Here is a 144,179-nt window from a genome sequence, read left to right as displayed (position 1 = left end):
CACTGTGTGTGTGAGCAAAAGCGTCAACACATCCAGTCAGCACACATGCTGCAAAGTGCAACTCAAGCATGCATAATAAAGAACTACAAGGCTGCCTAGCTGATGAGTCCTCCTGTGTACACCACACACACACAGTCACACTTCACACCCTACAAACACTGCTCCATAGCATGTAGCTGTTGACCTTCAACTGGCCGTGTGAGTGTGGGAGTTGTGAAAAGCAATAACTGTTAAGATGATATGAGGTGAGGTGGAGACGGCTTAGATTCCACTTTGTTCCAGCTCCAGCAGCAGAGAGGAGGCCAGGTGTCTGTGGGGAGCTTTTGTTTCTCCTCATGAAGGATTCACTCCTTACAAGGGCAGGCGCTACCTGCCAGGTGCTCTCATTCAACCATTATCTGCTCATACCAACACTATCATTGTTTCCGACAAAGTCATGTAATTAAAATCAAATCTGAGGCCAGAGTGTCTGACAAAACATGAATATTTAAATCTGTTTGTCGTCTGAATCTTAATGACATGCTAATTTGGTCACTCAGTTTGGTAAAATGATAATTTATGAAAGCTGTAGGCTTTATTCTTACTCTCTCTGGGTAGCACCTTAATTTCTTTCTGGCTGAGCATAGAATTAGCCTAATTTTCATCATCAATTGAAATTCTGGAAAATTGTTGTTGTAGTTGGTACATATTTCATGTTTTACAAATACAGTGAAATCAACTACAATATTATACTCTCAATATAACTTTCAAGGTATTGTAAATGTATATTGACCTGCTAAGGCTTCCAATCGTCCTATCGCTCACTTGCTTTTTTGGGGGAGGGGGTGATTTGTTAACTGTAGAATGAATCAAAGCAGCACTAGCACAACCCAACAAAAACGATGTGCTAGGGTGTGTAAACCTAAACTGAAGCCGAAGCTAGTCAATACACACACACACACACACACACACACACACACACACATACACAGAAGCCAGTGCAAACAGGAACAGCATGACTCCCCAGTGGAATCTCTGGCCAATATAGAGTGATGTCCCCAGACACACTGAGTAAATGTTTTCCCTGTGAACTCAGAGGTTTAACTCTTATGGTTTCAAAAATGGTTTCACTCCTAATTTTGGACAATGGATTATCTGGGACACTTTATGAGCACAATTCATAGAAACAGATACAAATATACGAAAGCATCCATTTCTGTTTCCTCATTTAAAGGCAGACAAATGGCCAACAGTCAATACAGTCAAACATTGTTCAGTTTTTGATTTGGTGGAATAATTTCTTATGGGGAGAGATTGTGTGAAATCTGCCTAATGTCTCATCTAAATCCCCTACAAAATGTTCTATGAGGTTGTTAAAGGTAGAAGTAGGAGTTTTAAAAAGTCTCAATTCTGATTTAATAGCTTTATTCATTTTCCACAGTACCAATATAAAAAAAAAAAATGCTCTTTCCGGACCGTTATAGCTTTTAACATTGAGACATGCAGGTTACACACATGGCTACTGTTCTGCTCGACTCCATCAGCCCCCTTTTCCCTCCTCTTAATGTACCTGCACTTACATAGCGCTTTCCTCTAAAGTGCTTTATAAAGACCTCAAATTCACCCGTTCATACACTGATGGCAGGGATGCACCATGCAATGAGCCAACCTGCACATCGGTAGCAGTAACGGGTTCAGTGTTTCACTAAGAGTTTACATACCTGTGCAACTGTGAAAAAGAAATAATGTGTATTACTTGAGGAATACCAATTAGTACAATTTGAGAGAAATCTTTGAGCACATACAACAAATTGTATCTGTATTATTCAAACAAATTGGAAAAAGCTGCGAATATAAAGTGTTGTGTTAATATTTTTGGTTAGAATATATATAACCCTGTTAATGAGATAAATGTAATTTCCATGAAAGATATTTTTTTAAAACAACACGTCTGATTGGCGTGTGAAATATTCAGAGTGAATAAAGTCTGAGTTTAACTTTCATGCAGAAGTTACGTCTACACACCAACAGGGTGTCTCTTCCTCAACTAAATACTGCAGGCCAGGGTGCCTACAAGCACTACATCAAGGTTTTCTCTGTAACTGAACCAGAAAAATACAGAGAGGTCAAAATGTAACAACAAGAAAGGTGTAATATTTTGAGAAAAAGTCCAAAATGTGTCACAGGGTCCAGGTCTGATGGCTTCACTTCATTAGCGTCCCAGGCATGTCCTCGCTTGCCTCCTCAGCTGTTGGACATTTCCAATCAGCTGGTCGTGTAGCTCTTCTCCACTCAGTCTCTGCAGGAAACCTTCTCCCAGCTGGACTCTTTCTCTTTCTGTGCTTCATTCTTTGACGGCTCTCTTATGAGCACCGTTCGCTTCTTACTGTTAGCGAGTTATTTATTTTTGTTTGTTATTGCTGATCTGAGCTTCTAATCATCCTGTTGTTTCCTGTGTTTTTTGCGAGTTGGATTAATGCAGATCTTTAACCAAATTTCTCTGTGTTTGAGTTCTGCTTCTGGGTTAATTTAGGCCAAAATTGGAAAATTTTGAGAAAAAAATTTAAATAGAGGGAAAAATAAAGTGATATCTTCTGATCAGCTTCAAAACGAACACATTTAGATCATGTGTTTACAACATTACAACCTGGTGCTTGGTTGTCTTCTTTAAATCCTCTTAATATCATGACTCTGGAAGTCTCTCTTGTTTTTAACAGTGGTCTCCTATTAGCAAATAACGGAAGCCAGATTGTCATTACCTCATTTCCTTGTTGAGCATTACATACTGTAGGAGTCACTTCTCTAGTAGGTGAACTGTAGACCAGTGTCCAGGCTGATCACTGCCTCTCACCCAATGCATGCTGGGATAGGTTGCTCATAAGTAACTGTACAGGAAGGAAGGACTCATTTTGCATCAGCATATTTCAGTTTCTGGATGCTTCGGTGAGAGGACAGGAGAAACATGCTGACAAGACAACTTCAGGGAAATCAATCAGTTCAGCTCTATACTTCCTTGGATTCTTCCATAAAAACACAAGAACAGGGTGGGGAAAAACACTGTCTGTGGACGAAAAAAAACTAAATTAAATAATTCACAGACTTAACACAAGCGCCTCTTTTTTCTTAATCTTCTCCCTCTCTGAGCCTCACCCCCTGAAGAGTCATGTAGAAAGTGATGGACCACACATTACCACATTAAACTGGCCTACTGGAAAAGAACTCTACTGTAAATCCAAAGTGATTATGTTAAAAGATGCATGCAATACACTAAACACATAAAATGTCATCGCTCGCCCTATTATTGAATGGATTACGGTTCCAGCCTCCCCTAATTTCAGATTTAAAGGCTGGTGTAAAGGCATGCCTCATAGAATTAGGAAGGATACTAGCCAGACTTCTTCACTGAAGCAGGTTATTTCTACCAACATTACTTCAGCCTTTTATTATTCACCATAAAAACTAAAAACTACACTTTTTGAAGGTATGCAAAGTCAGATGTCACAACACAAACTCACACAAACTGAAGACAATGAATACTAAGATGGAGTGTGCAGTGGAGTCCAATATATGACTTCATCTCATCGATAGTAGCTATAAAAAAAAGATTCAACACTGACCAAATAGCCAAAACAGATGTGAAAATGTAACTTTTTTCTATTGAAGACAGAGCATCATCAGACTGAAACATGAAAAGCTTCAATCTTCACACAGTTTAGACTTCAGACATGGGACTATAATGAACGGGATGATCCAGAGAACGTATTGACAGCACGACAGTGATGATAGGCCATCAAAGAACGTTTCTGGTTTGATGGACGCAGTGATAGCTGGGTGCCCAACATTGCTGCTGCCACACGATCTTGAAGACAATACCAGCTGTTAGGTCATGTACTGTTAGACAGAGGCTTCAAAATGTAAAAGTCTTGATGTGAAATACAGACACACATCAAAAGCTTTTCAGAAACTATCCCATGCATATTAAAAATTGGATTCAAAGCTTTGACAGTCCAACAGTACCCCCTTCTGGACACTGAACAATCATTCAGGAAAGAGTGCATGCAACACACAAGTCTAGCGCCAGAGACCACTGCTTATAGTGCAACTGTGCCCCCTCCTGGACACTATCCTTTATGTGGATTCAAGCCTGTGAACTCCACCTCTGCTAGATGCATAATAACAAAGTATTATGGCAAGAAAAAAATGAATAAATAATTTTAGAAAATGAAAGACCAATCTCACCAGTTTTACATATAAAATTCCATTTGTTTGAGGGGTTATGAGGGATAACTTACCGGTTTGTGAAAACAACTGAGACGAACAATCGAACAAAAATAAGTGATGCATGATTTATTTCCAGTTGATGCTGAAGATACAAGCTTCAAAACTCATTCCTGGAGGCTGGGGATGACTTAATAAGTTTAGTTTTTTTTCTTCAAATCCTTGAAGTGGCTTTGCTGGTTTAGTTTTACAATTTGTCTAATGAGCCTTAATGTCACAATATAGCATCTCTTCCTTTTTGCTTCAGTAAAATTAACAACTACAACAACAACATATTCAATGTCCAGAGTTTTGATGGCAAATGCCCACTTACTTTCTTCTTTCTTCTTAGTTTACAGGAGACTCCAGAGCTCTGTCAGTGGATGAGCACAGGTTCATATGGGGTTTTCATATGGGGTTTTGTAGAATCATGCATTATCCATTCAACATTTAGCCAATAGGGGAATAATGTGTTCCCGCGATTGATGTACTGATTGTAAGCACACACAGGTGTAGCATTAGATGGGTTCAAAACTCCAGCAGTGGTAACAGGGTAATTCATATGAAGTACTATGAATAAATCTCATTTGAAACATACATTTTATTTGGCATCTTCGGCGTACGCAGTGTTGCTCTACAGTCCACAGGAAGGTCAAAATAATCAAATACAGTAATAAAGTAGTTACAAACAAGAGACAACATACTCAAACAGAACAGAAACTAATTAACACAGTGTGTAAGGTATGAGTAAAAAAAACAATAACACACAGACGAGACGAGATCATCAGTGACCTTCCTTTACATTACCTACTTCAGTGAAATGAGTGCCATCTATGAGTATAGTTATAACTGTCATGTCTCGTCCTGATGTCGTGTCCCGCCATGTTGTTTGATATGTCCTTGATCATAGTCACGCCATGTTGTAGTTTGATTCATGTCCAGTGTCATGTCTCGTCCTTGTCTCACATTTTATTAAGTTAATGTCACGGTCTTGTGTACTTCAGGTTTTATTTTGAAACTCTGTCTTGTCCATGTCATGTTTTTGGTGTCTTTACATCCTGCCCCCATGTGTTTCCCATGATTGTGATTACCTGTCTGGCCCTGATGTGATTCACCTGTGTCTCTTTGTCTCCTCCCCTGTCTGGTGTGTATAAGTATCCCAGTGTTTCATGTGTTCTTGTTGGATTGTTGCTTATGGTGCTTATCGTACCTGATGTCACATGAGTTTGCCTTTGTATACATGAGTGCTTCTGCTACCTGTGTTCATGTAAAGTCATGTTAGGAAAGTATCAAGTCCAAGTATTGTCAAGCCTATAGTTTTTGGCCTCGTGCACGTGTTTGTTAAACCATGTCCAGCCTTATAAAGTTAAGTCAAACCCAAGTAAAGAAGATTTGTTATTTTGATCCACGTCTCAAAATCGGCAATTTGGGTCCTCTGTCCATTACCTGCAAACCGTGACAATAACTGATTGTGTGTGGCGTGGAAGAAGAATAAAGTGAATAAATGTGCAGCCATAGAATTAAAAATGACAGGAATAATATGTAAGAAGTTTTAGAGGTTTCAGAGTTTGTAGGTTTTGTAGTAGTCTGAGTGAAGTCATAGAGGAATGTCCATCCAAGACTGTAACCAAATACATAACATTTAATAAATGTACTTCTGGGAACACTGTTAAAAATCAACGAAAAGGATACAACTATGCAAAGTGTAAATCAAACTTTTGTAGTTTTTGTTTTTTGTTTTCTTTGTTCTGTTTATGCGAAACGCTTTACAATGACCACACATTGATGGCGGCTGCAGTTCAGTGTCTTGTATATCACAGTGTGAAGGGTCTCAGTGCGAGCTCCGTCTTCCCTGCCTCTGCCCTCATCTCCAGCCTCTGGTTCCATGCAGTCGTTTTAGGTTCAAAGGCTCTCCAATTGATGAGGCAAAGGTTAAGGCTGAAGGTGGTTCTAAAAAGGTGGCACTTGCACATTTGAAATTTGAATTTGATTACCATCATTCCGAAGCTGAAAGTGTCGCAGCTGTCCGGACAGAATCCGAGATTCTATTTAGATCCACTCTACCTCTCTATGAGAGATAATCCATGGACACTGGACATGGCTGCTGAAATGCGATCAACATGCCCAATCAATGCGGGAATATGACTGTCTCCTGTCTAAACTGACTTTTTTTGATGTTGGTTGCATCCACTTGAAGAGCTTCTAAGCTTCCAACTTGCTATCACATGCTCCAGTCGGCTGTCCTTACTCAGAGCTATGGCCAGGAGAATAGATGATGTCACCACAGCCTAGGAGAGAAGAAAACTGTAAAACTGTAAAACTGTGATTACTGTCTTTTGTTAGAAATGCAGGTCTTGTGATGTGATTCTATACAAACATTAATTAAAAATTCCCCCTGTGAAAGGCTGTCTAGGAATACTTTGTAATAAAGAAATAAACAACACTTTACACAAATCTTTGCACTTCTGTTACTCATGTGGAATGTTATTGATGTCAAGTTCATTTCACAAAATTGTAACTCTTGATTAAAACTTCTTACCACCAAACATATACAGCTACTGCAAGCATGAGGATCGTCACATGCAGCGTCCCACAGGAAGAAACAGGCACCAACAAACACACTTGTCCCTTATCAGCAGGCTGGTCAGAAAAGGTCCTGTCACTAGGTGCTGCTAGTTATACATGAAAAAACTGTCTGCACTGAGATTTGCATTGAAAGGGGGACTCAAGATGGGGTTTGATCAACCTGGCCTGTGCGACGGTATATGACCTGAAACACCTTCTGACTTAGGACATTGTTGCCCTTTTTTTTCCTCCAGGGGTTAATTGTACTGAGTGGTCAGCCTTCATCTTCTGTGCTGTAGGAAGAGGCATCTGCCCCCCTGGAGCCCCAAACTTCCTCCAGGTGAACAGGAATCAATCACCTCTCCTCATCCACTCCTCATTGTGCAGCAAACAAATAAAGTACAATAAAATCAATAGAAATGTGAATCCATCAGTGTGACTGTTTTTACCCGGGATTGACTGATTTAGGGCCTGTCAGATCATCATTTTTGAGATTATCTATATGTCAGCCTATTGAATAAATATGTATTCAAAATGTGCTTCTTCTGCTCTGTCGCAGCTGCCTCTCGCTTGTAGTCCGGCTCAATGTTCCACCAGCAGCATGATCAGATCAGAGAAACTTCAGGAGTAAGAAGACACAACCTGGTGCTATTGAATTGGAACTTCTGAGGCAGTGGTTCTCGAACCTTTTACATCAGGTACCACCTCAGAAAATATTTGGCTCTCCAAGTACCACCACTATGGCTGATGTTAAAATACAGTAGCGTACGCCTACCCTATTCAGTTGCTATGTCATAACTTGATAATGTTCATTGTGTAAATATTAGTAAAAAGGGTGAGAGCAGAGGGAAAGGCTACAGTTTCTACTCTTATTGTGACATAAGAGTAACATAAAAAGGAAAATAGGAAACTTTTACTTTAAAGCTTTACCCTGCACAATCTGTGCACCAATCACCAGTGTGGTCGGGACAATGAGCTTGTTATTTGAAAACAACCGGAGCACTCTGGTGAAAAAGGGGAAGTTTGAAGCTGATTCCATTTCCTGTAAGTCACAAAACGAAAGTAACTTAGCATATTTTACACAAGACACGTTCACACGGAGCACCACTTAAAAACAGCCAGGTACAAATTTACGATTGTCCATAGATTGTGTTATCTATTTAACAGGGATTATCTTTGAGAAATTGTAATGTTGTAACTTGAGGTTCAAGGTACTTCTTTGGAAAACAACTGCAGCACCTCCGAGAAACGCTGAGTGATAATCTTTAAGAAATGTATTTGGTTTAGTTTGATGTGCATCCAACTTTGATAGACATTGAGACTGTATATGTCTTTATGAACGGCTCATTCTATGTAATGTGTATCAGGATGGACCTCTTTCAATTTTTCCACTTCATCAAAGTGTTGAAATTGAAAAATTGCTCTTGCCAATCAACTAACATTTTTTGGTCATATTGTTGTTAATTCGGTTGAATAACATGATAAACTGTGTGCAGATTTTGCCAAACAATTTGTCAATTTAACGTTAGTTTACTATTGAAGAAAGAATGAGCTATGCACGGTTTCATCTTATTGAGTCAGTTTTACCACTGATCAAAAAAAACAACTGAATAAATAAGTACAAATGAAAATCATTGTTATAACCTCGCAATGTGATATAATGCAAAAAAAAAAACATATTTTCTACAACAGTATCTCCATGTTATCTCATATTTGATTTCATGTTATAACTCCCAGTAAATAGTAAAAAAAATTTGAATATTTCATGTTGACATGTGAATGTTTTAATTTACAGGAATGGGAGGAGGTAAGTCTTGGCCTGCTACACTGCACCCTTCTCATCAGATGATCAAACAAGCTGTCCAAGTTCTAATCCACTAACACTCATGTTCATGACAAAATATTGAACAATGCTTATCTCACATTCCCATTTTCCCTTCAGATGTCTTGAGTACGCCATGGAGGGAAATGCCCAGGTGAGCACTCTGACTGGGCCTTTGATGTGTGCTTCTGATCATTGGTGTAAACATGTAGTCACACTACACATCACATATTTTACACACTCTGAGTAACAGCATCCAGCTGAGATAAGATGTGATTGTTATGGTTCAAACTACATAAATTCTAACATTTTTCATTAAAGCAGGATGACAACTTTCTACACATGTACAGGTTTCAACTTTAATCAAATCTAATGTTTTTTATAATTTACTGAACAGCAACAAAACGAGTGATCTGGAGTACTTGACAGACTATAAACCTCAGAACAGTGAATGCCAACATTTGAGAGTTCTGCTCTGTGGACCACTTGGTGGTGGGAAATCCACCTTCATCAATTCGGTCGACAGTGTTTTAAAAGGCAGGATCACAGGTCGATGTCCAGTAGATACAACTGCCAGAGACACCTTCACCAAAACAGTATGGATACACCAATTAATTTTAATATGTCATTTTAAAAACTTGGAGAATGAATGTAAGAATGAATAAAGTTCAGTGATCATTAGCTGTGACAGAAGTACCACTGTAATGCAAAAAACAAACCATCAATTGCTTGCAAAAATTGTTATAACAACTTTTCTGGTTTGTAGTATAAAACTTACAGATTCCACAAAGGAAGCCCAAGAGCCTTTTACTCTTTTGTCTTCAATGACACCATGGGCATTGGAAGTGATGCAAACTCAGGCATTTGTGTGGAAGACATCAAACTGGCTATGATGGGACATGTGAGGGATGGCTATGAGGTAACCTGTAACCTGCTTGATATTATTATAGTAGTTCAGTTTGACTATGTGCCTATTTGTCATTCAATATTTTGCCCCCCAAAAAATACAGTATATGAAAAAATGAGAACATGAGTGTATTTATCGGTATATTCTTTGTTAGTTCAAAGGAAAACCTTTGGCCGAAGGATCTGAGAGCTACAATGCAGACCCCACTCTAAATGACAAAGTTCATGTTCTAGTTTATGTCATCCCTGCTTTCTTCATTCCAATAATGACGGAGGAAGCTATTGAAAAGATGAGGGAGGTCAGACTAGCAGCCCGAGACTTGGGTAAGAACAGACATTTGCTTTTTGTACTATCATCAAGTCATATTAGAATTTAGGAATAACAACAAAATAGGAATCAAATGCTGAGTACATTTGTGTATCTGTACCTGTAGGGATTCCCCAGCTGGCTATTGTCACTAAAGTTGATTGGGAGGATGCCATGCGCCACGAAAACATAAAGAATGTCTATAAAAGCAAATCCCTTAAGAATCAGGTAAGTCATTTCATAATTTCATTCATAACATTGCAATATAACATAGCTTAACAATTCAAAATCCCATTTGGTCACCACTGTACATTAATTGGTCAAATTATATCCTAATATTTGAAAACCTATAGATTGAAGACGTCAGTGCAATATTGGGATTATCAGTGAACAGCATCTTCCTTGTGAAAAACTATGAATCAGAAGTCTCTGTCAATGATGATGTTGATGCATTGATACTGGGCGCACTGAGGCAAATGATTTCCTGTGGGGAAGACTTCCTGGATGACTTGTAGACCCTGCTGAGCAACATCAGACATCATTATTTGAGTGTTAACTGCTGGTGCACGTGTGGGCCGACGCCCCCTGGTTCAAGTTTGAAATGACCATAAAATATTTAGGATTATTTACATTTAAAATGTAATCAGAACTATTAAGACAAAGCCATGGGATTTAAATGACCTGTTATTTTTCTTTCATGTGTTGATCAGAGTTGTGTTGAAAGGTTTGGGTGAGCCGAAAGATTTTTAGATGTCAAATTGGGCAGTGACATTCATAAATCTGGGAATGGCTGACTTAGAAACAACTTCAGTTTAGGCACATACTGTATGTAATGCATGTTGTGTTTTGATTGTTGGTGTCAAGTTATTAAGAAATAAAAATTCATGGATGTTAAACGGGACCGTTATCATTATCACCCGCAAGTGTCAGTGTTGTACACAAATTCTCCTCATATATCCTAATACATCCTGGTTTAAATCATGTAAACCAGTGGTCTTCAACCTTTTTGCCTCTGAGAGCTACTCAGACAAAATAAAATTGTCCGAAAGCCATATTAATCTCATAGAAAACCAAACAATGTTAATACTGATTTTACTAATACTATACCTTTAATATTTCACATTTTATGTCTGCCCCCATATCACTGTCACAATTTCCCTTCAAATTCCCTGTAGTTCCCATAACATCTGTACTTCACACATTCAGTCTGTTCTGCTGTTAGTGAGATGACAGAGTGTGCTACTGAGGAATTAAAATAGTTTTGGAATGTTCTTGCAGTGAAGCACAATCTCATATACAGTTTTGCCACAGTTTAGCCGGCTCATTCGCTAACAACACATGACGCCCTGCTAGCAGCCAGAAAGTCCTGTGAAAAGTTACTGTGGACTTTGGGGAAGTGGCGCTCCACCGACGTGTTCGCACCGCAAACGAGACACACACTAGTCACTCACATTTCGTCATTTTTTTAATTCATCATGAAAATAGTGTATTTGTTGCCTTTTATCTGGGTTATTTTCCATGGCCATCCTCAAATCTGGCTTGCGCTTGCTAACTGAATGTTACGGTGTCACGTAACCAAACCTGACAGCAGTGGCATTTGTTGGACTGACAGCTGATTGGCTTATAATCGTTTTGTGTCAAAAGGGGGCGGGATGTCTGTGAATTTGATTGAATAAAACAGCTTTACCAAGTGACATGTTGTTCAATGTATGTATTTTTTTTACCTTTCGCGAGCTAGTCGAGTTGTAATTTAAGTTTAAGTCATTATATTTTATTTTACTTTATTTATTTTCTGAGGAAACCTTGGGGGAGCTATATATTTAATTGGTTTTATTTTATCCATTTAAAGTTTCCGTTCAGATTATAAGAAATGCTGCGAGAAGCTCCCTGCACTGAACTTTTCAAAATATAATGCTGAAAGAGTAATAATGCTAGAGTATATTGGCTCCAAATATCAGCCTCCTTACGACCTTATAATTGGTATTGGTCCTGAGAAAACATATCGGTCGGTTGGCGCTTACGATCTGAGGCAGATTTCTCATTAGTCAGACTTTAATAATGAACTGAGGTTACCCCTTCCTCAATTTCAGTGTGACTAGTCTGGCCCTAATTCAGGTTCATTGTTTGTTTTTTTCAGACCCCCCTCCACACACACAGCTCACAGAAAGAGTAGGTCATCTTCCTTTTCGGCAAGGCTTTCTATGGCAGGTTCAGCAACTGAGGGAGCTGACTTAAATGAGTAAACAGCTGATGTGCCAAAAAGCTGCAAAACAAAATCAGGCAGCTTGTACTCATAGCAAGCCTCACCAGTCAGCTTCAAACCATATCGGTGCCAAGGGTCTGGAAGGACATCCTATTTCTAAGTTTGCTTATTTCCACACTCATCTGGCTGAATAATATCTCCACTTCAGCATTCAAGTGTGGCAAGGACAACACAGACCCAGCAGCCATGGCAAGTTCCTGAAACGGGTTGATATCGGCTGCATCCCTGAACTTCATCTCACTCCAGAAGCCCACTGTGTTTTTTGTTTCATTCCATTGCTAGACAACCCTGTCTATCTCTGCAGGAGAGTAGCCAAGGAGCTTCACCATTTTTTTCTATTTCTCCCAGGCTCTTATGTAACTTTAAAGTTTCCTCTACATTGAAAACCGACATGTACTGCAATGCTTCAATGTTGTCCGGCAGTCTCACCCTCACCTGTTAGTGAGGGTACACACTGCTGTTAGTGAGGGTACACACTGCTTTCGGACAAAGTTCTTCTCCTCAGGCTCAAGGTGGAGGCTCTGCTGCCAGTGACCCAAGGGTTAGGGGTTAGGGTTAGGTGGGTTGACAAGATTGTTTCAAGCTGTACAAGACACTTAATGTGCACTGGCACACGGAGGTCATAATAAAAAAAAGCTGGACTCAATAAAACATTCCAAAAATAAATATAAAATGTACAAAAACACCACATTTACATTCATAAATAACAAATAAATATAGTGGCAATAAATAAATATGAGTGAAATGTAGTATGTATAAGTGGAATAAAGTGCAGACCAGACTATATACAACAGAATAAGAATAAATGTAAACAGAATAACAGAATATTACTAATAAATAAATCTATACATAAATCTAAAGTGGCATTAATGGGCGCCGTGAGTGTGAAATTGGTGAGTTTTTATTGTTATTTTTTATATTAAAGTGTAGTTTGATTCTACTACATAGGATAATTTCTGTTTCACCTATGTAGCGTTTACAACAACGTGTGCACCTTATACAATAAACCACATTCTTTTGTTCAAGTTGTATTTCCCCAATAATAAAGCCCACTCCCCTACCCCGAACATGGTTAATCCTCCTGAAGTGTCGTGCTATGGGAGGAGCTGCTGCTTCCAGGGCTCTCGGAAGTCTGGATGATATGAGGATGTCTTTAAGATTCTTATTTTTCCTGAATGCAGACACCAGTTTGTACCTGTTAGGCGGTGCATGTCTTGTCTGCGCGTTTGTGAATGCCCGTTTGAGTTTACTGTGTATGTGAATATTGCATGCGCTGTAGGTGGTTATGAGTGGGATGACATCCTTGGAATCTGGGACTTGTTCGGAATGGGGAGGAGGGGCCAGGGTGGGGGAGAGGTTAAGGTTAGGTAGTAGTCATTTATGCTTTTGATCATCGAAGATGTTAACGTGCCGTGGCGCACGGAGGCCGGGGAACAGGTTAAAATCAGGAAATACCAGACTAATTAAAAACACACAATAATAAATACATATAGGAATACAAATCAAACAATCACCATGTAAATTCCACATAGAATTACATAAAATAAATTGGCATAATATAAATAAAAAATAAAGAATTTAAGTCGCAAAATGTAAAATAAAACAAAATAAATCATTGATTGTTCCACCAAACCGGCATTAAGGGGCGAACCCCAGGAGTCTAGGTCATTCGGAGGGGAATGTACAGCTTTTTTCGGGGGATAAGAGCTTCTTTTCTTACTCGGCTGCTATAAAGTGCTTTGTTTATAAAGTGCTATAAAACGTGCTTGAAAGTGCTATTTGTTATAAAGTGCTAACATCAATCAACATGCATACAATCAAATACAATATAAAATAATATAAACAATATTAAGTCTAAAAGTGTAAAAAAAAAATCATCCCCATCCCCTTCCCAGCCACCCCAAGTCCCCTTATTCCCTATTAAACTATAACTAATGAATATATAAAAAAATGAATAAATGGAATCTCAATATATAGATAATGGAGATCAATGTGATGGCGGGTGCACGGGCCAGGTCCCTCTCTAACAGCAAACGGAGGTGATTTAATTGACGGGAGGAAAGGTCTGGAATAGTGCCGGTGTCGTAATGCCTGGAACAGAGCCGATGTTGCAGTGTGGAAATGTTCTATGTGGGTGCATAATCTATAGAATCGTATCAGTTGTGATTTAATTATGCTGGTGAATGTATGTTTTGGGTGAAAGCTATGTTTATGAAGGAGACTGTGTATCTGTTCTAGGCAGTACACTGTTGTGTCTAAAAAATTGACTGTGGTGGGGTGGGCAGTGAATTTAACCTTAATGAGGGGGTGGTTATTTGCTTTGTCAATGAATTCCTGGAACGACTCCGGCCCGTGCTCCCAGATTCCAAAGATGTCGTCCAGGAACCTAAGGTAAATTAGGGGCCGGAGGCTGCAGCCCAGGAGGAGGGTCCTCTCCCACTCCACCATGTAGATGTTCGCATACGACGGGGCAAAACGTTTGCCAATGGCCGTGCGGGACACCTGCAAATAATGTCGACCATTAAAGCAGAAATCATTTCGTGTCAGGCTAACTTCGAGCAGGTCCAGCACGGCTAAGTCATGGCGCAGCAGGTCGGGACACCTCCCGAAGGCCTGGCGTACAGCCTCCAGCCCCAACTGTGTGTCTATATTTGTATATAAAGTTTCTATGGCCACTGTAAACAAAAAAGGGAAGGAATGATCAAGTTTGTTGTTCTATTTTATTTATGAAATCATACGTGTCTTGAATATAACTCTCGTGAGTCAGGGAAATCGGATTCAGAAAACTCAACATATTCTGCCACACTGTACGATTCACTGCCGCAGTCCGAGACGATGGGTCTTCCGGGAGGAATCTCGCGCGGGACAGTCCAGGTTGCCGGGTCCTTGTGAATTTTGGGTAATAAATAGAATAAGCGGTTGCGTGGTATGTCCGGGTGAATTTTATTATTTTATTTTATTATTTTTTGGTTATGTAGGTGTAACGGGTGGTGTATGGACCCAATTGCAGTACAAAGGACTCAGAATCACTGGTAAAGTTCAACGGTTTACTGACACTCTGGCAGACAGGCAGACAGCTCAGAAACACAGTGACAGGCGGCGATCGGTCGAGCGGGCAGGCAGGCAGTCGATCCAGCAAAGGTACCAGGAAGGAGCAGGCAGGCGGGTAGTCAGGATACCTGGGAATTCAGGAGGCAGACAAAGCAGAGGAATCGGGGACAGGCAAGGTCGGTACCGGGAAGACAGGCAGGAGTATGCTGGAAGGTCTCGCATGGCAAAGAACAATCTGGCAAAGGAGTGAGTGTGGAGCTGGTGAATATACAGTGGGGAGAACAAGTATTTGATACACTGCCGATTTTGCAGGTTTTCCTACTTGCAAAACATGCAGAGGTCTGTAATTTTTATCATAGGTACTCTCCAACTGTGAGTGACGGAATCTAAAACAAAAATCCAGAAAATCACAGTGTATGATTTTTAAGTAATTAATTTGCATTTTATTGCATGACATAAGTATTTGATACATCAGAAAAACAGAACTTAATATTTGGTACAGAAACCTTTGTTTGCAATTACAGAGATCAGACGTTTCCTGTAGTTCTTGGCCAGGTTTGCACTCACTGCAGCAGGGATTTTGGCCCACTCCTCCATACAGATCTTCTCCAGATCCTTCAGGTTTCGGGGCTGTCGCTGGGCAATGCAGACTTTCAGCTCCCTCCAAAGATTTTCTATTGGGTTCAGGTCTGGAGACTGGCTAGGCCACGACCCATCTTCAATGTTCTTACTGAGTGAAGGAGGTTGTTGGCCAAGATCTCACGATACATGGCCCCACCCCTCAATACGGTGCAGTCGTCCTGTCCCCTTTGCAGAAAAGCGTCCCCCAAGAATGATGTTTCCACCTCCATGCTTCACGGTTGGGATGGTGTTCTTGGGGTTGTACTCATCCTTCTTCTTCCTCCAAACACGGCGAGTGGAGTTTAGACCAAAAAGCTCTATTTTTGTCTCATCAGACCACATGACCTTCTCCCATTCCTCCTCTGGATCATCCAGATGGTCATTGGCAAACTTTAGACGGGCCTGGACATGCACTGGCTTGAGCAGGGGGACCTTGCGTGCGCTACAGGATTTTAATCCATGACGGCATAGTGTGTTACTAATGGTTTTCTTTGAGACTGTGGTCCCAGCTCTCTTCAGGCCATTGACCAGCTTCTCACCAAGCTGGGTGGAGAACAGGAGGGCTTCTTAAAGAAGAACTAACAGGTCTGTGAGAGCCGGAATTCTTACTGGTTGGTAGGTGATCAAATACTTATGTCATGCATAAAATGCAAATCAATTCTTTAAAAATCCTACACTGTGATTTTCTGGATTTATGTTTTAGATTCCGTCACTCACAGTTGAAGAGTACCTATGATAACAATTACAGACCTCTGCATGCTTTGTAAGTGGGAAAACCTGAAAAATCGGTAGTGTATCAAATACTTGTTCTCCCCACTGTATGTGCTGGGCTGATTGCATGTGATGAGAAGCAGCTGTGTGCACAGGTGAGTAGAGAAGACTGCCGAGGTGGGTGTGCCTGGCAGGCAGAGTGGGGCGGAGGCAGGATCAATGGAAAAACACTGAGAGCTGGATGACTGAACTGTGACAGTAGGTACCAGCCAACAAGGAGTCCGCTATGTCCGTGATCATGGACCGGTGTGTATGTTTGCAGTGAGTGCGGTATGGTAATAAAGTGTTGTGTGTTATCTAATTGTCTGTGTGCTTCCTGTATGTATTGGTTCCGGTCCATGACCACGATGCAGGACCCCTTGTCAGCTGGTTTAATTACGATGTCTTTATTGTTCCTAAGTGACTTAATGGCCAGTTTCTGTACTGGAGTCAAATTTTCCCTGGGAGCCATTTGGCCATGAGGATGTCCCTGAAGAATTTGGTTATGTGTTATGAGTTTACGGATCGGAGATGTGATTTGTGTCAGTGGCGGCTCCCATGATGATGGGAGCATGTGTGGTAAGTGCGGGGGTCATCCTCATAACCATAAAAGTCTAAAATTTTCAATTTGCGATTGTAGTTGTGAATGTCCCGCACGAGATCCTCCTGGCATCTCGGAACTGCGGCAGGAACAAACGACAATCCCTTCAACAGTAACTCCTCCTCCGGTCCTGAAAGAATATAATTATTTGTTAAGTTTATGATCCCGGTGTGCGGGGAGATTTCTCCCCTGCACTTCTCCGCTAGTGGAAGTTTAACTGTTGCAGCCAATATTTAAAAAGCATGCCAGCAGTGTTCGCCGTCCAGTGGATCAGATCCGCCTCCACTCGGAAGCGCAGCCTCTGGAGGTCCTGTAGGAAGTTCATGTTAGTCACTATGTATTCATTTAAGGCTTTTAGGTTACTCTATTCCGTGAGTGGCAGAACATCAGAGAAATTGACTACAGCCACATGAATTCAGGTGTTTGGGAATTCGATTTTTGCCGTCCTCAAGAGACCCTGCAACTGCTTGATTGCGGTTTTCTGTGGGTGCTGTTCCCTATTATTTATGCCTGCAGTGATAATGACCCTTTCTGTGGTTGGATGTGGATGTGTTTAGAGCCAGGATAACTGTCTATCTGTATATTGTGCTGCATGCTCCCCGATGAATACTGTTGGATGCGCGATATGTATGTTCCAGTCTGTGTAGTTGCGGTGTGTAATGGGGTGCTTAGTGAATCTATGTGTGTGTGTTGGATTACTTGTCGCCAGTGATGGCTGCAGTGGTGTGGTATTAGAGGAAAGCTCAGATCGAGTTTTGTCAGGAATGATTGTTAAATCCCCTTTTGACCCTGTCATCATTTTGTGCTTTCTTTCTCTACCAGGTGCATGAGGAGGTGGTAATGGTGGGCTGCAGGGCCTCTGGGGGAACATTCGCCTCCACTCCACAGGCTGCTGGGGAACCTGAAGTTAGGGAAGAGTCATTGTTAGTGGTAGGAGGCGGACTCCGGTGATGCACAGGCCCCGTCTAACTTAGCCAAAATGGCGTCTCAGGCTATAAAAATGGTCATCTGTGATAATCTTTTGCCGAACCTATTTTTTGCCCAAACCTGTGCAGTATTGAAGTCCACCTCATCACATGAATACACAAGTTAGGTTAGTTGGTTCAAACAATTGAAACGTTAGGATGTATACTTTAAATAACATTAAAGCCCAGTGGCGTTCCTGTTTGCAATCTGTAGATCCACATTCTCTCCCTTCTTTTTCTTGCGCCATCTCCCCATGCAGCGCTGCTCTCCAGTCCGTGGAATGTTAAATATTGGGCACCATAAGTGTGAAAGTGGTGTGTTTTTCTTGTTAATTTTTAAGTGTAGTTTGATTCTACTACATAGGCTATTTTTTGTTTCATCTATGTAGCATTTACAACAATGTGTGCACCTTATACAATAAACCACATTCTTTTGTTCCTGTTGTATTTCCCCAATATTAAAGACCACTCCCCTACCCCGAACATGGTTAATCCTCCTGGAGTGTTGTGCGAGGAGGAGCTGCTGCTTTCAGGGCTCTCGGAAGTCTGGATGATATGAGAATGTCTTTAAGATTCTTATTTTTCCCGTATGCCGACACCAGTTTGTACCTGTTAAGCGGTGCATGTGTTGTCTGTGCGTTTGTGAACGCCCGTTTGAGTTTACTGTGTATGTGAATACTGCATGCGCTGTAGGTGGTTATGAGTGGGAGGACATCCTTGGAATCTGGGACCTGTTCGGGATGGGGAGAGGTTAAGGTTAGGTAGGATTATCGATATGCTTTTGGTTGCACTAAGCACTTGTACTGCACTGGCACACAGAGATCAAAAACTACAAAAAGGAGCTGGGCTCAAAGAAAACCGTTCCCCTATAAAAGAGCACCCAGGTTCAACGCAAACTTACAACAGAAACAAATATATAATATAATTAACCAAGTATAATAAACAAAATACATCATATATATAATATATAAATTATAAGTAATTTTAAGTAAATATGTTCAGAAATCACACAGTACAAGAATCAAGACATAAATATATGAATATATAAATAAATACATGAACAAATAATGAAGTGCTTAGAATGGTGGGTGATATATGTTGGGGGTTGGGTATCATGTTTTAGGGGATGGAGGGCTAATTTCTCTCTCTTCCCCAGGCTTGAAGTGCTCTGTCTGTTCTCCAAAGTGCTAATGCATGCATAAATATGTATATACACAAATGAAAGAAAATTAACTGGAAAAAAAAGGGCATCGAATATTTTACAGCAAGTTTAAATGCTGCACCCAGAATTTGAACAAATTTATTGCTGTTTCCCTTGTCCAGTCGATGAGGTCTGAGCCCACCTGGAAGCGTAGTCTGCTGATGTCAGGGAGAAAGCTGTGGTTGTTATTGATATATGCATTTAATGTTCTAAGGTTTTCCTGCTGTGACCTGGGCAAACAGTCTGAGAAGTTGATGATTAGGATGTGGATAGTTGCATTCGGGAAGGTGGATTTTGGTGTTCTCCAGAGACCCTGTAGTTGTTTGAAGGCTGTTTTTTGTGGTTGTTGTTCATTGTTGGTGATACCTACTGAGAGAATGGCGTGTTTTGTGTCTGGATGGGGATGATATCCTTGGTTGTTCCCATCATCAACTGGGGCTCTCTCTCCCTTTTTACTATGTGAAGAGGTGGGTTAGGTAAAATGTGTGACGGTGCTGTCTGTGTGGAGGCGGAGGTGCTCAGTATGTCAAATGAGATGTCCACAGCCATGTTATTCTGGAACGCTCTAATCGGGGACAAAGACTGTGGCTGTGGGACAACAGATGGTCTGGTGTTTGTACTGTTGTGGGTATTTATCACCTGTGCCTCTACTGTGACTGTTCGTGTTGTAGTGGTGGGTGGGTGTGGGGTCTCTGGAGAAACAGCTTCCCTCCCTTCGCAGGCCGCATGTTTATCTTTGACAATGATATTAATAACTGGAGGAGGGGGAGCCTGGTCAGGCACTTCTAGTTTTTTAATGATGGTTTCTCAGGCTCTAACAATGCTGGCTGTTTGCAGCCGCCTGCCAAATCTAGTTCGGGCCCACTTTTTGCTGTACCAAAATCCCCTTCGTTAAATGAGTCCAGCCCTGAAAACAAAAAATTCAACCGTTCATCATTATGTTCCCTTAAGATCTTAAGTTTTGTCTCATCCAATTGGCAGTACTGTCCTCTACTAATGCAAGGGTCCCTTCAGTGAGGCAGGCGGGTTACATAAAGCTTGTCACCCTCCTTGCTCCACGATACATTCCTGGTGGAAAAGTTTGTTCATTTATACATTTAGCAAAAATTCCTTCATGGTGCGTCGTCTCGATAATCCTGAAAAACAGTCTAATTAAAGTGGGGTTGCTGTCGTCAGGCCGATCAGGGGAGTGCGCACCGGTCGCCGCTCTGGGCTCCAGGGAACCGCAAACCTGTTTCGCATTTGTGCCATGTGGACCGATTGTCCGGTGATTCCTCCTTCAGTTGAGTGGGGAAGCGCTGAGAAACAACCTTTAGTTGCGGTTGTTTCTCAGCGCTGCGTTGCTCCACTCGCTGCCGTTAATGTTGTTTGTTTGCCGGCATTTGTCACTTTTCCAGGAGTATCACCGGAGTTGGAACCATCGTTTTCCACATGGTTAACATTTCAAATGTTCTCAGAATACAAAACAAAAACGATTTTAGCTTTAAAAAGGTTAAAAAAATGGGTACAAAATCGTTTGGATGCGGCTCTCCTGTTGCCTACGTTGCGATATTTCAAAATCTTTCATGTTAATACAGTTATCAATGATGCGTCGTTTGTATTATTTCAAAAAAAAAATCCCGTAAAAATGGGGTTGCAGGCGGTACCGGGGGCTTGTTTTCAGAAGTGTCTGCCGGTCGCTGTCTCTCTGGACTGCGGAGAAGCTTGTGGAAGCTACTTTTCTGTCTGTACTTGATTATGGAGATATATTGTACATGCATGCTGCATCTTTTATCTTGCGTCATGTGGATTCAGTGTACCATGCATCACTACGATTCATAACAAATACAAAGTCCCTCACCCATCACTGCATTCTTCATGATTAAGTTGGTTGGACATCAATTAAAAATTAGTAGACAACAGCACTGGTATATCTTTATCTATAAAGCTATACTTGGCAAACTTCCTCTGTAACCTCCTCTCTGTTTGCTCTGGTACCTATCAGCTGCGATCCTCAAAGTGGTTGCTTTTTAATGTGCCACGAGTTGCAACCGAATTGGGAAAAACTGCTTTCTCCTATTCAGCACCTTGGGGATGGAATAATCTAAAGAAAGAGCTAAAGTTAGAAACCCTCGTGTCCATAAATGAATTTAAAACTACTGTAAAGAATGTAGTGATGGAGACATTTTCTTGAGAGGCTCATTGTGTTTTTAACATTTTGTACTTCTTTATCATGAAAATGTAACTTGTTGTTTATTATGTATGCATTTGTTGTGTGGTTTGGCTGCTACCTTGGCCAGGTGTCTCTTGAAAAAGAGATTCTGAGTCTCAATGGGACTTCCTGGTTAAATAAAAAAAAAAAAAAAAAAAACACAAATCGGTTCAGTGTGCCAATCATGTGTGGCAGGGTAGAGATCCGTCGACTTTTTGTTAAGGGGAAGCGCTCACCTTTTTGATGTTCCTTGTGGTGCGACATCCACTCAAGGGACGGGCCTCTCTCTCCTCCCTTTGTTTTGGAATAAAAGTCTCTTTCCACACGGATCCTTTGCGGTTAAAGTGCGGAGGATTTTTGCTTTGGTGGACCTGAGAAACCTCTGAGAGTACTTTCGGGTCCTTAGAGCCTGGAACAGGACGGATGTAGCTGCATGAAAAGTTAACCCCTTCAGCAGCAGCTCGTCCTCTGGGCTCAAAGGATAAAGTTTTTGTTAAGTTTATTATGTTGGTGCGGGGGGCCAGCGGGCCCCTACGCTTCTGCATCAGACCCAGTTTTTTTAATTGATGGAGCCAGTATTTAAAAATGCTCTCAGCCGTGGCTCGGGTCCAGTGGATTAGACCGGAGCCCACCTGGAAGCGCAGGCTGCTGAGATCGTTCAGATATTTATAGTGAGTAGTCATATATTCCTTTAATGTGGTCAGGTTTTCTTGCTGGGGGGTCGGCAAAGCATCGGAAAAGTTAATCAGGGGGATGTGGACGGAGGCGTTAGGGAAAACCATTTTTGCTGTTCTCCAGAGGCCTTGGAGTTGTTTTATTGCTGTCTTCTGTGGATGTTGTTCTCTGTTGTTTAGTCCGACTGAAATGATGACATGTACTATGTGTGGGTGCTGTTTTAACTTGAGTGAAAAATGTTCTATGTGTATGAATTTAGCGCCTGGAAAACTGTCAATCTGTATGCCTGTATGTACTTTGTGTTCGGGGATCAATGAAAGATTGCAATCCCTGATAATGAGTGTTGGATGTGTGATATCTAAGTGCCAGCCTGTGTATTTGCGTGTGGTATGTATATGTTTTGTGAGTCTATGTGACTGTACATTACTGGTGAGTGGTGGTTCGGGAGTTGAAGAGGGCTCAGAGTGGGTTGTTTCAGAGATGAAAAGGATGTCCTCGTTTGGCCCTCTCATCACTTTTTGCCCTCTCTCCCTTATGGTTATGTTTGGTGGTGGATTAAGTGAGGAGTGGGGAACCGGGTCCCGTGTGGAGGCGCAGGCCCTGGGAATGTCAGGTGAGGAGTCCACAAACACATTATTAAGTTTTGCTCTTCACTTACGGGGCCAAGCTGGTGGTTGTGGACTCGCATGCAACGTGGTTGCTGCAATAGTGCATGTAGCCTGTGCCTCCGGTGTGACTGTGAGTGGTGCAAAGGCCTCTTGAGAAACAAATGGTGGCCAGTTGTAGCCTTTTGCCAAAGTGATTCTTGGCCCATTATTCAGCCGTGCCAAAATCCGCCTCGTTAAAAGAGTCCAGCTCCGAAAAATAACAGCCCCAGTTGTACATCATAATGATTATTGAGTATATGCATGTTTTCCTTCATCCTTGGAATCTGCGACCTGTTCGGGATGGGGAGAGGTTAAGGTTAGGTAGATGATTGGTCTGCTTTTAGTTGCTGTGAGCACTTATGGTGCACAGAGAACAACAACTTAGACAGAAGGAACTGGAAAGAAAAAAACATTCCCCTATTCGTGAGCGCCCAGGTTCATTTCAAGTAAGAGAAAACAAATATAACTATAATTAACCAACTATAATAAATAAATACATCACATATATAATACATATAACTATGGCAATGCATACATACATGGATACATATATTCATATATATATACTTATATATATATAACATAATATTATAATTTACAGAAATAATAAGGTGCTAAGGAGTGGTTATCATCTTTGATGGGATGGGGGGTTACTTCCTCTCCTTCCCCCAGGCTCAAACAGTGCTCTGTCTGTTCTCTGTAAATATGTGCAAAATACATGCATAAATATATATACACACACAAATGAAAAAAAATAAAAGAAGAAAAAGACATTGAAAACATTACATAGGCATAAATAATATGACGGAGATCAGAAACAGAAATAAGTGCTTAAACATGAGTTATTGAGAGACTATCACCCCGCCCCTCCCTTCCTATATTTCATCAATTCTTCAGAGCTGGTTGTGTTGAAGACTGGTGATGGATCCCAGGAGATTTCAACAAATGGAGGAGTGGCCAAAGAAGTCGCTGCACATGCCAGGATAGGCATAGAGAAACTCCAGAGAAAATCCTTCTCTGCAGCACTGACCAGGGCCCAGGCAAAGCAAAACCAGACAGCGTTTCTGCAAGACAAACCAAATTTGGTGCAAGATAAATTTCCATTGTGTGTGTTGGAAGTCACTTTGGATGAAAGTGTCTAGCTAAATGAATGTAAATTAAAATTAAATTAAAAATGTAATGTTGAAGAACCTGGGAGGCCAATCTGGAGGACACCAGCTGGCTTTGTGTCACAGTTCAGTCATCCAGCTCTCAGTGTTTTTCCATTGATCCTGTCTCCGCCCCACTCAGCCTGCCAGGCACACCCTTCTCGCCAGTCTTCTCTACTCACCTGTGCACACAGCTGCTTCTCATCACATGCAATCAGCCCAGCACATATATTCACCAGCTCCACACTCACTCCTTTGCCGGATTGTTCTTTGCCATGCAAGACCTTCCAGCATACTCCTGCCTGTCTTCCCGGTACCGACCTTGCCTGTCCCCGATTCCTCTGCTTTGTTTGCCTCCTGAATTCCCATGTATCCTGACCGCCCGCCTGCCTGCTCCTTCCTGGTACCTTTGCTGGATCGACTGCCTGCCTGCCCGCTCGACCGATCGCCGCCTGTCACTGTGTTTCTGTGCTGTCTGCCGGAGTGTCAGTAAACCGTTGAACTTTACCAGTGATTCTGAGTGCTTTGTACTGCAATTGGGTCCATACACCACCTGTTACAGTACAATCTGGCCAGACATGGACCCAGCAGGACCACCTTCACCACAGAACCGGTTTGAGAGGATTGAGCATGCGCTCATGCAACACGAGCAGAGAATGGAGGAGGCTGCTGCACACGCCAGACGAGCTGCAGAGGCCAGCGCCGTTGCCTTTGCAGCTCTCTCCGCCCAGTTGCAACAGCTGATGTTCACTCGTCCTTCTGCAATTCCAATCCCCACCCCGGAACCTGCTGCTCCAGCTCTGCCACAGCCAAGGATGATCTCCGAGCCCCGAGTGGGACCTCCAGAGCGATATGATGGGAATCCTGAACTCTGCAGTCCATTCCTGACCTCCTGCTCCCTACTCTTCAGTCTGCAGCCATACACGTTCGCCTCCGAGGAAGCCAGGGTGGCGTACGTGATCAGCAACCTGACCGGCAGAGCCCTCCTCTGGGGAACAGCAGAGTGGGATAGGCGGACTCCTGCCTGTGCATCATTCCAGGCCTTCTCTGAGGAGCTACGCAAGGTCTTTGGTTTGGGTGCTTCCGGCTCTGATGCTGCCCGTGAACTGCTCTCCCTGCGCCAAGGGAACCAGTCGGTGGCCGACTTCTCCATCGACTTCCGAACCAGGGCCCGTCAGAGCGACTGGAACACTGCGGCTCTGCGCGACGCTTTCCTGCATGGTCTGGCAGACTACATTAAAGATGAACTGGTTTCCTATCCTCTACCTTCCACACTTGATGAATTCATCGAGCTTACTGTCTGGCTGGACCTCTGCTTCCGGGCCCGGAGAAGGGAGAGGAGACAGAACACCCCTGGTCGTCTCGACTCAACCCGCAGGCCAGGTTCCTCCTCTGCTTCCGGTTCCTCTTCACCTGTTATGGATAATTGTGTAGAGCCTGAGCCCATGCAGGTGGGCCGCACCAAGCTCACACCGGAGGAGCGAGAGCGCTGCCGCAAGGGGAACCTGTGCATGTACTGTGGTCAAGCTGGACATTTCATCTCCCATTGCCTGTTAAAAGACAGGGCTCGCCAGTGAGTGAGGAAGTCCTGGTGAGTCACACAGCAGCAAAATCTTCCTTCTCAAGCTCACGTCCCCGGTTCCAAGTCAAGCTCCTCCTTCCTGGTGGTGCACACACCCTGGCCGCTTTCATAGACTCTGGTGCAGATGCCAACATTATGGCTGAGAGCGTGGCCATACAACTGGGACTAGAGAGGGTCCCACTTAACACCCCAATCCCCGCCAAAGCCCTGGATGGCCATCTTCTGGGGACTGTCAATCACCAGACTTCTCCTGTCCACATGCTGCTGTCCGGTAACCACCACGAGACCATCTGGTTTCACCTCCTGTCACCTTACAACATACCGCTGATCCTAGGCTACCCTTGGCTCTGTCGACACAGCCCCCACATTGACTGGGCCACAGGGGCCATCCTCGGTTGGAGGAACTCCTGTCACCAGAGGCCTCCGTACCCCAGCAGACAATGCACCCCAGTTCCTGTCCTGACTTGTCCAGAGTTCCTGCCGAGTACCATGACTTCAGGGAGGTGTTCAGCAAGGCTAAGGCGACTTCATTGCCCCCTCATCGCCTGTATGACTGCTCCATTGACCTGATGCCTGGCACTTCACCTCCCAAGGGGCATCTGTACTCCCTGTCTGGTCCTGAACGGGAGTCCTACATAAATGACTCCCTGGCGGCCGGGCTTATCTGTCCTTCATCGTCTCCTGCCGGGGCAGGATTGTTGTTTGTGGCGAAGAAGGACAAGACCCTGCGCCCCTGCATTGATTACCGGGGACTCAATGACATCACCATAAAGAGCCGGTACCCTCTCCCCCTCATCTCCTCAGCCTTAGTTACTTCAAGGAGCCATGGTCTTCACCAAGCTCAACCTCCGTAATGCCTACCACCTCGTCCGCATTAGGGAGGGGGATGAATGGAAGACCGCTTTTAACACACCCACCGGACATTATGAATATTTGGTGATGCCAACGACGTCCTCAGAGACATGATCAACAAGAATGTTTTCGTCTATTTAGACGACATCCTAGTTTTCTCCAAATCCCTCGAAGAGCATATCCACCACGTCCAGACGGTTCTCCAACGCCTGCTGGAGAACTCCCTTTTCGTGAAGGCCGAAAAGTGTGAGTTTCACACACAGTCCGTGTCATTCCTGGGTTACATTGTGGCCCAAGGTTGCCTGGAGATGGATCCTGCCAAGGTGGGCGCAGTAATAGGTTGGCCATTCCCTGAAACCCGTAAGCAGCTGCAGCGGTTCCTGGGCTTTGCCAATTTTTTACAGACGTTTCATCCGCAACTATAGCTCCATCGCTGCTCCTCTCACAGCCCTGACATCCTCCAAGACTCCCTTCCGATGGTCCCATTCGGCAGAGACTACCTTTCAGACCCTGAGGGACCGCTTCAGTTCCGCGCCCATCCTCCAAGTCCCCGACGCCGAGCGGCAGTTTGTCGTGGAGGTGGATGCTTCAGACGTTGGGGTAGGGGCTGTGCTGTCCCAGCGAGCTGCCAGTGACTAGAAGCTCCACCCATGTGCCTTTTTCTCTCGGCGTCTTTCCCAAGCCGAGAGGAATTATGACATTGGTAACCGGGAGCTCCTAGCTATTAAACTGGCTCTGGAGGAGTGGCGGCACTGGCTGGAGGGAACCAAGCAGCCCTTCCTGGTATGGACGGACCTCAATAACCTGGAGTACATCCGAACCGCAAAGAGACTTAACTCTCGGCAGGCACGATAGGCCCTCTTCTTCACCAGGTTAAATTTCACCCTCTCCTACAGCAGTGGTTCCCAAACTGGGGTCCCCGGACCCCCGGGGGTCCGCGAGAAAATTTAATAAATCAATCAAATTATTCCGTATCATTTATAATTATGAATGGGAACCACTAAGCCAATTAAAAAGGCATTCTGATGAAGTTCATTCCAATTAGGTTCACTTAGAGTAGGTTTAAAACATTAAAAACTCCCGAAATGATGATTGTGACGCAGGACGCACCACATAGACCTGTCACGCTGTTCGGAACCGGAGCATTCACTGTGTGTGTGTGTGCAGCACCTGGGCACCTGCGGCTGAACTAACCAGCACAATGGATGCATATCTAACTCCGTCCACTTCATCAACCGATGCAAAGGCCAAACCTGCTAAGCTAAGAAAGTACAACAACAGTTATCTGGAGTTTGGTTTCATTGAGAACAACGATGGAAGACCAAAATGTGTCATGTGTCTGCAGGTGCTAGCTAATGAAGCAATGAAGCCAGCCAAGCTAAAGCGGCATCTCACCACAAAACACCCGGAGTTTAAAGACAAAACGAAAGATTTTTTCCAGCGAAAGTGTGAGGAATACATGCACCAGAAAACACGAATGGTGAACCTGGCCACAACTTCAGAAAAAGCGCAGAGGGCTTCGTATTTAGTGGCATAGCATATCGCTAAAAGTAAGAAACCACACTCAATTGGACAGGAACTTGTACTTCCAGCAGCGGTGGAAATGTGTGAAGTTATGCTCGGCTCAGAAGCAGCTAATAAACTGAAAGCTGAACTGCTTTCAAATGACACGGTGAGGAGAAGAATTCAAGAACTATCAGCGGACATTGAGACACAGCTACTGGACAGACTGCGTTCATGTGAGACATTTTCTATCCAGTTGGACGAATCGACAGATGTTTCCAGTGCGGCTCAATTGATTGTTTTGGTGCGTTATCCCTGGGAGGGAGACATATTGGAGGACTTTGTTCTGCAAAGAGGTACCAGGCAGGACAACTGGTGAGGAAATATTCAGACTTTTGGATGATTTTATGACTGAAGCCAGACTGAGCTGGGACAACTGTGTAGCTGTTTGTACGGATGGTGCCGCTGCGATGACCGGCAGAAAGAGTGGAATTACCGCACGGATAAGGTCAATCAATCCAAAGATTATCACTACTCACTGTATGCTACATCGGCAAGCACTAGCTTCCAAAGACATGGAACCAGAGCTTCACTCTGTTATGAACACAGCTATTAGTGCAGTTAACTTTATAAAATCAAGAGCCCTGCAGTCACGTTTGTTTGGTCGACTGTGCAGAGATATGGATGCTGAACATGATGCACTGCTGTATCACTCTGAGGTGCGATGGCTGTCCCGGGGTAAAGCTTTGCAGCGGGTGTTTGAGCTACGCAAAGAAATGGCAGAGAGGAAAAACCTGACACTGCGCAGTTTTTTACTGACCCCGAATGTGTGGCCAAGTTAGCATATCTTGTCGACATATTCAACTTATTGAATGGCCTCAACCTCTCCATCCAAGGAGGGAACACATCTATCCTTGAAGTTTGTGACAAAATCACTGCCTTCATGAAGAAAACGGATCTATGGAGAAGGAGGTTACAGGAGGGGATAACAGACATGTTCCCCCAACTGACTGAGTTTCTCCACACAGAGAACTTGTGTGTGTGGCTGTTGTGAGGAAGGTTGCCACCTCACATCACTGTGCTCGTACTTCAGCTCGTACTTCTCTGATGTGAACATTGATGCCTGGGACTGGGTGCGTGATCCCTTTGCACCAGCAGCAACAGAAAATGGCCTGTCCGGTAAGGCAGAAGAACAGCTGTTGGAATAATCCTGTGATAGGACTCTGAAGTCTCGATTCCAACAGGTGCATCATGCAAAGTTTTGGCCCCCACTCTCACAGGAGTATCCCGAACTCACTGCTGAGGCCATGCAAAGATTGCTCCCCTTCCCTACCACTTACCTCTGTGAGTCATCATTTTCCACTTTGACTGCAATGAAGAATAAGTACAGAACTCGTTTACAAGTGGAAGATGATCTTAGAGTCTGTTTGTCATCAATCCCTCCAAGAATACAGAAACTGTGTTGTGAGAGACAGGCCCATCCTTCTCACAAATTTAGTGAGTCACTAATGTGAGAAATGAGTGAATTGACCTGTGTGGGATATCAGTGTGATAAAGCCAAAAGCAAATATTTAGGATAAGGCTTAATTAACATTCAGTTTTCTGACAAAAATTTGAATAAGAGGCAATATGTTTGAGTTAATATATAATTTAATAAAAATACCTCTGTGTTAAAGTTGTTCAAATGTGTTTAAATTCATTTCTATGAAACAGGTTTGCAGTATTTAATTTGAATTGTTTAAAATGTAAATGTTTCCAATGGCAGTAAAAAATAAAAAAAATCGGTGGTAGGATTATAAGGGGGTCCTTGGAAAATTTTCTCTCGCGTAAGGGGTCCCCGGCCCCAAAAAGTTTGAGAACCCCTGTCCTACAGACCCGGCTCCTGCAACGTCAAACCTGACGCTCTGTCACGAGGGTGAGAGCTGCCACAGAGGGTCAGCCTGGTCCTAGTGCCTGCCCAACGGGTTGCTTGTTCGTGCCTGCAGCTCTGAGGTCGGATGTACTCCAGTGGGCCCATGCTTCGAGGTTGACCTGCCATCCTGGGATCCAGAGAACCCGGGATGTCCTTCTGCAACGTTTCTGGTGGCCCGCACTACAGGAGGACACCCGGGAGTATGTCAGAGCCTGCCAGAACTGCAACCAGAACAAACCGTTGCGCCAAGCCCCATCCGGCCTCCTGCAGCCTCTCCCGGTGCCACATCGGTCCTGGTCCCACATTTCAGTGGACTTTGTGACAGGCCTGCCACCATCGGATGGGAAGACGGCCATTGTGGACCGCTTCCCTGAAGATGGCCCACTTTGTATCCTTATTTAAGCTCCCGTCAGCTAAAGAGAAAGCCCAGCTGCTCCTCAACCATGTCTTTCGCCTTCATGGGATTCCTGTGGACGTCGTCTCGGACAGAGGGTCCCAGTTTTCCTCACTGTTCTGGTGGGAGTTCTGCAGCCTCTTGGGAGCCACCGCCAGTTTGTCATCTGGGTATCACCCTCAATCTAACGGACACTGAGAGGATGAGCCAAGAAATGGAGACGGCCCTCTGGTGTATGGTATCCCAGAACCCATCCTCTTGGTCCCAGCATCTGTTGTGGGTGGAATATGCCCACAACACCCTGACCAGCTCCGCCACCGGTTTGTCTCCGTTCCAGTGTGCCTACGGTTACCAGCCTCCTCTCTTCCCAGCCCTGGAAGGGGAAACCTCTTGCCCCTCAGTCAAAGCCTTCATCCGTCGCTGCCGTCGGACCTGGGCCCGTGCTAGGGCCTCCCTCCTGAAGGCGGCAGACCGGTACTCCTCAGCAGCCAACCGTCGTCGCTCTCAAGCTCCAGAGTACCAGGTGGGCCAGAAGGTTTGGCTCTCCACCTGTGACCTTCCTCTGCGTGTGAAATCCAACAAGCTGGCTCCCAAGTTTGTCGGGCCCTTCACCATCGAGAAAGGTCATCAGCCCTGTGGCAGTCCGGCTCAAGCTCCCCCGGTCTATGCGGGTGCACCCGACATTCCATGTGTCCAAGGTCAAGCTGGTCAGCGAGAGCCCGCTGGTTCCGGCTGCTCCACCCCCACCCCCCCTCGCCTCATTGACGGGGGACTCACCTATGCTGTGCGCCGCATCATACGCTCTCACCGACGTGGAAGGGGCTGCCAGTACCTTGTCGACTGGGAGGGCTACGGTCCGGAGGAAAGATCCTGGGTTCCTGCTCGACACATTCTGGACCGGGGTCTCGTCCGAGACTTTCACCTGCAACATCCGGACCAGCCCTCCTGCAGCAACATCGACAGGGTTCCTCGCCATAGGACGTCTGCTGCTGGCCCTTCCACTGCCCCGGAACGGTGGGAGGACTTCCCGTCTGAGGAGGAGGCAGTGGACCCGCCGGCGAACTCGCCTTCCTCACAGCCTGAGGATAGGGAGTCTTCAGGTTCTCACGAGTTCTACGAGTTTTTCCTTGCAGCTCAGGAGGGTGTTACTTTCGAAGACATAACCGTGAACAGACTTGCTGTGTACAGGGAATAAGATGCCGGACTTTTGGTATGTGGAGGAAGAATGCAGATCTTTAACGTGGAAGAAACTGTTGTACCTATCCTGCCTTGTGAAGCATGGATATCCACTCTTCTAGCCCAAGAGGATCATATTGCCAACCATGAGGAAATAGCAGGTACACTCTCACAGCTGCAAAGGAAAGCCTGGGTAATTAAGGGATGAAGGCTAGTCAAAAAAGTTATTGACAACTCTGTAACATGCCGAAAACTCAGAGCAAGAAAGAGGTTGAGTCATCCAAACAGAAGTAGAGCGGTTCTGGAGAAAGTGGAGTCAATTGGCGGGACCAAATTTGTTAGTAAGGAGAAAGTGGCATACAAAGCAGCGGAATTTAGCTGTTGGAGACAAACGTCTGGCTTGCAGACCAGAATGCTTTGAGTGGTCAGTATAGACTTGCCAGAGTGGTCAGTGTCAACATGGACAAGAAAGGCATTGTAAGAGATGGAAAGATGAGATCTTTTACAAGTTACTCAGTCTCGGCGGTGAAGCCAATCCAGAAAGAGAGAGCAAGAAAAGTAATAACTAAGATCCCTGCCACCATTCTTCACAGAGATGTCAGACGCAAAATTGTTCTGCTACCTGCAGAGGAACAGAGCATGACGTCAACTGAAAAAAAAGGGAGAACCGAAGGTTTAAGACAATGGGAGAGTTTGGTGTGATCTCATTGGGTTTGAAAAACCAGAAGGTCAAGTGGGGGGTATCGCGTCAAAACACAATACAGTTTTCATTGGGGATCGAAACAACCAGAAACAGCATGCGAAGGGGCGGAGCGAAAATCCGTCCCGATGAAAGAGCCCGGCTTGCCGTCCGAACAACAGCTGGAGTCATCAAGGAAAAAGAGTGAGACAGCGTGCGGATCGGCGTCAGTCAAGAAAAGCCCTTGGATCTTGGGGTTGATGTGATCAGAAATTTAATTAGATGGGATTTATCAGTTGAATTAAATTGAATATTACATGTATTAATTTAATATGTACCTCCTCATCGTAGTGGGAATTATTGATGATGTCTTGATTTAAATTAATGCATTTGTTTGAATTTAAGTATGATTTTGTTGTTTTCTATTTGAAAGTTTTCAACCTGCTGCTGCTTTTGAAAAATAAAGAATTCAAGAGTAAAAAAGCCGAGTTGTCCCTGCGTCCATCAGTGCAAACAAGGCCGTTTTCATGTTTGGGCAGGGGCTAAGCACCAAAAAACACCAATAACCTGACAATCACAATTGCAGATCCCTTGTCAGCCGGATTGATGACAATGCTATTGTTGAGTGATTTGATGGCTGATTTTTGTGCTGGTGTGAGGTTAGCTGGTGGTACTATTTGGCCATGGGGATAGTTGTGTAAAATTTGCACATTCTGTATGAGTTTATTAATTGGGGGTGAGGTCTGTGTCTGTAGTAGCTCCCATTGTGATGGGAGCATGAATGGCTTGTGTTGGTAACTATCCCCATGGCCAAAGTAGTCTATTAGGGTTAGGGTTAACAGGCCCAAGAGAGAGGCTGTTAAGCACCGTTACTTTACACCTGTATTGAGATACAGCAACAGAGATGAAGCCATGAACGATCGCGCTTGCCTCCGCCGCTCATGCATGCGTGTCGTTGCGATTACTGGCCCACTTGTCCACATGACCAACCCTGGCCCAGTCCGGGATACACACAGAAGGCCTGTGAACGTAATTCACCCCCCTGACCGGATGGAATCGGGGCGTCATTACAACAACAATGAAGTCATGTGCGTTCTTCAAACCCAGTGATTCTCTTGACCACGTGCCTGAGATTGGTTCTTCCCAGAACACCTGGGCCGACCGGTAAACAAAAACACACGTCACTCTGGGAAACACGAGGGACAGGGTAAGCCCCAGGGATTTAAATCAAAACAAAAGAGGATAGACACACGGGTAAATGATACAAAGCAATCTGACCTGGGCAGCGAAGCCCTTCCAGAGCCTTTTGAGGACGGCGGCGAAGCCCTTCCCGCAATGTCGGAGGACGGCAGCGAGGCTCCTGTCCCCGCTGCTCCTGTTCTCGTGTCGTGAAAGGACGGCGGAGAAGCCCCTGTTCCGTCAGCGGCCGTCCCCGCTGCCCCTGCTCTCATAGGCGTAACTTTTCCTTTGTTTAAATAGAATGTTTTCGGGCCCTTACACAGTGACGTAAAACAGGATTTTTTTTTTGGTTTGTAGTATTAGTAACAAATTACCTGTTTTCATTGCTAAAAAATTTGATAAAAATCGGGATAATTTGTGTAATTCCTATTCGGGTTTTAAGGAAGCTTTGTCTGCTGTGTTGTGATTGGAAATTGTGTTGATTGTTGGGGGAGGGGCTATGGACATAAAAGAGACTGCCTTCAACCTGGGAGCCGGCAGTCGTTGTCTGGTTACAACGGAGGTAACATTGACATTTATGCTATATATTGGATTGAGTTTTCTTTTGAAAAACTGTTTGAGTTAGTGAGGAACACCTTTTTTTTCTTAGATTGAGAAACCTGTTATTTAAGGGAATTTTTGTTTGGCTGTCTTTGTGCATTTTGTTTTGTTTCATGAATATTTTCACAATTTGCACCTTGGAGGCTGGTAATAAAATAACATCAATAATATTTATAGACTACGTCTGGTGTTTGTGGAGTTTGGAGGAAGAACCCTGCGAAATGCACTGTACACAAACATACGATACAGAGGGGGGCTTGGAGGCTGTACGTCAAGCCTTCAGGAGCCATCCCGACATGATGAGGCCGTGCTGGCCCTGCTGGAGATCGGCCTCACGAGAAACAACTTTGTTTTTGGGGGCTGGCATTTCCACTAGGTGTCCAGCACGGCCATGGGCAAAAGGTTTGCACCCTCATATGCAAGTACATCTCAAAAAATTTGAATATCATGAAAAAGTTCAATATTTTTTGTCACTTTTATTTTGTCATTTTTTGTCACTCATTTCAGAAAGTGAAACCTATATATTCATTACACGTAAGCCTTGATTTTTGAAATATTGATGCTTGTGGCTTACAGCTAACAAAAACGCAAAATTCAGTGTCTCAAAAAATTTTAATATTGTGAAGAAGTTCAATATTGGAAAGTCATGGTGTCACACCTTAATCAGCTAATTAACTCTAAACACCTGCAAATGTTTCCTGAGCCTTTAAATGGTCTCTCAGTATCAGTCAGTAGGCAACACAATCAGGGGGAGGACTGCTGACTTGACAGTTGTCCAGAAGACAGTCTTTGACACCCTCCACAAGGAGGGTAAGCCACAAAAGGTCATTGCTAAAGAAGCTGGTTATTCACAGAGTGCTGTATCCAAGCACATTCATAGAAAATTGAGTGGAAGGAAAAAGTGTGGTAGGAAAAGGTGCACCAGCAAAAGGGATAACCGCAGCCTTGAGAGGATTGTCAAGCAAAATCCATTAAAAAATTTGGGGGAGCTTCACAAGGAGTGGACTGAGGCTGGAGTCAGCGCATCAAGATAGCTACAAATGTCGCATTCCTCGTGTCAAGCCACTACTGAACCAGGGACAACGCCAGAAGCGTCTTACCTGGGCTGTGGAGAAAAAGAACTGGACTGTTGCTCAGTGGTCCAAAGTCCTCTTTTTCAGATGAAAGTAAATTTTACATGTCATTTGGAAATCAAGGTCCCACAGTCTGGAGGAAGAGTGGAGAGGCACAGAATCCACATTGCTTGAAGTCCAGTGTGAGGTTTCCACAGTTTGTGATGATTTTGGCTGCCATGTGCTGGTGTGGGTCCACTGTGTTTTCTGAAGTCCATTGTCAATGCGGCCATCTACCAGGAAATTTTAAAGCACGTCATGATTCCTTCTGCTGACAAGCTTTATGGAGATGCTGATTTCATTTTCCAACAGGACTTGGCACCTGCCCACACTGCCAAAGGTACCAAAAGCTGGTTCAGTGACCATGGTGTTACTGTGCTTGACAGCTTGTGCAAACTCGCCTGACCTGAACCCCACACCTGAGCAGTGCCACAGACTCCATGCCACGGCGCATTGATGCAGTAATTCATGCAAAAGGAGGCCCAACCAAGTATTGAGTGCATAGAAATGAACATTCTTTCAGAAGCCTGACATTTCTGTTTAAAATATCCTTTCTTTTATTGATCTTATGTAATATTCTAATTTTGACACTGAATTTTGCGTTTTTGTTAGCTGGAACAAATGGGTTTCACTTTCTGAAATGAGTGACAAAAAATATTGAACTTTTTCATGATATTAAAATTTTTGGAGATGTACCTGTATATGGCCTAGTGGGAGAGGGGCCTCCTGTCGAGCTGCAGCCTGCGGCCCCGCCTGTATAAGATTTCTGGACGACATCTTCAGGATCTGGGGACACGGGCCCGAGTCCTTCGCCGAATTCATACACAACGCTAATACTCATCATCCAAACATTACAATAAAACACACCATCCACCCTACTTCTGTCAACTTTTTGGACACGACACTTTGCCTGGGACAGAACTGACACACTAAAATCATTTACACAAAAGTATACTTTAAAGACACAGACACACATAGCCTCCTTCATAAACATAGCTTTCACCCAAAACACACATTCACTAGCATAATTAAATCCCAACTGATACGATTTTATAGATTGTGCACTCACATAGAACATTTCCACCACGCCACAACTGTTCTGTTCCAGGCAGTAAAGTCTCACCATTACTCAAAACTCTTCCTCAGACAGATCAAAGCTGACACTCTCCGGTTTTTGACGGCGAGGGACTCGGCCCACACTCCCCCATCCCCTCCTCCCCCCTGACAGCGTCATCTGCCTACATCCCTAACCATCACCCCCCTCATACACCTAATCTTAACCTTAACCAACCCGGACTCCCCCCTGAGCCCCGGTCCCAGTGATGTTGTCCAGATCATCTATGATCCAGATACAGAGGAAACTACATGGAGCTTCTTTCTTTTCTTGCTGAGAACAACACAGATTTGCATTACCACCTGTCCACAAACAAAGTGTTTACTGGGACGTCAGGCAAATTACAAAACAACCTGATTTATGCTATTGCTGAAGTGATGGGAGAAGAGATCAAAATGGAGATTAAAAGAGCACCCTTTATCACTGTTATGGTGGACGAGACGACAGACGTGGTAATGTAGCACAGCTGGCACTTGTCCTGCGTTATGTGACGGACACAGGTGTCAAGGAGCGGTTTGCCAGATTTGAAGATGTTACAAGCGGCAAGCGAGCTGATGACATTGCCGCTCTTATTTTCCGTTTCATGGAGGAATATGAATGTAGTCAGGATTAAGTTGTGGCACAATGTTTTGATGGCGCAGCGGTCATGGCATCTGGACTAAATAGGGTGCAGGCTAAAGTTAAGGAGAGGGCACCTACAGTTGTGTTCAAAATAATAGCAGTCCAACATCACTAACCAGATTCACAACTGTTTTTGGTCGAAATTATATTTCTACTTGGGAAATAAAAGTTGTTGCGACTAAGAAACGCCTTTTATTTTTAAGATTTGATCTTAAAGTTGGTTCGGAAATATTAATATAACTCTACTTGACTATGTTAAGGTGATGCAACGCCCGGTTATACTGGGTTTCTGTCAAAATGTATAGTTTCTAGAGCCATGGAATTAAGAGGTGGAATAATTCAGGTAGGACTGTGTAGGACATCACTGAAGGCCTAGGTGTGAAATGCACGGCCCGCCACTGATCATAAAGTGTGACTTTAGGCAAAATATTTCTTTCCACAACGTATATAAAGTGTAACCCGTAGAGATAATGGCATTTATTCAAACATTGAAAGGATGGACGTTGTGTTGTCTTGAGAGGTCGGGAGCTTTTCTGTTTGGAGCTTTAGAAGTGTGGGTGCAGGAAATGAAGACAGGCAGACTTTGCTTTTCACATTAACAGGTTAACTCCATACTTGCAGTCAAAAGACAACACTTAATTTAACCAAAACTCTCTGTCACTATCTAACGTACTGCTTCTCTCCATGTGCCTCAGAGCTCGTCTCCTCTGCATACACTGTTCACTTCCCTCTTGTTCCCTCATGGCGACAATCAGCTCATCTGGTTCAGCTGGCTTCTGCTGCCTATGGGTTTCGTAGTCTCTTAGTGGATGCCATGATGTTTTGTAGTCCTTGCTGCAGCCACCGGGAGGGGATGTATCTCCCCCTATGACACAACATTTCATGACATCACATTCCCCCCTTCCCTGGCTTGAGGCCCCTGCAGGGGTGACGGAGGCCCAAAGGACATCTCTTCATGAGTGGGCATTCGCATTTCCATGTTTCCGACCTGCCCTGTGAACGATAGAGAAGTTAAAGGCTTGGAGGCTTAGGAACCACCTTGTTACTTGACTGTTTGTTTCTCTGTTTCTCACAGCCATTGCAGAAGTGCATGGTATGTGAGCCAACGCCCCACAAGATAATGGCGAAGGGTTTCAAGGGCCCACTTAATGGCCAGACATTCTTTCTCCAACGTAGAGTATCTCTTCTCATGGGGCAGTAGCTTTCGGCTACAGTAGAGGATGGGGTGCTCTTTGACCCATCTGTACCTGGAAGAGCACTGCTCCTAGACCTACCTCCGAGGCGTCTGCATTAACCACAAACTTCCCCTTCCTGGTTTCTTCCCTCAAAGGGTGAGAAGCCTGTTGAAGCTTGGGGAACCTCCCTAACAGCAAACATCAGAAAGGGGAGGAGCTGGTCCCAGTTGCGCCCATCTTTTTCAATTGACTTAACATGGCTTTAAGGGTCTTGTTTAACCTCTCTACCAGACCGTCCGTTTCAGGGTGGTATACTGAAGGTTTGAGGTGCTTGATCCTTAGGAGCGTGCACAGGCCCTTAGTGACATAAGACTTAAAGGGGGTCCCCTGATCTGTTAGTATTTCTTGCGGAATCCCCACTCTACTGCATAGGAGGAACAGCTCTTTGGAAATATGTTGGGCTGTTGCTTTTCTGAGGGGTATAGCCTCAGGATAATGGGTAACATAGCCTACTAGGGCCAACATATATTGATGGCCCCGAGCACTTTTGGGTATGGGTCCCACAATATCTAACCCAATCCTTTCAAATGGGACCTCGATGAGCGGGATCAGGGGACTTCTAAATGAGGGCCGGGGGCAGTGAGCTGGCATTCTGGACAGCTTCGGCAGTAATTTTCAACTTCTTTGTGGATGTCTTTTGTGTTTTCCATTCCTAGATGAGCCCCAAGCAGGTGTGTATGGGCCAGTTGTAACACTGTGGGCCGGAAGGATTTGAGCACTAACAACTGCTCTGTTACCTCATCTTGCACTTTTATCATCTGGTACAGCAGTCCATATTTCACAGCAAAATTAGGGTAAATTAAATCATTTCCCTGCCTTTGGTCCACACCCTCTAGCACTCTTGTACTTCCCTCCAGAGTCTCTGGAACAGGGGGCAATCTCATCTTGTTAAAAGGGAGACTGGCAGGGCATCCAAAACCCCTGCATTGAATTCACACCTGCCTTGTGTTGTGACTAGCTTCAAAGTAGTAGAAGGACACTGGCCGGCTCACTTCCTGGAGTAGGTCTCCTCAATTAGAGATCTGTGAACTAGTGTTTATTCACTCCCTGAATCGAGCAAAGCTTCCACATCATGGTTATTTAGCTTTACGGGACATGTAAAAGCTTGGTGATCCGTGCCCCCCATCAAGGTAGCATAGAGGTTAGTAGGCTGGCTGCCAGAGGATTCCGCTGTGGGCATCGGTCCATCCCCTTTGTCACATTGCCACGAAATATGACCCGGTTGTCCACATTTAAAGCATCTTCTGGTGTCTCTGTCCAGGATTTGCCTTCTTTGCTCTGGCTCAGCCTGATACCGTCCTTGGATATTCACCTGCTGGGTTGGGTTACCTTGGGTCGGTTTTTGGGGCAGTGGACGAGCTGTTGCTGTAAACTGCTAATGTGCATCATCCCTTCTCACACGCACACACACACTCCAGTTTGTCTTCCTTGCATTCAAAGCTGTTTTTGCCTGAACTTCTTGACATTGTTTATGTTTTCCGGTTTGTTTTATTGATAGTAATGACCTTAGTTATTATTGTGAGTAAATAAATCTTTTCATATCTTAACAAGAAGTGTCTGAAATTGTTTGCTCTGAATGTTGTATGATTATCAGCCTCTACGCACGTCAAGTCTCACCCTTCTAGACTGATTTCGAGCGCAAAACTAATCTTTAAGTTATCCCCTTTTTATTAATTTATTAATTAATCTGATAATTTTAATTAATAATTAAAACTAATGGTGAATCTTTAAAGTTAGGTCAATTATCTGCTATCTTGGTTCCCTGTGCCAACAAACAGGGTGGTGCCCCGAGAACTTTAATTTATTAAAGTTATTAATTAATTATTTTATTTTTACCTTCTTTTATTTCTTTTTGATAGCAATCTTTGATAAAGCAATATTACCTACATATAATTGGTGCCCCGTGTGAGGGGTGGTACTGTTGATTTCATACAACATTCATACGAGCAATTTCAGTTGTTTGGATTTTGAAAGTTTATAACTTAATCCAGGGTTTGGATTTGCTGAGTTCTGTCTCTGTCTGTGTCCCATGCAGTGTTGTTGTGCTTCCTGCTGTGACAGTCATTGATATGCTAAGTGGTTACCTTGAGAGAATCTTGTTGCTTGTGTCTAATTTGCATTAGAAAGAGCTTAACTTACAGTGCACCGTAACCAGGACAGCACCATCTGGTGGGCAGCTGTCATCACTATTAGTGTTTGCAGAGACCCCCCTAGTTGTCACTAGATTCCTTCTTCCTTGCTTCAAAGGGATAGATATGACTAACCAGACTCCATCAGAGTATGGAGCTGAAACTCCTCAGGCAGGTGAGAAGACCTCACTGCCTGATTTGGTTGCTCAACTCCTCAGAGTCTCTGTAAAAGAGAAAGAGGAGCTTGATGGCTACACCATAGCTCAGTGTGACACTGAGATCGCCAATTTAGTTCGAATGGTTAATGAACCTAGCGGACAAAGATGGTCTAGTAAGGAGATAGTTGGTCAATTATTCTTGTTCTGCCATCACAAAGCTCATTTACAAATAGCCACACTTAGTGGTGAGGTCGTAACCCTTAAGGCAAAGGACCTCCGCCAGCGATCACAGAATCAGGCGTTTTGCTCTGAGCTGCAGAACACTACTGCCCTGTTGGCAGAGTGCACACAGAGACTCCGTCATGCTAAGCAGGATAGCGAAGATGCTAAGCACGAGAGTGCACTGCACAAGAGCCAGGCCGCACGTGCAGAGGCTCACAAGGTGCTTAGCTATGCTACTGACCAAAGGGGGGCAGCAAACCCAGTGGCACGCGCCCCAGAAGCTTACTCTGCCACCGTTTCAGCTGAGAGCAGGATATGTCCACCGACACCAGATCGGTACATGAAGCTTCGACAGTTGGGTGAAGCCACGCTTCAACCCCACCCGTCTCAGGTCACATCTCAGCTACTTCCCCCTCAGGCGCCCCCAAGGGATCGCCCCTCTGAAATGCTGCCTTCATCACGAAAGGGACGTAAACGTGCCCCACAGCCTGATGAAATGAGCGAGCATCGGTATCCCTCATCTGAAGAGTCAGATGGATACCAGCGGGAGTATGCTACAGACCTGCACATGCGACAACTTCACTCTCTTGCCCAGGTTCCAGCTAACAGCATGTCATGTCCACCGACCCACGATCGGTACATGAATCTGCCACACTTGGGTGAAGCCAAGCTTCGACCCCGTTCCCCTTCGGTCATACCTCAGCCACTCTCCCCTCAGGCGACCCCTAGGCATCGCCACTCTAAAATGCCGCCTTCACCACGAAAGGGAAGTAACCATGCCCCACGGCGTGATGACATGAGCGAGCACCGGTATTCCTCATCTGAAGAATCAGATGAATACCAGCGGGAGTATATAACAGGCCTGCGCATGCGTCAGCTAGACTCCCTTGCCCAGGACCTTGAGCGTTTTGACCCCATAAACAAGGATGCTAATGTTAACAATTATCTTAGTGAAATTGAAAACTCCCTTGTTGATTTGTCTCACGCCACTTCACGTGAGAAGTTAAAGCTCATCTGGAAAACAGCTTCCAGGAGCGTTCGTGCTTTCATTGAAACGCAGCCGTCTCGTATCCGTCACAGCTACACCAGGCTATGTAGTGCCCTACGTGAGGAGTACTCGCTATACTTTGATGAGACATCAACCACACTCAGCGCCATGAATATTCACCAAAAGCGAACAGAACCGCCCCGTGAATATTACAGACGACTGAGGAGTGCCTACTTTCAAGGAAGTACTGAACCGGGCCTGGAGGAAAATCGATTCTTCCGCTCTCTCTTCCTCCACAACCTCCATCCCTGTGTGAGAATCCACGTCACACTGATGTGTAAGCAGGGTAAACCCACCATGCAGGAGATTAAGAATATCGCCCAAATGACCTGGGAGACAGTTGTACGTCCCACTGATACACCCGAAGATGAGGTGAGAGTTTTAGGCATCCAGTCATCAGCGCAGACTGAGTTAGAATTGGAAGGCTGCAAAGACTTCCCCTTTAGTGTAAACAGTGGCGCTGCACTCCCAAAACACCTGCCCTACCACCTGCGGGGTGGACAAAAGAACCATAGACATGGCCAAAGAGGCCCCTCTCAGGTTCAGCATAGGTTCCAAAACCAGAACTCCTTCACAAAGAGAAGGGATGTCCGCTTCAAACAGGGTGCTAGACCGCAGAGCGACACAAAGGAGAAGACTTTTGAGTCTTTTGGAGAACATTACGTAAAGGAAATGATAATGAAGTGCCTGACAGAGTTAATACAGCAACTCGAAGCTTCCCAAAGCCCCTTCGAGGTGTCAAAAGATGACCACAGGAGGGCTGATAAGGACTCTCTGTCAGTCTTACAGGACCAGGCACCTTCACACTTTTACAGCCTGCTCCACAGGCTGGGGGCAGGATCCAAGGGAGCCTCAGATGCCCCTTGACCAAGCCAAAGTTAATTCCCAACACCTAATCCACTCCACTCCTACCGTTCCTAGGGAACCTTGTCCACAAAGAAATGCCAGTCGCATCTACACCTCAGTGTTGGTAAAGGGGGGGTACACACTGCCCAAACACTCGAACATTACACAGCAGATTTGAGGGCCCGACTCACATTCCACTATGTGTCCCACGTCAGACCACTCAACTACTATTAACTGTTTCTGCTCCTCCGAGAAGCAGATTACTAACAGTAACAACCTTCCTTTCTCTTTCTTTTTCCTTTGAATTTCCACGTCGTGGTTTTTTCTTTTTGTCAACGACAATGACCAAAGAATGACAGGTTGTAACATTACTGTGTATGTCTCTCAATAATGTGTTTAAATATTAAGGTTAAGGTAGTCTAGTTTAGTTCATTCTGCCCAGACATGCCTTACTGACTGCCCAGATGTCAAAAGCCTTATTGAACTGTTTTGTGAACATTTTCCACACCGGAGGATTATCCAACTCCAGGTTGCTCTCAGGACTTGGACCATGTGATGAGGACTTATGAACTGTTCGCCCTAATGTTTGCTCTTGGAGACTGTGGCTGCAACCCTCGTCTCAAGACCAACAGGGGGATATGTTGGGGCAAATACCAGTTTTCAAGCATTAAATTGTGGCCTACTACACAGGTCAAAAGCCTAAGCCACATGGCTTCCATGTGGCCTGAAGATAAGCAGGATCCTTTGTCTCAGGACAGAACTACAAAACTACATCACCCACTGTACCTGGGATCGGCCCCTTTTCACACCTTGATGTGAAGATGTCAGAGAGTCAGCTGCCACGACATTGGCCAGAATGTTAACTCTTGCCTGTGAGGTCATTTGCAGCATAAAAGGCCCAGCAGGCTCACTAAGAATTCTCTTTCTAGTTCTTCTTTCTACTCTTCGTCCAGTCTCTTCTTCGTCCAGTCTCCTCTTCATCCAGCCTCCTCTTCCTCTAGTCCTCTTCCATCCTCTTCTTCCAGCCTCTTCTTCCAGCTCTTCCTCTAGCCTCTTCTTCAAGCGCATTCTCCCCTTCACCTCTTCCACACAAAGAAACTGAAGAATGTGCCCTGGATTTTCCCAATTCAGCGAACCCAAGATCTCTCTCTGTGCTACTGCTCGACTGCTGAAGACGTCAAGAGACCTCTCTCTCCCTGAACAAAGGCCCAACCCTTGTTTCAGTGAACACCGTTTTTCTCTCTCTAAACCCGTGGAGATCCCTCTTTGGTTTGCTCGACCTGAATCCTGACTACACCCGAGGAAAGAAGCGTTTCCTCCTGTTTTCTCCCAATTCCCCGTCGACCAACTACCAGGCCTTCCCACTGGGACCAGGAAAATCAAGGACTTGCAGACTGGCCCCATGATCAACTCATCAGCGCCTGAATCTGTTTAAACCCGCGACCCAACTGGATCTTCAACACCACGGACTGCTCGACTACCTCTACGGTGAATTACAACACGGACGTAATTCCACCAAGTAAGGCTTAGACGTCTGGGCAGACAAAGAGTTAGGAAGTGATATTATGTGCATTAGATATAGGATACCATGTGTTCTTAACTAAGCTTAATATTACAAGTGTGTTCTTTAATTTTTCCTCTGTGTTAATCAACACCGATTGCATGTGCGCCGTTCTCTCTCTCTCTCTCTCAATCCGTTGTTCTGGTAAACTGCTAATGTGCATCATCCCTTCTCACACGCACACACACACACACACACTCGCACACACACACACACACACACTCCAGTTTGTCTTCCTTGCATTCAAAGCTGTTTTTGCCTGAACTTCTTGACATTGTTTATGTTTTCCGGTTTGTTTTATTGATAGTAATGACCTTAGTTATTATTGTGAGTAAATAAATCGTTTCATATCTTAACAAGAAGTGTCTGAAATTGTTTGCTCTGAATGTTGTATGATTATCAGCCTCTACGCACGTCAAGTCTCACCCTTCTAGACTGATTTCGAGCGCAAAACTAATCTTTAAGCTATCCCCTTTTTATTAATTTATTAATTAATCTGATAATTTTAATTGATAATTAAAACTTATGGTGAATCTTTAAAGTTAGGTCAATTATCTGCTATCTTGGTTCCCTGTGCCAACAAACAGGGTGGTGCCCCGAGAACTTTAATTTATTAAAGTTATTAATTAATTATTTTATTTTTACCTTCTTTTATTTCTTTTTGATAGCAATCTTTGATAAAGCAATATTACCTACAGAGCATTTGCTTGACGTAATGCTTTCTGTGACTCCCCTGACAGGAATGGGGCCAGGATACCCACCGACTGGTCTGAAGGCCATTTGTCTCTGGTTGTGGCAGCCCCTCATCCACAGGTTCAGCCCACATAGACTCGTAATCTTCCAGCTTCGTCAAGATGGCACCCACACACTCCTGCCCACATTCTCCACCATTTGTGATGTCTTGAGAGTGATTTAATTTAATTTAATTTACAGTCATACATACAGATACTTTAGTAAAAAAGGAGATTAGGTGCACAGCTTTGTTGTCAAACCATCTAACAACGATGATGTTTTGCTGGGTTACTCTGAAGTCCAATGACCCTCTTCCCTTTTTCTTCAGATCTTTTTCTTCAATCATGTTGCAGTCTTTGACCCTATTCATTCGAACAGTGCCTATGTAGTTGATTCCTCTCTCTTGCAGGTTTTAGACCAGTGGAACTGATGTGAAATAGTTGTCTTCAAAGACGATGTGATTTCTTCCTGTTGGAAGGGTTGATGTAATTTTGAGGACAACATCTCCAGTAACACCAACATCAGATCTCACTTTGCCTGGATTTTCTGCACCTTGACAAACATCAAAGTCATAAAGATAGCCTCTTTGTCCGGCACGTCCCCACAACTTGAACCCACATTTGTGTGGCTTTGCTAGCATATAAACACGAATACGAGACTCTCCCTTGAATGGCACCATAATTTCATCAACTGCATGACATTCTTCAGGAGGTATGCATAGAAATTGTTCTCATAGTTTTTTTAACCATGGCCCGAGTTCCCAGAGTTTGTCTTTCTTTGCATCATCAGACACATTGAAGTTGTCCTGAAAGTGAATCAGTGTCAGAAATTTCAGAAATCGATCTCGAGACATCACATCACAAACTGCATGGTACTTTGTTTCCATCACCTAATAGGCTTGTACATTGGGCATTTGTACTAGCCCCATGTGCATGTACACACCCAGAACCTGCTCAATTTCTTTGGCAGTTGTGTTGACTGACATTCCCTGCTTCTGTACACTGTACAAGTTTGTTTGTTCTGCTATTTCCTGTAGCATTTAATCTATAACAAACTGTTTGAAATACATGTATGGTGTCCAGTCACACCTGTCTTCTGAGGCTTCTTCAACACATTCATCAAATTCAACAGCTGGAGGTTCATATTGTGTTTTCTGTTTTCTGTATTTGTATTTTCTGATGATACACTTGGCGTTATATGGCTTAAATGCATAGGTCTATATTTGGCAATACAGACAAAAAGCGGTCCGATTTCAATCTAACATTTCTTCACATATAATTTGTCATCACGCGAACTTGACAGATGTCTCTAAGTAACGTTAATGTTCCAAACATGAAACATTCTAATGTGCGTGTGCAGTCTCAGAGCGCTACTGACAGAAGCACCATAGATGCAGGAAAGCGTAAAACCAAACAAAAATATGAAGTTGAACACCGGAGGTTGTCTCTCTGTCCCCCAAGGCCATCTGATTATGGGATGGGCCAGTCTCTTTGTTTACAGTTTGAACATTCTTTATTATTAGTTGATCTTTAAGCACTTTACCCATGGTTTATCATCATTATCTTGTGTTGTGTGGTGGTGACGTTCGAAGCCTCGCGAACCTGCCGTACCACGTGACTGATACAGCAAAGATAATCACTGCCTACATGATGGCACAGTAGAGCAAATGAAGCACTGTGGAGCTTCGTACCATGTGTCGAGCAATTGGATGGAAAGCTTCAACGCTTCATGAAGCTTCATCCCGCCATCACTACTTGAGAGGTCTGGAGCTTTTCTCTTGGAGCTTTAGAGGTGTGGTGCAGGAAATGAAGACAAACAAGCTTTGCTTTCCAACTTAAATTTTGCCGTATTCAGATTTTTCAGGTTAACTCCATACTTGCGTTCAAAAGACAAACAAAACAAAAACAGGCAACTGAACCAAAACTCCCCTTCACTATCTTCTTTGTCACATCCCAAACATACTGCTCCTCTCCATGTGCCTCAGAGCTCATCTCCCTCTCCATACACTGTTCACTTCCCCTCTTGTTCCCTCACGGGGACAATCAGCTCATCTGGTTCAGCTGGGCAGTCACCTTTGTCCTGGCTGCCCTGCTGCCTATGGGTTTTGTAGTCTCTTAGTGGATGCCATGATGTTTTGTAGTCCTTGCTGCAGCCACCGGGAGGGGATGTGTCTCCCCTCTATGACACAACCTCTCGTGACATCACAATGTAGACACAAGTTTGCAAATGTGTGGTCCAATGTAAGTTTGTGCATGCATGGTCCAAATCAGAAGCTGCTATATATTCAAACATTGATACACCGCATGAGGACGCCATTTAACGAAGCGCCGTGTAGCAACGGTGGAGAGAAGTTTCCGTCTTTGTGTGAGAATGTCCAAATGCTGAGAATGCTGAAGGGACAGTGACCAACTGTCAAAGAGCTACTAGATGAGATAACAGCTTTAGAAGAAGAATGGTCCAAGTGACAGCAGGAGAACGCCAAACTATGAAAACAACTTGTCCACGCCCTCAACCCTGAAGTTCGGTTGCATAGAATAGGTTTTGTTCACTGAGAAATAGATACCACAACACTGGACATTTTTGCTAAAAAACACAATTACATCAGTGCATAAGTCTGCATACACACGCTCTTCTGACAACCTTCCATTTCGAGTAGGAAGAAACGTGGGAAGAAACTGACTTTATTGTTTTGTGTGATGCATTGGGAAGCAAAGACTTTGCTTGGAAAATATATACTTTGAAAATGACAAATGCTTGCATGTATTAGACAGAATTTCAAAATAATATCTAGAACTGGAGTTGCAGGCAAAGGGGTCCAAACTTTCTGATTCACACAAATATTAGTCTCCTCTGACCTGGTAGGATTGTTTACACCGTTCCAGAATCTTTTAATAATGATGCAAATTGTGCAAATCAATTGAGATTTGAGGTGTTGATCACCACAACATATATTGTCCTCAAAAATATTGGTACCATATCAACAAAAAATCACTGTCTCTTATTCGGACACCTTATTTACATTACAAAACAGAAATTGTTCCCCATATTTATGACCGCTCGGCTTTATATTAACTACAAGTTAAATTTCCATGCAAGTCAAGTCAATTTTATTTGTATAGCCCAATATCACATACAAACACATCTCATAGGGCTTTTTCAAACCCACAACATCAGGAAAATTCACAATTTGGATTGTGAGCAACACAGACACTAAAAATTCAAATATAACCAGTTGCATATGAAATTAATCATCAAAATAATAAAGCTGAAATCTATTTACTTTATTATTTTCTTCATCTGCTACATCTGATAACTATACAATATCTCTATGGTATTTGTAATCTTCAGATGATTAGTGACTTAATTGACCAGCCAATCGCCACCCAGTCACCAGCAATCAGTGTGATGGCTCAAATTCACTGAAGTTGCTCATGAATGCCACTATGCAGCTTGTTGATGAACACAGGTGCACCCAATTAGGTAGAGAGGCTGAGCTCAGTCAGTGTTTGAATGCTTTACATACCTAAACGTAAATCAATACCTGTAAAGTCCCTGAAAGATGTTGCTGTAAAACCATGAAAGATTTGAAATGTTTTAAATGCTTAAAGTGCCTGAAAGATTTTGCTGTTAAACTGTAAATCCATGAAATACTACCTGTACCTGAAAGAGGAGTAGGCCAGGATCAAACTTTCAACCTTCTTATCCACCCAACACCCAAAAGACAAACACGGGGAACTGGAAAATGCTTAATATTTCAAACACTATGAATATTGCGCCTTGCCTGAAGGCAATCCCAGCAGTCATAAACACACAGAAGAACTACCCTGTGATTGCCTGAAGCTATCAGCGAATCATTGCCTGAAGAGTCCCTGAAAAGATGTTGCTGTAAAACCATGACACAGCAATTAAGGATCCTTAATTTGTTATTTACAGTTAGGTATAGCCAGGAAAATCTCACTTAGATTAATTTGAGTTATTTTAAAGAGAGACACAAATACAAAATGACAGCGATGACACCGTAATAGTCAGTGTTCTGGGTGACACAAATCACCCAGAGCACTGGGTGATTCTGTCATTCAAAGTTTACAAGGAAAGATATTTACCAAAGTCTGATCCAGATCCTTAAAAACACATTTGATTTGCTGGAGGATGTTCCAAATTTAGGAGTAGTAAACCCAAAAGCTATTTTGATATGAGGGACTGACAGCTGAGTACAATTTAACATCGAACAAAAAGTTCGGAGATTTGTGTTTGGTAGATTATTTCTCTGTTGTAACAATGCTTCTTGGCAATAAATTTTATACTGTTGGAAAGCGTGTTTATTTCTCTTTTAAATGGTTCTCCATTTGTAAGGAACATGCATTTGTGGGATGAGCAGCACAGCTGAGTATGTGGGTTGCGCTCATGTAAAATTTGCGAAATCTTCTCTGCCAATGCCAAACAGCTTATTCTGCTGTTGACTCTTGTTTGGTGTTGTTTGGTGGATTGGATGATTGAAGTCTATCAGTAACAAGGAAGAAAGGAGACATATTGGTAATTTTACAGTTTATTCATCTAACAAACAGTCAGGAGCAGTAGCGTGTGGAAGAACCATACACAGCCACAACAGCAACAACCTCCTCCTCATGCTGGTCACCAGCCGGGTCACACACTGCTGTGGGATGGCATTCCACTCCTCAACCAGGATTTGTTGCAAGTCAGCCAACGTGGTTGTGTTGGTCACTCTAGCACGGACAGCACGCCCCAGCTGATCCCACTAGTGTTCAATTGGGTTGAGTTCAGGACTGTTGGCAGGCCATTCCATTCTCTCTACTCCCAAATTCTGGAGGTAGTCTCTGATAAACTCTGCTCCGTGGGGGCGAACATTGTCATCTTGGAGGATGGAGTTCGGTCCCAGACTGTGGAGATATGGGATTGCCACTGGTTGCAGAATCTCATCTCGATATCTCTCTGCATTGAGATTGCCTCCAATGATGACGAGCGTCGTTTTTCCAGTGATGGAGATGCCGCCCCACACCATTACATTGCCTCCACCAAAAGGCGTTACTCTATAGGTGCAGCAATCAGCATAGCGTTCTCCCCGTCTTCTCCACACTTTGACCCTACGATCCAACTTCCGTAGGCAGAATCTGGACACATCGCTCAACATAACGTTCCTCCGCATGTTCAGGTTCCAGTGCAGGTGTTGCCGACACCAGCGCAAACAGGCCTGACGGTGAAGGGCAGTCATGGCAGGCGTCTAAAAGTACGCTTTTAGAATTGGGTACAAATTGTGCTTAGAATAGCAGTCTGTCACTGAGTATGGAGCGCACACAAACAAAGGTGGTGCTCTAGGGAGTCAACTTTGTCCAAATGAAACTGAAGGTCTAGCATTCCTTTGTGATGGTTAATGGCACACTACCTTTCTTTGTTTTCTAATGTAGGTGAATACTAATACTAACAATTAATAATAAATGTGCAGTTTTCCCCTGTAATGTTATAAGCACAGCGGGTTGCTGGGATAATGAGAACCCCCGCTATGACATGACGAACCCGCCTGCACACCCTGTGCCAGTTCCAGAGTCAGTTACCACTGGGTGTAGACAGGCTACTGGAGAAGATGACCTATTTTAATCTTCAACAATTCTTCTCCAACACTTTGTGAGTTTCTTTGATTTTATATTTTCTCTTGTGCTGCGCATGAAATTACAGCCACAGTCAGTTTAACTGCGCAATAGAGCCTCAAAGCTAAAAGAGTTGGTGACTGAGTTTAACTCTGAGCAGAGATGCCGCTTAAACTGTGGCTATTGAAATCAGAATATGAACATGGTGTGGAAAGTCGATAGAACATGAAACATATTGACAGAACAGCACACACACAAAAAATTCAGAAGAGGACAAAAGAAGAAGCACTGAAGTAGGACACATCAGAGGAAAAGAAGGTCAAGAAACAGTGGTGCGGAGCGGCTTGGCAGATCAGTTATTAGGGATTTGATGCATGGATGGTTACTAGACAGACAAATGCCAACATCACCCCTTCATTCATTAAATGCTGAAAGGTGACTGGCGTGTTCCACGATCCAAAAGGCAACACTCTATATGAATACAGTCCAGTAGGAGCACCAAATATAGCAATCTCATGTTCCGTTTTTATACAAGGGAACTTGCAAATAACCCTTTAGTTTTTCTACTCAAAAAATCATCAGAACCATTCATCATCTGATTTTGCCACACTCTTTACTTCTGTGTATCTATGTGTAAGAATCTGATTTTGGCATAATTAAACATGGAGATGCCTAATACTATTCAGCAATACCATTTTGCAGCATAAACCTGACTTCACTTTGTTTTTGCTTTTCTAGACAGTTGTGGTTAAAACCTCAGTTTAATTGATTTTAAAATCAGTATCGTGTTCAATTTTGTGTGTGCGTGTAAATGTGTCATCAAATAGGCAAAGATAACTTTCATCACATGCAATCAAACCTACCATCTCTTCCTGCTGGGAAGCCTGCAAGAGGCCATCCATATTCTGCATGGACTCAAAGGCCAGGAAGTATAGTTTCATTAGGGATGGCCAAGTCATCCTCCCCACAGAAATGTTTGTTTCTGAACCCCAAAAGCCGATTTTGGAATTGTATTTCTGTGCTTTAAATAGCCTATATCTGAAACCATTTACATCAGGGGTGGCCTCTGAGCTGAACCTCAAGCTTCAGAGCCCCAACCAGCTTCTCAGCTCTCTGCTTTCAAATGTGACATCATTTGAAGCTAAATTAAGGCTGTGGAAAGGGATGACGTTATGATTATCCAAATGGCCCCTGAAAAAGAAGATGGAGGTCGTTTGCTATTGTCTCCCAGCTCCACCCAGCATGAACTTGTAAACACAGACAGGCCCAAGGGAACTAGGGACCACAATACAAAATATATCATAATTGTTTCCCCATAGAAACACGTCCCAACTTCACTTTGTGCAGGGTAGGCTGTGGATCAGCTCATCATTGCATATGTTAAACAACATGGCTTGACCTTACATGTCAATGCCAGGCCACACACAGCTGGAGTGGTCACAGATGCACTTGAGGATGCAGGTGTATCGGTGCTACCTGCGTCTTCCTACTCCCCTGATCTGAACCCAATAGAACAGGTGTGGGATGTGCTGAATTGCACCTTCAGAAGACCTGATCCCCCACTTAATGCACCAGCAACAGTGTGATACACTGGAATGGGAAAATGTTGCACAACAACAGATACAGACACATATTGATGTAATGCAACAGAGAGAAGTGGTGGCTGCAAGAGGAGGGGTGACTGTAGTAATATTTGAGAATTGTTATTGGTTTACTAGTGTGTTTAAAGTCCACTGCAACACACCATACACCACACTATACCACTTCCCAGCTGTAATTTGCAGATTTGTCCACTAGATGGCTGAAGCACACCGTGGAAATATGTCAGTGTGTGCATGACTGCAAAGTGAAGCAATGTGACGTGACAAACTGTGCAGAGTGCAGAAAGTGAAAGGAGGAGGGATGAGACAGGAAAGAGCAGGAGTGGGGGACATGTTAGGCATGCTTACCTGCTCCTGAACATGAGATAAGAGAAGGGCTTTCATGTATAATTGGTAACTGGAAGAATCCTATTAATTCTTACTTGTATTTTTGCCTCAATTTAAAATAGACAGAGTACAGAGTGCATGTAAACAGTGAATGCTTTACTATGCCACTGCCTATTTGCTAAGGTTTAATGTTGTTAATTACAATAATTCTATCATTTAGTCACATTTTTCAACTATTGTTTGTCACAGCACAACACAATTTAGAACTAACACTAACTAGTGCAATTTAGACCAGATGCACTTGCTCGTGACACTTGTAGCCATTTTTGTCACCATATTGGCTCGTGTTGATACAGTCAAAGTCAGAATGATACTCACCCTGATGTGCAGCATCAGTGTCAACATTGCATGTTTTACAGAAATGATTGTCACTTGTGCAAATCATGAGAAACAAAACTTCCATAAAGGCCTAAATATTCTCCAAAACAGTAGAACACAGATCTCAAATACAGCATATTAAGTAACAATAGAGATTATTGTACCTTTCTTCAATTTACTGTAAATTCATGCAGTGGGTGTATGCCAAATTGAGCAAAGGCCATTTTTGGCAGTGTTATTTTTATTTGTAATGTAATTATTATTATTGGGTTTTTTTTCATTACAGTAAATTTCATTCTAATTTATATTTAGCTGTTAATGAACCACTATGGAAAATAGTCCCATCCAGGAATATTGTTTTCTTCTATGTCTCACTCGTCAGCTAGCAGTCACAGCTATGAAGTAATTCAGTGCAATCTTGGGGCATCTTTGTGTAACTCCATGAAATAGCCACACTACACAAATGATTTCAGTGTTGTAAATGCCTCTAAACAACTGTCTGGTGATTCAAATAATTAATTTTTAGCAATTTTGTTTTTAGCAATTTCGTCTAACACGTTGTGTATCGGATTCACTAAAAGCTCCTTAGTAGACTGAAGAATTCAGAGTTGCAACAAGCACCATTCCTCTAATCGCCCCAACATTTGGCAGGAACATTGTTCAGGGGTCCGAACATTTCCATTGGGTGTTTTTCATTTTATTTACAATTACATTTTGTGAGAGCGCATGTATTCAGAGACTTGTTGGACATTGTTGACATTATTTCCTCATATGTCCTACAAACAATAGCTGTACAAAAAGCTCACACAGAGGCAAAATGGGTATCCATGGTATCCACACCTGTGTAACCAATGCTGGTTGGTCATATTGTTGTACTTTACTGTTACTAATGTTTTCCTAATGGGCTTAGAGGGGAACCTGAAAATCCATGAACTGACCAAGGGTGACTAGATCATCGTCCTAATCAAGGTAAAGTGTGGTGAGGTATAGCACTGCCTAGTCTGGATATGTGGACTGACAGTTGAAGATTTGTATAGGTGCTGTATAGGTCCAAATGTTCAACTAAACTAAATTAAGAAATATTTTAACCAGACATTCCTGTGTAGGAACTTTTTGGATTCTTATATGAGCAATCTCATTTCCTCAACTCACTGCTTACCTTCAGGTGATGAACCATTGCACACTGTATTCTGGCATTCACTGTTCTTTTTGTGTTTTTTTGAATGCAGGTTTTTCTTAAAATGTTTCATGAAATCCATTTTCAGTTTTCATGAAATCAATCATCCAGCGCTCAAAGCCAGTTTGACAAACCGATGTGACATCACTGACACATTTTCAAATGGTTCCTTTGTGGTGGAAATCATTTTCCTATGTCGCCCTGACAATTTCATCTCTTGTTTTCGGTTGTGTTGTTAATGTTCACAATGGGCACTTGCAGACACAATGACAAGAATATTTTCCTTCTATACCATCCAGATAACCGTTCTCACACAAACTCAAGCATATGGATTCATGCAAGCGTTGGTTCTTGCCAACAAATCACATGGAAGAAAGGCCTGTACCCATTTGACCAGAATCAAAAATGAAGAAGAAGAGCAAAATATGAAAATAAAAATATGGATGGGACAGCAGTCAAGGGGCTGTGGTTATCTGCTCTGCTGCGAGAGGGTAAAAGCTTATTTTTGTCCTTACTTTCAGCCTTCAGCCTTCATGCTATTGTTAATTATTACAGAGCATACTTCTAGATGTCGTTAGTTCTATGTATTCAGTCTTGCAGTGTGCCAAAGCACCAAATAGTTTTATTGGTCTTAGTGATTATGACTATGATCATTAGGCATACAGGATATGACTACAAATTCAAATGGACTGATTTTCATGTAAATCTTTGTCCAGCACTCAATGAATTCAACATGGTTATTGAATTGCGTTGGAGCAAAACTGACATGTTTAAATCAAAAATGTAAGATTTTGATGGTTATAGAAATCATTAAATTCTTGTATTTGCTACTTTATCTAGATAAATCAGACGTGTGGCTATTGCTCATTAACAAAATTCCTCGATTGAAGTTTTATGTCCCTTGAAAATGCCATAAACAATCTAATCTTGTTGTCATTATTCATTCAATAATGTCATTGTTACCCCTTACACACGTGTATCGTGGAAGAACATAAACAAACTTATCTTGAATTTTCAATCTTGAAAAATATAACCTGCTCAGAGGAGGTAATGATAGAAAAAGGAGTCTGAGCAAAGTGTTGAAGCAGCAGAACATAAAGGCAGCAACAAGGTCCAAACAATCACTTAAGAATCTCCTCATCTTCTCCGTCCTTTGATGGTGTAAAAACTTGGCTACATCTTTGGAGATTTTCCCTGTAACGCCATAAAAGATATACGCTGGCTATTTTACAAATTGAAATCATTTTCAGGAGAACTATGTCCGCAGTACACCACTAGCTTTTTTCTAAACTTGGCATTTGGATACACTCACCAGGTCCGTAGAAGACCTGCAATCCCCTAAAGGCTACTCTGCATCAAGTTATGAATAAAGTTATGAACAAAAGTCTTGTCCGATGATTTTTGACCTTGAAATGTTTTTTCATGGATAGCTTTCCTACATTGGCTGTGCTCTTCACATCGGTTCATAGTTATCAGTTCATATAATGTCTGATGTCATCCTATACTGAGTCAAGTGCTGTAAGGAAAAATAGTACAAGAAAATAGATTTTACGAGGCATTACTCTCATTATATCACAACACAGATCTTTTTGAAAATCCACAAGGTATTGTGACATGCATAACTTCTATCTTTGCCCTGTTGAAGGGACCTGAAAGGTTCCTTTGTACCCCAATAACACACCAGGTAAATGAATGCCAAATGTTCCAACGTCCAAAACGTCCCAACAATATCAATGACCTAGTTCAGATTTTAAACTGTCAGCATATCACTTAAATGGGTTTTTCCCAGGTCATGCCCACCCTTCCTTTACTCTTTTCATCAAAATCAGTTCAAACCAGTATAGCGGCTGGTTGGAGATGGCATGAGGAAACCATGGTGACTCCAGTGACTCTCACATTTTCATGTAACTTCAAAGTGAGAAAACCACTGCAGCAATGGATTACATTACAGGGCCAAGAGTGACTCTGAAGAGACCAAATCAGCGTGACAGGGTTCGTTTCCTGTGGTGATCCAGTTACTGAGTTACCCTGAGCATTTCAAATAACACACACAGATGTGTGATTGGGAATCGTTTCAATGCAAAAAAATGTAATAAAATACAAATTTCTTTTAAATAAGTTGAAACTATTATAGATCTATTCTTTATTTCATATTAAATAGAAGCAAAACTGTATTACTTTATCATCTTAATACCATATAGTAACAATAACATATCAAAGACATATCAAAAATAAGAAGAAAATGAAAACGGCATTCAGGAAGTTTTGGGGACCCATCACCTCATATTTTATAGCCTTCTGAGATAATCACTTCGATCTCTGTAGCTCTTAATTAGACTTCTCTTTCAAACGTGGGACGTCTTCCTCTGAGCCCACTTTCATTGAGAATGTAACTGATGGTGTGACCAGGCACTGTTGATCTTGGCGGTCAGCTTGTATCTGAATTGAAGATCAAACTCAGACAGTCTTTTGATTCAATCTAGGGTAAATTTTCCTCCCATGGACCTTAAAGTTCCTGATAATATTATTAGTCGTGGTCACCAGATCATCAAGCTGCTAAGAGATGATCTGTTAAACTTTACCTTCACCATGCTCAACAATGATTTTCTTCTTGAGCTTTTCAGACAACTTTCTTCTTTTCTTTCTCTGGCCCATATTCAATGTGGTGCAGACAATGTGACCAAACAGCACAGGGAAAAATGTCTATTTAAATAGGCTGAATGATTGATTACAAGATTGAAGACAACGATGAAAGAAAACAGTCTAATTGAAATATACATTTCACAATAAACTACAATCCATTTATTTGTTATGTACGAATTTTGACCAGTCCATTTTAATTTCTTATATATATATTATATATATTATTGGAGATAAAATGTTACACCTATAATCATAAGTAAAGTGTTTACTGTGTTCTTCTGAATATGGAACAATGGTGACTTTTTTCAGTTTCAACTTATTTCAGAGAACAGTGTTTTCTTTTTAAATGAACGATGCTAAAACCTTTAGCCATGTCAGTCAAGTTATATTACGTGATTTCATTTCATTGTTCCTATTTGATCTGTAGTAGTAGTACTACCACTGCTCTATAGAAAGTGTCCTAACATACTGTCTGACAGCTTGGTATGCAAACTGCACTGAGGCAGATCGCAAAAACTCAAAAGCACTGTTAAAACAGCAGGAAAAATAATTGGACTTCCCCTGCCCTCTCTGGAGGACATCTTTAAGACTCGTTGTCTCCGCAGGGCCAACACCATCCACGAAAGATGCATCCCACCCTTGTAATTCCCTGTTCTGTCTGTTACCCTCTGGAAGGCGATACAGATCACTGAACATGTGCACCACCAGACTGAAAAACAGCTTCTTTGTAAGTGAGCTAAACAAAATCAAACATCAGACAAGTTACTAACCCAAAAGTCAACTGCAATATTGGAACATCTTGAGCAATGGGTCTACTTATGTTTTAATGTATGAATGGAACTGTGTGTTGTTTATGTATTGTTATTTATTATTTATTGTTGTTTATTTATTGTTTATTGCTGTTTATGTTGTTTATTTATTACTGTTCTAAGATTCAGGCACAGCCTGATATGCATTTCGTTGTATTCTCCTGTACAATGACAATAAAAGCTATTCTATTCTATTCTAGTAGAACTATGACATGCGTTTTGTGTTACGTCACTGGTTTGCTCATTTACGTCTAATCGTTGTGACTAGCCTATTCGTAGATGGCGAGGCACCAGCCTCCTGTTGGTCTATGACGGCATCGTGTCTGAGGGACTAGTTATCTGATTGACTTCTGTTCTGCATAACACTGCCCGAAAATGGTTTGATCCTCGCACTTCCGGCGAAACAGTCTGTCAGTGCTCCAATATCGATTGGAGCATCAAATTATATGACTCTCCAGAAAATTTACTGAGAAGTCGAACACATGGCGTCTGTCCCTCAGCCTGTAATGTGTGTACCGGTCTGTTTGCGCCCAAGGTGTGTGTCCTGAGTGACGAGCAATTAGAGTGCGCTCTCAGCTGATCACACATCAACTATGGTTTTTGGGCTTTCTTGCAGAATGATATGCATAACTTCATTCAACTGATATTGTTTGTATGTGTACAGAAGCCCATAACCAAATGATGGAAATCAAAATATCTGCCAGTCAGGCATGATCCACGAAGCACTATAAAGCATGTTTTTATATTCGAGTCCTCAGACGCGCTCCTCGCCCACACTGGGACCCGCCTGACCAACATCCAGTCAGATCAGACTTCCTGCTTTTAACATAAGTTTGATTTGTTGCGCCAAACACAATGTCGCCCATCCATGCGTGCAGTCATGTCAGGGAGCCTCGTCAGGCTATGTGCAAGGAATGAGTGTGGAAATGGGATTTCATCTGGAATCTTCAGCCAGCCGCCTGGTGCTCCAAGTCAGAAGACTGGAGAGACTAATAAAGACAATAAAGAGGAAGAAATACAATGTTTACACTGCATTTTCCTTATTTGGGAAAAAATATCCACCCCCCAAGAGTTAATGAGCAGAAAATAAACACATTAACATTTGACAGAAATAATTATATATAATATTATAAACATTATTATTATCGTTATACTCGTTTTAATATGTATTTTTTTTATTATTTATTGTTGTTTTTGTCATTTGATCAATTCTTATGTTTTCTGCCGGGCTATCTGAACTGAGAGAGAGAGAGGTAGAGAGAGAGCGGGAGAGAGAGTAGCAGGGGGAGGTCCAGGGAGAGGGAGGGAGGTAGAGAGACCCTGGCGGACAGCGGAGAGGGAGGCTGGACCGGGAACAATAGAGAGAAACGAAGCCAGAGCTGAAAGCCCGAACACACGGAGAGAGACAGACGGAAAGAGCGTCAGACACGAAGATCATGTAAAGATACACAGTGCGGGATTACCGGAGAGGACCGGAGGGGGATTTTGTGTTGTTTTTTGGTGGATTTGATTGAAGCGGATTCCGCTATGAACCCCGCAGAAGCGGCCGAGGAGGCGCCCAGCGACCCCGACACTGATGCCTTCTACAAAACAGGTAAAACACAACATCTGCCAAGAATCAGGCCAAATGTGCTGTAATCTCACCAAATCAAGCCAAATTCAGCCACTACACACCGACATCTGCTCCCATCACACACACACCGCTGACCCGAATCACACCCACCATCATCACAATGACAAACCAGCTCAATATGCCAAATGATGCCGCTGGTAAAGGCTTCACCAATTTGTGTGAATGTGTGGGTGTGCGTGTGCGTGCGTGCGTGCGTGCGTGTGCGTGTGTGTGTGTGTGTGTTTGTGCTTAATGCGAATGGCTTCTACCCAAAATAAATAACATAGATGATTCACACACCAAATCATATGAAAATACGAGGAAATCGTTTGTGTGTGTGTGTGAGGGAGAGAGTGTGTATTATTCTGAGAGATGAATGATGCTTGATTGTACTGAATGATGGAAATAATAATGTTGATGTGGAGCTGTCCAGACTATATGCATAACCACAGTGTGTGAGTGTGTGTGTGACCGGAAAACAACACATGGATGAACCGATTAATAACACACAAGGAGGGATACAAAACATATGAATGATATCAGTTGTGTTTGGACTGTATTTCTTCCAAAAACAATGAAAGTTATAGCTTATTCAGTGCTACATGAGTCCAAATGACTAAATGCTTTTAATGGTGACGAATAGAAAATCTACCAAAATCTACCAAATTGTTTCAGCACTGTACACATAATGTGAAAGTCTCTCTCTCTCTCGTTCTCTCTCTCTCTGTCTGACACACACACACACACACACAGACACACACACACACACACACACACACACACACACACAGTAGTGCTAAAGGGGGACACACCCTGATTCTCTCTGCCAGTGCAGTTCAGTTTAATAACTTTATTAGTAGGAACAGTCCTTCTAAGGCAGTTTATTAAATGTGTACTTTCAGACCGTCTCACACAGAGAGACAGTGTGTGTGTGTGTGTGTCTGTGTGTGTCTGTGTGTGTAACGTAGTTATATGTGGCTCCCAGTGATCCTGCCATATCAGTCCTCTTCATTTCCTGCAGTCAGTGTATGCTGACAGCCTGTAGTTTGATTCCGACACTGTGATGGACTGAAATTCTACTGGTTGAATCATCAGGACAAACACTGAGACGCTGAGGAGAAAACAGATCAGCTTCATTGATAATAGGTCAAAGTTCACAGACTGTATGTGTCCATAACTTAAGGAGCTTCTATAGAGCTACTGCTAGACCATAAAGCCAGTCAGAGATCTGCACATACTGTTGTTAGCTGAATTTTGATTAAGTCTTGTAGATTTTCCGAGTTGGATGCTCTAATTTCACAGTCTTGCCTCCATGACAACAGCCCCTGAGGCTCATGGGAAGTATTATGGTTAGTGAGTTGCTGTGATTGATTTCTATCATTTGGAACCAGTGCCCATCATAGGACTGGGAATCTTTTGAAAAGATCTGATTAAATTCAAATTCAAATTCTTTGGCTCATAATTTATAAACCAAAATGATTCTCGATTCAAAAATTTGTCAAGACAACAGACATGATGGTCACAGTTTAGGGACTTTAGGGACTTCCTGTACCTTCAAACACAATGGGCTGGCTTAAGAAGCTCTTCAGCAAGGAGATGGAACACAATGTTGTGATAAAAACTCTCGAACAACGTTGAAAACTGCCAAAGAATTTTGTTGCATTGAAGCAAATAGCATCTTTCTATCAAGCCAATACATTATTGTTATATAGTAACAGGTTTAAGGGGCACGATTCTTATTCATCTGAAGACAAGAATAATGATCGACTGTGTCTCCACCCTGGTTCTTATAGCTCAACAAGCACACATGCCGAGAGTTTGTGAGCTGTCACAAACTTCCTGAGTTGGCAGCTCACTGTGTTTGGCTATGAGCCTGCTGATCTAACCACTGATTGGTGAAAGTATATGTCAATCAAACAGACAGGTTTTCTGAGGTGTCTCTCACGCTGTTTGCATTATTTGTAGTGTTAAGCTCGGCTTGATTTTGTCTTATGGGATGTCTTCTTTGGACGATCTGCTTTGAAACATGTCTTTCTATGGCTACGTTCAGGTTGCAGGTATGAAGTGGCCCAGATCCAATTTATTGCGTCATATATGACATGGATCTGATTTTTTAAGAAAAGTGTGAACAGCAAAAAACACACATAGCATCTGAATTTTTCATATTAGATACATATCATTTGCGCCACCTCCATATGTGGTATTATGCTCTACATATCTGATTGTGTCATTACCGCCGCAGTTTCAACCGTCAGTCAATTTTTGTCACTTTTACTTACCCAGCTCGACAAATGTCATCATTTTGCGCTGGTCTTCCAAAAACAAGAAAGATGGAGGAGAGTGGTGATGCAATGTTTCAGTGAAGGAACAATGAGCTTAGAGATCTAATATGTATTTACGGTGATAATACAATTTACAAGATCTATTTGTAGTCATTGAATGCATTATCTAACAATGTACAAGACTTAGGAAGTTGGGCTGCACTGTTTTGCTCATGTGTAATGGGCAGGAACCAGGAAACAGGAATTCAACAACAACCTCTCTGGTTAATCACACAGTTTGTTAAATAACTTGGATTGGATACATCGGATATTCGCAAACTTTGGGCAGTTTGTTGGAGGAGCAAGTACGTGTAAGAGTTACGGGGATTCATAGATAAAACTGCGATATGAGAAATAATTGTGTGCTTTTTCCGTTCATCGAGTACTTCAAAGTGTTAAAACAGACAATGACTGAGCTCCAACACAACTCCAGAGTGTGTATTTAATGGGCAATTTGGGATACAGGCCATCGCACTTATGGGCTTTTGAGGCTCTAGAGCTCCGGTGATGCTGTCGAGTACGAGAGTATTGTTTTTGTCTGGAAGAGCATGGAGTAAGTGACATAAAGTGATTGTTTTGCACATGGGGGCCACTTCAGGAAGTGAGAGTGTGTTCAGATTGGTCTCTGGCCATATTCAAAGATCAATGTGAGCAGCTGAACAAGGAAATCAGATTTGAGAAAAAGTCTGAATTGACAGTCACACAAAGAGGCAACGCCTTTAGAGCAGGTCTGGACCAACCTGACTGTCGCCTGTGAACATGAGAGGAACATGGGTTTCCAGACGTTCTCGTGTGGACGTCAGTGGGGATGAAGGTCGATGGTGCTTAATCTTTTATCTCCACCAAAATCAACGCAAATAAACGGTACATTTCCAGTATACTGCCCAGTATTATCTTGAACTCTCACTGGTTCAGATGAGTTCCTCTGTTTGGTTGGTCAGGTCTGAACACCAATCATACTCTGGTGTGGCCGAAAACAACCACAAAGAGGCAGTTTTGATGAGGTCGTTTGTGGTCTGAACAGGATCCAAACTGGTTCTGAAGCAAGTACAAGGTGATCTATGGCTCTATTGATTGATCTAGTAGAGAGTGCTTGGGTTAATGCTAAGCAGGATCAACATGGCTCAGGATGGTGGAGGGGTCGTCTAAGGATTGGGAGGTTCTGGAAGGTTTTGATTCCAGTCTCCCTCCTAGAGAGCCTGTTGAAGTGTTGTTGAGCAAGGCACTAAACCCCTAACTGCTCATGATGTGCAGGTTACATGGTATGAACCGCAGTCCAAGTGATCGCAGCTTTGTTGCAGGACCAGAAGGAAATTAAATGACAATGAATTTGAACACAATGAAATGTTATTAAACAAACCAGTCTTGTTAAAACACATTGTTCCAGACTCAAAAATATACATGAATTCATCATTTGTCAATGACCCAAACACATTTATACCATGTTTGTGATAGATTACGGGAATCGTAAACAGGAAATGCACAATATTCTGGCTAGCCACGGAATGCACTGCTAATGAGTGATGTCTGGAAATATGGGCTGACAATTGCATTTAGGAATAATTGGAATGAACGCACATAAACAGACCCATTTAAAATGTGCAGCCAAACAATGAGTGAGGAAGGATTTCAGACAACCACTGAACGATGAGGTAATACATTTGCTGTATTCACATCAGCTGTTTGTAAGGTCATCAGAGGAGCAGTCGCGTCTTGAATGAAGGGGGTTCTGAAAGATCAACACACTCAGGTTTACTTGTTAACGGAAGAAATCATAAATAAGCTGGAAATAGAAGGTTTCCTGGTGAGGCTTCCTTTGTGATAGTGTGCAGTATAGTGTGATTGAACACAATTTTACGTGTCACTGGGGATCTCCATGTTTTAGCTTTGTCACGTCACCGTTGAGCATTTCACAAACTCATCCATTTCCTGTTTCTATTTGGTGCAGTACTCAATGAAAATCAGTCTGGTTTAAGCTGATTTGATTACACGGTAAAACTTGCTCAGATATGGGGCTAAATGTGGAGTTGCAGTTGACTATTCATGAAAAATCAATGAAATCGACATATCTAAAGTAATATCTTCTTTTGAAAGTGGTGAGTAGCAATGGAAACATACATGAAGACAACAAGTATGCAGCAGCTCTAATATGAACTCTCCACATTCACTTTATTCATGGCTCTAGAGTCTCCTGACCAGAGGGGAGAGAGCTTTTGTTCTTGTTGTCTTCAGGCTCTGGAATCACCTCCACATGGACATGAAGTCAGCCAGCAGAGTGAGGTTTAGACCTGTTTATACAGCTACTAAAATACTTTTACCCATGTTTGTGTCTCTCTGAAACAATTGTAATTGCATTCGGTTTTAAGGGATTTGGGAAAAACTTTGTGTATTTTGCTCTATGCTGTATGAATTATACTACATTTCAAACACAACTTTTTGATATGAAATGTAGCAATTTGGAGTGGACAGAAAATCTTTGAGGGAGAGAGTGAAGGCCAAGGACAAGGACGGAAAGCAATGAAATCAGCTAACCATTGAATGACCCGCAAAAATAATGTCAGTTTTGTCAAGCACGCAGGCACGCAGGCACGCAGGCAGCCAGGCAGCCAGGCAGGCACACACACACACACACACACACACACACACACACACACACACACACACACACACACACACACACACACAGGAAAGTACAGGGAGCAAGGCTGTTCAATGTTATGCTAATTAGGAGGTTATAAATAGCCTTTTATTTTGCCTTTTTATCAGGCAGAAGCAGGAAATAACATACACACACATACACACACATACACACACATACACACACGTACACATCCACATCCACACACACATACCTCTACGTATTCAATCAGTGTGTGATCTAATGTGTTTATCAGACAACTGACGCCAGCCGGCTGTCAGCTGTTGCTATGTTGCTCAGTGGCCCGAATGATTATAATTGCAATAATAATAATTCAGCACAACAGCCAGTAATGAAATTAATAGAAATGAAATGTTAAACATGTTGAAGAATCTGTGCACCACATGTTCACGTGTATGCTGTAATGTTGGCTAGTATCTTGTTACAACAGGTGATGCAGAGCAGCTCCTTCCCTTCGCATGCTGGGAGATTAAGTTGACCTTCATACCAAGTGGCCACTGTTATGGCTGTGACATACGGTACCACAAGTGGCTGCTTGTCTGGATTTAACAAAATTTCCATTCCCATTAAAAAAGGCCCTAATTTCCTTAAATTAGGAGTTACATCTACTTACCAGTCTGTCAAAAGCTACAGGTACCATGGTAACCATTAATTCAGCTCATGAAAATAAATGGATCACTCAATCTCCTTGACAAATCTCACATGTAGTTTTAGAAAGTGTGTTTTACTCCCACTTATCACTTATTATTATTAAACCCAGCAATATTTGATACTTTGGTAGGAGAATGAGTGTAAATCAGGGTGAAATATGGGTGAAATGTTTCAGCCGAGGGAGAAAGTACATTTCACCCCAATGAAGAATCTCATGTCTCCTTGGTGATGGACTTAATATTACCCAGATGACTGACTTTGTGCGTCATGTCACTGTGCAGATGGACATTATTAGCCCTATGATAGACCTCATTTCACCCCCAGAGACCCCATTTTACTTTGCTGTTAGACCTCAATTTCAGAGTTCTTTGTCTATATGAAACGAAACTGAACGTTAACCCTTTATTATACGGCGGTTAAAGCATTTAATTGATTTTGGACATAAACAGTACATACACATTACAATGCCACTTTTTTCACTCAGAGTTAACAAGATAATGTAATTAGAAATGTATTCAGGCATGTGTAGGTCATAGTCGAACTCCCCTCACACTCCCATTCCACAACACCTTGTGCATTTTTGGAGAACATCTGTTTGGTGTGGGGGGCGGTTTAAGCATTACAACACTGGCTGCTGTGTTGTTGTTGCGCAACTACAAAATATAACTAATTGCATGCAAAAACCTCTATCCACATTATCGTGTTCCTTATATTATTAATCTTTTTGTCCTGCTCCCACACACATCTTGATACTGACAATATTCCTACTACCAATAAGAATAAGGTTAAGAATAATACAATATATGTGAAAATAAGGCATAGCTGTAGTTGGGTAAACAGTCCTTGTGGTAGTAGTGGTAGTCATGGTAACAGCAGTAGCAGCAAAGTAGAAACAGTAAGCTATTAGTTATAATGTTTTTACAAAGAGTATAATTTATATACAGTATGTATGTAGTGAAGCAGAGTGTACTGTTCCTTTAAATAACAGCTTAGTCCAAGTCAAAGTGAGGAACTTGGGGAGGAGCTACACATCTATTATTGAAGAAAGTGTGTGTGTGTGTGTGATCAGGAACAATGAGATGCTGCTGTTGAGGAGAGATGCAGGGATTCCCTCCCTCTCTCCTTCCATCCCTCCCTACCTCCCTCCATTCTGTCCCTCATTTGCACACTCAGTGTCAAGACCACAGGCAGATGGGTGTGAAGAATAATACGCTTATGTGTGTGTGTGTGTGTGTGTGTGCGTGCACACGCTGTTTGATATCAGGGTGACAGCGAGCAAGAAGCAGTTTAAGTGGATTAGTCCTGATTACTCACCAGTGGACAAACGGGGGGTTGTGGGGTGGTTTACTAGATAAATACAAAGAAATGAATGAAATGATTTCCTCCTCCCCCCACCCCCATGGTCTCCTCCCTCCTAGCTCCTTAAGTGCTTTCTTGCCTTTGCACAGCTGCAACCATATGGTGTGTGTGCTTGTGTTTGTGTGTGTGTGTCACAAGCTAGTTAGTGGTACTAGCTAATAGACCTTGATATCATTAACTGCTGTGGGCAGGTGTTTCTCTTTGTGTGTGCGTGGGCGTGTGTGTGTATGTCTGTGTGTGTGTGTGTGTGTGTGTGTGTGTGTGTGTGTGTGTTTGGGAGAAAGAGAGAGAAGGAGAGAGGGAGGGAGGAACTAAGCTTTCATGCTGATTGACAGAGCAGAACAGAGCTGTTAAAAGCCACAGCCCCTTCAGATTGTTCTGGAAATAAGGAATCGAGCTGTAAATCAATTCCACATCATGATGAAGAACATTTCAGGGCAGTCCACTGCTTCTAACAAACTGGTTTTTAACATTTGACAAGTTTATTTATATAAATTCACGATAAAAACAGACATTTTCTCCATTGTAGCTGGTGATCCTGTGTGCATGTTTAGCAGCAGTGCCGAGAGTGTGTTGTGTGTAGTCATGTGACGCTGCAGTGATCTGTGCTGTGCCCTGATGGGGCCTGCAGAGTGCTGGGAGCTTACAGGAGTTAGTGAATTCATTTACATTTACAGAAGCTACAATTTGTAGTGTTTATTTTTCTAGGGACAAGGAATCCTGACCTGCATTAGACATAATGATTATATATTGTAGTTGAAACAAGGCACAGAAGAAAGGTAATAGGGAGAGTGTGCTTCACCCTGAGTAATGACTTTACCACCCTCTCTCTCTCTCTCTCTCTCTCTCTCTCTCTCTCTCTCTCTCTCTCTCTCTCTCTCTCTCTCTCTTTCAATGTCTCTGTGTGTGTGTGTGCGTGTGTGTGTGTGTGTGTGTGTGTGTGTGTGTGATCGTTCCCAAGTGGCTGGCTGAGCTAAGAGGAGTCTTTGGAGGGAGGCAGATCGCTACACCATGTTTATTGAGCTCTCTCTGTCTCTGCCTGTCTTTATTCTGTATCTTTCTATTCCTCTCACTGTTCCTCTTTCTCCCCCCCCCCTCGTCTGTGTCATTAACTCTGGCTCTGTCCTTCCATCTGTCTGTCTCATACTCTTTCTGTCTCTCTGTCCGTCCCTCTCTCTCTGTTTCTCTTTCATTAAATCCTTTCTCACACTGGATTAAAAGAAGAGCAAGAAGGGAAAAAAAGTCTACGAAGCTGATAAATTATCAAAATCTGTAAACTACAAATGAAATGTACGGTATTTATCCTATATTGACATATCATATACTGACTGATAATTCAGTTTAATCAGAAAGGAAACAGGAACATAGACTAATAACGATCAGTGGTGACAGAGATGCAGAATTGTACTTTGGAGTGATGTTGTAGTGCTCCTAGTAGAACATACACACTGTGTATGTGTTTGTATGTGTATGTATGTGTGTGTGTGTGTGTGTGTGTGTGTGTGTGTGTGTGTGTGTGTGTGTGTGTGTGTGTGTGTGTGTGTGTGTGTGTGTGTCTGTGAGAGAGAGAGAGAGGAGGCTGGATATCAAGTCCTGATTTATATCCGAGTCTAAAAATCTAACAAAGATCTCAGAATATGTTTGGAAACTATATTCTACTGCCAACGTTATTCTTCTGTGGAGCATCAGCAAAATCAGCTCTTTGATGGCAGTGGATAATGACATGCATTTGTTCCATATTTATTGAAATTGGAGTATCACATCATAATTATTATAAGTTATAAAATCATCTGACTGAGCACTGATGAATGGGAGGTGGAGGAGCCAGGGTTGATGCTACGTACATCTTCAATAGCCACAAGTGTGCTTCCAGTGCTTTCAGCAGGGTCAGAGTGCCTTGTTGTCCTGGATGCTACAGTATAAGAGTGTACAATATCTTTGCTGATAGAAATAGCAATGAGGTTTGGGAGGTTTCCTGTGAATGTGTTTCTCCCAAAATTCTCTATGGTTCAAGTCTCAGCATGATTATAATCTCCCCGTCAGACCTACAGATCGCCAGCGCAAATTTGGAAGCAAAGCGCACCGGAAGTGGAAGTGACAAGCTCTTCATCTCTCCCATCATCTTCCTCTGATGATGCTGACGACCAGCTGAGGCGCCATCCACACAATGCGTTTGAACGCTGACTAACAATAGATGATAATTAACGGAACGCTGACGAAGGAGGGATGTCAGAGCTGACAGTAGGCCTAATGGAAGCACATTCATAGCAGACATTTAATGCCTGATGTCTTTTATGTATTCATATTCATAGACATATTGTGGGCATGTTGTTGATTTCAGAAGATAGGAACCCACAGCAAAAGAGAAAGAAAGCAGCATTAATCTGAACAAATAATATGCATACAGAAGTTCCAGCTGCAGCTGCAACTAATATCCATGAATCAAATCAGCGTTATATGTTATAGTTATCACAGTATTAGTTTATATGCTGTGGTTTGATCTGCACTTGTGTGTGAATGAGAAGCAGAGATGATTGGAAACACTCCAATCTAATCACATTTGGCTTTATGCAGGCAAGACACACTGCTCGGGTGTGAGTGTGTGTGTGGAACCGTGTGACTTTCATTTTCATGAAAGTTCTGTTCAGTTTCCATACAGGCAGAATGAGTGAAGCAGCTGGGATTCATTCACACACATCCCCAAAGAGAGAGAAAGAGAGAGAGAGAGATTAATTATACTGTAGGTTTTTTTCTTGCATCTATCATATGGGGTTTTACGTTGATCATTTTGGTAAAATCAGTCGTCTGGTCTTACTTGTTTGGACTGCTTCTCTTTTAAACATGACTGTGTTGCCGGACGTGAACCGTTGAGTGCTATTCCTGAATGACATCAGACTAAATTTCAACCTGGAAATCAAAGTCAGAATTACATTAGTGACTTCCTCCAGACGGTGTGTGTGTGTGTGTGAGAGAGAGAGGGAGTTCTTGCAAGCGTGTGTGTGCCCACGTGCATATGGATGCATGTTTTGTGCTGAGTCAGCATGCTCCAGATGGAATCTCTCCATGTGGTTGTAACAAAGTGCCAATGACGTCATCACACCCAAAGTGAACATTTGATTTGATTGGTTTGTGTTGAATGACTCAGTGCTGATGAGAGAGACAGACAGGCAGAGACAGAGACATGTACACGGAGGGAGAGAGACACAGACAGTCAGACCGCACTGTGTGGTCTGTGTGGTAGCACTGATGGACATAGTTTACCTCCACAGGGCAAAATGGAGCCAAAAACATTAAAGTCTGTGTGTGTGTGTGTGTGTGTGTGTGTGTGTGACTAAATTATTCATATTCAGTATAGTTCTGTTAGTTGAGGTGAAACAGCAAGGTTTAGCTGATCAGGTGTGTCCAGAGCAGCGAGAGATTCTCCCGACCTAGGACTGAGAGCTGAGGTGATGGCGCCCCCTGTTTTCCCACAGTTTCCTCTCTGCACCTCACGTGTCCAACCTGCCTTATCTGTAGCATCTTTTCTGTGACTTATGGAAGCTCCTTTTTTTATATTGTTGGAAATTCTCCTAATTCCTGACACACCCATGATGACCTACAGCATATACTGTATATGTAAAGTATGTTCCATTAAGTGACCGACTGGCTTTGTTGGGGCCCAGAGCTGTAGAGCATCACAAGCTTTAACACAAATACGGCTGTACTTAAGTTTCTTTACCATTTCGGCACAAAATGCTGCATAAATGAGCAGATGCAATGTTTATTCAATGACTGCTTTGGCACATTTACAGGCTAATTACATTGGACATTAGACATGATTCTCATAGGATTCAGTAATTCATGGTGATGAGTGTAATGTTGTGTAATGGGACATGACTTTACGTTCATTATCCTGTTCTTGTTCCTGTTCCCCAAGCACTGTCAGCGTCTAGGGCCCTGATTGTTTTAGCACTCAATTGTGCCCACAAGGTATATTAAAGTGATTCTATGTTTTACCGGATATACATGAAGTGCTGATTAGTGTGAGTGTCAGGAGAGTCCATCAAGTGAGAAAATACATGTGGAGGTGTTTTACTCCCATTATAACATTTATATGCCTGAATAAATCAGTCAATTTCGCAGATTTAATTATATTATGGTGTTTACATGGCATTGAAATTGATTTATGGCCTTAAATACAGTACAATCAAACAACAAAAAAGAGTCTGGCTAGAACTAACACCACTCAATTATTCATGTGTGAATTACATGGGTGAGGTATTTCTAACTTGTGTTCACCCACAAGACTACGTACTTGAACAAGAGTGTGAGGGGATATCTACACTAATCTGCGCTTTTGAAAACTCTGTTTGGGTGTGAAACTGATCTTCGTCCCTGCTGGCGTTGGAGCAGCATGTTAGAGGAGTTGACCGCCCACACAACTACGCCTGAAAACACATCATGCCTCTCCTGCTTGTACGCAGGCGACACACCGGGTCAGTCCAGGCCGGGTCTAAAATGGCTCCTCTTGGTACGGTTGATGACGCCACTGAGCTTGTCGTGATCCACACCACAGCAGCTGTGATTGTAAAATAGTTTGTCTTTTGTGCTTGTGTGTTACATAAAGCTTCATCAAGCAAACATCGAATTAGAGAGTTAAGAGAACGGATGTCGTGGTTTTGTGACGTCAGTGTTTTTAAAAAGCTCTCCTTCCACTCTGAAGAGCGTTGTTGACCAATATTCAGCCCAAACCTATGCTTTATCTGAGAACATATCATTGTAATATATCAGCGCATGTCAATGGATTGTTCTCACATTTAGACGTATACCTCTGTGATAAAACTTGAGATCTAACAGCTGGTTTTTGCAGCTGTTGCTAAGGAACAGACATGTCACCTGTTGCTTTCTACGGATATTTAAGCGTGAACACATGGTCTGGTTGTGTGTGTGTGTGTGTGTGTGTGTGTGTGTCTGTCTGTCTGTCTGTCTGTCTGTCTGTCTGTCTGTCTGTCTGTCTGTCTGTCTGTGTGTGTGCGTGTGGGTCCATAACAAAAGATTTTTGGTGGTTTGAATGTAATGCATGTCAATACTGAAATGATTGCATTGCTGGTAAAAGCAGATGAATGTGGAATTGGGAAAGTGGTATTTCCTAGTTTCATGATTCAGATCACATTCATTCATTTATTCAGAACATAGATCATATTGAACTCTTATTGCTCATACACCTTTGTGTCTTCTCCCTCCATGTTCACACCTAAAATATCAGGTAGAATTCATCCGAGAGGCTCACCACAAGACAGCTTCATATTTTTTAAATGTATATGAATATACATATACATATAGCGAGAGAGAGAGAGCGAGAGAGAGAGAGAGAAAGAGGGACAGATGTCTTTCTCTACATTTCATAAGATGGAATAGAAAGTCAAATAAGATGTCAGATTTGTGATGCGATTCAGTGGCCACAGTGAATGTAACACTATGCCACCATTTTAAAGTGGAAACATTTGACCGCCACTTCCACTGCATTATGGATACATAATGAACCCATAATGCAGTGGGAGTGTGTGTGTGTGTGTGTGTGTGTGTGTGTGTGTGTGCATGTTTATAATGGCAGTGTTAATGGTTCCAGCAGGATGCCTGTCCACCTTTAACCTCTACATGTCTGGAAAATTTGACCGTAGAGCATGTCTCCTTCTGCATGTGGTTGTGTGTGCACGTTCTGACCTTGCTCTTGTTGCTATAAGAATAGACAGTGACTAAATGGAATGTGCGCACACACACACACACACACACACACACACACACACACACACACACACACACACACACACACACACACACACACACACACACAATACTCACACAGTTTCCCTTACAAACTGTACCCATCGACATCACTTCCTGACTGAGCGAACTTGCTGTTACAAAAGAAATGCAAAGTCAGGCAGGAGCTGTGTGTGAGATTTCTTTGCTTTTAGTTCTCCCTTTCTATTGTCTGCTTTGTTTTTGAATTTGTACCTTCATGCCATATAATAGTAAAGTCAAGTGGTGCCCTTAATGCACTGTAGAGTTACCATTTCTTCCATGTCTAGTCGAAATCAAGGTAGCTCCCAATTATGTGCACCCCAGTTATAATTAACATGTGATGCATTCAAGTGTTGTTGTTAAATAATAATACATAATAAATCCAAAAGTATGCTCAGTGAAAGCAATTTTTGACCAGAATAGAATCTGAGCCATTTTAAGGGTGATACTGTTGTTTATGTGTTAGTGCCGAGTTAGCTTTCTTTAGTTAAGCACTAAAGCTCAGCAGCTCTTTTGTGAATTCAGAGAGGCACTATTTCACCTGTTTGTTTGTGTGTGTGTATGCGTGTGTGTATGAGTGTGCTATTCCTTGTACTGACTCACTGACCTCGTCATCCATCTCTAAAGTTCTTAAAGATTTCTGTGAAAAACATCATTAGGCCATGGTTGAGATTATGCCACAAATTGATACTTCTAATGTCACCCATGATATGAAGGAACAAGTGAACAGCCAGTAGATATGATCAAAGCACAGAGAGCTATCAGCATTTGCCTTTATTATTACTAAAGGTTTATACTTTGACCAGAGGGCGCTGTAAACAGAGAGACGATCCCAGACAGTCTGATGCTTAGACTCCAGCCTGTGTGTGTGTGTGGACTGAAGCAGGATTAATTTGAATTCATGACTTTCCCCATGACTGGCATATCAATGAGACTTGAGCCAGACAGGGAGACATTTCTGGGCCGTCACTCATTCATGCTCGTTAGCAGGTTAAACTTCATGCTAACACGGCGCTGCAGGCTGAGGAGTAACTTGTTCTCCCGGTCGCCTAGCAACGGCTGTCTGAAGCTGAAAACCGCCTAAATACTGAATTCAGCGGAGGATGGTAGTACAATTAAGTCTGGGCAGGATGCAAATGCAAAGTGATTTTATTTAACTGTTAACTCAAAAGACACTAACAAAATGAAGGTGAACCACAATAAGCAAGAAGGAGAAGAAGAAGAGGAAGAAGAGGAAGAAACCACAACATCTCACTAAGACTTATGCCCCTTTCACACTAACACGAACAACATTTAAAACACATCTTCTGTTTGGCCTTGCGTCTGCACCAACCTTTGTTAACGGAGCTTTATGAAAGTGTTTTTGAAAGACGCTAGCTCATCATTTCAGTGTGGATGGTGAAGCCAGCAGGGCTTTTCAAAAACGCTGATGTCACACAGCCACAACAGAGCTGGATATTGTGATCACTTACAAATTCAGCTTTATGTAACACACAAGCACAAAAGACAAAGTGCTTTACAATCGCAGCTGCTGTGGTGAATCTTGCGACGAGCTCAGTGGTGTTACCAACCACATAAAGAGCGGCCATTTTAGACCCAGTCTGGATGGAGCAGTGACTCGCTGTCCCGTCTGACTGTCGTCTGTGCCCAACCAGGTGGGGAATTCCTAGCATTATTGTGTTCAATGCGTTAGAGTTTTCAAAAGTATCCGCCAATTACTGGAGAGGCTGGTGATTAGGAATCCAATAATGCAGTGCAGTGTGTTTGAGAGAATGACATGACATTACATCCAGCAGGTTTTCTGTTCCGCCATGTAGCTAATTGCTTTCACCTGGTTTCTCCTGGCAACTTGGAATACCAGGAATACCACACCAGAAAGCAATTCAGTGATTCCATCTAAAATAGGAAAGCCGCTGGAGTCACGTAAGACTACTTTGGACCCAAAATCAGTAGACAGGTTTGCTGCTAACTGCTAACTAGCCAGTTTGCTGCTGTTGCTCACATTCGCTTACCTCCTTTTTCAAAACAAAGCCAGAATCAAAATGTTTGTAGCCTTATATTTTTAACAAAAGAGAATGCAGGGAACAGGAAATTAACTTCCACCCAAACAGGAAACAAAACACAGGCTGTTTATAACAGGACAGCCAATCACACGGAAGGCTCCGGATTTTGAACCTGGACAAAGGCTGTGATATAAACTAGATTCAGTGAGGGACTGGTGATCCCCTCTTGTGTCTTTAACAAGCTGGAAAATCGCTGTCCAACAGAGCTGTTTAACATTGACTGAAATGTAATTGATTGACAATTGTAATATAATGTAATAAATGATTGTCATTGAAGCCACACACAGACAGATTCCATCAGCATACCAATCACTAGCAGGCGTTTCAGTTGACTTCAGGGTGGAGGTGGTGGTGTGTGTGTACATGTGTGGATACATATGTGAGACAGAGGAAGAGACACAGAGAGGTAGAGTGGGAGAAAGAGAGAGAGAGAGAGAGAGAGAGAGAGAGAGAGAGAGAGAGAGAGAGAGAGAGAGAGAGAGAGAGAGAGAGTTCATTTGGTCCAGTATGTTTTGCCGCCATATGCTGGTGTAATCACTTACTACTGCACACACACACACACACACTCTCACACACACACACACATATATATATGCACACGTGATGAAGAAAACATGTGCTCTGGATCAAAGGGTTTTTTGTTGTAGAGAGAAAAATCAAGAGAAGATACATTGACTGCTTGACCATCTGAGCTCAGTTTGTATTGTTTTAAATGTGTTTTCATACAACTAACTATTCACACACAGACTGAGCTTAATTATGCTATATTGAATATAACATGTAGTGCTAACAGGATAGAAAACTTAAGTGTAAGTAATTATTGGCATAGTGAGGCATAATGAATAGATAAGTGTGTGCCTCACTGCTGTTTACGCTGGAATTCTGGTGTCTTGCAGGTCACTTGTAGAACCTTCAGCAGACTGTAACACCTGGGGGGAAAAACATATCCTAAAGTCATAGTGTCATGTCCCAGGGGATTACTTTCTCTGTGTTGGTTGTTTGTGTCTGTTGGGTTGCAGGTGCGGTGTACCTGTCCTCATTGTTAATGCATGGCACCAATCATTCCCAGTTTGGTTTGACTTTGGTTAATGATCTCAGTTATTCTGGTATTTCAGTAGGTGCACAGATATTGTTAGACAAACAAAATGCTACTACTCAGCACTTAAACTTGTTAGAATTAAGGTTTGTTCCCACTCCCATTGCATTTGTTATAAGTAGGCTTTGGCCTCACTTGCACCTCATCTACATACAGCTGCGGAATTTTACCTGAGCTCTAAACCTTAGTGCAGCTAGACACATTGTTTACTTCATAAGGTGTTTGTAGAGCAGGGAGAGATAGCAAATATGTGTGTCCAACATGAATGTCTCTCTCTCACTGTTTGCTATATTTTGCCAATTAAGCATTCCCCCTGTGAAATGTTCTTGAAGTGTGTTCGTGCGTGCATGCGTTTGTGTGTGTGTTTGTATCACACACAGCAGGAGATGCTCATTGGGCTTGTTCTCTGCTGAGAGAGAGAAACAGAGAATAGGTGGATTGGTAGAGAGAGAGTCTGAATACAAGCCAGAAAGAGAGATTTCATAAGCTGACAGATGGATGAGCAGATGAAGAGCAAGATCTGCAGACTGCTGCTTTTGCTCTGCTAATAGTACCACTGAACAATTCTTGAACACGTTTTAAAGGTGTAAAACACTAACAGTGTACATTCCAAGGTTGATAGTACATGAGAAGATACTGCAGGTTTGTGAAAACTGTAAAAGCAAAACATTCAAGGGTTCATTCTATGTGGAATGTTGATCTGATAAATTCTTGCTCTTTCTTTCTTTCTTTCTTTCTTTCTTTCTTTCTTTCTTTCTTTCTTTCTTTCTTTCTTTCTTTTTCTCACTCTACATGCTGATCTGCAGGTTCCTTTAGGACTGATGGGATCAAAGCATCAGATGTTCTTTCTGTATTGAAGGAGAAGATTGCCTTTGTATCAGGTAAGTCAGTGTCAGTCAGAGCTGAAGTTGTGTCACAGCCACTAACATGGTCACTGAAGTGTTGTCTGACCCGGTGAAGTTGTTTGTAGTGGTGTCAGATACAATTAAATCGTGTCAGTCAGCGAAGTTGTGTTAGCGTTAGTAAAGTTGTGCCATAGTCTGTAGAGTCCTGTTAGAGTCAGTGAAGTGTTAGCGTTGTAAAGTTGCGTCAGAGTCAGTGAAGAAGTTTCAAAATCATTGGATTCGTGTCAGTGAAAGAGTGTATGCGTTGGCTGTTGTTGAAGTTGAAGTTGTTTGAAGTCATGCCAGAGTAATTTTGTTTGTGTGTGTGCAACAGGTGGGCGGGATAAGAGAGGAGGTCCGATCTTAACATTTCCTCCGAGGAGCAACCATGACCGAATAAAACAGGAAGACCTGAGGAGACTGGTCACCTACCTGTCTACTGTGCCCAGGTACGGCAAACACACATACACACACACACACGCACACACACACCCACACACACACACACACACACACACACACACACACACACACACACACACACACACAGCCATATAAAGACGCATTCTGCTATTGAAGGCAGAAATGATTAAGACCACAGGAAGGAAAGCTCTCTCACGGCCGGTCGTCAGCTTAGACTGAGGGACAACAAAGAGACCCTGATCAGAGAACCTATGACCTGACTATAAGGAACACAAAGCACTGAGAAATCTCACAAGGGGTCTTTGTTTTGGATATCACGATAAATGAAGGGGAGAATTTACAAAATTGATCCTCGAACAATCTAAATGTTTTATTGAAAGTTAAATGAGGCACGTTTGTTATTGTGAACGAATATTGCCTTAATATTGCCTTAAAAAGGTTTGCTTCTCTCATCCTGTGATTTTGACATGGCATTTAGCTTTCATGAGAGAAAAGATCATTCAGTCAAACCTTATTATTGCCTGAACTTTTGGTAGCCATCCAAACAAGTAACAAAAGACTTATGTTCAAATATTTTGTCCATCAGGTTAAAAAAAAAAGAAAAAATATTGTTTGTTACCAGTGTCATTGCTGTACATCTCACTTTTCAGACATGAACCTTTGCTTGAGTGCTTTCCATTTGCAACGTAAGACATTGCCACAGTTCAGCATGTTCTTGCAGCTCTTGATACACTATGTTGTGCATTAAAATATGCCTGAACTGAGTCAAAAAAGTACATGTACATTATGTGAAATAAATTCATACAAAGGATAAAGGGGAAGGTAAACTGGCAAGTATCAGCTTGAGTGTCCGTGAAGTGTTTCAGTGCTGTCCACTCGAATCAAATGCTCCCTTCTTCTCCACCATCACAGCACCAGACGAAGAGAAGTGTTCAATTTGCATCAGCATGAATGGAGGCTATGTTCAGTGTAGACAGCAAAGCCTTATCATAGGATGCTACAGAACACAAACTGATCAATAATCCCTCACACATCCGGTGTAACTACCAGGCTCTGTCAGTGGTTCTGTAAATCTGTTAGATTCTATACAGGCTTAAATCAGTCCAAAACCTTTAGAAAATTCCTGATTCCTTCTCTTTCATTTGGGATGATAAGATCACCTTGTTATTGATGTCCGTGGTCTCTCTGTCTGTGTGTTGTTGTGCAGTGAGGATGTATGTAAGCGTGGTTTCACAGTCATCATTGACATGCGCGGCTCGAAGTGGGATCTGATCAAGCCTCTGCTGAAGACGCTGCAGGAGGTTTTCCCGGCAGAGATCTGCGTGGCACTCATCATCAAACCGGACAACTTCTGGCAGAAACAGAAGACCAACTTTGGCAGTGCGAAGTTCACCTTTGAGGTCTTTTAACTTTTTGGCTGTTTATTTGGTCCATAGTTGTGTATTACATTTTTGTAGTCTGTTGTTCAGCAGGTTGTTTAGAGGAATTGCAACGTCGACTCTGAATATGCAAGATGGCTGCCACTTGGATCTTGTTTTAAGCTTTGCAGAGGCATATGTTCTAGAATTACCACTAATCCTTTGGATGGTGCAGCAGTTACAGACATTGTGGGGCAGCAACGTCATTTTTGTCACATCAGCAGTGCTGTAACCAGCGAAAAAAACAACAGATATGGCAAGCAGACTGAGTACGGCAGACTCTGTTTAATGCCCTCATGCACTATCCTCCAGATTGACACAGGCCCCTTTTACATTGTGCATTAACATCTCTTCTCCTTATCTGGAGGCTGTCTGCATTCACTACACTACACTCATAAAGTAATTGTAGTTAACATCAATTATGAAGAATGATGTAGTATGTAAAGTTTGAGTTCAGGAGTTCTCCAGTGTTTGTGTTGATGCATTGCAGACCAGCATGGTGTCAGTGGAAGGTCTGGCCAAACTGGTGGATCCCTCACAGCTCACTGATGACTTTGAAGGTTCTCTTGACTACAACCACGAGGAGTGGATGGAGCTAAGAGTCTCATTGGAGGACTTCATTTCCAACGCTGTCCACCTGCTGTCCAGGCTGGAGGATCTGCAGGTGAGGAGTGGATGATTCACAGCATTAAAGGAGCTCTTCACCCCAAAATGACATAGTTTACAGCAGATCTCACAATTATTTCTAGCGGAGTCAAGTCTTGGCCCTTTTTACAATTTACATTAAAAAGCATCAATCACCTATGATGTGGTTGGGCATGCATTCAGATTTAATTCTTGAATTCTGTGAGCATTTACATCTTAAGCTAATATACATTTATACATACATATTATAATTTAAAGCTGGAAAAGTTTGTAACTTGTGACTTCTTCAAACAAAGCAATGACCACTACAATGCAATGCACATCTAATGAACCATTTACATTGACGATATTCACTTGTTTCATTCATACATTCTTAAATGTATGAATGTTTGGATGGTGCAGAATGTTGTGATGTGCTCTGTGTTCCAGGAGCATCTGTCCAAGAAGGACTTCCCAGCAGATGTGGAGGGATCTCGCCGGCTGATAGATGAGCACACGCAGTTAAAGAAGAAGGTGTGAGAGCAACTGTCACAGCAGTCAGAGGCAAAGAGTTTTCTTTAACTTTAACTAAGTGCCCTTCTCCTGTGCTTGTCCTCTTCTAGGTTCTAAAGGCGCCCGTGGAGGAGTTGGACCAGGAGGGCCAGAGGTTGCTGCAGTGTATTAGATCTAGTGACGGTTTCTCAGGGAGAAACTGCATCTCTGGCTCTGCAGACTTTCAGAGCCTGGTGCCCAAGGTAACACACTTGTACACTTGTTTTGTCATTTTCAAAGACGAGCATCTATCTGCATTTAACGCATGTCTAGTTGAGTTTCATTGCAGATGAACAGATGGCTGCCATGTGTTTTTCAGGTGGCCAGTCTGTTGGATAAACTTCACTCCACCAGGCAGCATATCCACCAGACGTGGCACATCAGGAAGCTGAAGCTGGACCAGTGCTTCCAACTCCGGCTGTTTGAACAGGATGCTGAGAAGGTGAGCCACCCCTGAGCCTCACTGAACAACGGACATGAGCGCAAAGGCTGCACAATAAAATATCCTGGGGCAATAAGAAAATGTATTTCTGAAGTAACGTGTGTGATCCACCGTGTGTTGAGTTCAGCTGGATTGCATGCCAGCAGCTGCTTCAAGTACTCCAGTGAAGCTGTCCTGCTTCAAGCCGTACTGGTTTCATTGGCTTTTACTGTGTAGCGGTAGCAGGTGTGTAATACTCACACACATCAGAACCCGTACCCCCATCAAGGCTGAGCAAAGCCTGATATGTCTTTTGCTCTTTTTTTTCTTTCTGTCCTTTTGGAGTTTCTGCGCTGTAGCAGAGTGAATAAGATCTTTGTTCACCCACTCAGAAGAAGACAGGGGCAGTGAAGCCAGTGGAACATCAGTGATTAGCTGTGGTGGTGTGGGAATGTTTGGATTCCATTCTTCATCAACATGCAAACACGCAAAGCTGCTCGAACACCTTCATTCCAACATGTTAACTGGAAACGTAATGTTTCCTGTCACAGCAGCCTTGACAAAGTGGAGTTTTATTTTTCAGCTAGTTCATTATTGCTAAAATAGTATCTAGTCAATATATATGATCAGGGTACATAAGGCTTGCAGGTACTCATGCCTGGCCTCAAATATGCTAATCAAAGTATGTCATGAATACAAGTCTGCTGTCAATCAACTCATATTTGCACATCGGGCAACAAAGATAGAGAAATTGATCTGTAACTCTCCGTCTTTCCCTCTTCCCCTTGTCACCCTCCTCTGTCTCTCTCACTCTCTTGTTACTCTAATAACACCAATGTTGAATTTCACACTTCTCTGTTTGAAGCTTAATGTGCATGTAAACATGCACAGTAAATGTCTCATATCTATCATCAGGCAAGGTCAGATTTTATGACACTGCTGCTTGTTATTGATGCTCTCAGTCTCTAGCTTTTGGTTTTCAAAGGCGGTACAGAAAGTGTTAGTTCTGTCATTAATCTTGCTGTTTGGTATTTGGTACTTGCAGATGTTTGACTGGATCCGTCACAATAAGGAGTTGTTCCTGCAGAGCCACACTGAGATTGGCAGAGGTTACCAACACGCCATAGAGCTGCAGACTCAACATAACCACTTTGCCATGAACTCCATGGTACTGTACTGTACATTTAACCCTTATATCCCTGTGACTTATTCACTGTTACATATTCACAGTTTTAAAATAACCACAATCTCATGATTTTGTATTCCCAGAATGCCTACGTGAACATCAACAGGATCATGTCGGTAGCAACCCGCCTTGCCGAGGCCGGACACTACGCCTCCACACAGATCAAACAGATCTCAGGTCAGCTCGACCAGGACTGGAAGAGTTTTGCTGCAGCGCTGGACGAACGCTCCACTATCCTCGCCATGTCGTCCGTCTTCCACCAAAAGGCAGAACAGGTCAGGATATTACAACACTACTACTACTACTACTGCTTCATGTTTCAGGTTTCAAGTTAATTTGTCAAGTGCAGAGTAAAACACAGGGTTGTTCTGTGCAGTGAAATTCTTGTGACATGACAAGACAACATAGTGATAATTGTGCATAAAAATTGCAGTCCAGACTGTAAACAGCTGCTGCAACTACTATTACTACTACTACTACTACTTCTGCTAATAATGAATGAAAACACTGGAGAGATATAAATTCTCCACACCTTTACCCAGAACATCTGCACCCAGAAGGGTTGGTTGACAAATGAGCTGGAGAAAGATGGATGGATACTGAAAGAGCTTAAAGGAAACAGTAGAGAGGAAAGACATTGGCAGGGGAGCAGAAGTGCACAAGAGAAGATAGGGAGTTGGAGGAAAGAGATGAAATTATAAAGAACCGGGAAAAAGCCAAGATCAACAACCCAGCAAGTGTCACCCAGAGACTTTAATAGTCATTACACACCTCATACAGTGTTGAAGTGTTGGATTAAAACAAGCTGTATAAAGTACTACTTGTCTTCTGTCTGCGTTTCCTTTTCCTGTATGCGAAACACTAAAGCTTGACACAGCATGGTGGAGTTCTATTTCTCATTTTGTCTGAGAAATTAATCTACAACTTTCTGTGTCTGTGTCGGTTCACCAGTTCCTGTCTGAGGTGGACGCCTGGTGTAAGGTCTGCAGCGAGGGCGGGCTACCGTCCGAGATGCAGGAGCTGGAACTTGCCATCCACCGGCACCAGAGTCTGTATGAGCAGGTCACCCAGGCTTACACGGAGGTAAGGGTCATGCGGGTTGTGGGTCATTGGCAAACCCGAAACTGGTAACAGATGTACCAGTTAGTACCAGTTGTTCTTACCCTCTCTGCTCCTGTATGTTTCTGATCATTTGCATATAGGATTAGATATGGTTAAAAAACACACATATTTAAAAGACATATGTCAACAGGCATGTTGTTGGAGAGCTGTCTCGGGTTATCCATACAGATTGGGGGTAGTTCATGAATCACAGCGCTAACATGTGGTTAAGGGGAAAGTTGCATCAAGCTACCATGTTTCTAGCTTTTTGTAGCATTAGCGCTGAAAGTTGCCCACTCATTTGATTAACCAGTGTCTGTGAATAGGAAAATGTATCTAATCCCTCAAACATTATAGTGGAGCTGTTCTCCTCATCTAATCTAAGTTTGCAACGTGAGCCTATGAATGAGGACGGTTAAGTTCAGCCTCTCACACAGACAGCGGTAGCAAAAACCTTCTAGTTTATTTAATACATTTACACAACTTGCCTGTTACTGTGAAAGCTTCAGAGTACTGGCAGCATGTTATTCCTCTTAACCACAGAGAAATGTATAAATATCAGGGTGCTTGCTTGTGTTCTGGATAATTCTTCATTGAAAGAATGGAAAAATGAAAATATGATCTATATGCAGATGATGATGTAATACAGAGCTTAAATGTGAAATGAAGCAGGTTTTCTTTGAAATCGTTGAAATCTCAAGAGTATCAAGGAATTTGAAAATATTTTTCCATCGCAGGAATTGCTTTGGAAAATTTGGAGAATTTGGAAAAGAAAACGTTATTTCCAACGTTACTTCCAGCATCAAAGCTGCCAGCAAACACAACAATCTAACCACACACACAACTTATGTGGACACTTTAAGTTAATGAATTGCATTACCACAATTACTGACAATACCAAAGTATTTAGAAAGGTTGCTTAACTTATTATGACACAGAGAAGTGGTTTGGACTGTAATTGTTCCCTTTGCAGTCTGGAATTCTAGCTTTGGATGAGCTGCTACACTCTTCCTCCAGTTTAAGTTCATCTGTGAAAAGATGCATCCATTCACACACATGCAGCTCTGAGCAGGAGGTGGTATTCTTCATCACATTGCCAATGATGTCCTTTTATGAGTCGCATCAAAGGCAAATGTCTATCATGGTGTCATAATAGACAATAAAGTTGTCTGATTGTGATTCACAGAGACAGAAAGCATCTGACATGCTTTGGTTGATTTAAGGCTATATTAAGCTCTCATTCCTCTCTCTAACTTTTGGTTGTTATCTGATTTGTTTGGGGCAAAGTCTTCGCATCTTCTTTTCTGTAGTGTTCTTTTTCTTTTGTACTGTTTTCCAATGATGACATTTCCATCACAACGTTCAAAACATTTTTCAATTTAGAACTATCTTTGCCTTGTTCCTTCATGCGTTTTAAATTGTAAATTGTCTCAGTGTTTTCAGGGGTCTGGAGTTGATTTTACTGTGTGTTTGCTGCATATCTGCCTGTTTGTCTGTCTCTTTATCTGCCTGTATGTCTGTCCTGTTGTCTCACCCTCCTTTCATCTAGCTTCTCTTTGTTTTCAGGTTAGTCAGGATGGTAAAGCTCTATTGGATGTCCTGCAGAGGCCTCTGAGTCCTGGTAACTCTGAATCACTGACGGCCACCGCCAATTACTCCAAAGCGGTCAGTGGGAAATCACAATCTACTCACTAACAGTGCACAGTGTGGAATAAAACATCAAATAGAGCTGAAGAGAGGATAGGAAAAAATACTTCTTGTATTATTAATCCGGGTTTTATGTTGCAGGTTCACTGCATTCTGGATGTTGTTCATGAAGTTCTGCACCATCAGCGGCGCCTGGAGAACATTTGGCAGCACAGAAAGGTCCGATTGCACCAGAGACTGCAGCTGTGTGTGTTCCAGCAGGACGTCCAACAGGTACTTGCGCACACACACACACGCACAGGCACACATGCACGGATCACTGTTTGTCATATTAAAAATGAGCGTGTGTAATGTAATTTGCTGATGACACTGCATTCCAACAATCTATTAAGTGTGTGCTTGTTGGTGTCAGCTGTCAGTGCTCTTCAGTTGTACACCATGAAAACTGAGGAGGTGATTTTTGATTTTAGGCTGACCTAAGTATGCTGACCCACCGGGATACAGTCCATATATACAGGGAAAGGCTAGAGTGTGCGTACTTCATGCACAAGCCCAGACAGTTTGGACTGAAAAGAGACAAACGTATGTCATTTGTGGAGAGCATGTTGAGTTTTTATTTATTGCAAGTTGGCTCACGTCACCAACACCATATAATGTTGTGTTAAATTCAAAGTAATGTGAATGTGGTGATGTGTATCAAAAGTTGCAATGTAAAACAGAAGTGAGGAAGTTGTGTAGTTTCATTTCACTTCATTTAAAAGATGGTAACATAAATATTTGTACGAACAATGAATAGGAAATATGCTAAAGGCAAAGGAGTGGGATATAACAGATGTTAACTTTAGTTTATATTTGCCTCTTTATTTTTATAGTTACATACCAGGAGAGTGAAGTGGAGAGCAGCTGGGTGTAAAGTGTGTGTTAATTAATCTGTTCACTAAAACTGCAGCAACCCTACCAAAGGCTGTCTACCAGTTGAATGTTATAAAGACAGCAAATCTGGTTGACTTCAAAATCAAAGTTCAGGGTTTTGGCTTTTACACCTATTAATATCTGAAAGGAAGTAAGGAAGTAAATGAAGTCATTAATTAAATTGCAGAAGGTAAAATAAACAGCTTTATTAACCTTCTGAGAGCTGAGAGACATGCAGGCGGTGGGGTGGTAGCAGTCGTCTATAATTCACTGAAACAGTTATACGACTACAGGATGTATGTGACTCCAAAGAGGAAGAGCTTGCAGGACTAAACAGATGAAGAGGGAAAGAGGAAGTGTTGGTTGTGTTGTTGTATTTGGCTCGTTTCGCCGCCCATTCAGAGACGTCCAGCAGCCGCCGTGCTTCGACCTTTGGCAGACCTTTTTAAGTGTCATGTAACACAAGTCCATACATGCTGCGCTTAAAAGGGAACACACCTTCCAATAGCTCCAAGTTCCTGTCCTGAGTGACATCACTAACGGGTGTGTGTTTGTGTGTGTGTGTGTGAGTGAGTGGGTGTCTGTGTGAGTAGGACAGGGTGCAAAAATCCGACAGAAATGTGGAGTTTTCAGGGATTTCAGAGAAGTCAGAGAAGTGATTTCTTTCCAGCATGAATTATCTTTGGATCTCACCTTCTTCGGCCTGCAAAAACAGAAGCTGATAATTGCCCAATGCAAAGACGTGATGATATTGATGTGTTCTCTGTCATTCAGGTGATGGACTGGATAGAAAACCACGGCGAGGCTTTCCTTGGCAAACACACAGGCGTGGGGAAATCCCTCCACAGAGCTCGAGCCCTGCAAAAAAGACACGATGACTTTGAGGACGTGGCTCAGGTCTGTCTGTCCATCTGTCTCTGGTACTCAGTTTACATACAAATATTTACAAGTAAAATAAACTGAATTAAAGTAGAAAATGTCACTTTTTTTCCCCTTGAAATAGTAAGGTTTGTGTTGAAGATTAGGAATTACATTTTATAAAAATATTGATTTGTTCAGCCTTATGCTCATCAACTTTTTGCTGTTGATACAACTCAAATTGTCTGTAGGCCTTGTGAGATTTTTTTGTATATGAAGTCAGATTGAGTGAACAGGCCTGGAAAAAAAGCTGAAAATGGCTCTGGATGTTGCCTTTGGGTTATGTGTTTCAAAATGTGCGGAATATAAAACCTCTGCAACCTGTGTGAGCATCTACACTCGTAAGCCACTTTATTAGGTACACTATTTTTAGCTTTTTATTTTGTTGAAACTGTTAGGGGGGAGCAAACTGTGTTTCCGCCTCATTTACACATAGCTTTGAAATTAAATCTGTGTTACTATTACAAGGTAGTCTGATTTGAGTCACAATTCTTCAGGACGAAAGAATCTGTAGAGCTGGGTAGAGCCCCATCGTCCAATTTGCTCTTATAAGCAGGAATTCTGGCTTCCCTTTAATGTGTACCTGCACCTGGAAAGCTGACAATGACAGTCCACACTCAAAAGTAACTGATTGACGAGGCAGCAAAGAGATAATACACAAGCTTTGATAAAGATCCTGATAATACTGACAGCGGTAAAAAGGATGATGGAGTGCGATAAGTTGATGCTGCTGCTGCTGCTGCTGATGATGTTGATTGCAATGCTTCCAGAACACGTACACTAACGCAGACAAGCTGCTGGAGGCGGCCGAACAGCTCGCTCAGACAGGCGAGTGCGATCCGGAGGAAATATACAAAGCTGCCAGACACCTGGAGGTCCGCATCCAGGATTTTGTTCGCCGGGTTGAGCACAGGAAGTTGCTGCTTGACATGTCAGTGTCTTTTCACACACACACAAAGGAGGTGAGACACAGGCAGGCAACTGATGCTACAATCAGGTTTTATTTTATTACCATATACTGTGGTGGTTGTCTGTCTGTTACAGCGATAACCAAATGTTTTTCAGCAGATTTGATTTTAAAGGTCAAAGTGCAAGGACAAAGTTTTCCTACTACTAATGTGTGGGGAATATGTGTGTATGTATATGTGTTACAATGGTTATTACTTCATATACCAGGATACATTATTCTAGACATTGTGGAGGAGTGTTCTTAGTAATGTGTCAGTGACAATAGGTTAAATTACCATAGAAATGAAAAGATAAACATTAATGTGTAATTTAATGACGATTCAAGAGAGAAGTTTCCTCATAATCTCAGGAAATGCTGTATGTTTTCTCATGCCAACACCGTCTCACTCTAGTGATGATAAAAACTGTCCTGTGAGATTTTCCAATGGTTACATCATCTCATGAATATTTAGGATGGAAAATTGCATAAATATAGTTAAAATGTGTCTTCTATCAGAGCAGTGGTGCGGGTGCAACATCTGAGTGTTGTCTTTCTCAAAAACACAACTCTTTTTTATAAAATGGTAAAAAGCATGTTGCTGTTTCTTTACTCTGCATTCCATGTTACATCAATCAAACTAGTGCTGGGCTAAATTAAAGAATCTGAATAAATAAAGAACGGACACAAAAAGTAAAGACACAAAAAGTAACAATAAGTTTGATTGACATGACTGGGGATGCACACTAAAAATGTGACAATATGAGACATGTTTTTGTGAGAAGAAGTATTAATTAATAGTAGAGATGAGCTTCATAGTTAGTCGTACCAACTACAGCTCAGCATCTCCAACAATAGCTGTGTACCTTGTCTGTCTACGCTCATGGATGGCGAATTAAACTGTCTGTCCGTCGGCCTGCTTTGCTTCCTGTCTCTCTGTCTTGTGTGTCCAGCTGTGGTCGTGGATGGAGGAGCTACAGAAGCAGCTGTTGGATGACGTGTGCTGTGATTCAGTGGATTCCGTTCAGACTCTGATTCAGCAGTTTCAGCAGCAGCAGACGGCCACACTGGAGGCCACGCTAAATGTGATTAAAGAGGGAGAGGAGTTAATGCAGCAGCTCAGGTCTTCATCATTATCATATTCATATTCAGAACCATGTTTAAAATGGCCAGACACCCATTTCAGATTATTAATAATAATCAAATGAATGTATATAGCAGCTCAAGTAAAACATTGATATTCTGAATTGTATGTCTACATAAACATAAATACACAAACATATGATTTATTATATTAATTTTTGGGATGTGTTTATCTTCAGAGATGCAGCAATGTCAACCAATAAGATGCCACACTGCAGTTCCATCGCCCACATCCAAGGAGTGTTGCAGCAGCTCGATGAGGCCCAGGGCCAAATGGAGGAGCTTTTCCATGAGCGCAAAATCAAATTGGACATCTTCCTGCAACTACGCATCTTTGAGCAGTACACCATAGAGGTAATAGTGTGTGTGTGTGTGTGTGTGTGTGTTTGTAATGTCAAACACTTGTGCAACTACACCTGCAACTGAAGCTGAGCGAGACCAGCTGTGGAGTACATCAGGGCTATGTACCGGCTCCTTTGCTTGTTTCAGCAATCATCATTTTCTCATTCATTTTACTCAGTCAACAGATAAGCCAGGTTTATAGTTGGCCTTAACCTGATATGGGTCCAACCAATCGCTACGCAACTGATGTGGCATATATACTGTACGTGCTTGTGTACTTTATGTCAAAATGTTGGATTTAACACTATAATCCACTTGAGGATTCTTTTTGATCTCTTTGTTTCTGTAACAATTACGTTTTTATAGGTAATTGGTTAACTCAGCACACAACTCTTTCCAGTTTCTCAGTCCAAGGTATTGGGGGGTTAAGGTCCTACTCTCTGGTGTCTAGATGTCCACTTATACCTTGCACTGGTTGGAGATTATGTATTTGATCTAAAAGTCAATATTTGAATTTCTGTAAATGCAACCTTCTTGTTTCCTTTGTACTTGCAGGTCACAACAGAGTTGGACTCCTGGAATGAGGATCTGTCTCGTCAGCTGAGTGACGCTAACAGCTCCGGTGGCAGCACTGGAGTCGCAGGAGGCAGCACCTCCTCTGGCACTACAGACGACATCGGCTTGGCGGAGCAGCGGCTGAAGCGACACGCAGAGAGGAAGGCAGCGATGAACAACATGACCTACGAAGTGATGCAGCAGGGACAAGACCTTCACCAGTACATTATGGAGGTTCAGGCTTCAGGTAACACACACATACAGACACACACTGCTGTGCCAGGATCTCCCACCTGCTACTCTGTCCACTTAAGTGACCTCATCCCTAATACCAAAGCGCTGACTTGTCCTTTATTCCATTTGGAAATAACAAAAACTGTGATAGTCACAGCAATTTTTTTAATGTATGTGTGTGTACGTGTGTGTGTCAGGTATCGAGCTGACGGGGGAGAAGGATATGGATTTGGCCTCTCAGGTTCAGGAGCTCCTGGAGTTCCTCCATGAGAAACAGCAGGAAGTTGACCTCAATGCCCAACACACACACACGCGGCTGGAGCAGAGTCTGCAACTATGCCACATACAAGCTGAAGTTAAACAGGTATACACACACACACACACACACACACACACAGACACACACACACACACACACACACACAAAAGGGTAGTGGTGATAGATCTGGATAAAGGAAGGTGGAAGAAAAGGAACTATGCAGGGAGTAAATGAATAAATTAATATTGTACAAGTTCACATCTGTACACACATTTTTCGGTGTGCAATGGTTTTTGTCTTTAAGTGTTAACTCACTTACTCTCTGTAGGTGTTGGGTTGGATCCGTAATGGTGAGTCCATGTTGAATGCCAGCATAGTGAGTGCCAGCTCACTGTCTGAGGCCGAGCAGCTGCAGAAGGAACATGAACAGTTCCAGATGGCTATAGAGGTATGTATTCACACGCATACACACACACACACACACACACACACACACACACACACACACACACACACACACACACTAACACTGAGTGAACATGCTGAGTTACCTTCAACATTTCGGTACGAAATCAATACATTTTATCAGAAAAGTAAAATGGAGAAGACAAAGTGAAACAGACAGGGAGAGAGATACAAAGTAGTCAAAGACACAGAGGGGACACACAGTTGACAACACACGACACTCTTTCTGCTTTGAAAACTTAGCAAGAGGTATGGCTGAAGAAATATCCAGCTATTGCATTTTTGTGACTCAAGCGCCTGTTAAGGGGCAACCTTAAACAACATCTACTCCTGACGACGTCATGATTTGATTGATTGCTTTGATAGAATTCATAAAATAGCTTACTGTTAACATATTATTATTCACAAAGACCTAATCAATCATTCTAAACCCAATCCATGTCATTTTTGAGACACATTGCTTGATGATTGATGATTGAAACATGAAGTGGGTAGAGTCCGATGGGACGTAACTGTCAGGTTCATACTTACATACATTTGGGTTCATTGATTAAGCACACAGTGTGAGAACAACTTAATTAAGGTCATTATAAATCAGTCAGAAGGAAAATGAGATGTGGGAAAGGTGTGTGTTATCGTGTCCATTCTGGGGGAAAAAAACCTGGGTGTGTCGATTCTTCAAATTCATATAGGGTGAATATTTAAGATTGTGATGGAACAGTTTTAAGAATGGAGTTACCTTAAGCTACTGACTGGCTGAATGATGAATTGATTTTTTACAGCAGCTCTCCTTTCCTCTCTCCTCTTTCCTTTCAGTCTCTTTTTCATGCCAACTCTCTCCAGAAGACTCACCAGAGTGCTCTGCAGGTCCAGCAGAAAGCTGAGGTATGTCCATACTCACTAAATATGACACTTTACCGCTCTTAGTGACACTTGACTGTCTAGCTTTGTGAAAAAAACACCAAATACCTCATTTAATCTCACTGTCTCGCCATGACGTAAGGATCGAACAGTCTCATGTCTCATATACTGTATCTCATCTTTCATCTCATCTCATATTAAGCCATCAACCTACATCCTTTCTTTCATTTTATGTGACCTCCATTCACTTTCGTCAATTTCAGCACATTTTCCTTTGTTGCAAACTGGAATTAAAAAACATATATATTTAAGGTGATCTCACCTCATCTGAACTGATCTCATCTCCTCTAATTTCATTGGCTGTCATCTGCTCTTATCTGATGTCATCTCATTTGATATCATTTCATAAACAGTATTTAATGTCATCTTTCCATTCAGCTCTCTCATTCATCTCGCTAACTTTGCTTATTTCACCCATGCAGTCAAACCATATAGCTGCGTAGCTGCTGACATTCTTCATGTCATCAGATAATAATTCTTTACTTCCAATAATCTTGCACTGTCCTTCACGTCTTGTCCTATCTGACATATGTATGTATTCCTTTTGTGGTGCATGCTGTATCGCAGTGAATTTAAGGCTCAATATCCTAACCCCAGCATTGTCTTCTTCCTCCTTGTGGCCTGCAGATGATGCTGCAGGCAGGTCACTATGATCCTGAGGCCATTCGCAGCTGTGCTGAAAAAGTGGCCGTTCACTGGCAGCAGCTGATGCTAAAGATGGAAGACCGCCTGAAGCTGGTCAATGCGTCTGTGGCTTTCTACAAAACGTCTGAACAGGTAGACCCCACACTGTCACGCACACACACACACGCACACGCACGCACACACACACACACACACACACACACACACACACACACACACACACACACACACACAGACCTGTCTTTGAATTACATTTGTGAGACATTTTCTTCCTCTTATTCATCCTATGTGTTTGTCCAGGTGTGCAGCGTCTTAGAGAGCCTGGAGCAGGAGTATCGTCGGGATGAGGACTGGTGCGGCGGTCATGATAAATTGGGGTCGTCGATTGACTGCGACCACCTTCTACCTCTGATCAGTAAACACCTGGAGCAGAAAGAAGCCTTCCTCAAGGTGAAGGAAGACTCATCATCACCTGATAGCTGGACACAGAGAAGATGTGAAGAGACTGAAGAATAGAATAGAAGAGCATAACTATGGATAGCATAGGATGGAATACAACAGCATACGATTTATTGGAAAAACACAGAATTGAACACAACAAAATAGAATACAGGAGAATGTTTGACATAAAATGACGTTTGAGTGTCTCTATGATGTCTACAATTGTATAGAGTTGAATGAATGATGATGATGGTAAAACAATAACAACAAATGAATGCTGCAGAGATCCAGACCATTCAGATATGAGTGGAGATGAAGCCAGGTGAGATTTGAGGAGATAACATAAGAAATGGGACAAGATAATGTGAGTGTTAGAATGAGTGTTAGATGATATTATTAAATAAAACAAGATGAAATTCAGCAACATGTTTTGAGTTTCTTTTCCTGTGTTCCAGGCGTGTACTCTTGCCCGAAGGAATGCAGAGGTCTTCCTGAAGTACATCCACAGGAACAATGTCAGCATGCCAGGAGCCACCAGCCACAGCAGAGGACCTGAGCAACAGGTTAAAGGTCGGCACAACCTCTGCGCTTGCACTTCCTCTGAGAGCTGCAGCTGAGCTCCTCCCATAACATTTAAAATATCGATCACATAGTGATCACAGCAAATCAATTGATAGTTTTACTAGCTCATCCTCACAAAACTTCCTATATTAGCTAATTTGTTAAATTTCTTTAGGCTTTTTTTGCATATTGTTCATTATATCTGTTTTACATACAGTATTTGCTTACAGCCATTCAGCCTCAGATTGATATTGTGTCTCCATAAATATTTGATAATTGCCCAGAGAAAATTTAGATTAATTTGTTCCTCTGATGAGAATCTTAATGATTTGTTGAGTTGATGAGTTTCTGGAAGTAAATATTTGGCTTTTGTGGTTACCATGAGGCAATTAGGTTATTTAATTATGTTTTGGTGTGTGTGCAGCCATCCTGAATGAGCTGCTGCAGAGAGAGAACAGAGTCCTTCACTTCTGGACCTTGAAGAAACGAAGACTGGACCAGTGTCAGCAATATGTGGTGTTTGAGCGCAGCGCCAAGCAGGTCAGAGTCTGTGTGCTTGTGGGAGTGTGTGTGTGAGTTTGTACGTGTCAATGCTGGCCAGATGTGTGCTTTACTGGAAACATACTGCACAAAAGAATGGCTGCTTTGTTTTTGTAACACCTCATATCAGGAAGGTTGACAACAGAAGTTGAGACTTGACTTCACTTTGTGTGGATGTATGTATGTGTGTGTGTGTGTGTGTGTGTGTGCGTGTGTGTGTGTTTGTGTGTGTGTGCGTGTGTGTGTGTGGATGTATGTATGTGTGTGTGTGTGTGTGTGTGTGTGTGTGTGTGTGTGTGTGTGTGTGTGTTAGGCATTGGATTGGATCCAGGAGACAGGTGAGGTTTACCTGGCAACACACACCTCACCTGGAGACAGCGAAGGGGAAACGCAGCAGCTTCTCTCAGACTACCATCACTTCAGACACGCTGCCAAGGTACTCTCAGTTTGGGTGTGGGTGTGTGTGTGGGTATGTGCACACACGCAGTGAAATGGGAGCTGTGCAGCACTCCCACAACTAAACTAACAACAATGAACAGTTCATCTTTTACCAATCACATTCAACAGCAGTATTGTCCATCAAGCTGACAGCACTTTGTTTCAGCACAGACCATTTCATGCCAGTTTAATCTCCGGTCCAATTGGCTGAGACTGCATCCTTATTACTGAGTTGAGGCTGACCTGCTCTTTTGTTTAAACACAAAGACAGAAAACATTAAAGTTTGTGTGAACTCCCCCCTCCTGTACCAAACCCAATTTGGTAACTGGACCTTCCATTCAGTCACAATCAGTGCAGAGGATAATTCAGAAAGTACTTTGTACCATGATGGGGAACCAGAGATACACATATAATGGCTTTTGTATGCGTCTGTTATGTTACATTCCTGTCATTAGTACTTTTTTATACTTTCCTTTACCTTGTGAGTGTGCAGTGTTTGTGTTATGGTCCCACAGCAAACCAAAGACAAGGTGAAGCTGCTGATCCAGCTGGCAGACAACCTGGTAGAGAAAGGTCACGCACATGTGTTGGAGTTGAAGCGCTGGGTCAGCACAGTGGACCGCCGTTACAGAGACTTCTCCCTGCGCATGGCCAAGTACCAAGAGAGCCTGGAGAGGAGCCTGGGGGTCAGCTCTGAGGTGACCTCTGACCCCTGTCTGAATGCCACTGAGTTTTGTGTCATTTTTTTGTTAATTAACAGTTGTATTTATGTTCCTGTGTGCAGGACACTAAAGACTTGGAGCTTGACATCATCCCTGCCAGCCTGAGTGATGACCCCGAGGTCAAACTGCGCGACCCCAATCACGAGGTCAATGAGGAGAAGAGGAAGTCGGCCAGGAAGAAAGAGTGAGTAAAGGAGTGAAGATGGGAAGAGAGATGCAGAGAAAGATGCCACGTCATGTACACGTGCACTTCAAATGTAATATGAGACCGTTTCAATGGTCTGTGAGATGATTCCTTTGTGTGTGTGGCTGAAGCACAGAATACACTGCAGCGGTTATGATGACCTCAACCACACACAAACCATAATGATCCAGCTGTTCATTGTTATAATAATAATATCCTTTGGTTAATATATGTTTATTGTTTATATGTGTTTAACCATCAGTCGCATCCATTCTCTCATGTATCCAATGTGTGGACCGTTGTGCTTCATCATGGAACCTGAACATTAAACTGGCTCCAGATCGTAGAAAGCATGTCTGAATGTGACTGAGACTGATGTGAACAGTCAGCCAGGTTCACATATGTGCAGCTCCTCACTGCCATCCCCAAACCTCTCACATTTATCCACTTCCCTCTCGTGTGTTCATGGACAGCTGATGTTCTCTCTGCCATGTTTTTTACCCGTCTCAGGTTCATCATGGCAGAGCTGCTGCAGACAGAGAAGACCTACGTCAGAGATCTGCAGGAGTGTCTGGAGGTAACAAACCGTTCTGAACGCTGTGGAGATTGTAAATATGATTCTAATGGTTTGCTCTGTTTAATCCATAAAAATGTTTCCCTGTCTGTCAGACCTACCTGTGGGAGATGACCAACAGTGTAGAGGACGTTCCTCTAGGCATCACCAACAAGGAGCACATCATCTTTGGCAACATGCAGGAGATATTTGACTTCCACAGCAAGTGAGAGACATGCAGTGTACAGTGTGTGAGCATGCTCAGTGCTATGATTTTAGTCTGATAGTTAGTTGGTTGGTTTGTAGGATTTATTCTACAAAAGACATTTGCTTACCTCACCCTTGCTAGTTTAATCATCTGACTGGATGACTCATCAATGGACAGAGCCTGTTAGCCTGTTAGCCTGTTAGCCTGTTAGCCGTCACTGTCAAAGGGCCCTCATTGTAAAAGGGCCCACCCAAGAGGGCCTTTAACAGAGCCTGTCAAAGTGTTGTTGAGCAAGACACCTGTGTCCTGGACCACTGTCATTTTAAAAGTCCACTTGCAGTAATATCTATATTAGCAGATGGCCTTGTAATGGTTCTCATCTGATTACATTACATTACATTACGGTCATTTAACAGACAGGTTCTCATCTGATTGTACTGCACAACAAAGTTTCCTTGCCTGTTCTCCCTGTCCCCCTGCCCTTGCTGCTTCCTGCTGGGAATTGCAGCTTAACGGTCCCTGGAAATGAACCACAGAGACAATAAACACGGAGCCACATTAATGGAACCAATAAAAGGTTACACAAGTGTCGAGCTTTAACTCCATAACAGAGGAATCTCTCAGGAATACATGGGGCATAAAGTAAACAAGCATACGTATAAAGTTCACAACTACCACTTAACATAAACCTCGAGAATAGAATAGAATGTTATAGAGTCCAGAACTTGTCGGTGTAAAAACGTGATAGATGTCACATCAGCATTGTGTGTTTGTGTTTTGTGTGTGTGTGTGTGTGTGTGTGTGTGTGTGTGTGTGTGTGTGTGTGTGTGTGTGTGTGTTCTAGTATTTTCCTGAAGGAACTGGTGAACTATGAGCAACTACCAGAGGATGTTGGTCATTGCTTTGTCACTTGGGTGAGCATCAGTTGGCCGTTCTTCCGCTTCACCACTGACCTCAGACCTTTGTATGTCATCCCATGAACACGCACACATGTAACAATGATTTCCTCTCCTGTCCTCTCATTTTTTCAGGCCGATAAGTTCCACATATACGTGAATTACTGTAAGAATAAGCCAGACTCCAGCCAGCTTGTACTGGAACACTCTGGCACCTTCTTTGACGTGAGTATCTTGTTGTAACCACGTATTAAATTTACATCTCAATAGTAAAATGATAGCTATGTTTTCTACTCTGTCAATAGCTGCCTTTGGATTATTCTTCCACTAACACTCCCAAACCTTACCACATTTGTTTAGAAAATCTTTTTGGCCATTGCTTAACGCCTTAATCCAGTTTTGCATTTGGCACAGTAGCAATGTTGCTGTCAGCCTGCGAGGGGATTTGCAGGCAGGGGGAAAAATGAAATAACTCAGAGATCGAACACGTAAAGTTGATTAAATTGCCTTTGCATTAAGCTTTAGCTTGTATTCCTACACCCTTATCATCCAACATGTTGACCACACTCAAGAAATTGACTATCCCGTTATCCTGTGTCAAGTAAATTGTTTCTGTAACTGCTGTACTGCTCTTACATTCTGGTAAAAGAAAAACAGAGGCCACATCCACTCTGTCAGACAACAAAACTCACTTGTTCTCTCATTTAATATGATTCTTAAATATTTACCCTGAGAAATATTTACAAAATACAAATAAGGGTTATGGGGACTGAATCCTCCTCTGCTGCTGTAGTTCAGCTATTCTGCCAGCAGGTGGCGTGTGATCATGTCTTTATTCACACCAGCAGCACGACCAGAGCAATTGACAGCATAATAACAGACACAATCAAACACACTTTTCTTATGCTGGACATGTATTTTATTTACCTTTTGTGTTTATGTGTGAACAGGAAATCCAGCAGAGACATGGGCTCGCTAACTCCATCTCCTCCTACCTCATCAAACCCGTCCAAAGGATCACCAAGTACCAACTACTGCTGAAGGTACACACGCTCTCTCGCTCACTCTCTCGCTGTTTGTGTTTGCACTCCCATATAAGCATTCATAACATTTAACACCTGCCTCTCCTCGCCTCCTCCTGCAGGAGTTACTGTCTTGTTGTGAGGAGGGTAAAGGGGAGATTAAAGATGGACTGGAGGTGATGCTCAGTGTCCCAAAGAAGGCCAATGATGCCATGCACCTGGCAATGTTAGAGGGTAAGATGCTGTATATACCGATGTTGTTATACAAGCACTGAAAAATAGCATGTATAATTAAGATGAAGTGGTTTCATCTTTGTCCAGAACATTACAGGACTTGTAACGGTGCTATTTCTTTCTCATTCCCAGGATTTGAGGAGAGCCTGGATGTGCAGGGCGAGCTGATCCTCCAGGATAGTTTCCAGGTTTGGGATCCCCGCTCCCTGATCAGAAAGGGGCGGGACAGACACCTCTTCCTGTTCGAACTCTCTCTGGTTTTCAGCAAGGAGATCAAAGACTCAGCGGGCAGAACCAAGTACCAGTTCAAGAACAGACTACTGGTAAGCTGTGATTGCTGCTGTCACATAATGTGTTTTCTTCATGAGCTGCACCGTCTTGTCTTTAATTGTTCTCTCCTTTCCCGTCTCTAGACGTCAGAGTTGGGGGTGACTGAACACATTGAGGGCGACCCTTGTAAATTTGCTCTGTGGGCAGGACGAACCCCCTCCTCTGATAATAAAACTGTGCTTAAGGTAAGGCTCAGTTAGAAACACCTTAAATTCTTGGAAATTCAGTGATAGTCCCTGAAATAAATCATGTTAATCTTCAGTGGTCTTCAATGTGCCAGAGCTGCTTAACCAGCTGTCAGCTTCATCCCCCTTTGAAAGCAAAATACTGACATTCACTGATTTGATTTAAACGCTGTTCAACGCTGCAAATCACTCAGTAGAGTTTTAGTCATGTTTACTGTTTGACCCTTTTAAGAGTTACATAAGAGAGAAAAATGGAGGCGACCAATGGTGTCAAGATTTCCATGACTTTTCCCATGAATCAACTGTAGGCACAACAGCATCAATGAAGCCCATGTGAATAAAGTGATCATGATGAGGAGAGAAACATTAGACATTATTCTGAACCTGCACCAGGTTGTTTAACAACTGACATGGTGATGAAGTGAAGTATGTTAAAGTGACGAGTAAAAGTTAAATACAGCCACACACCATCAGTCAAAAGCTGAGGACTCTTTGCAGGGCGCATAACGTAAAGTAAAGTAGTCTTTAATTGTCCAGGGAGCAAATGGGGATTTTCAAGTGATCCAAATACAGATCCCAGAGCATAAATAGTCCAAAACTTAAAATGTCCAAACATATAATCCAGGCAGAGCAAAAATGCTTGGCAAGAAGCAGGAAAAAAAGCACTGGAGAAACATCAAAATGAACCAATGAGGAGAACAGGAGCACATCAGGAATCCAACAAGGAAACAAGGAGCAAAAATGAGAAACCAGGGACATCTCAGGAGATAGAGCGGACAAGGAACATGACAGGAAACAAAGATAATATGGAAACAGGAGCTGTGGAGATGATAAGAAAGCAAGGTACCACGGCGCAAAAGCTAGAATACAGCCAAAGGGCACCCAAGGAGTAAAGATATACTCTGAATAACATGAGGTGAGGATGAAAGATTAACTAAACAGACACGGTGTCTGAAAGTGAAGTTAAACAAACGAGAATAGGAGATAATATGAAACAAATCAGGTAATGAACATAATCAGACACCAAAACCCCAGATCATGACAGATATTCTATCTGAATTACCTCCTACCTAAAGTGGAATGTTAATTTGTTGTAGCTATGAGATTCAATGTGAAAGATCTTTGCCTTGTAGATGTCGGCTTCGGTTTCAATGTGCAGTGAACACGTTTACATTGAACATGTGTACAGGCAATTACATTGTGATCTGCACATCATTTATATATTCGATGAAGCTCTTAACTGCTGTGCTTGCTGTCCACACTGCATTGACTGAGCTCTAAAGACCGAAACTGTTTGAAAATAACTGCAAAACATTCCTGGTGTTCTAAAAAACGAACCCTTTATCTGATAAAATGTGTTGTTCTAGTGTGCCGACATGTTTAATGTAATGTTGTGCTGCGTGCTTTAGGCATCCAATATGGAAGCGAAACAGGAGTGGATTAAAAACATTAGGGAGGTGATCCAAGAGAGGATGATCCACCTGAAGGGGGCGCTCAAAGAGCCTCTGCATATGCCTAAAACACCAGCACTGAGCAAACCCAGGAATAACACCAGGAGGTAAGCAAACACACACACACACACACACACACACACACAAACAAGTTTTACTGCTTCTCAAACGGCATGCAGTATGAGGGAATCGATAGATATTGGTTCCAGATTTGTTCTTGTGTTTTAGGTTTTGAGAGCCATAACCAACAGAAAAGTCTAGATTTACTGCCACATTTTGGTTCTGAACAACAATCTCACTAAATGTGGGATAAAGGATTATTTTCATTGATTCTGGCAGGCTGGAAAGTGTTTCATTTTAACGGAAAAGTACCATTTCTTATGATTTATCTCTTATTTTTACTGCCACATAAAGGAAAATGAATGCATACTCGCCAACAATAACATCGAATTTTAGAATATAATTTAGAAGTAACCATCAGTAATTTGTCTATAAATGGACTGTACTGTAATCGTGTGGTTAAAGTGATTAATTTCACAAGGATTAAATGCAATAACATAATTTCTCCAACAGGTGGTGACATAGAAAGTGATGCAAGGCAGTGAAAATCCAGTTTTTGGTCTTTTAACTTGTGAAACCTGGTTTGCCATGTTGGCCCGAACATAACGGGACCCCAGTGTTCAAGTCAGGCTCAGTCATCATTTATATATAAGATACACTTTGGTTTTGGATCGGGTTCAAACCGTAATGTTCTGTGATGAAGCCCCACTGTCCACACACACATGGCACATGTGACCTAAAACAGATTCAATTGACACAGGGGTGGGGTTCTGGTCGGTCCAACAGAATTTAAAAGGGGTCCCACCCAGTTCCCGATATAAAACTCTGCTCTGTGTTGGGGAAGGTTTGGTTTGGACACAGAAATCATAGTACTGCGATACGAGTCACACGCAAAATATTACATGTTGGGTGGATGGATGGACAGCACGCTTGGATAACAGATCCGGAACAAATTCATAACTTCAGGCTCGATTGAATCTCTAAGCTGGCTAAGGATTACACAAATTTAAAATGTTTGGGGATAAAAAACTTCTAAACTAAAACAGTTGTGATCCTTGGTTGAAAAAGTGAAGTTTGATTATCAGGAATACTAAAGGTTAGGACTCCAAAAGAGAACATAGTCTTTATTTCAACTAGAAGACTGGCAGGAGTCCAACATAAAGTCCAAGTTCAAGATTCACAAAGAAGACATCAGCAATCAGGAAGCTCACATCAGACAATCTGGCAGGGAGCGAAGTAGAACCAGCTGATTATAAACTGTGAGTAATCAGGGAGTGGGGATCAGGTGTGTAAGGAGCTGAGGAGTCACTGATGGGTGTCATGTGACAGGCAGGTGAGGGAAAGTGTAACAAAGGGGAGAAACACCCACACATACACACACGCGAAGACAAGCAGGGAGGAACAGAGAGGAAAACTGGGATTGTGACATATCCAGACAGTTGTGATCCAGTTATGATGTTTACTCCGCAGCGCCACCTGCCTGCTGGTCAGTGAAATGCCATTCAACAAGCAAAGCTGGACATGCTGGGACGATTTAGCACACACTGGCCTCATTAAAAAGGGGAGTGGGAGGGATGGATTGTTTTGATCCTGAAACATTCTTATGCAACTCAGCTGTTACTTACACTATGATTGTTGTTTTAAAAGCACCTGATGACTCCATGTTGTGATCCACAAGTAGAGACATTTCAAGTACACAGTGGCGCTGTGGGTAGACACATCATCGCTCCCTGCTCCCACGATAATTAAGACAATAAGATGGAAAAGCTTTTCTGCAAGTTCAAACAGCTTATCACATGTGTGTCATCGCCACTGGTTATTGACTTCAGCGCGTGCAAAATCTCTTTCGTACAGGTTTCTGTTTGCTGAGAGGGTTGCTGCTGATTCTGCCTCAGGTTTACTTACTAACAGTGTGTGTGTGTGTGTTTTCCAGGGAGGGAGGTGAAGATGGAGACAGCCAGGGAGACGGCAGCAGCCAACCTGATACGGTCTCCATTGCATCCAGGACGTCCCAGAACACTGTGGACAGTGACAAAGTAAGATGCACAAACACGTCGTACACAGACTTGCTGATAGCTGATTGGCCGATTGAGGCGATGACCCACAGCGCTACAGGGTCTCCCATGCAGTTCTAATAGGCCGGAGCAGGGGCTGTGCACATGGCAGTGTTTGTGTTTGAACTTGTCAGTGCCAGGTGTTGCGATGTGGCCTTAGTGTGTGTGTGTTTGTTGAAGCAGTGTGTAGTCATGTGTGCATGTTCAGTATTGCCACCATGTAAACAGACGTGCGGCGCGTGATGAAAAACTGCTTCAGGTTGTGTGTTGGCATCTGTGCTGATGCTTCCTATCAAGCAGCCGCACATGTACAAGTAAGAGCTGCTTCATTGTCACGTCCGCACCTGGATTATTATTATTTATTTTATTATTATTATCATTTTTCACACAAACGCACGCGGCTTTTTTGTGGGAAAATGAAAGATTTTAATGTTTTGAATCCACGCTAAATTGTAAGCATGTGAAAACCCCGCCTAAAGTATAACCTTTATTAGAAAAGGTGTTGACTCAGCTTATAGAAGTAGTTTTCCTCACAGTGCGGCTCAAAGTGCTTAAAGCTCTACAGTCATGCTTTCAGACCAAAACACAAACAAACAAACAAACAAACAAACAAACAAAAGTGCAATATTCTGAATACAGTTTGGATCCGTCTAGATTCAAGCGACTATTTAAAATATCGCAAAGAGAAAATAAGAATTGGACCTCATTTCTATCGGCCACGTAAAAGTAAACAACCCACATCACATCCATCAGCATATGTCTGCTGTGTCCTTTCTGCCTTGGAACACAGTTTGTAAATGCTGCTGTTTTCTTTCTGATATCACTGTTATGCTTTGCTCATGCATGTGATTCATAATAGTTCACATTTTTGCCCTGATGCCCATGTATCCATATTACAGCTACATCCAAAATAGAAACAGCTGGGATGTTAACTCTCACGCAAGGTCAAGCAATCACTCTGTTTGCATGACGTTTGACAGTTTTACCTCGTTTGATTGATTGAAATTTGCATAAACGGTACGACGCCCTTCCTGTCTAATGCTACAATATTAGCAATTGTTTGTTATCTTATCTTACGAAACACATTCACACACACACACACAATTTGAGTTGAGGGACACAATTGCTGTGTGTTCCTTCTGTTTTCTGCTTGTAGTTAGAATATATGTAAACATGCTACTGTGAGCACGGACATGGAATTTGTATTTTGTAATGTCAGGTTCATGCAGTTTGTTTTTCCTGCTGTAAAAGTTTGCAGCTTCTCTTCATTCTTCTTTCTACTCTGCCTCTCTGCCCTCTGCCCACACACTCTTTCTTATTTTCTCCTTATTGTATTCTTCACTCATCCCACAGTCTTTCCCTGACCTTCGTCACAAGTTCCATTGGCGTGTCTGTGGCGGGTGTGTGTGTATGTGTGTGTGTGTGTGTGTGTGTGTGTGTGTGTGTACTGTATGTGTGCAGACAGGGTGGGAAGCTACTGTTTCTGGTGGTTTTCTGGGAGGTTAAATTTCTCCCTCTTACTTTTTGTAATCGTTTCCCCCCGCCTCACTCTCTGCTGTCCTCTTTCCGCTTCTCTCCATCCGTCTCTTCCACTCTTGGCTCTGCTCTCTCTGTCCTTAGACAAGTCCTGCAGGTACACCGTGCATTAGAACTTCCTTAAGAGACGGCACTCAAAGTTTAGGACTTCTGAATTCACTTGTGTTTCGCCTGTGTTGATATGGGTTTGACTGTGTGTGTGTGTGGATCATGCCGGACCTGTGACACGTTTTGAGCCTGTGACGTCTTGTGTGTGTGGAAAGTGTGTGTGACGTGGTGTGGCCATGTGAGTCAGCAGTGGTGCAGCCTGTGGTCTGCGTGTTATTTAAAGGAAGGTTGCGGTGGTTTTTAGCACCGGTACCATTTTTTGTTACAGTCGACAGAAAACTGCATTTGGAGTACAAAATGTCTATGTGTCTCTTTGCACTGTGTCTGCTTTGAAGTGTGTGTTTTGTGGCCACTAATCATTTCTTTTGGGGTTCATACATACAGTTACACACTACAGTATTGTGTGTGTGTGTGTGTGTGTGTGTGTGTGTGTGTGAACGCTCATGAATTGGATCCATTTTTTGTCTTAATTCGGAGTGAAGCTTCTCAGTACCATCTGCTGGTCATATGACTTCTGTGTCTCTCTCACACACACACACACACACCCTGGTGGGTTGCAGGGAGCGGGAGAAATGTGAACACACACACACACACACACACACACACACACACAAGCACACACATGCATATGCACCAGTCAAGCACAAAGCTACAGCTGTTTGTTCAGAGGGAGAGAGAAGGAGAGAGAGAGAGAGAGAGGGCGTGTTTGTGTGTGTCTGAGGGGAAAATAAGGGAGTTGTCATAGACACAGCGACAGTCAGTCAGTCAGTCAGACAGACATACAGGCAGAGAGGACGACAGGTCAACATGCCAAAGTGGATGAACTTTAAACTGTTCAAGGAGAGCAGCAGAGTGAGTACAGACTACAGTTTATACTATGATACTGTGTGCACCGCTGGCAGAGGAGTACTTGGCAAAGCGACACACTGCTAGTTGACCCAGTCACAGATGTTTGACTTCGTTATTACACCGTCACATTTATTTCTCCTGTTCCCACGATCAGTTTGATTGCAGTCAAATGATATCTAATAATAAAAGTGAAAAGTTAAAGCTATAAATTGTACCAATCTAATCAGAGTTAAGGTGATTTCTGTAGCTGCGTGTGATCTTTGTCACGCCGCCTCTAAATGTAACGTGTCATATGATTAGAAATGAAGCAGCACAAAACAAATAATGGCAGACATAACAATCAGTGCTTTAAATACTTAGTTAAAGTCCTGACTTCATGATTCAGTACACACTAACTCACTCCACCTTAATACAGTTCAGACTTCTGCACTTAATGTCTGAGTGCAAACAGCTGATGTGTGCAGTGTGTGACTGTGCACTGAGTTTCAGACAGCTTTGCACTTTTCTTTATGTTATGTGTTGGTTTCCAGTTGAGGTTTGGTCTTCGCTTCATCGGGTAATGCAGATCACACGTCTTGTTGACTTTCACTTAGCGTAATGTAAAGCTGGACTGTGTGTGTGTAATGGGGGAGATTAATGGTTAAACAGGGCGTGTGTGCGTATGTGTGTGTGTGTGTGTTTTTGCTGGGCAGAGACAGGAAACGGGCTATTATCTGGCACAGAGAGACGGGCCCAATCAAACGTCTGAGGCGATGTGGCTTTGATTCAGATTATAGAGCAGACAGACGCAGCATACACGCATTAGTACGTTCACATCTTTTTGGCTCTGCCCACCACAAGTCATTCAATCCGAGGGAGGAATTTTCACCGTCGGCAAGGGAATCTGCTGTCATTCGTCATCAGACTCAACTCAACAACTTCTTGTGCAACAGCGGCCGTAAAAAACTCGTGACCTTAGTATTGTGAGGTTCTGACATTATGGTCAAAATGAAGTTCTGCACATAACAACATTCATGGGCCTTTGGCCTTTGGTTCTTTAGAAGTAGAACATGTCTCTGAGGAGTCTCTGCGAGTCTATATTGGGGTGTTGCAACTTCACACTAACCATGACAACATACACCCAGATTGACTGAGTCAGGCAGTTTTTACCCCAGTGCAGTTTGTGATGTTGTTTACGACAGATCTCTCTGCTTTGGTTCATGGCTCATTTAGCTATGAACATATTAGTGTCTGATTTTTCCGCCAGTATAAGCTTGTCTGGTTACGCTGGTTATCCATACAAACATCTGCTGATATATTTCACTTTAAGCTGTCTGTGCCGCAGCATCAGTGATGGTTATGAAACACTAAAAATAACGTGTGACTTGATCTATGCTTTTGCGTCCACATGCCTTTTTTTTTTGGGAAATTTGTTTTTATTGAAGCAAACATTGTACATGACATTGCGCAGTAAGATCATAAGCAATCATGTCAGGGCTTTCCATCCTGTAGCTCTATTTGGATGAATGATCATATCACCAAGCCTGTCAGTATTCTCACCAAATCGGGTTTAAGGTGACAATATGTTCTGCTATGAGTGTTCAGCCAAAATCTAATCATGTCTGTGTTTGCTGAACTGCTGGTAACAGAGCTGAGGGAACGAACTGCTGGCTGTCGTCCTTTTTTTTGTTCGCCACCAGTGCAGCTGCTGCACAGCTCCCTTCTTACCTTTATTCGTTCCATAAGGATCACGAGAAATTGGCACGTTTGTCAAAGCCTTAGTCTTACAGCCCTGAACAATTCTTGCATTGGGTTGTTGCTTTCTTTTTTATATCGCTGTAACTTTGTTTTGTCTCAAACACAAGAACATCTCCTTCTCCTTCAGTCCAAGATTTACCAAGCTTCTGTAAACATCTGTCCCCCAGACTGGAAATGAAATGCTAGTCATGTCTTGCTTAACTGCTGATTCACAAATATTGTTTCCATTACAATTTTTCAAATTACTTCTTTATCAACTTCCTTGCCAGTTTTTGCAGTATTTAAGTGAAACACATTTTTTCAATTTGCAAGGTCAAATTGCGAAAACACTGATCAATGGAAACCCCTCTAGTGAAGGCATCATGGAGCAATGCTTATGATGATGTGTGAGTACATTTCAGCAGATGGACTGACACTGCAGTAAGAAAGGATTTGTTTATCCAGCCGGTGACACACCTGCTTCCTGGCACTTTAAAGGGATAAACAATGTCTTCCTCTAAATGGCCATCAAAAGCTGCGTGTGTTGAAGTGCGCGGAAATGGGACATGTGATCACTAGTAATACAACACACACACACTCACAAAGTGCACCGTTAGATAACTGACACTGTAATGGTGTCTAAAGGGAGTTGGAATTATTATCTTTGAGCAGAACAGTTGTCTGTCAGTTTGTTTACATTACGTTTTGTCTGCATTGTGAGGAAGGAGAAATGTATACATGAATACGTGATGGCGTCATGCTTTTGTATGCTGAATAAACAGTACATTCATCCGTGGGTAATTGGTGAGGCAATACCAGGTGAGGTAATCTCTGTGCAGAAAGTTTATACTGATTATAAGTGGACAGAGCGTTTACATTAAAACCCACATAATCTAGGTCTGTTACTCCGTCATCCGCAGTCCCAGAGTTCTGATGATTTCAGTCTTACCATGGTGTTTACATGATGTTTGAAAAATGTATTTTTCAAAAACCTAAATTAGATTTTAAGCACAGTTTTTACTTAGTTTTTCAGACAGAGACCCACCCATGTTAAAGAGTTCTTGAGTTCCACTTGAAGGCTGCAAACCTCACACATTTTCAAACTCTGGTGTAAAATTTGATAATTTAATTGAATTGGGGTAAACTTGTAAATACGTGTTGGTTTTGCAGCATACACACTTAAAGCCAGAGCCCAGGGAGCAGCAAGAATGTTAGGAGCTTTAATCGGGCAGGTATCAGGTCACCTGTGCGTGATAGAAACACTGCTCCTCGTTGCTGGGAGACCTTTAGCCCGTGTGCTTGGTTTAGCATACACATATTAACAGACACACTCACACACACACACCCTGACATTTACAAAGACTACAGGAGGGGGAGTTCAGGCCAGTTATGGAGAGAATGAGGAGATGAGATGGGTGGAGGAAGAGGAGGGAGTATACTAACATACTGGACACTGGTTCAGTTTGATAGTTTCTATTTTATGCAAGAATTCGAATCAATGAGAGAGACTCCAAAACACAGCAGTTCTTTTCTGCAGAGGATCTCCTGAATCTTGTACGTTCAGTCACTTGTTTGTGTCAGTGAGGGAGGACTCATTTGTGAGAGCAGAGGCACATCCCAAAGCTCTTATTTGACCACTCCTGAGTCCTGTCTTGACTCCAACAGCTGCTCAGCCTGCAATGGTTAAGGATTCTCCGACACTCTCATTTCTGCTCTGTGCAACGAGGCTTCTGTGAGGAGACTGCAGCAAGACACAAGAGACGATTCTTCACCAAAGATAGGACAGACAGGGCCCTTCAGTAGAAAATCTGTTCCTGATTAGACAGCTGTTCCGATACATTGGACTGCATGCAGTGCTCCGTTTTAATTAGTTCTCTTCTTCCTCTGCACCTTAAGCTCCCTTATGTCATAGTGTTGGTATTAACTGCTTTAATTCTGCCAACAGGTTTGTGTTTAAACAGCTCAGAAAGTGAAAACATAATCACTGGCACCATCAATCTTTCTGAATATGCTCAGGCTCTCAGTTATTTGTTGTTGATAGACCCAGTAAAGCCACCAGGGGGCAATATGATACGTGGGTGTGGACAAGCATGCCATCAGCTATAACGTGTTTATGTAACGGTTCAGTTTACAGCATTTACAACACCCACTTAATGACTACATTAAGAGAGACTGTTTTATTTTCCTCATCATTCAACCGCTGCGGAAACATCTGCAGTTGATATTAGAATGATCCTCATCTGAATGGCTTTCAGATGGAAAACGTACATGTTGCCTCATGCCATGTATTACACCTTTCCTCCACTTGTGTGTGGGTAGTTAGTAGTTTTTGTTTCATAATGTCCTGGAGAATGAAGGTGTTTTACAGTCATGTTTGCATTGTGCAGCGCAAACAGTAGCTCGGTACCGTACCAGTCCATCTGCCAGTCATCTGTCAGTCATTCAGAGAGCACTGTGTTAGTTTGGGGTTGTCAAAGGATACAAATCAACAGTTGCTATGTAACTGTGATGAAATATTCGGTTGTCAGTCCAGTCCATCTTTGAATTTGAACAAGGATCAAACATTCATCAGGTTTTCAGAGCCCTCCCCTCAAACAAAACCTTTGAAATGATGAAATTGAAATGTTGCCAGGTTAGAGGTGTAATTTAGAGGAAAACATAGATCAGTATAAAAACACTATCATTTAAAAGACACCTGAAAATATTGCTATAAGTAACAACCCCAGGCATTGCAACCTTCCCCTTAATAATGTGTATGAGGGAGCATATTTATTAGGTGCAGCTTTGAATATAATCCATATCAGTTGTTGTTACTCTCACAATGTTATTTAAAGTAAGACTGTTGTGTTGGATTGGCTTATGACAGATCAGTGTTCATAATACAGTGGCAGTGAGTTGTTTGACCGTGAACGCATCATGTGCTAATTCAGACGTCTGAAGTGAAGTGGAAGTGTGCAAGGATCCTGTAAAGGATGCGTGGTAGAGCGTCTGCCAAATGTGTAAATGCCTCACTGTATGCACTACAGATTCGGGGTTTGTGTGACTGAAAGCAAGCTGCGTGTGTATTTGTGTGTTGGATTAGTATCACCCTGTCTTTTGTAAAATGTGGTCACTTGAACACACATCAGGGACACACAGAGGTAAATGCTTGTCTAGATAAATGGCTCATTAAAATCCTTCTGACTGACACTCCTGACTGTTGGAGTGTTGAAAGAATTAAATTGTGCAAACAGTAACCTGCCTGTTAGGCTTTCTCGTGTTAATGTTTCATCTGCTTCAGGCACTACAGACCTGCTCAACACAAAAGCACGCGCTCAAGATACACAACCCCAAATCAAATAACATCATCTCTCTCTTTGTCTCTCTCTTTCTCTCTTTAGCTCTCCGGAGGATGTGAGTTAACAGTGGTCCTTCAGGACTTCACAGCAGGCTGCAGCACTGAGATGACTGTCAGTACAGGTGAGAGAAGCGCCTGTCCCGGTTACATTCTTCAGTCTGGGTTTGGGTTGGGTTCATTTTTGTTGAACTAATTCAAGTTAAGCAAAAACTGCAGATGAATCCTACGATCACACACACATAATGGTCTCATGGAGGATGAATATGATGTCATTCATATCCTATTGCCTTCTCAGTCACTAGATCTTAACCCGGCTCAGACTGATTTTGTTTGTCTGTTTGTTGGATAAGAAGTGTGAGACAGACTAACCAAATTGAACTTAAAATAACACAAAACAAACTGAAATAATATTGTAAATCATTGTAATATGGAATTGTGACGTAGGTGGCAATCCCCTCACTGACCTGATGGTTCGCACCTTGATGACCTGGCTATTCCACCGTCTTTTAAAAGCTTCTGTCTTCCGGTCCCTCCAGGTCAGACAGTGGAGCTGCTGGAGCATCTCAGTGAGCGGCCTGGCTGGTGTCTGGTCAGAACGACAGACCGCAGTCCTCCACAGGAGGGGCTTGTTCCCAGCTCCGCCCTCTGCGTGTCACACTCACGCTCCAGTGTGGAGATGGACTGCTTCTTCAACTCGGGGAAAGGTAGGAACAACCCTGAACTCTTAATTGCTGCTGTGATGTAATGGTCAAAATAATCAATTAAGTTGATGAATATGACACCCACATCCTGACATGCTGAAAAATACCATGGAGGATAACAGTGGGCTCTTGATAAGGAAAGGAATATCCTGAAACACACACACACACACAGACACACACACACACACACGTACGATTTTAAGAAATAAACAATTTTTTTCTAATATATATAATTGAACATTTCAAGGGTGTCATTTTGTATAAAACAAAAACACCTTTTTCCTCATTCAGTGAGACAGTCCAATGATTCAATTCTTCACTTGATCTCTGTCGACCTCTACTGGTCATATGTGAAAGTCATAAAAGGTTATTAAAAATAAAAGATGTTGACAATGAATCTTGTAAGGCTTATTGAACAAGTTATGAATGCCTAATCATTATGTCATTGATTGATTTTATTTGATTTTCTATTATGTATAGTTGAGTGCTATTACAACCATGCACACATAGTAAAATTGTGGAGTGAGAGACAATAAATTCACAATGACTTTCTTCCATTGTGGTCCTTGTTAGAATAAGCAGGGACACGACTGACTTTACATTACAATTCTCATTTTTTAAAGTGAGAGGAAAATGCATGCATAAACTAAATAATATGCTAGGAAAGGAAAGAATACATATCAATAAAAAATAAAAAATATAAACAGCCTATATACCATCAAACAGAATACACAGCCTCATTTGTTAACCCAGAAACCACACTTTGACTCTTTTAGAATTGTTTGTTTTGGGGTTTTTTTTATAGATGAAGCTGTTTTTTCCTCATGCAGTTTTGAACCTACAGGGGACAAAATGTGTTGCTCTGGTTTTGTACCGAAAGTATTTTTCCATGGCTGAAATGTGTCCAGTATTCGGTTGGTAAACTCGGCTTCAGATGACTGACTCTGTTTTTAACAAGCAGCCCACTGTTCTTTAAATTGGTCGGGGCCAGTGTGACTGCGGGGAGGTCAATTCAGCACAACTGTAATCGGTTTGTTCTGAGATGACTGCAATTTTGTTGTAATATATTTAGGGTACTGGTACATGCATTGTATTGTGGGGTTGAACTACAGTCATTGCCAGTGTCTTATGAGTTTGCTTGAATAGAATATTGCGTTTCTGGCAAGAAATTAGAATTTTCTGTTAACCTTAGTACGGTAATTACCTTTTGGCCCATACTGTCCCCAGTGAGAGACTGGTCAAACTCAGCCTGACAACACTGTTTTAAGACTGAAACCAGGGGATCTAGCCAATTCTAAAGAGAATTGACTCTGTCTTGCCTAATAATAGCCTGTTGTCTGACAGCCACCAGTTCTTGTCTCAACAATGCTCTTGTCTCCATGAGAGCAGAGTCATCTACGTGCAGAATAATAAGGCAAGAACAAGCAGAATTCTTATCAAAGTGGCCCCAATACGCTTCCTTGGGGGACTCCACGGACATGGTTCCGTGTGTGTGTGTGTGCGTGTGTGTATATGTGTGTGTGTGTGTGTGTGTGTGTGTGTGTGTGTGTGTGTGTGTGTGTGTGTGTGTGTGTGTCAGCTGATTTGCCTGCTGCAGTCACAGTTTGTTTCCTCCTCTCACCAATGAAAAGCATGTTTTGTGTTATGTCGACATGCATGCATAACACACACACACAGCCCTGTTAGATATTGATTGGTTTAGGTCACGCTCTTCTGTCTCATTTTACTAAAGAATGCATTATTAACTAACAGGAAATGATCAATAAGTTAATTGACTATTTAATGTTTACTAATGTTTATAAGTTTACTCTGATGTAAAAAAAGTTATTCTGAAGTTACCCCCCTTATACACATACACACACAGAGATATTAGCATCATTTGTTATAGATTATCCTGTGAGAATTCTAGAGCCGTATCAATTCAGAATGTGATGGAAAATCAGGACACAGTAGTTTTGTGTTGTGTGATGTTTCACACGTGTGACCGGGGACTGATGAGTATTTTAATTGTGTCTCTCTGTTAATAATTGAGAAGCTGTGAATTAAGATGAAGAGATGGAGTGGTTATTAACATGATAGGAGCTGTGCTGTAAAGAATCTGCTCTCTCTCTCTCTCTCTCTCTCTCTCTCTCTCTCTCTCTCTCTCTCTGAGCAGTCTTGTGACTACTGTGTAAAGTAGGTCTCATTGTCCCCGCTGTCTTATCCTCCCTCAAGGCTTAAAGAGTCCTGAAATGATTCCCTCACTCTAGACTCTAGAGATCAGAGGTGGACGTGTAATTACAGACAGTAATCTCATCTCAGCTGTGTTATCGTCACTGAAAGTTTATCAATTTATTTTGAAGGTGTTTGATGTTTGAGTTGTGTTTTCCGGACGACTTCTCGTCAATCATCACAGGTTGCAGTGGCACTAAAAAGAACTTGAACATTGCGTGTGTGGTTGTGTGAGGAGTTTGTATAGTTGTGTGTAGAATTAGTGGAGTCGTGTATGGTGTTGTGTGTTTGTATGGATGTGGGAGGAGTTACACAAAGTCAGCTTGTAGTGTAGTAGTAGTGTCGTCTCGGTTGTAATTGTGTAGCTGTGTAGTGGTAACCAGAGTAGTTTGTGTAGTAGTTTGTGTAGTAGTTAGTGTAGTTGTGCAGTTGCTGATGTAGTTCTTAGTTTGCGTAGGTCTGTAGGTACTGCAGATGTTGGGGCTGCAGTGCTCTTCAGTCAAACATACCTAGAATCATAAAAATGGGACACTGCGGGCAAACTGCTGCCGGATTTGGGGTGTGTGTGGCCTTTGAGTAGAGACACCTCAGGGACTGTGTGTGTGTGTGCGTGTGTGTGTGTGTGTGTGTGTGTGTGTGTGTGTGTGTGTGTGTGTGTGTGTGTGTGTGTGTGTGTGTGTGTGTGTGTGTGTGTGTGTGTGTGTGTGTGTGTGTGTGGCCATGGTTATGTGTTTGGAACACGTGAGGTCCATTACTTTATGTACACACACACACCACATTGTAATCTTGTCCTTTCATCAGTGATTGAATACAAACCCACTGGCGCTACAAATACAATTTGAATGTCAATATCCGTAAGTAAGGAGGATTCACTTCATCAGTGTGGCTCTTATGATTTCCTATGTTTGTGTATCATCCTGGTTTATTAGGTTTGTTACACATTCCTAAATCTCCTCTCTGATCTTTTAGTAAAGCTGTAAATCATGAATGCTGTCAATTATTCAGTCAGCAGAGGACGCCAGTGCCTCGCTGTGACTGATCTCCCAGGAGCCAAAGCAGCCTGGCCACAGTGTCAACCTCTCACCAGAATAAGAGAGGTTTAGTCCCACATCACAGTGTACAGAGCTGGATGTCTGCCCACACACACACACACAGTTCCAATTTAGAGAGCTGAGACACACCTGTTACCGGATGCTTGTGTGTGTGTGTGTGTGTGTGTGTGTGTGTGTGTGTGTGTGACGGAGGGAAAGTGGTGTACAGTCTGACAAATAGAACGTGTACGTTTGGCATGTGCGTATCTGTGACAGCAGAAAAGTATGTGTGAGTGTGTGTGTGTAGGCCCCTCCTTCATCTCACCCTCCCCTCTCTTCTCTGGCTCTCTCTCTTTCTCTCTCTCTCTCTGTCTGTCTGTGTGGTTTTGAAGCAGTAACTGTACGTAGCTGTTTCTCACAGTTAGTCAACAAGTTACTAAATGAGTTGTTGCTCGAATATGTGTGTCGGTAGGATGTGTGTGTGTGAGTCAGGATGAAGCGAGCCCCTCGCTGCTGTGGATGGATCTGTGACCGATGCTGCTGCTGCTTCAGTGGCACAGGTGAGCGACTTGGAGAGAAAGAGAGTGTGTGAGAGAGTGATTGTGCATTTGTATGTGTGTGAGACTTGCACTGTATACTGTTTGTTTATGGTTTTGTATATTGATGTGTGTTGGTGTATGTGTGTAAGTTGTGCCTTAGTCAACTGAGTATGTATTGCATGTTTATGTTTGTGTACTACTGAGGAATGAAGCATAGAAGGGAACGTGTGTGTGTGTGTGTGTGTGTGTGTGTGTGTGTGTGTGTGTGTGTGTGTGTGTGTGTGTGTGTGTGTGTGTGTGTGTGTGTGTGTGTGTGTGTGTGTGTGTGTGTGTGTGTGTGCGCGCGTGTGTGTGTGAGGAATAACAGGCATGCCCGTTTTGTTTGTTTGCTTGTCCTCTATTTTGTTCGGTGCCAGTGGATACTAATTTGAATTGAAAGTGAACTCTAAAAGGAGAAGTGAGAGAGAGATAGAGTTAGGGAGAAGGACAGGCAGCAGTAGCCTACACACACGCACACACACACACACACATCTCTTTCTTGCTCTCAGATAGATACACGCATGCATTGTTTTCAGACTGTCTGCCTTGAGAGAGATGTTGGATTGAGCAATCTGTTTTTCTGCAATACAGTCACCCACTGAAGTGTGTCTGTGTGTGTTAGTTATGAAAGACCATAGGGAATGTTTTTTCACTTCATCATTTTGGGTCCCTATACACACCCACACACACAGTTCTGTATGCCCTATTTCCCTATTTAACACCCAGCTCGTACACATCTAGGCTGTTAGACATTTTTATTAGGGATTGGTTTGTTTTGCATAGCATTAAAAGAAGCACATAAGGCTATTGTACTTTGGAGATGTCATGAGAGCTCTAATTAACTTTCATTCATTTCCTTAAAGATGTCCTTAACCTCACTGTGTTGTGGTGATATTACCGTTCTTCTTGTAGCATTACAAACACCTGATGATGCTGCATAGTACCCAATGTCACACGCTGAATAATACAGCCCCGACCCAAAGCAAAAAGTCAAAGGTCGTGAAACCGCTGCTGACTAAAATGTGTATAGGCAGAAGTGGAAGTAAGAAAAAAGTAATGGGGGGGAGGCTGATGTTGCCTGTCTCCACAGTCAGCTGCTGTCTGGTCGCTTAGCTATGGTGGAGACACAAGCAGGTTAGGTGAATTGGAAAGTGTGTGATTGCCCAAATAAATCATCGGCATTCTCAGAATCCTTTGTTTCAATGGTAAATGAAAAGCAAACTAAACGTGAGACAGCTGGAATCTCTGTGTCTGCCCCACTTCTTTGGCTCTGGTCATCCTGGGGTCTGTTTGCTGCTGGATCCATCCAGGCACATGTCTGGTTGAATACTTGTTGATGTCACTGATAGTTTAGATTTAGTTTTGTGCAGGATTGTTTTGGTTGTTTTACAGGAAAGTTTTGTTTGAGATAGGTCGCTGATATTGTTTTTTGTAAGTTGGAGCAATTTCACCCATAGTCTGTAAAATGGGCCTATATGGATCTGTAGAGCATCATCAACACCTGTTAAAGCCTCTAAAAGCACCTCTACATGACGTTATAAATTAGACAGATAGATACAAATGCTTTCAATGGTGCCTTAAAGTATTTTCCTGTGACTTTTCTCCGTGAAATGTTTGTTTTCATGGATCTCTATCCTATAGTAACTTCAGGGCGCCTTCTCACATCAATCAGCAGTTCATGCGATGTCGGCCCATAATGTGAACTAGCTGAGAGAATATTGTAGGGATCAGGGCCTGTTAAGGAAAATTATTGACAGAAGAAAATAGATTTTAGTATGCTTTAGTGTCACGATGAGAGCATAACACAGTTCTTTGGAATTCAGGAGAATGACCTGCTGTGGAAGATATAAAATAGGGATCCAAGAGATTCTATTCTACAGACTACAGGCCTGGTAACTCTCAAACTTGCTCAAACATACAAAAAAACCTTGCCAGTGAGCTCATTTGGACAAAAATCATAGAAGTTTGTACAATTGCTGACCATCTCTTGAATATGCTGAGCAGGAGACAGCGGCTCTCTGCTGTTCTGTGTTGTGTTAAACTCAGGGATCTGTCCACTGCACAGAGCAGCACACAGTGTGTTCCATGGTGTGCATGTGAGGTCATGATGTAGCTACAGGTTAACCAGGCTCTGTGTGCAGAGAGGTGGGTGGACTTCGCCCTCAGAGTGGTTCAGCTTCATGCTACAGAACAGAGAGCCTGTCCAGACTTGAGCACAGGATTGCATGCTGAACTGGTTAGACTGCTTTCACTGCTTCATTGGAATGGAATGGCTGGTTTCAGGTCTGTTCACTCACTAAAATGCCTCCAGAGTCAATGAGATTCCTCATTGAAAGCATGCGGAAATGTCAATAAGGATGACACCTTGCATACAGTCATAATTTCCAGGAAAGGACGTATGCATTTCAATGGAAAGTGTAAACGTTCAGTTCTATTTCCTGTCTGAACACTTCACTGAAATTGTATCTCTTTCGTTGTGGGTTGTGTTGGTTTCACAATGCCTTAATTCCAACTGTACCTCTGGCCATTTAATAGGTATGTTGCCTGTTTACAGTCTGACCAATCACTCTGATCTGGACTCCAATATTGGGATTGAGTCCATCACCACCAAACAAGTTAGTTATGAAATCCTCCCAAGCTAGTCTGTGCATCAGCTGCTGCTAGCACCGTTACCGCCTGACCTACTCCTTAACTTCAACACAGGTAGTGCTGCAAGTGATGGAGCGGTTGATCAGCCTGCACCATTATTGTATTTAATAATAGTAATAATATTAATAATGATTATGTGATTTTGAGCTTTTATGGACCAGATTGAGTAATATCCATGCAGGCTTAACTTAATACCATGGTGTGACATTGTTCTTGTAAATTTGATATTAGGAATGCAGATATGTGACTAAACACAGCAACACATATTCCAGGTTTCACCCAGATAGTGACATTTTCAGTGTCTGCTAATTTGTGTGCTGTTGCAGCGAGCACATTTGCAAAAAAAACATGAAAAACTGTTTTGTACACTTTTCATATAATGTTTAATAATTGTTATTAATTAGACATTAGGTGTTTTAACTTCTCAGTCCATTGTGATCAGTCCTTCAGAATACTGTCGTCATTCACGAGTTGTCCAGTTGACGTATCCAGGTACATACCAGACTATAGCACAGGACTTAACACAGCGTCTGTTGTTTAACACCTTTAGTTAGTCTGAAGTCTGAAAATGCAATTATGGTGCGTGCATATCTCAACTTCTTCGCCACATGTGAAGCAACATTTTTTTACGTCAAATTCAGCTTCTGATGAGAGTTTGTTTGATGTAGGGAGCAACAGATGCCCAACAGGATAACAATTCTTCTTTGTTCCAAGTTCTATTTAGTCATCCCAACATAGTGAACTTCTTAATTTTGTAACTCCCTCACTAAGACAAGTGACTAGTGTTCACATATACTTTGGTTCAAAAATGACCTAAAAGACAAACACACACACCAATTTAACATCATAAAAACCCATAAATAAAATCAAAACCAATATTTAGGGTCCAGTGTGTCGTAACACACCACAGCACCACACAGGTAAAGGGTGTATTGATAATAGGATTGATGGCAGCTGTAGGACTGATTACTATGCTGCAGGTGTGTCACAGCCATCATAATGAGGTATCTATGGGTAAATATACTTATTTTGTTTATATGAAGAAAAGAGTAGAAAAACAACAACTGAATACTTCAACGCTAAAAAATCTTTTCAGATCTGTGTGTCTCTGTGTGTGCTATGCTTGTGTTTGTGTGTGTGTTTACCATGTAACCCAGATAGATTATTGAATTGACTCATAGTCTTTGAAGATTCCAAGAAATATCTTTTTATGTGTACAGCTTCCTTTGATCAGGGACCTTGGGGACACTGTGTGTGTGTGTGTGTATGAGAGTGTAGCCGCACACATCTCTATTTGATCATTGATTTAGATGTTTATACTCAAAACATCTGCATTTTAATGTATGAACTCTTTTTTACTTTCACATGTTGTCACATTAGACAGTTAAATTTACTGATAAACCGTAAAGGTTTAGAAATACAGAAAATGGACTTAATACTTTTTACGTTCACACTGGTTTGTAATTTAGAATAGTCACATGTACGTTTTCTATGCACTGAACATTTTGGTTTAAGCAGCAAAGTTACATGCACATTTGAAAGTAGGTCGAAGTTCAACCTTCATTGCATCATTTTTTTATACTCTCGCCTATGATTCAAATCCATTTAGTTAAATAGCTATTTTCTACATTTAGCAGCATTTAAACACAGGAAATCATCAAAATATTGCTTTTCATCCCAAACTGTTCAGATCACCCTGTCTAAAAAAAACAGGATTGCAAGCTTCGTATCACAGATCAAGTATTATAATTAATAGGGGTATTTTTTTTGCAGCGCATAGACATGTGATGTACCAGAGAGAGAGAGAGATAGAGAGCTGAAGGGAGGGAGAGAGAGAGAGAGAGTTATGAGAGGAATGTTGTCCTCCCAGATTACTGTCACATCTTGTCATTGACACAAAGCATGATGGGAAGGCAGCATTCACTGTAACGTGACCCTTGACGTACCGCGACGCTACCACGGGCTGTATGGAAGTGTGGTAGTTTATACGGCACTTGATAGCAGTGGGGAGCACAGCGTGGCCACGAGTCGCCTATTGTCAGAGGAGGCTGTGAAAGAGGTTTACCATCAAAAGAGAGGAGTTTGTGCAGCAGTGTGATGTATCTGAAAAAGAAAACAAAGTGGGCAGACAATGTGTTTGTCGTCTAAATCCAGGAAGACACACACAAAAGAACACAAGAACAAGAAGAATAACATTTCTTTGAGGCAAAAATACGACAATTCAAAAGACTTTAATTTCCAAAGAACTGCCACACACTCATTTCAAAACAAGACAGTTAATTACTGGAAAATGTCCATTCGCAGACTTAACACCATATTAACTTTATGCAGTTCTTCCCACTGGCCCCTAACTGCTTACCCAACCATTCATGTGATATTTACAAGAATTACAGCCGAGGGAATCACAAGTAGAAAAGAGAGGAGACGGTTGTTAAAGGCTGTGCTGTGTCCTCTGGCCTGGTCGTCTGTCTGTCTGTCTGTCTGTCTGTCTGTCTGTCCTTGTGTCACGTCTTTGAAGAATGCTTGAGCCTTGCATCACTGTGTCTTCTTGAAGCGTGCAAGAAGTTTATTTTTTTGCTGTGAAAGTTCTTCTTTATATGACGTATACTGGGACCTTTAGAAGACTAAATGAAGAAGTGTGTGTGTGTGTGTGTCACCCTGTGTGTGTGAGTGAGAGCAAGAGGGACTCAATTCCCTCTTGACAATAGGACCATTCACTGTGTGTGTGTGTGTGTGTGTGTGTGTGTGTGTGTGTGTGTGTGTGTGTGTGTGTGTGTGTGTGTGTGTGTGTGTGTGTGTGTGTGTGTGTGTGTGTGTGTGTGTGTGTGTGTGTGTGTGGGGGGGGGTGGGGGGGTGGGTGGGTGTGTTTACAGATAGTGAATGATGGGTTTTTACTAGTAGACAATGTGTCTTTCATTGGCTGAAGAACAAAACCTTTTTTTTACTGTCACAGTGTTGATGGTTGTGTATGGATGCATGCAGCCACAGTTCACCATCTGCTCTCCTGCCACATACATTTACATATCCAGTCACTCTGTATGTTGGAATTGAAGAGAAATAAGACATTTGCGCGTAAGAACATCAAACTGTGTGTCTCAGGCTGTCGCAGGTGAACGTTGGAAAGGATTGCAATGAAATTTGTTTATGGACCTAGGTGGCTCTTTACTACTACTGTTAAAATTGATTCTTTATTTTTTTTAAATCAGCATATGGTCATAGGAATGTCTACTTTTATAGACATTGTTAAAGTTGACTGTGTTGTGCAGTATAGGCTCAGTACATCAGTCTGTTATATGGCAACAAATAAAGGAAGTAGGTGGGGTTTGTATCGAAAATGTACTACATATTTACAGTGATTTTGCTGGAGATGTCAAATGAAGCGACATCATTACCATACCTCTGTTGCCTCTCAGCTATTCGCAACTCATTGCTGTGTTGCGATATTGATCTCCAAGCTACTCTGCATTGTCTTGTGAGATCACAAGTTGTAGCCTGACCGCACGAGACCACGTTCTTGAAAGACGGCGACTGCAAGTGAAGAGTGTGAGACTAGTAGGGATACTGTTCAAAACTCTGTGTGTGAAAATGATCTTGTTCCACACAGAGTTTTTACTGGCTTCTATAGATTCTACAAGAACTTATTGTGTATGGAACTTGTTTTATTTGGGTTGGAGCTGAAGGGTCTTTGGTTTTACAGAGGATCCTCTCAGCAAATATCTGCACACTGGGGAATTTGGTGGACCTGAGTAGTCCACACCTGGACACTCTCTCTTCAGTGAGACTCATCAGAGACACGCTGAGAGACTGAAGTCATCAGCCCACAAGACAAACGTTCACTGATCACTTCTCTTTGTGAAAGTTCTTTAATGTCAAATAGTGATGATCCATTTCGTTTAGAGATTGTAAACCTTGATTTCAAAAACTGAAAAAATATATAGAAATATTTTTACTATTACTTTTTTTGTGTCTTTTGTGTTCCCCCTTAATATGAGTCTGTAGTGTACTCTCTCTCTCTCTCTCTCTCTCTCTCTCTCTCTCTTTCTCTCTCTCTCTCTCTCTCTCTTTCTCTCTCTCTTAATACATTTCTGTGGTCTATCAGCTGCCACGGCCACACTGTGATGATAAAGGTTATTAGCTCTGCTGAAAGAACACACACATGCATCCACACACACAGGTGACCTATGACGTCTCCTTCTCTCAACAACAATGACTGGATTTGCTTAATAGCACTTCATGGAGAAACCACTGAAACACTCCTACAGACTGACGTCTGTGTGTGTGTATGCGTGCGTGTGTGTGTGTGAGAGAGAGCTAGAAATGCACAGAGTGACTGTAGCTGTTTTATCTGCTGACATACTGATAAGCAGCTAAACCAGATAACAATGTGAAGGGAGGAGAATTTCAGGAAAAACTATTATACAATCAGCAAAAATAGTGCATTTTGTTACATTATGTTTTGGTATAAAAACAGGAAAACATTGGATTTTAAATTGTATTTATTCATACAGAAACACATTCCACTACATTTAGTTTACAGTGTTTCATCACTATATTGAAACATGCATGAAAATAAAAGAAAACACAGAACTTCACACATCAACTTCCGATTAACCTTTGACCCCTCACATCTTCCTCAAACACATTGCAACCACAACTGCTTCCAGCTGTTTGTGAGGGCACAGCTAACCCATAACCACATACATATATATACACACACACACACACACACACAGACACACGCACACAAACACACACACACATACAGGAAAGTCTGACTTTACCTCCTGCATTTAGAACTGAAAAGACTCTTTGTCTGGCCGTATTACAAAACAGATGCACGAGCAGTTCTGAGTCACTGACTACGTTTAGGCAAAGCGGCTGCAGATACTGAAAGGCATCAATAGGATTCTGTCATTCTGCCAAGCACATGACATGCACACAATCACCGTATGAAGCCGCTCCTCCACGTGGCTGCTCTTGCATGATCTTGGTCGGAGTAACCATATTTTCATTTGTGCTTGCTTCAATCACATTTAAGTGTTGATGTAACGTTTCAAAATGTGATGTTTTGCCTAAGTCGCTGTGTAATGGAAGCGTTAACGTTTTGCTTGCCTGAGCAGAGGCGTTTGTCCTTTATTCGTATGACTCTAACACATTGTCCGTGTCCTAGTGTCCTCGATGACTTGACTTAAGTGCTTAGGGAGAGTGTGTGAAACGGCAACTGCCATAATAAGCCACTGTCCAAATCTTGAAGTTGGGGAATTCCAGTCAGCGAGAAGTGTGTGGCTGTTCCTGGACGCTAACTCAACACGCCTCCCATAGCCCGTCTGCTAACCACAACACTCTACAAAACCTCACCTGGCAACAAAAGTTATTGCCCAACTCCACATCCAATGTGGGTGTATGGCCACAAACTCACTGGCTATGATTCAAAAAGCATTCCCAAATGCAGCACACTTGATATTGTACAGACTTTATTCAGAAACCTCACATCAACAGTGTAGCATGATGTGCTAACAGCCATAATGTGGTTTAATGAAGGCAGTAGGTTTACTTTATCTTAGTGTCTCATTGAGAGTTTGGTTGAATTTTTCCAAGGGATGATTAAAGTACCTATCTATCTTAATAGCCTGAGGAAAAATAATGGTAGCTTACTTTGTGTTAACCCTTAAAATACTTAGGTTGGATAAGCTGCAAGCCTAATAAATGAATGTGATCTCTTTCAGAGAACTATCCAGGCTCTGACGGGAAGACAGAGTCGGTGGCAAACCTGCAGCCTCAGCCATCCCTCAGCTCGCTGCAGTCCAGCTCTCCTGGTCCCAAACGCGGGAACACTTTGAGAAAATGGCTGACCAGTCCGGTCCGCCGCCTCAGCCATGGCAGCTCTGTTAAAAAGTTCCCCAACAACAAGCAGAAGAAGACCGGTATGACGAGCACACCACACCAATTCCACACAAATTACAGTTACATGTACTGTATAGTCTACTGTACAAGCGTCTTTGTTGGATGTCTTCTGTACTTGAACATGTACCAACAGGTAAACTCAGTGTTTGTATGTGTGAGGTTGTAAATGCTCATAGAGCTGTACACACACACATTGACTCATATGTGATTCACACTGGGTGGAACCAAAGCAACGCAAAGTCACTTAATTGTACATTTGCGAAATTGTAGTCTCCTCCCACAATATTTGAAAGCTCCATGTGCAAAGCCAATGAAATATGACATTAAAGCTGAAGTCAAACACTGTTAAACTGATTTTATATCTGAATGAATGTTGTTGTTCTGATTGTCAGGTCCAGGAACAGGGAGAGAGGAGAGCAGGAAGAGTATTGACATGGGACAGCCTGACCTCGCCCAGCAGGATGACATCATCAGTGAAGTAAGCAGTCACGATTCACTTCTTTTTCTTGCTCTCGACATTCATCCAAGCAGTCACCGGTTGATGAGCAGACTACACCCTGCACAGACCGCCAGTATCTCAGAGCTGACACACAAACGCACACACACCCACATATGTACTTACTCACAGAAGCCTTCCAGCCATGTCTATGGGCTAATATGGCTCTTTAAATGGCCACAATGTGCTTATTTGACTATGTGTGTGTGAATGATTGTCAGGGATTGAATGTGACCTTACTAGAGGCTCTTATCAGCACTGATAACACTGTTTAAACATGTAAAGGTGACTCTCTGCTGTAAAGGCATTTATTCACCCTCATGTGTTTTCATTGATGAGTTATTAGTCCGAACATGCTTTACCCACAAACTGTCCCTTAAATAATCAACATAATGTTAGAAATAGGGCACAGGGTTAGACTTATAGGTACATTATAGCCTATTAATATAATTACATGCAAGAATAATTAGTTCTCTGCGTTGCTGATGGATACCCACTTTGAAAAGAAAAGGTAATCTTTACCCTTCAATTGTTAACCTTTAACCTGCATGTGTGTTTTGTCAGAGAGTCCTGAGTAAGGACAGTAACCTGCTGTCAAAGACGTGCTCCGGGATGCAGAGCGGTGGAGAGGAAGAGCAGGATGAGGAGGCACACAATCCTCTGCCCCCACCCATGGAGATCATTAAGGACCCTTCAGCTCAGGATGAGAAGGTAGATTTGAGAGCCGGCTCAGTTAGGGACACAGTCTCACCTCCTGATCATTTACTTTTGTTGTTTTCTGTCTGTATACAAACAGACTTCATGAACTGTCTGATAAAGAAATTGTTGTCAGAACGGTGGATATTCAGAATTTTGTCCTCTGATTGATCTCAAAGCGAAGAATTCATATTTTTCATGATTCTGGATACGCACTATAGGGTTAATTGGGTATTAGCTAAATGAATGTGACTGTATGCTTGAAGATCATGCGTATTATGGAGCTTAATCTCCTTCTGAATCCATACTAATTAAAGATGCATGGAAATTGTTTGCTCACTGAATCAGCATCTTTTTGTCGACGAATGGTGGTTGTATCTTTCTGTCACCATTTGGTCGGATTGATCAGATTCTATACACATGAGCTCTGTTTGAAAACATACCAAAGACATCAGCAGATCAATCCCATGGCAAGATCACCTTGCAGATATGACTGAATTTTTAAGTCCATGTCCAGTGTTTTTGATAAATAAGCCAAAATGTGGGAAGACTTGATATAGAAAGAGCAGAAAGATGAGAGAGAGAGATGGAGAGATAGAGGGAAGGAAGTTGTATTACCACTACTATTGTTGTTAATAGTTAATAGTTAGTAGACTTGCAATTTTAAATAAAGAGAAAACTAATTGTGTGTCATGATAAGTGTCATGAACACTGGTTCATTATATTTTCAAGTAATCTTACAAACAACATACCAACATGGATGAAAACACAACCTCCTTGGTGGTTAATTAATAATCAGAGCTTTTTTTAATCACACCAACTCTATGTTGACAGAAAACAAAGTGAAGCTTTCACAGTAAGTAGACTGTGACACATGGAGGAGGATCAGTAATGCTTTGGTGCTTTGCTGCCTCTTGAAATCGTTGGAAAGAGGATGATGTCAGAAGATGTGCAGGCATTTTAGACTAGAGTGTGACCTTCAGCCAGCTGTTGTGGTCACAGCTGATGGTTCCCTCAGTGGAATCAAACATTCTTCTAAAAGCAGCAGGAATGATGAGAAAAGGGCCAGAGCTTTGTGGAGTTGCTGTAATGAGTCCTGAACTGAGTCCCATTGATCGTGCAGCCATTGAATCTGAGAGAGCTGCAGCAGTGTGAGGAAGAGGATGTAGACTACTAAAAGAGGAGAAGAGCAAACTGTTTCAGGGCTTCACATGTACTTGACTGCACTTATTGTCTCCAAATGCTGAGATATCCAATGCGAGCTTAAAACCTTCCATTTGATTTATATATTGTGGTTTGTAGCAGTTGAAGTGTTAAGTTCATATCAAAGTTTCTGTTCGATTAAGTCTGTTTTACAAAAGTCATTCACATGTGTATGTAGAGTATGATTATTCATTTTTCTGGACACATGTTCCTTTCTTCTAATGTAACATGATGTGTGTAAGTGGTACTACTAAGCACTGCACTATAACCTCACAGCAAAACCTATTAAACCTCTTCTAACTTGAAGTTATATCCAGAAGGAATAACATCAAACTAACCTGCCTTAGTCACATTAGGAGGAAACTTTAGGGTCACATGTCTCTTCACAGATCTCATGTTCACACACATACACACACACACACACACAATTTCTTTGTTTCCAATATTTAATTTTCACATTTGTTCTTTTGCTATTACTCAAGAACACTTACATTCTAGAGTTTATTACAAATCACACTTTCTCAATGATATCACCGTCCATGTGATGAAGCTGGTTTGGGTGATGACGGCCCTGCTAACTAACCACCTTTCTCTCTTTTCACACACGCTGCATTCTCCTCTCTGGAACACTGCTTCCCGTTTCTTCTCCTTCTTCTTCTGCTGCTTTCTCCTCTTGCCCCTGCTATTTCTTTCTCAGTCTTCATCCTTGCTAACGTCTCTCCAGCCGTCCTCTGAGGTGCCCAGCGCTGCCGAGCTGGTTAGCGCCATAGAAAAACTAGTTAAAACCAAGATGGTGAGTGTGTGTCTAGCTTGCATGTAGATGTGCAGCTATTAACACTTGGGTATTTTGTATTTGTGTGATCCATGATCTATGTACGTATGTGCATGTGTTTAGTACTACATTACTAATTTTACTGATATTGGGAATTGTGTGAATCTCTCATTTCCAGAAATGCATTAGATTGTTGAGGCACCTGTACGACCTCATACCTCCATCAATGCCAAACAAGCCAAATAATTACAGGAGATGTAGCAGATGTATTGGTCGTCAGTTGCCGACGTGTTTCAAATGCATCTCCACCTTTTGATAGTCTCATGGGATCAAAACATGGAGATTATCGGATTTTGTATGGAAAATAGTTTGATTGAAATCTGTTCAGATTTTGTGTAATCCTTGACTAAGCAAGCAAACACAACAACAGATGCAGCTGGAAACATTTCCTCTAAATATGTTACATATTCTGGCACACTGTTTAATTTGGAACAAACGTGGCACCATTTGTTTGACTTTCCTCCTCTCCCTCTCTCCCCTCAGACTCTGGAACCTGGAGCCTACCCCGGTTTCTCCCCCCTGCCCCCCCCAGAGCACGCCGTGCCCGTGCAGCCTCGGAACCCTGAGCTGGAGCAGAGAGCCAAAGCCATGAGAGGACGCATGTGAGAATCTACACACTAATTTAACTACTGCCACCACACACACACACACTGCTGTGATCCTCAAACACATACAATACAAACAGGAAATCAATACAGGGCGATCTGTCACAATGCTGGGTTTATCTCAGGAAACAAAAGAAAAACACCATCACATTCTTGTTTGTCCCGCTCAGGTTTGTCCTGAACGAGCTGATCCAGACAGAGAAGGACTACGTCAAAGACCTGGGCATTGTGGTGGAGGTGAGTCAAATTTTGCCCCTCTAGGAAAAATAAACATGTGCTAGTCTGTCTTGTGTTGTGTTTCAGCATCTTTAACCTTCTGTGACCCCACAGGGCTTCATGAAGAGGATAGAGGAGAAGGGCGTCCCTGAGGACATGAAAGGAAAAGACAAGATTGTTTTTGGAAACATCCACCAGATCTGCGACTGGCACAGAGAGTGAGTATTCACTGGGGCTAACACACACTATCTGCTGCTTCTAATGTTAGATATTACATGTTATTCGTATTTAAAAATACTAACTTAAAGAAGGAGTTATGCATGTATGTTTCGGGCTCTAGGTGGGCGGCCATCTGCCTTCACCAGTTGGGTTTAGAGAGAAAGAGAGAAAAATATAGAGAAAGGAGAGAGAGACGCACACAGAGAGGCACAGCAACAATGACAAAAGTACGATTTCATTTTTAGGTCACTTATATTTTTCAAGGTGCAAAGAATTTTGTTTTATGTCTCTTCGCAATCTTAATTTTACATTTCAGTCTCCGCTCTTTGAACATACCCACACAGTGTAGAGCTCGAGTGCTGAGTGTCCAAGAGTCGCTCTCTACACACACACACAGTACACACACTTCACACCCAAAAATGTTTGGAACCCTGTTTGGAAACCGTGGGTGACTTTGTGTCTGTTGGTCGTATCTGAACCTGACTAGTTGGCAACAGTCTTACCACAGCATCTCTTTCATCATAACTGATATTCCTTCATTGTTTGGGCGCAGCACTGAACTGTTTGTTTGGCATCATACTCAGTAGAGTCTTTCAACTTTTGCATTGAATAATCTCTTCAATGCTAATGCTTTTTCTTCTTTGTACACGGGGCAAATGACTTCAATGAACTTTTCTCACCTGAGCCTGATGAAGCATTTATCTTAGAAATAATCAAGTCAAACTCGACAATCATGTATGGCTTCCCTCTGTCTGTTTAAGCTTCTTTGTAGGAGAGCTGGAGAAATGTCTGCACGACCACGAACTCCTTCCTGAACTCTTCATCAAACATGTAAGTGTCTGTGATCACCATGATACTGTACCAAAGCAACATCTGCTATGTTCTCTGAACGTGTGTTTGTTTTACAGGAGAGAAGACTCCACATGTATGTGGTTTACTGTCAGAATAAACCCAAGTCAGAGTTCATCGTAGCAGAATACTACACATTTTTTGAAGTAAGTGATGCTTCAACACTCTTTTGCTTCCTGTCAGAGGCTTTAAGTTGATAGAAGGTGATTCCTGAGGCCATGATCAAACTGCGGGACCTCCCCACACATCAACAAGTGACATATTACAGCTCCCTGTGGACATAGAGGATAAGAAATGGATTTTAATGTACTGTCGTGTGTCCTTCCTCCAGGGTATTCAGCAGGAGATCCAGTCTAGGTTGGGCCTCAGTGACTTCCTAATCAAACCCATACAGAGAATCACCAAATACCAGCTCTTACTCAAGGTAACACGGACACACACACACACACACTCACGCTCACTCACTGACCTCTAACATGTTGGCTTGTGTTGTGGCAGTGAGCTCACAGTGTGTTACTCTACTTGTCCCCAGGACTTCCTCAAGTACAGCTCCAAGGCCGGTATGGACTGCCAGCAAATTGAGGTAAAACCACAAAACCACCATGTTGAGCCCATCAGGTGTAGTGATGGAAAAATGATTATTCTTTATTATTTTTGTGTTTGTGTATTAAAATACTGCTGAGTTTAGAGAGGGCAAACAGTGCTGACAGTTAATGGAGGGCAAAGACTAAACACTCACATCAGCAGTCTGTTTTCTCTCCCTTTCTCTCTCTCTCCCTCTCCTCTCTCTATCCTCTCTCTCTCTCTCTCTGTCTGTCTTTCTCTTTCTCTTTCTGTCTCGTTCTCTTGTAGAAAGCGGTGAATTTGATGTCTCAGGTTCCTAAGCTGTGTAACGACATGATGAACCTGGGTCGTCTGCAGGGATACGAGGTACTTCTTGCTCTGCTCAACAACATCCTGCACAGGACAATGACTCCATTGTGTGTGTGGGCAGCATCAATTGACAGCGCCCCCTGTTGTTAGGGCACATACAGCAGCTTTTTTTGCTGTGGACGTTGGTATGATAATGAGCAGTAAACATTGTTAGTTTGATCAGCATTCACACTGACAGGTGAGTGTAAAGACTTTTGAGAAGAGATGTGTTTGTAGAAATGAACAATTAATCAGTTGTAAATGTCAAGGTTTCTCCTATGGCCCACTGGTGGTGCTCAGGTCAGTACAAACATGCTGCCCCACTGAAGATCTGTACATGGGATCCATGTAATGTAAAGCACATGTTGAATAAAGGTGTAAATGCTTTCAGTTATTGATGAGGCTGGAAGGAGCTTTTTGACCAATCGGATTTCTCTGCAGGGTAAACTGACCAGCCAGGGCAAACTGCTGCAGCAGGAGACCTTCTTTGTGACGGAGCAGGACACAGGGGTCCTGTCTCGCTCCAAAGAGCGCAGGGTCTTCCTCTTCGAGCAGATTGTCATCTTCAGTGAGCTGCTCAGGAAAGGATCGTCCACACCCGGGTACCAGTTTAAGAAGAGCATCAAGGTATGAACTCACATCTGCACACTAGCATGCACACCACCGACAGGAACAATCACTGATCATTAACTTAACAAAGATGATGTAGTACCAGAAGATTCCATGTCAAAATATAACAACACTTGTTCACTGACATTAAAAAATGATCTGCTCAAAATAAAAATGTTAACACGCTAATGAATGCAGCCAAAAAGACAACAACATTGTTATGGAATTTAAAATGATTCACTGACGCTAACACACACACACACACACACACACACAGGTGTCGTTCCTTGGTCTGGAGGACAGCGTGGATAATGATCCCTGTAAGTTCGTCTTGTCGTGTCGGGGGTCTTCAGAGCGCTTGACCCTGCAGGCTGCCAATGTTGACATCAAGCAGGTCTGGGTTCGACACATTCAGGAAGTCCTGGACGCCCAGAGCAACTTCCTGTCAGGTAAGGGAGTGCAAACACAAGTGCTGATTTTTCATACCACATAAGCACTTTATCTATTCCACATTTGAAGGACAAAGTCCAAATCACATCCTTGGCAATTTAAAATGATTTCTCAACATGTTTAGAAGTCATTTATTATGTTCTATAATGACAGCCATCTAAACCTTCCTGTGTGTATGATGTGTGTGTGTAGCTCTCCAGTCTCCCATCGAGTACCAGAAGGAGAAGGGGGGAGGAAGCACCTCCTCCTTGACTAGGAACCACTCCGCCTCCAGCCCCCGGCCTCCTCAGGCCTCCCACAGCCGGCCGTCCTCGGCGGTGGGACTCTGCGAGAAGGAGAGGGGGAGGAGCCAGATGAAGGTCTCTACCTCCAACGGCGGTTCGACGTGTTTCGACTCCAGGGTGAGTCACTGAATTCAGAAAACACGTGGTAAGCACTGCTGCCTCACAGTAAGAAGGTGCTGCGCTCGATTCCCAGCAGCGGGCAGGAGTTTGCGTGTTCTCCCGTTGTTTGCATGGGTTTCCTCTTACCATCAAAACATGTATCTTAAGTTTCCCATAATCTCATGCCAGTGTCCTTGACCAAGGCACTTGAAGATCTCTTAGAGTTGCACATTAGTTTTGTGCTTTCTACTCATTTTCTGTTCTAATCTCTTGCCAAACATTGGTGTTTGGTGTTTGACCTGTGTAACAGTGTGAAGGCTTGCTTAGCTGAACACTTTTGACAGCGAGCTGATGTGTTTAATGGAGGCCTGAGTAAAGCTTTCACACTGAGGGTAACTTTGAACATTTTTGCTATGGACCATAAGAAACCAGATTTCAACTATGGGTGGGCGGTAAGTATGTAAGTTTAAATGCACTTTCAAACTTTTTTTATTCTGTGATTAAGGCCATTTTTCCTTGTTTCCACCTTAAGGTAATTGAAATCAGCACAAATTAGAAGAAATTGGAAATATCATTGTTTGAGCATTTCAGTGATTTGGAGTTTCTGTGAATTTTAGCTATTTCTCCTCAGTCTGTCTGCGGCACATTTGCTCTACTTTAAGCCAAGGTCAAAATCTGTAACAGTGCAGGGGTATCAGGATGCTGTAGATATATATATATATATATACGTACATACCCATCTGTTCTCTGACCTACTTTGAACACTCTGTTGTCTGCGGGGCTTGGCAGATCTGCTCAATCTGGACACCTTGACCTCCTAAAGCTGGAGAAATGTCCTGGAAAACGGCAGCGTTGCTCTGCTGCTCATAATAAAGTTACCGCAGATTGTTGTTGGGAAATTGAGTCACATAATCATGTTCCTCATTGCCAGCATCTGTAGGGAAAGAACAGGAAACATACTCATAAACCACGCACATTAAAATTTAGTGATCAATCCATCTGAGCCATGATGTTGTGACGGTGCAGATGTAACATGGTGCTGCGTGGTTATTGTGTCTCAGTTCACCCGCATATCAGCTGCTCACAGGGAGGGAGAGAGAATAATCCGTTTATGGGAGAACATAAAAGTGGATTTCACATGATGATAATTCATTCACTTACCAGTTTATTAGTTACATGTAATACAATAAATTAACCCCTGTAATAAATAGTTATAATTGTTTCGGGCAGAATTTGATTTGTGGTCTCAGACTGAGTCACAAGCAGAACCAACGCCTCCCTGTTAGATTTCCTCATAAAGTGGCAGATCTGACTCATCTGAATCTGCTGACACTGTCCTGTCCTTCCTTCCCTTCCTCCTCCTGGGCCCTGACCTCCCCCCCCCCACCCCCTCCCAGGCTGGGTTGGGTTGTAAACATAGCCAGTAAGGCTGTTAGCCAACCCACCTAGACTTCACTTTAACATGGCCCCCTTCTTTCTCTATCTTACCTTGTCCTCCTTCTCTCTGCCCTTAATTTCCCTCCCTTAACCCTTTTATGTGTTCCTCCCCTCTCCTCTCTCCTCCTCCTCTCCTCTCCTCCTCAGGACGGTGAAGTGGGTTTTAATGGCGTCTCCTCCACCGTGCTGGTGACTCAGGACTACTCTGCGCTCAAGGAGAACGAGATCTGTGTCAGTCAGGGGGAGACGGTCCAGATTCTGGCCACAAATCAGCAGAATATGTACCTTGTTTATCGGCCAGCCAACACCCAGTCACCTGCTGCAGAGGGCTGGGTGCCAGGATATGTCTTGGGCCCGTCAACCAAGACCATAAAAGACTCGTCATCCACATCGTCCTTCTCAACAGCAGTGGCTGATGCTAACAACATCAAGTAAGTCCCCCACCGCCACAGACGCACTCCCTGCTTTGGTTTTGAACCCAAGCACTGGGATTGGACGACAGAGCTGAAGTTCACCGAAGCTCTGTCGACTCCTTTCCTGCCCTCCTAATCCTCCCGACACCTTACCTCCTAACCCTCACTGCCCCTGCCATTATTTAACTCCTAACTCCTCCTCCCTTTTTGACCTTTCGGGCTTCACTGGAGACATTTTGGTCTCTCCTCACATCTCCGCGGATGTTAAAGGTACAAACTGAAGAGACCGCAGTCCTTCGTTTTTATTTCCGAGCCACATTTCAGCTGTGTGGCGACAACATGAAGCTGACATAAAACCCACTGACACTGATGGTTTCATATAAAAACATTCTCCTGCAGAAACAAAGTGACCTGTAAGTCATATTTGACTGTGGCAAGCAGAGAGAAGCATTTAACACCCTGTGGAGCTAAAACCGGACACTTTTTTTTTCAGTTTCTAACACCTGCTTTTTCTTGTTTGTTTTTTTTTTGTATTTTTACTGTTTTAATGAATGAAACCTGAGCGGGGCCTTCAGGTGGACTCAGGTGGCCCCGTTCTCCGCACTGGAGAAAGTTTGTTCCGTTGTCTGTGGCAATCTGTATGGATGAGTTTATTCCTCCTCTTGTTTATTATTTTTAATTTTGGGGATGAAGTTGGATTTTTCCCTCTTTGTGTTGATTTTGTTTAATATTTTCACTGTACAAAGTTTTTTCTTTTTTGAATGAGGCTCTACAACATTCCTGTTAAAAATCCTTTTGCACTATTTGAGATAAAAATCTGAATGAAGTTAGGCTGTGCAATATGTTTGATTTAATGGTCTGATAATGGTGATTTAAGATGTATTTTAAATATGTAAAATAAACCTTTTTGGACTTGAGTGACTTAACTGAAGCACCATGAAGACGAAGGCTGTGGTGTGCTAAGATGAAGACCATTGACAGTTTGTAGTTTTTAATATTTGTAAATAAACTACGACAGTAGAAGTTGAAATGAGCAGTATGCGTATGTGTGTATGTGTGTGTGCACAGACTACATACACATATTTCTGTTCAAAAAGTCCAAAAAAGACAAATATGATCATAAGCCATGAACTGATGATCATCATTCAGTCATTGACTTTAATGTGCTGTTTCCATGGTAACTAGGCAATCCTTTGACTGATCGGTGGTAATAGTGGTTTACAATGATGAAGTCTAGTGAACATCACAAACCAAACATGCCGAAATAAAATGATTGTTGTGATTTTGCCTCGATGATTAATTTCAGCCTTTTGTATTATTGTTTTATGTCCTTGTAGTTTCTTTTGCCTTTTTTGGAATAATTTTTGTTCTCACTAACCCTACCGGTTTGTCCCTCCACAAGTGTTTAAATAAGTTGAATTGAAATTAGAACATCACCTGATTTTAAGTTCCACCTTCTCTTCAAACTGATTTAGTTGAAGCAGCATATCTAAAGCTGAGTTTTGAAGCTTAAGTTTTGGAGACAAAGGCCTCATTCACATCTTCTATTAAAATGTGACATTTGTATCCAGATAATCTATCAGGAAAATGAGCTGATGTAAAGATTTGCATCGCACTTTGCCTTGAAGTCTGTTCCCATTATGTCAGTAAGTGGTTTCCTGTCCTCATGGACATGGATCTTCATCCATTTATCTAATAACAAATCATTTTTGACCAATGTCCATGTTGTAGCACACATTTCCAGAAAGTCACAACTACTGATTCAAACCAAATATGTTCATTACTCAAAGCAGGTGGCGTTGACAGAGACATGATCACAGTGCGAGTTAGAGGAAATCCGTATGTGGTCTGCACTCTGACATTTAACATTTATGTTTTTCTTTGTCTGGATGAAGAATTTGTATATAGATTTTAAGGCGAGATGTAGATGGGGCTGGGAAAAGGTAGTAGTAGTGTAAAGGAAAGAGAAACAATGGAAGGCACTGTTGCCTCTTGCCTGGCGACCCCTGGTGGTCCTGACAGTCTTGGTGGGTTTCCTCTGGGTACTTGTGTTTCCCACACCATCAAAATATGTGTCTGGTTAATGCTCCTGTCACTGCCCTTGAGCCACACACTCGGCTACAGACCTGCAGTTGGTCTCTTGGTGGCTAATGCAGTCGACGCCAAACATAGGACATGGACATATGAGCTCTAAACCCTGTTAAACATATCATAAACACATCGTAAAGAACAATGGAGGATTCAGACATTTATCTCAGCGAAGTTAACGTCTAGAAATATAAAATAGTTGTTCCCCTTTGTTACCCTGGATGGCCGCTGAACTTCCTGCTATTGAGCTTTTGACACAAACATTGTTCCTTGTTGTAGTTTAAGACAGGTCACAAGTAAGAAAGTAAGCAAACTATCATTTAAAAGCCACTTCTCTCCCTCTGTCTCGTTTGAATCACTGTGTTCAGTTGAAGGCACATAAGGGACACGGAGACCCTCATAACAAAGCTAGCATTGAATTAGAGCTATATGCTACTTGGCCAGTGTGTAGATCCCACTTCATTCGTACGTCACACGGGTGCCTGTTGCCATTTTCTGAAATATTGTGGCCTGGTGATCCCTCCAGTGGGGCCGGCAGCTGCAGGACACAGTGGACATGCTGCTCCGAGTGTTTTGGTAAAGTTGTCTGTGTAAGAGGTCTGTTTGTTTGTTTCTGTGTTTCATGTTGGTGTCTCTCAATCTATCCTTAATGTGTCTTACTGGGCCAGAAGAGTCTGGCTGCAGCCCCACACAACAGCGCTCCCCTATGGACATGGAACCACACACACACAACACCAGATCATTTTCAATCATTTCCTCCGTATGGTCTGCTAGGTGCTGGTAACATAAAGTGTAAAGCAGAGAGACAAATGAGAGACTGTGATGGTTAAAACGTTCCTATATTTAATATTCCTTTGGCAGCAAAGAACTTACTTTTCCATAATCACCATGAGCCAGTATGTAGAGTAGATGAATGATCTTTGTAGCAGAGATCTGGAGACCTTGTAGGAATACTGAGAGCATATCTGACCTCCTGAACAAACAGGGCTGAGTTCACAGAAAATCTAAACCTCACACCAGTCAGTAGAAAGGTCTGGAAACACTACACAGTCTGCTGAGGGAAACCTTGTGCTCACGTGTTTTAATTACCCACTGTGCATGTCTGGCCTGTTAGTAAGTGACATGACATTTAATGACATTTTAGCTCCTAGATCGCAGTATGAGACTGTGAGACACAAAAGCCTCTCAGTATCACCTCCCGCCTCTACAGACTGATGCAGATGCAGTTTTTTGTCTTCTTGTCGTCACAGTCATCACACTGTATTACACGTTTCAAACTTTAGCACAAATTAATCAACCTAACACAGGTAAAGAAAGGGAGATATTTCAGCTTTATTTTATTTACAGAAGTCACAGGCTGGTGTTAGATTTAAATATGAAGGTAATCAGCTCATTGATGGCCAGAAAGATTTGTGAAATAAATCAGGTACAGACATATATACTATTTAACAAGCCATCTTCCACATAAGTAATAGATTATATATTTTCTCTGTGTATCGGTTCACTTCAGTGAAAATTCAGCTACAACTAACTCAACATCCTGATTCCAAAAAAATGAGAACAGAGATAAAAGGGTGTGCACAACACATACAATAAGAAACTATAATGATACTAACGTCATTTATTGACAATGACGTCTCCTGTTTGTATTGCTGTCCCAAGATGATGCTGGGTGATGCATGATATTGTTGCTATGCTAGTTTGTAGCTCAGAGTGGATGCTGGGTAGTCTTGGTGTAGTGATACAGTAACTCGGTTAAGCAAATGGCAACAAACTGTGAAGTTACTCAGATGACTGTTTGGCCAATAAGACAATAAGTGACCGCTGATTGCTGCAACTGACCAATAAGTCTTGAGCATTACAGAGAGCTGTATAAGTATATTATATATAAATATGATCAAGTAAAAAGGTTAAAGCTGTCACTTTAATGTGTTGACATGTCAGATTCTGTAAGTTTTCCGCTAATAATAAGAATTGTTATTACAATTTATTTAAAAAATGAAATGACAGCAAATAATGTGATAAACTGAAAAAGTGATTATTGAGTGAGGTAATGCAGCAGGAGGTGTTGACCTGACAGCCTGTTGCCTCTGCAGCCAGACCGCACTGGACCCACAGGGCCTTTGTTCTGATTGGCTGGTTGATATTTCTGGTTCCTGTACCGTACAGGAAGTCTCTGTCATGGAACACACTGCGTTCCAGGAAGCGCGTCGACGCCAAGGATGCCACCGCCATAGGGATCAGAAGTCAGGAGAACGGCCTCCTCCGTAAGCCCAAAGAGACCACGCCCCCTCCCTCGCTCTCCTCCCCCGCCACCACAGGGGTAAAGGCCAAAGTGAGTAAAGCAGGCCGGCAGCACATGCTGATGATGTCATGAGTGTGCCAGAACCCCTCACCTGCCTCCCCACTCCCATGCCTGCCTTTTCTCCCGTGTGTTTGTGTCTGTATATGTGTGTGTGTGTATGTGCAGAAGTGGTTCTCAACCTGCAGGTGAGGTGTTTCATTCAGCACTCATCAACAATTATGAATTCTAAATTTGCTAGAACATATTTATGTTAAGTCATTCCGACTGGATAAATTATGGATATATAAGCCACTTGCCCCCTAAAGGGTTAAATAAAACTTATAAGAATTAAAATGAATTTGATAGGAAGCTGAGAGGATGGACAATATCAAAAATATTGAAAAATCTTGTCTGAGGGAGACTGATCATATTCTATTCAAACAAACTAATTGGGCACATATGAGGTCACAGGTGTTGTGAGGTCATGATGGACTCTAGTTTGGTTGTTCAGACACGAACACCCCAACATGCAAACAGACGAGTGCAAAGGTTGAGACCTGCTGCATCCATCAGTTTTTCCCTTTAGAGCACCAGCTGCAAAATAAAGTGTGTGTGTCTAGTTCATTCCTCTGCATGGATACATGAGTGTGACTGACTGACTGCTGGGATGGAGCTCAGCCAATGATCTGTGTGGTCAACATGTGTGTGCAGGTGCATGTGTGTGTGTGTGTGTGTAACAGCATCCAGTAATTTCATATTAGATGAGGAAAAGACCAAACAGAGGTAAGTAATATATTCAAAGATGCAAAGATGGACTTTACTTAATAAACATGCAGTCTTAAAAGTGGTTCATTCATACATTATATAGTGCTCAGGAAAATGAAAGGAACACTTTTAATCAGAGTATAGCATCAAGTCAATAACATTTCTGGGATATAGCAGAGGTTGTTAATCAGTTTCAGCTGCTTTTGTGTTAATGAAATTAACAACAGGTGCATTAGAGGGGCAATGACGAGAAGAACCCCAAAGAGAAATGGTTTTCCAGTTGGAGGCCATTGACATTTTTTTCCTTCCTCATCTTTTCTGACTTTTTCACTAGTTTTGTAATGGTAAGGGTCAGTAGTATCTCTACTGGTAGCATGAGGTCATACCTGGACCCTACAGATGTTGCACAGGCAGTCCAACTCCAGGATGGCACATCTATATGTGCGAATACACTAAGCAAATAAAACATTTCAGTGACAGAAAAGGCTGGAGGCCAAGCTGATCTGCTTTTCCTTAAAGCATGTCAATGTGGAGCAAAACAGGAAACTGTTTGTGGTCTCTTTCATTTATTTGACATTTCCTTACATTATCTCAAACAATATGCGAGAAAGATAATCTACAGTTGATACATTATCGGGGCGGCAGTGGCTCAGTGGGTAGTGCTTTCGCTTGGGAACCGGAGGGTCATCGGTTCGAGCCCCTGCCGAGGTGCCCCTGAGCAAGGCACCGAACCCCCAATTGCTTCCCTCTCTGCGAAGGGTGGTAATGTAATGTAAGTCGCTTTGGATAAAAGCGTCTGCCAAATGATCGTAATGTGAGTTATAAATAACCTTTATATATACTATTTTCTTTATTCACAAACATTTTTAAATTGAAAAATATGAAATGAGATAAATAGTTTGGAAAAATCGGACCCAGCTGAGGTCAGAGGTCACAGATGTGAGTCAGGAAGTCAGGATCTGTCTGCTGTGTTGAGCCTGTTAAGCCCTTTGTGAAGTTATCTGTTATATTGGGATATACAAATACACTTCATTTGATTTGTCAGTCACATAAAGTAACAGTGTCTGTTTCAAAGTCAAAGTGCAACAACAACTCATCAGTGAGTGTGTGTGACGATAACAGGTCTGCTCTACTCTGGACCAGGCTGCTAGAAACCACCAGAACTTCACCAATTACTGACCTCTATGAGGCTTCTTTACTGGGTGAAAGTTTATGATATAAAGAAGTACTATAAGTATTTTCTACTGAGTTGTTGGCTCTGGGTCCTGCTATGTTCTTCACTCCTGTTCAGTCCTGCAGAAAGCTGTTCTCCACTTGAGTCTCCTGACCTCCCTTCCCTCCTCTACTTACTCTTCATCTCTCTTCTTTTCCCATCTTCGTCCTCCTTCCTCACTCACTTCTCACACTTTATTCAACCTGATCCTTTCCCCTCTCTCCTCTCTACTTCTCCCTCCTCCTCCTCTGCTCATTCATCCTATTCCCCTTTCTCCCTACATCCGTATTTAATTGTATCCCTGCTTCCTTCTCGTCTTCTCCTCTCCACCCATCTCCCATGTATCACCTCTGCTTGCTGTTTCTTTTCCTCTCATCCTCCTTTACCTCTTTCTCCTTTCATCTCGTCATCCTTCTCCAGGAGGTTCACACATCAGACGATTCAGACTGTGACGACGACTTAGAAAGTCTGCCAAAGACAGGCATGGAGGTACAGACACACACACACACACACACACACTGGATAACCCATGATGAATTAGTTTGACATAAATGCAGCACGACAACACTAAAACAACAAGAGGTTTTGATGAATAAAGCTGAGCAGTGAGTCCTTCAGGGCTTTGTAGCGTCCCAGTACTGACACATTGTTACTAAAAAGCCTTTCACAGGGACGAGCTCAACACCAGACACATTAGCACATGACAAGATAACTTTCCCAAACTAGAAGCTCAGTCAACAGAACTCAAACAAAGAAGTCACTCATAAACCGTAACATGCTTCTGGATCTTTCTCTGATATGTGTAAGCTGTTTGTATTCTTCTGAAGCAGCATCATATCAGCGACATATCAGGGCTTTTTACGTGCTTGTGTCATTAGTTACGTCACAGTAACACCCTCAGTGTTTCCACCTATCTATCTGACATGTGCTGCCCTCTAGTGTTGAGAAATGAAAGTGTAAAAGGCACCCATGAGTATTTGTGCATGATTCAGGGTTCAGGGTTCACAGTGAGCAGTCAGGATGAAGCATTTTCTGCCAATGCTGCCATGAAGGAAGTCTTTCCTGATTGGCTGAACCCCAATATGCATCATGTGAAATATAAACAGGATTTCAGTGACATTTGCAGGTTATTTGTAATGATACTTATTTTGTGACCTTGTGTTTTTCAGCTCCTGAACCCCAATTTCATCCAGCAGGGTGAGTGTGTGTAACAGTGTCACAGTGCTCCTCACAATGGAAGTGAGATGTTTCCTCGTGCTCCATTAAAATGAACTCGCATTAAACCACAGTGATCACAAGAGAACCTTCATGTCAAACACACAGAGGATCAAATGATGGATCACACATCACTCATTTTATCTGACTTGTTGTGTTTCCTGTGTGCAGTTGCGCCAGAGTTCCTGGTCCCCCTCTCAGATGTGGTGTGTGCGTTTGGAGAGACGGTGGTTCTGTGCTGTAAAGTGTGTGGGCGACCCAAACCCACTGTGACCCTGAAGGGTCCAGACCAGAACCCAGTGAGCAGCACCAGCCGCTTCACCATAGACATCAGGTAACACTGTGCTGTGTGTGTGTGTGTGTGTGTGTGTGTGTGTGTGTGTGTGTGTGTTGAGGATTGGTCTCCATTTTCCTTCATCTCCCTCGCCGTACTCCTTTCCTCCACCAACACTCCTCTTCATCTTCATCTCTTCTTCTTCCTCCTCCCCAGCTCTGCTTCCTCTTCTTGCTTTCCCTGTCATACTCCTCTTCCTGTCCTCTCCTGCCTCTTTTATATATTCTTCCCTCTTCATCCTCCCTCCATTGTCTCCTCATTATGCTCCATTCTCCCTCATCCATCTCTTTCTGTCTAGCTTCCTTCCTACCTTCCTCTTCTTCCTCCATTTCCACATCTCCTGTTCCTCCTAGACACATGTTTCCTTCCTCTAACTCTTCTCCTCTTCCTCTTTCCTCTTATTTTCTCCTGCCTCTCCTCTTTATCGCCGCTGTCTCATCTCTTCCTTCTCCTCCCCTGCAGGGATACAGGTGACATCTTGTTGAAGATCTGCAACCTAATGCCTCAGGATACTGGTATTTACACCTGCGTTGCCGTTAACGACAACGGTGCTGCCTCCTCTTCTGCCTCAATTAAAGTGCAAGGTAACATTTCAACACAGTAACTGGGAGACAGGCTGCAGACATTTACGTAGGTGTTCAGCTTCCACCATTAGTCATGTTGTGTTGAAGCACTTCTGTGTGTCTGTCTGTCTGCCTGTCTCCACGCCTGTCTCCACGCCTGTCTGTCTGTCTGTAGGATCTGTGAACATGTTACAAAGAGATTTTGAAAGGGTGTTGTAATGAGCTGAGCCTGTGTGAGTGTTTTGTGTCTCTCTGTCTGCTGCAGGTATCCCAGCAGCCACTGGGAGGCCGGTGGCCCAGGAAGCCAGCAGCACAGCTGTGGTGGTCCACTGGCCGCCTCCAGCCGCATCTGCCCACTGTGCTGTCAGCAGCTACACTGTGGAGTACAGACAGGAAGGTGTGTGTGTGTGTGTGTGTGTGTGTGTGTGTGTGTGTGTGTGACCAGTAATTCATTGATCTAATTCATAATTATGACTAATAATTACTACTGTTTCCCATTTGTCTCTCTCTCTCTTTCACACACACACACATCTCAGACTCCTTGTTATGGCAGCAGGCAGTCAGCAGCAGGGAGGAGTGTGTCCAGATTGATACTCTGATCCCCGGGGGTCACTACCAGTTCAGAGTCCGAGCATCCAACCGATGGGGCGTCGGCCCACCGTCTGAGCCTTCCAACATGGTTACACTGCCCAGCAGCAGTACGACTTAACACACACACCTTCACATATACACACATACTGTACACTCTACTGTGTTACCCTTCTGTTCTTTCACAAATTCACTCACAGGCAGCACTGCTCCATATGTTACTTCTCTCTATTTTGTACTCGCACACTACGATCCCAGATACTGTGAAGAACGTTTGTTACATTCTGCAGTTTGACTCTAAGTCTATATGTCCATCAAACCTGACCAAGCGTCTCTGTTTCCAGACTCTGGTTACGATGGAACAGGAGTCCAGTGGAAAGAAAACTTTGAGTCGAGCTTCTCAGAGATCAGTGAAATTGGAAGGTGAAATAAAATGTTTTTGCATCTTTTCACACTGATGTCACTCACATTCGCCAACTTCTGGTTTGAGTTTGTACCCTCTTTGTTCTTCCTCCCTCTCTTCACCAGGGGGCGCTTTTCAGTTGTAAGAAAATGTCTCAACAAGGTCACAAAGAAAGAGGTCAGTGAAGATGGATGTGCTTTGGATTTGTTGCTACCTTTATAAATAATATTACAGGAAACTTTGGATTTGCAGATGAATTGTTATTGTAATCAAAGAAACATAATTAAACATAATTAAAGTTTATTTTCTTATTATAATTTGCTTGTAGTATGCCTGTTTTTTGTTTTTGTTATTAATTGTTATTTTTTTTTTGTGTATCATTTTTTTAACAATATTTAGTATTTTTTCTATCCATCTACGTATATTTTCTAAATTATGTTTTTACATGTATTTACACTGGCAGAGAAGTTCATGTTCCTATCTATTTCTCTCTGAGGCTGCATGGCTCTTTAGCTTCTGTGGTTATTTACATGTTTGCTGCGACACCTTCCAGGTTGCAGTGAAGTTTGTGAGTAAGAAAATGCAGAAGAAGGAGCAGGTGGCTCATGAAGTCGACATCCTGCGTCATGCCCAGAGTCACCACCTGGTGGCACTGCTGGACACATATGAGTCCCCGAGCTCTCTGATGCTGATTCAGGAGCTGTAAGTCTGAGCCAACACAAGTCCACAACACTTCACACACCACTCAGTTGGTTGATTAACATGGTTAATCTGACTGTTTCTGTGTGTGTCCATGTGTGTGTGTGTGTGTGTGTGTCAGGCTGGAGGATGGTCGTCTGCTTGACTACCTTGTGGCCCACGATGAGCTGATGGAGGAGAAGGTGGCGTTCTTCATTAGAGAAACGCTGGAGGCCCTGCAGCACCTTCATACATGCAGAATAGCACACCTGGACCTCAAGGTGTGTGTGTGTGTGTGTGTGTGTGTGTGTTGTGTGTGTGTGTGTGTGTGTGTAAAGCTCTGACCAATATAAAGTAAATAAGCGTTGTATCTCTCTCTGATTCATAACTGAATTGTGTCTCACTCTCTTTCTCTCTCCCTTGCAGCCTGAGAACATCATGGTGGACCTCCACTCTCCTCTCCCCTGCATTAAGCTCATTGACTTGGGCGACGCCGTGCAGCTCTCTGCCCACCGCCGCCACGTCCACCTCTTGCTGGGCAACCCTGAGTTTGCGGCACCTGAACTCATTTGTGGCACTTCGGTATCCGTAGCAACAGACATGTGGAGCGTGGGCGTGCTTGGTTACGTCATGCTCAGCGGCGTTTCCCCGTTTCTGGACGAATCGCCAGAAGAAACGTGTGTCAACATCTGCCGCCTGGACTTTTGCTTCCCAGATGAATTCTTCTGCGACGTGAGCCAGGCGGCAAGGGACTTTGTGTCGTCAGTGCTCCAGGAGGACCCCAGGAAGAGACCAAGCGCTACATCCTGTCTGCAGCACCCATGGGTGGGCCGCGGGGGTGCTCATGGGGGGGAATACTCCAAAAAGCCTCTGGATACGACTCGATTGGCTACATTCATTGACAGGAGAAGACAGCTGCATGACGTCAGGCCTGTCACCAATATTAAAGGGTTGGTGAGCGGCAGCATGGGCAACACACTGTGATGTGCAGAGGGAACAATGAAGCAATGAACTCTAATGCACAGTGACACATGAGGCTATGAGTGGGAGGGGCTTCAGTGGCTGACATGGATGTGGTCAGGGGTTCGAACTCGCCACCTCCTTGGCAATCGTTGTACGTCGAATGCATAACAGCTGCTGAATTTGGCCAAAGCCTGTTGAGGAGCGTGGATTACTTCAAATGCCCAAACACCCCAAACAAGATTACATGATTTGGTTTCATAATTGACCTGTGCAGTTATTTAATTTTTTTATTTTGACCAGATGATTATTTAGGGGCTTTACTATTACAACCCAGATCATTCAGGAAAAAGTGCTTATTGTTTATATTTTGCTCACAATTCATTTCAGGGATTTTTTTCTATCTTTTTTCCTTAATTTGGAGTAGCAGTGTCTCCTGCTTCTGGGGTTTCAGGCTTCTTCAGGTGGGTGTGACACGTAGGAGGCTCCTGCTCTACCCAGACTCACACTGAGAGACCCTCTGCCAGCCTCTCACCTGGCGGTCATTGACCAGTTGAATCCCTTGGACGCATGACCAAGTAATGCTGTGGTGGTGGGCTCCTGTTTAACCCCTGAGTTACCTGTGCAGCCCAGTCAGGAGCTCATCGCCTAACACTGGACCGCCTGATACTCAGTTTAGCTTCAGTAATAAACCCAGCAGTGCATTAATGTGTGAACAGGAAGAGGAATGCTGGAGATGCTTTGGGATGTCAGTAGGCCTAGTGAGAATGTTGTTTTCTAACCGTATGATTGACATTTGATTTCACGTTATTGCTTCTATTTATGTATTTGAGCTATTATTTAAGATGAGCTACTTAGCTGTAAGTATTTGTTTCATGTGGATATTCTCCTGTTTGTGTTCATCCCCACTAGCCGGGGGAACAAATCCTCTGCACTCCAACAGCAGCAAGTCAGAACACTGGACTCCTTAAGATCTTCTGTTTGGAGTATTCATTCACGCCACCATGAAAGATTGGATGCAACAGCACTGAGCTTCGTTGTGATGTAACCATTAATTTATTACTGAATGTTTATTTATGTTGAATTATCATCTTCGCATGATAGCCAGGACCAGTCTGGTCTACGATGAGCTGGTCTGAGCTAAGTGTGAGATGAGATGAACTGAGATGAATGAAAGTGTACAGAAGAAGCTGAACAGTTGACCTGCCGAAGAGTGTCATTGGCCGCTACGATGAAGGTCAACGGCTGCAATAAAGTGTTATGAATCACAGCTGAGTGGAGATAGTTTTAGTCTCTGGCATCACATAAAAGAAGGATGATGAACCAGAATGAAAATGTTTTCTGAAGACAAAGCCTGAAACACAGTTTATTTCCTTACTTCAATAACAGTTTCCGAGAGTACAAAGGATGGGCGAGTGTCTGAGTGAAGTATGAAGGGCCTGCCTGTGTCTTCGGTTTCACAGTGGCATCTGTCAGGGCGTCTCTGCATGAGGAAAATGAGCTGTGAAACACTCCTATTTGTCTAGCAGCAGCTGTGAGAGGCTGGCAGAATCATGTGGGCCCATAGATAAAAAGAGTTTGTTTGCATTCATCTTTGTGTTCATTCTGCTGAATGGACTGTTTGGACTTGGTCCTGCTCTCACTGAAGTGTGATGCTGCTTTAACTCTGCATCCCAAACCTCCACTGAGCATATAGGAGCATTACCTGTCACCCAGGTGATCATACACAATGATACAAGCTGTACAAACTACTTCTGCATTTGCTGCAAAGTTCAACATGCAGGTGTTATTGTAATCAGTTAAATCATCTAATATGACAGAATCAGTCCCTCCAGCTTTAAGTGATTGTGTGATCGCAGAAAATCTCTTAAAGCTTCTGCGATGTTGCATAATTTTCTAGTTAACCATCTACTTTAAGATACACAGTCATCACGGGGCAGAGTGACACATTTACGGCTGCTCCTGAAATGCATTCAGCCCATCAGTTTGTTCAAATTGGACCTGGAAGTCTTGATGTGTTGCCAGAAATCCTTGTTGCCGTTCAATTTCACTTTATTTAAAGGTCAAAGAAGAATATGAAACATCTCTGGGAGCTCTTAAAGCAACAGGGGTGATATTTAAAACTTTGTGATAACTGAAAATTGTAAAAGTAGTGATTTATGAAAAAAACATTTGAATTTGCAGCAAAATGCAGGAAATTGCCTCAGCAGAATCATGAAATCCTGGGATAACTGTGTATTACAATACACGTCTTATTTTACTATGTTTACTGCCCTCAAAATACAAACAATGCTTCGATTTTCTTCATCACACATATGTACTCCACCTGTGCACGCCTGCAATGGGACATTCAGGTCAGGAGATGTTAAGTAGAACAGTTCGGAACAAACTGAAAACACACGGCAACATGGAAAACAGCTCCAATCTCACTCAGCACGTGATCATACTGAAAGTACATAAACACACCATAAACGAGCCAGATCACACTGAAAACATCTCAAGCCACCACCACCCCACACACACACACAAGGTGAATCTCTTTATAATAGCTGTTTACAGTGAATGTATGTAATATTCTCAGTATTGGAGCAGTATTCTCCTTCTTATTATACTATGTAACAATGTATAAACTAATTACCTTACTTCTAAAATAAAAACAAGGTTTCAATAAACTTTTTTCTACTCGAGTGTGTTCCAATTGAGTATAAGTATTATTATTTTTTTAACACTGTGTGCGAAATAAGTTAAGTGTCATTACAAATTAAAGACAACCCAAGAATGACTTCATTCTTCCAAATGTCTTCACCAAACTAACATACCTGCGGCCATATGACCTCAGTGTGAGGAGCCTCGCTGTCCTTCTGTTGCTGCTTCACTGCATTATTCCACTGATCAACTATGCAGTGCAGTTGAGTTCTGCTATCGCCAGAACGCAACATTAAGCTTTCCCCAAACACGATTTAGTCAAAGCTAGCAGCACAAATG

The 144,179-nt window shown here is 42.6% G+C and overlaps 2 protein-coding genes across 7 annotated transcripts; both read left to right on the top strand.

Annotated features, from left to right (window-relative positions):
- The first annotated feature begins 7,835 nt into the window (after positions 1 to 7,835).
- LOC143005806 (interferon-induced protein 44-like) lies at positions 7,836 to 12,549 on the top strand. Of its 4 annotated transcripts, none has more exons than XM_076157207.1 (7): positions 7,836 to 7,923; positions 8,597 to 8,777; positions 9,021 to 9,219; positions 9,390 to 9,542; positions 9,685 to 9,853; positions 9,964 to 10,064; positions 10,190 to 10,874. In XM_076157207.1, exons 2-7 carry the CDS (start codon positions 8,770 to 8,772, stop codon positions 10,349 to 10,351), a joined length of 792 nt encoding a protein of 263 aa, XP_076013322.1. In that variant the 5' UTR covers positions 7,836 to 7,923; positions 8,597 to 8,769; the 3' UTR covers positions 10,352 to 10,874. The 4 variants fall into 4 exon arrangements, with proteins under 4 accessions (XP_076013322.1, XP_076013338.1, XP_076013330.1 ...); XM_076157223.1 differs by lacking the exons at positions 7,836 to 7,923; positions 10,190 to 10,874 and adding an exon at positions 11,974 to 12,549 and having other exon boundaries at positions 8,399 to 8,608; positions 8,744 to 8,777; XM_076157215.1 differs by lacking the exon at positions 7,836 to 7,923 and having other exon boundaries at positions 8,402 to 8,608; positions 8,744 to 8,777; positions 9,805 to 9,853.
- Positions 12,550 to 58,526: 45,977 nt separating this feature from the next.
- On the top strand, positions 58,527 to 143,844 carry kalrna (kalirin RhoGEF kinase a). Of its 3 annotated transcripts, XM_076156189.1 has the most exons (68): positions 58,527 to 58,736; positions 75,494 to 75,568; positions 75,906 to 76,020; positions 77,202 to 77,394; positions 77,903 to 78,076; positions 78,487 to 78,570; positions 78,660 to 78,791; positions 78,908 to 79,030; positions 80,055 to 80,177; positions 80,279 to 80,470; positions 81,147 to 81,278; positions 82,863 to 82,961; positions 83,085 to 83,216; positions 84,630 to 84,752; positions 85,544 to 85,735; positions 86,673 to 86,842; positions 87,042 to 87,216; positions 87,760 to 88,006; positions 88,191 to 88,357; positions 88,581 to 88,700; positions 89,534 to 89,602; positions 90,266 to 90,415; positions 90,584 to 90,733; positions 91,180 to 91,294; positions 91,710 to 91,825; positions 92,139 to 92,261; positions 92,780 to 92,962; positions 93,049 to 93,170; positions 93,681 to 93,747; positions 93,840 to 93,949; positions 94,776 to 94,845; positions 94,963 to 95,052; positions 95,778 to 95,870; positions 95,972 to 96,083; positions 96,216 to 96,406; positions 96,497 to 96,598; positions 98,008 to 98,156; positions 100,043 to 100,145; positions 107,753 to 107,831; positions 108,246 to 108,413; positions 120,606 to 120,803; positions 121,176 to 121,261; positions 121,844 to 121,990; positions 123,876 to 123,971; positions 124,494 to 124,612; positions 124,786 to 124,852; positions 124,946 to 125,049; positions 125,812 to 125,881; positions 125,959 to 126,045; positions 126,231 to 126,323; positions 126,432 to 126,482; positions 126,752 to 126,829; positions 127,253 to 127,438; positions 127,698 to 127,869; positions 128,063 to 128,271; positions 129,838 to 130,121; positions 134,361 to 134,526; positions 136,874 to 136,942; positions 137,623 to 137,650; positions 137,840 to 138,002; positions 138,465 to 138,586; positions 138,831 to 138,962; positions 139,102 to 139,263; positions 139,498 to 139,576; positions 139,682 to 139,733; positions 140,110 to 140,258; positions 140,377 to 140,515; positions 140,661 to 143,844. In XM_076156189.1, exons 1-68 carry the CDS (start codon positions 58,670 to 58,672, stop codon positions 141,216 to 141,218), a joined length of 9,063 nt encoding a protein of 3,020 aa, XP_076012304.1. In that variant the 5' UTR covers positions 58,527 to 58,669; the 3' UTR covers positions 141,219 to 143,844. The 3 variants fall into 3 exon arrangements, with proteins under 3 accessions (XP_076012304.1, XP_076012286.1, XP_076012295.1); XM_076156171.1 differs by lacking the exons at positions 58,527 to 58,736; positions 75,494 to 75,568; positions 75,906 to 76,020; ... (46 more) ...; positions 140,377 to 140,515; positions 140,661 to 143,844 and adding an exon at positions 102,564 to 102,659 and having other exon boundaries at positions 129,838 to 131,390; XM_076156180.1 differs by lacking the exons at positions 58,527 to 58,736; positions 75,494 to 75,568; positions 75,906 to 76,020; ... (48 more) ...; positions 140,377 to 140,515; positions 140,661 to 143,844 and adding an exon at positions 112,001 to 112,212 and having other exon boundaries at positions 129,838 to 131,390.
- Positions 143,845 to 144,179: the final 335 nt, after the last annotated feature.

Source organism: Genypterus blacodes, unplaced genomic scaffold (genome assembly GCF_046128005.1).
Source record: "Genypterus blacodes isolate CSIRO-AG114 ecotype Tasmania unplaced genomic scaffold, CSIRO-AGI_Gbla_v1 ptg000008l_1, whole genome shotgun sequence".
In the NCBI taxonomy this organism is placed as follows: domain Eukaryota; kingdom Metazoa; phylum Chordata; class Actinopteri; order Ophidiiformes; family Ophidiidae; genus Genypterus; species Genypterus blacodes.
The sequence above is the reverse complement of the archived record's forward strand: the minus strand, read 5'-3'. Positions and strand labels throughout refer to the sequence as shown.

Coding starts and splice junctions, on each gene's coding strand:
- LOC143005806 (XM_076157197.1), top strand. Junction 8,778..9,020: donor CCATGGAGGGAAATGCCCAG/GTGAGCACTCTG, acceptor TTTACTGAACAG/CAACAAAACGAGTGATCTGG. Junction 9,543..9,684: donor ATGTGAGGGATGGCTATGAG/GTAACCTGTAAC, acceptor ATTCTTTGTTAG/TTCAAAGGAAAACCTTTGGC.
- kalrna (XM_076156189.1), top strand. CDS start 58,670: ATGAACCCCGCAGAAGCGGCCGAGGAGGCGCCCAGCGACCCCGACACT. Junction 125,050..125,811: donor ATCTGCGACTGGCACAGAGA/GTGAGTATTCAC, acceptor TGTCTGTTTAAG/CTTCTTTGTAGGAGAGCTGG. Junction 127,870..128,062: donor CCAGAGCAACTTCCTGTCAG/GTAAGGGAGTGC, acceptor GTGTGTGTGTAG/CTCTCCAGTCTCCCATCGAG.